General features: G+C 44.2%; 3 protein-coding genes across 18 annotated transcripts; 1 reads left to right on the top strand and 2 right to left on the bottom strand.

Annotated features, from left to right (window-relative positions):
• Positions 1–55,105: 55,105 nt before the first annotated feature.
• Positions 55,106–74,953, top strand: CTPS1 (CTP synthase 1). Of its 7 annotated transcripts, none has more exons than XM_083455149.1 (20): positions 55,106–55,330; positions 56,700–56,829; positions 58,644–58,821; positions 59,074–59,244; positions 60,265–60,365; positions 61,444–61,560; positions 62,463–62,546; positions 62,782–62,862; positions 63,174–63,325; positions 64,221–64,353; positions 65,634–65,722; positions 67,374–67,468; positions 67,825–67,887; positions 68,594–68,637; positions 69,622–69,718; positions 70,711–70,766; positions 70,853–70,949; positions 71,228–71,372; positions 72,657–72,747; positions 73,959–74,953. In XM_083455149.1, the coding sequence occupies exons 3-19, from the start codon at positions 58,656–58,658 to the stop codon at positions 72,739–72,741; spliced, it is 1,776 nt and encodes a 591-aa protein (XP_083311275.1). In that variant the 5' UTR covers positions 55,106–55,330; positions 56,700–56,829; positions 58,644–58,655; the 3' UTR covers positions 72,742–72,747; positions 73,959–74,953. The 7 variants fall into 7 exon arrangements, with proteins under 7 accessions (XP_083311275.1, XP_083311274.1, XP_083311278.1 ...); XM_083455152.1 differs by lacking the exon at positions 55,106–55,330 and adding an exon at positions 55,367–55,804; XM_083455151.1 differs by lacking the exon at positions 55,106–55,330 and adding an exon at positions 55,409–56,213.
• A 958-nt stretch (positions 74,954–75,911) lies between these two features.
• SLFNL1 (schlafen like 1) lies at positions 75,912–80,241 on the bottom strand. Of its 2 annotated transcripts, none has more exons than XM_083455643.1 (4): positions 80,108–80,241; positions 78,801–79,506; positions 77,610–78,228; positions 75,912–76,141 (listed from the first exon to the last, which is right to left on the bottom strand). In XM_083455643.1, the coding sequence occupies exons 2-4, from the start codon at positions 79,251–79,253 to the stop codon at positions 75,927–75,929; spliced, it is 1,287 nt and encodes a 428-aa protein (XP_083311769.1). In that variant the 5' UTR covers positions 79,254–79,506; positions 80,108–80,241; the 3' UTR covers positions 75,912–75,926. The 2 variants fall into 2 exon arrangements, with proteins under 2 accessions (XP_083311769.1, XP_083311770.1); XM_083455644.1 differs by having other exon boundaries at positions 75,947–76,141; positions 77,557–78,228; positions 80,108–80,240.
• Positions 80,242–81,060: 819 nt separating this feature from the next.
• Positions 81,061–126,362, bottom strand: SCMH1 (Scm polycomb group protein homolog 1). 9 transcript variants are annotated; one of them, XM_083455126.1, is made up of 16 exons: positions 125,876–126,297; positions 121,160–121,224; positions 117,463–117,548; positions 111,292–111,360; positions 107,732–107,802; positions 105,816–106,050; positions 104,690–104,778; positions 103,199–103,442; positions 94,229–94,464; positions 93,097–93,223; positions 92,685–92,885; positions 90,831–91,013; positions 89,231–89,359; positions 86,174–86,377; positions 85,735–85,877; positions 81,061–83,080 (listed from the first exon to the last, which is right to left on the bottom strand). In XM_083455126.1, the coding sequence occupies exons 3-16, from the start codon at positions 117,485–117,487 to the stop codon at positions 82,955–82,957; spliced, it is 2,082 nt and encodes a 693-aa protein (XP_083311252.1). In that variant the 5' UTR covers positions 117,488–117,548; positions 121,160–121,224; positions 125,876–126,297; the 3' UTR covers positions 81,061–82,954. The 9 variants fall into 9 exon arrangements, 8 of the variants coding, with proteins under 8 accessions (XP_083311252.1, XP_083311253.1, XP_083311255.1 ...); XM_083455127.1 differs by lacking the exon at positions 111,292–111,360 and having other exon boundaries at positions 125,876–126,303; XM_083455129.1 differs by lacking the exon at positions 89,231–89,359 and having other exon boundaries at positions 125,876–126,296.
• Positions 126,363–143,611: the final 17,249 nt, after the last annotated feature.

Genomic DNA, 143,611 nt, shown 5'->3' with positions numbered 1-143,611 from the left:
GGCTCAGTGGTTTAACCCACAGCGCCACCCGTATCCCTGTCACATCTAGCCTAGTAGATGCTAATTGCAGCTCTCCGGGACTTCATACAGGGCCTTTCCCAGCCCTATTGAAAGATATAGCACTCAGAAAATGTTTAATTTGGGAATCTGTCACTTGGAACACTGTTCGTGGGAAACCATTGACCATGGTCTCTTTCTGGGTCACCTTGCTGGTTTGGAATATGGAGCAGAGATGGGGAAGATTTTTTTTGTTTTAGATCACGTATAAAGGTAAAGCTTTCTAACTTGCACTTTGCAAAACAAGAACTGGAACACGGCATTCCTTTGAAATTTCCGTTCTCTGAATTTTGAAACGCCATTCTCTGGCCAAGTAGCTAAAACACACAAACAGGGATAAAACTTGCATAAAATGCATATATCAGTGAAAATAACATACAAACATGCAATTTAGGAAGACTGCTTTGCAAAATGTATTTTTGGTAAAAATGCATACAAACACAACCAAATGCTGAAGGATTTTCATGAGATTTTTAAAACAATAATAAAAATAAAAAGCACACTGCTGTGGAACTATGGAGAACTGAAGACTGGAAACATGAGAAATGGAAAGAAATGGAAATTGCCCATCCCCAGAATCAAAGAATCATATAAATGTAGAGTTGGACGGGACCTTGAGGGTCATCTGGTCCAACCCTCTGCAATGCAGGAGTCTTTTGCCCAATGAGGTACTCGAACCCATGACCCTGGTGCAGAAACATTGCCTTGCTGTGATCCCAGTACTTCCACTAGGGTGCAAAAAATGGCCAGCTGGTGGGAATCAGGTTCTGGAGAGCCACAGATTCTTCATCCCTGCTCGTTCACTTTGGATGACTATTCATAAGTCTTTCCTAGCTATCAGCAGATCTCTGGATTTGCTGAACACCCACAACTTTCTGGAGGGTGGCAGAGAGGTGCATGGCATCCTGTCACATATAATAACAAGTAACACTGTGTCGTGAAAACCTGCTCATCAGACCTGTAATAGCTCTAATCATAAGAGCATGAACTAAATAGATGCTGGAGTTACTGCCCCAGACAGGGGTGTCTGTCTTTTCAAGGCTGCTTTCACGATCACAATGAATGGTTAGCTAGCGTTCTGTTGAAAAAAGGTGGGCAATTGTCCAAGGCACCAGAAGGCGATGCCAACCTCCCAAATACACCTGTGGAACATGGTGAGAGTTTGTTTCCTTCTGCTCTGATATGCTGGGACACTTTGTTCTTTCATTGTGACACAGGGGTTGGGTGGCTTAGGAAAAAATATCATAATTGATGCCATCCTTCTCCCCGGACAGCAACCTGGAGCACGTTGCTGAAATAAAGCGTTATATACATTGCTGGGATGGTGGTTCCTGTCAGCTGAAAAGGAAAAACACCGTTCCCTAAAAGTAAGGGAACAGAATTGTAGAGATGGAAGGGACACTAACAGCCATCTTGTTCAAACTCCTTCAATGCAGGAATCACACCTAAAGAATCCCCGACAGATGGACACCCCCAACCTCTGTTTACAAACCTCTGGTGAAGGAGATCCCTGATGAAGATCCACTGTCAAATAGCTCAGAAACCTCTTCCCAAACCAATCCATTCTTAAGGAAATCAGCCCTGAATGCTCACTGGAAGGACAGATCCTGAAGCTGAGGCTCCAATATTTTGGCCACCTCATGAGAAAACTCCCTGGAAAAGACCCTGACGTTGGGAAAGATGGAGGGCACAAGGAGAAGGGGACGACAGAGGACGAGATGGTTGGACAGTGTTCTTGAAGCTACCAGCATGAGTTTGACCAAACTGCGGGAGGCAGTGGAAGACAGGAGTCCCTGGCGTGCTCTGGTCCATGGGGTCACGAAGAGTCGGATATGACTAAACGACTAAACAACAACAAATATTTAGTCAGATTTTACTTTCTGGCAATTTGAATTCATCGGATCGGGTCCTACCATCTGGAGCAGCAGAAAACAAGCTTGCTACATCTTCCATGTAGCAGTCCTTCAAATATATGACGATGGCCGCCTGATCACCTCAGAGTCTTCTCCAAGCTAAACATACTCAGTCCCCTCAACTGTTCCTCATAGATTCCAGCCCCTTTATCACCTTGGTTGCCCTCCTCTGCACATGGTGCATCTTGTCAATATCCTTCTTAAATATGGTACTATTTAGGCCTGAAATCTAACTTGAAGCCTCAAGAGGTAAGGCTTATAAACAAATCCTAAATGCTTATAGCCCCGATAAGTGGCAGTGACACTGTTGTCAGGAGGGTGGTGGTGAAAGCCCCATTGAACTCAGACTTCCGTCTGAGTCAAACTGCCTAATATAGTACTGTAGATCAGGCTAGGGCAGGGATAGCCAGCACAGTGCCCTCAAGATGCTGTTGGGCTCCCATCAGCCCCAGCCAGCATGGCCCATGCTTAGGGATTATGGGAAATGTAGTCCAACACCATCTAGAAGGCACCATGTTAGCTATGCCTGCACAGTGCCATCTGCCTCTGACTAGTTCTTAACAGGAAGGTGTTTGCTGCCCATCCTCTAAAGGGAAGCTGATCTGCCAGCAGTTTCTGCAGGTTCTCCTGCCGTTGATGGAAAAACCAGTCATAAATCAAGCATTTGTTTTGTTCATGGCAATCCATTCCCACCAAAAACTGTACTAAGAGGATCTAATTACACATAATCCCAGTGGTGTGCAATTGTTAAAACACATGCTGACATTAATTTGTGGTTTAAATTCAGCCGTATGGGCAAGGCCTGAAACTGAAGCTGTTGTTGTGAACAGTAACACAATTCTTTGATTAAAAGAATTATTATTGAACTGTTTTGGATACTCATTTCCAGGCCAAGCCCAACCTGCAGGAAAATGGAACCCATCCGCCTTGAGCTCCAGTTCCCTTCATGGTCTAGTAGAAGCTAAATATGCACAACTCTGCCCACTGGATACCAGATCATAGCATGATCTTGGCACCAGGTGGACCACACAGCCTCACTTCACTGTCAGGAGATGTGGTGATAGGTGTGCAGCTGCCTCGTGTGGTGACTCACAGAACTGCAGCTGGTGCAGCCCCACTGCCCCATCTGCTCACCTGACCCCCCCCTCCAGCTCCCTCCAGCAGATAATATTATAATCATAGAATTGTAGAGTTGGAAGGGACTCCAAGGGTCATCTAGTCCAACCCCCTGCCATGCAGGAATCTCAACTAAAGCATCCATGACAGATGATCATCCAACCTCTGCTTAAGAACCTCCACCAATGAAGGAAAGTCCACCACTTCCCGAGGAAGACTTTTCCACTGTCAGACAGCTCTTACCACCAGAAGTTCTTCCTGATGTTTTAGTCAGAGTCTCCTTTCTTGTAACTTGAAGCCATTGGTTCTGGTCCTACAGAGCAAGAGAAAATAAACTTGCTCCATCTTCCATGGGACAGCCCTTTAGATATTTGAAGATGGTTATCATATCTCTTCTTATCCAGACTTGACATACCCAACTCCCTAACCTGTTCCTCCTAAGGCTCGATTTCCAGACCCTTGATCTTCTTGGTCGCCCTCCTCTGCACACGTTTCAGCTTCTGAACATCCTTCTTAAATTGTGGTGCCCAGAACTGGACATAGTATTCCAGGTGTGTAGTCCAAGTTCCACTATTGTGTAGGTTTCATAATTTGGGGAAGCATGCTTGTATTTTTACTCGTCCTTGTGAATGCACTTAGCATTCCTTAGGCATATTAATGAGGCTGAGGCTCTTTGAAGGGGGTATATGGTTTGAGCCATCTGGTATTGCCCTTAACTTTGCTCCCCTAATCTGTCTGGGGCAGAGATTTTCACCTGTCAATTTAACCTGCCTAACCACAGTGGCGTAGCGTGGGGGGTGCAGGGGGGCCGGCCGCACCGGGCGCAACATCCGGGGGGGGGAGGGTTAGGGGGTGCAAATCCACAGGTTAGGGGGTGCAAATTACTTGCCTTGCCCCGGGTGCTGACAACCCACGCTACGCCACTGCCTAACCATATTGATAATGATCACATGTTATTATTCAATCAGTCCATTGTTGTTCTATTCCATTAGGACAAGACATTTGCTCCACAAAGCACATGTTGGTTCAAATATATATAGCTTTTGATTGCTTTATTAGATTAAATAAAAAATACTAATAGCACACTCCGTTCTCTGAGTGTTTTTGTTTATGTAGCCCAAACAGCACCATCCATGGGCAAGTGGGAAGTGTGGGAAGTATCAGCGCAGTAGGGGAAATTTACAGATTTCTTTCTACAGGAGGAAAAGCCCCCAAAAGATTCCGGTGAAGACTGAGCAGAGGCACAGGTCCATGACTCAAAATTGCACCAATATAGAGAATGTGTCTGGATGAATTAAGATGTAGTAATTAATTTTCATTTATATCCCACTTTGTCTCTCAGGGGCTCAAGGTGGCAAACATGCTTCTTCCCCTTCCCACATTTTATCTTCACAAGTAGGGATGGGGCGGGAGGGGGGGAGAGAGAGAAATTTGATTCAGTTCACATTTAAAGGTGAACCTACTTCATCCACACTTTCCCAAAGCAATATGCAAAACACAATTTAACCACTCTTTGAAATTCATTTGTCTACAAACTCTCCAGGGCACTTCTCTAGCCATTTGGACAAAAATGCACGTATTAGACTCAAGTGTGCATAAAAATGCTTATAGCAGTGATGAAAAATAACATTTAAAATGATTTTGGAAAAATTGGTTTGCAAAGTAGTGCATATTTGGGACAATTGCATATAAAAACTTTTGTGACTAAAATGGTGGTGAATTTTCATGGGGATTTTATTTTTTTTATAATCAGAAATTGATGTGGAAATGTGGGGAACTGTAGGCTGGAAAAATGAGAAACGGAAAGAAACATAAATTGACAGACTTCCTCTTCACAACAAACCTGTGAAGTAGGTTAGGCTGGGAGATGGTGACTGGCCCAAAGTCACCTCATGAGCTTCATGGCAGAGTATGAATTCGAACCTGCTCCTGGAATGAAATTGGAGTAACTGGAAACCAGACCTAAAGCACTCTAATGCTGCAACATTACAGTGGTACCTCGGGTTAAGTACTTAATTCGTTCTGGAGGTCCGTTCTTAACCTGAAACTGTTCTTAACCTGAAGCACCACTTTAGCTAATGGGGCCTCCTGCTGCCGCCATGCCGCCGGAGCACAATTTCTGTTCTCATCCTGAAGCAAAGTTCTTAACCCAAGGTACTATTTCTGGGTTAGCGGAGTCTGTAACCTGAAGCGTCTGTAACCCGAGGTACCACTGTATTATTTTTTTGCAGGTCCAACTTCTCATCAAATAATATTTATTTCCACAGGTTCTTTTACTGCCACATTTTATTCCACTTGCAGAGAATTTGCAGGAATTAATACCCCCTCCACATACTCCCTTCCAGGAAGCAACAAAAATTCTTAACCCCCTCCTCCCTGGTAAAACCAAGCCCCCCTAGTCATTGCGAAACTAAAGGGCATGATGATACATACGAGGGAATAAAGCTGGCTGACTTTTTGCTGCCGAGCCAAAAATGTGCGATGTGTTCTGCTGAGCTGGCAGAAATAGCCGGGCTCCCTGAATGAGCAGCTAATGAGAAATGTTTCGAGCAAGAATCAGCACTCTTGGAGATTAAGCCTCGGAGAATGAAAGGGACTGATTCCCACTGAAGTGTAGGTGGGTTCAGGCATGACCCAAGACCGAAATTCAGTTCAAAAGGGATTTATTGGAAAATCAGGAACAAGAAGAACAAGAATGACAAACAGGGGCACATGGCCCAGTATCTATACACCTAAAGCCGGCCCAGGCAAAACGCATACACCGCCTGTGATAGGTTGGCTTAAAGCTCCAATTAGCGAATCACAACACTGGCCCTATCTCAGCAGGGATTGGCTGCCTGCCAGCTACTAACAAGGTCATTGGAGGGTATTAGAACCCTCTCTGTCTTTTGTTATACAAGTGAAGGACCTGAGCTCCAGGAGGCCTGAAGGCCAAATGCCTTGGCTTCCTGAGTCAAGTGCATTGCATATTCCATCAGAACATATAAAGAGCTCTGCTGGATCAAGCCAATGGCCCATCTAGACCACCATTCTGTGAGCAAGGGCTCATCTACACTTCCACTTGCCCTGTGGCTTGGAACCATGAGTCTGAGTGATTTTCCACTTGTCCCAATCCTTTAGTGCTAAATCGGAGCAAACATCAATTTGGAGAAAACTCAAATTGCCATTTGCTCCCAAATTACCATTTCCTTTGACTGAGTGCTAAAGAGCATGGATAAGCCCTAAGATTCAGCTGTGCTGTAGGGATAGGTGTCCATTTCGGTTTCTTTTAGTATTTCCTTTCTCCAGTTTTAAGTTCAGTCTTCCACATTACCACATCAGTTTCAGAATTATTATTTTTCTTTAATGTCCTCATGAAAATTCACCAGCATTTTAGGGCAAATTCCTCCTCGTATGCACACTTGCAAACGCAATTATTGCCCAATCTACGCATTTATGCAAAGCTGTTTTCCCTAATGCATACTATTTCCACTAACATGCACACATCACCCCAGTATATGCATTTTTGTGCGCGTCACTTGGCTTGGCTGCAGAACATTTGGACAAGGGCGAATGTCAAAGGATGCCCGTCTTTCTGTTTGTGTATTGTTCTGGAAAGTGCAAATCAGATCGGTTTGCCTTTAAATGCAAAACCGACTCAAATTTCTCCTGATCCCTAACTGCCAGTCTAGGAATATTCTGCACAGGTGGAAATGGAGGAGGTGCCATCTTGCCCTTTTGCCTCAGGCAGCAAAATGTCCAGGACTGGCCCTGTCTGGGTCAAATCCTCTTTCAGGAACTGAAAAAGAGTCCTACCGGATCAGGACAGTGGCCCATCTAGTCTAGCATCCTGTTCTCACGGTGGCCAACAAGAAACCTGTGGGAAACTCCTGACCTGTGCGCTATGGCTGTGATTCCTAGCAATGGCTATTCAAATGCTTGCTTCCTGCAACAGTGGAGACACAACATAGCCATTCCCCCACAAAGTTTGCATAGATTCTTGTATTACCAAATCCTGTGTGTGCACAAACATGTTTAGCTGCGTTGTGCTCCACCTCTGCTTCCCTTTTCCTGGAGGGCAGGAGGCATAACTTATCCCTGTCAGCTAAATCGCATTACGCCCAGGAGCCTGCTGTTCAGCTTTTGCTGAAGATGGGCAAGAATAAAAAAATACCTACCTCCACCCCACCTTCACCAGCTGAGTGTTGGCAGGGAGTCTTCTGCTGCCTTGCCCCTCTCAGTCGTCTCACCCTTCCCTGGAAGGAGAGCAAGAGCAGGCATGACTACTCATCCTGGCAGCAGAAATTATATACCAGTTTACAAAGCAAGGCTAATGAATGGGAAACGAAACTCCTTTGGTTGCCTGCACTGACATCACTAATGAGGCAGAAGGAAACACACAAACTCATGCACTTTGTGAATGCCAGGGAAAAGCCAATACACTGGAAACCGCTTGTTTTCATAATATGTCAGATCGGGGCAATCCTAGATGGATTGTTTCGTCGGTCGGGGCACCCCTCTTTCGCTCTGCGATGTTGAGTCCATTGACACCTGCAAACCCTACAAGCATCATGGTATCTGACAGCTTAAAGATTTTTAAAGAAAAAACCTATAACATGCATAATGTGTTGGAAAAGTGGCTTACAACCAGCAATTTTTAGGCATATCACAGTGGTTGTGCCCAAATATTTAAGTGTCCTGGAAACAGGTCGGAAGAGATATTCAGAGAATAAGTAGGTGCGATTTAACTTTTGACCCTAAAACAATGTGGTTGGAAGCATTTCATTCTTGTGTGTAAAACGATAATGATAAATCAGCCAATGATCTCTCTAACCTACGAACAGCAGCAAAGTCTGATCATCGCAAAGAACTGGCACAAGTCTTAACAAATGAGGCAGTAAGAACCCCAAATTTGTAGTCTTCTTTGTTGACGATTGGGAAATAAGCAGCGATGGGGAGATTAATGTTATTCATCTTGCAATATTGCAGAGTTAACAATTTCATAAGGGACTTTGATTAATTATTAAAATGAATTGTATAATCTGCTGTATATTTTCTTCGCTATGAATTTGGACACCAAATTGTAACCAAATATTGTAACCAAATTTTGCATGATGGTTCTTGAGCTCAAGGAACAGGTTTTTGTCTGTTTGGACACAATTAGACACCACTTTGAATCAAGAAAGCAAACTGAACCTTTCAAAACTACACTGATTTTAACAACTGATTTCAAAATACTGGAGTAATTGGGTGAACAATGTGTCTGTAGGCTCATCCATGCGTCTGCTTGACACATATCTTGATCATATTGTGTACGGATTAATTCCCTCTGGTCCAAGATCCTTACTTGTTGTTCCGCTGCTGTGCCTTGCAAAATTCAGATCTTACCTGCTGAACTGAACCTCAGATAAGCAAAATCTCTCTTTGGATCTTCCACACATCTGATAAGATCTGATTCAGCAGGTAAGATCAGATTTTCACAAGGCACAGCTGCGGAACACTGAGAAAAGCTCTCAGACCTGGGGGAATTAATCAGAACAAAATACGAACACGATATGTGTGAAGCGAAAGTGTGTATGAGCTTACAGACACATCATCCACCCAATCACGCCACTATTTTGAAATTAGTTGTTTTGAAAGGTTCGCTTTGCCACAACGAGAAAAGCCTGTTGGACCTCGAAAATCCAGAGCCTGCCTTTTCTGGAAGGGACAAGGTGCACAAATGGACAATGGTACCTGTGACTTTGAGCATCTCTGCAAAGTAAGGCGGGGTGTGTGTGTGTGATGTGACATCGTTGGGGTAGTGTATCCTTTCCTGGCTTTGGGACACAACAAATACTCAGCTTTGCTGCTTTTTGCAGGTGGTGATGATGGTTGCATGCACACCACACATTCAAACCACGTGGCTTCCCCGAAAGAATCCTGGCAATTCTGCAGTTTACAATTCCCTGCACCCTTAACAAACTAGTTTCCAGGATTTCTTGGGGACAGCCATGTGCTTTAACAGTCACACTGGAGAGCCAGCGTGGTGTAGGGGTTAAGAGCGGTGGACTCGTAATCTGGTGAACTGGGTTCGCTTCCCCGCTCCTCCACATTCAGCTGCTGGGTGACCTTGGGCTAGTCACTCTTCTCCGAAGTCTCTCAGCCTCACTCACCTCACAGAGTGTTTGTTGTGAGGGAGGAAGGGAAAGGAGAATGTTAGCTGCTTTGAGACTCCTTCGGGTAGTGATAAAGCGGGATATCAAATCCAAACTCTTCTTCTTCTTAAATGTGTTATGTGTAGGCAGCCAGTGACATTCATACCCTTCTGTTCCTCCATGAATCTCAAGGGTCTCCCTCTCTCCATGTTATCTTTACAACACCCCTGTGCTAGGCAGGAAAACAGTGACTGTCGCTAGGTTCCCAAGTGTGCTTCATGGCTGAGCGGGGATCTGAAACCTTGGTCTTCAAGGTCCTCATCCGACACTCTAAGCACTGCATCACAGTGGGTGTGATTCTTCCTGCCTTTGCAGTATATTATTAACTTGCATATCCAGCAGTACAGGATGCCCTGGGAGGGCCCTACTCTGGCAGAGCTGAAGAGAATTTTCTGGAAAGGGAGACGTCTCCGGGAGCAACACTTGTGGCTTTTTTCTCACCACGACTTGGGAAAGTCAGATTTCTGTATTAGGAGTCAACCTCAATGCAGAGGTCATTTGATGAATCACTGGAAGATAGGAAGACTTATAACTAGTCAGAAAATGGGTCCATCTCTCTAGCTCAGCATTTTCTACTCTGACTGGCCGCAACTCTCCAAAGTTTCAGGCAAGGGAATTCCCAGCCCTACCAGGGGATGCTGGGGATTGAACCAGGAACTTCCTGCATTATTATTATTCATTAAATTTGTTTATAACCCTTCATCTGAGGATCCCAGGGCGGTTCACAATAATAAATGAGCTATTTCATTTTTGTAACTCATGTGATTTGGCGGTTATGTGCCAGGCAGATGCCCTACTACTGAGCTATGATGCTTCCACACCAGACATAGAATTATAAAATCATAGAATCTGTTATGTACCGAGTCGAATAGGATCCAAATTGCAGCAGTCTGATTGGTCCTCGAATAATAGGATTCAGAATGCAGCAGTCTGATTGGTCCTAGAACAATAGGATTCAGAATGCAGCAGTCTGATTGGTCCTAGAACAATAGAATCCAGAATGCAGCAGTCTGATTGGTCCGCAGGAGCCACCCAATCCAACTCCAGGTGGAAGTGAATCCGCAACCTGATTGGCTACAGGAGAATCCCGGAATTAGCCAATCACGTGCGGCCCATTGTGTAAATAATGTATATAAAGCAGACATTTCGGGGGAACTTCCATTCCTCCTCACTACTATGAGCTGAATAAAGGTAAAGGTAAAGGTACCCCTGCCCGTACGGGCCAGTCTTGACAGACTCTAGGGTTGTGCGCCCATCTCACTCAAAGAGGCCGGGGGCCAGCGCTGTCCGAAGACACTTCCGGGTCACGTGGCCAGCGTGACATCGCTGCTCTGGCGAGCCAGAGCCGCACACGGAAACGCCGTTTACCTTCCCGCTAGTAAGCGGTCCCTATTTATCTACTTGCACCCGGAGGTGCTTTCGAACTGCTAGGTTGGCAGGCGCTGGGACCGAACAACGGGAGCGCACCCCGCCGCGGGGATTCGAACCGCCGACCTTTCGATCGGCAAGCCCTAGGCACTGAGGCTTTAACCCACAGCGCCACCCGCGTCCCATATGAGCTGAATAAAGAGCATGAAATCCACTCTCGACTCCGAGTATATTTCAGAACCATTTCTGCACTACAGGAACCTCGGCTAAAGCATCCATGACCAATAGCCATCCAACTTCTGCTTTAAAACCTCCAAGGAAGGAGAGTTCACAATCTCCTGAGGGAGACTGTTTCACTGTCAAACAGCTCTCACTGTTTTTCTGAATGTTTCGTCGGAAACCCCTTTCTGGTAACTTGAAACCTGTTTCTATCACATGTATGGTTAAATGGCTGCAACTGTTTACATTAAGTCCTGCAGTCATAATAGTGTCTTGGTCCTCCACAAGTCATAGAGATTACAAAGATTTCCCCCTTTTTTACAGTTTTATTTTGCAGGGATTTCTTATTATAGCAAGCAGGAGTGGTTTTTTTGGCCAGTGGTGGCTGGTTCCGTAAGTCACGGGTGTGTCTGCTGAGGTCAAATTACATGTGACTTAAGAATATAAGAACCACCTTGCTGGGTCAGAACAAACAGGATGCTGGAGTCAGTCCAGTATCCTGTTTCTCACAGGAGCCAACTAGACTCACATTTACGCATTATAATTTATTAACAGCCTCTCTGTGTGTCACCCAAGAAGAGGGTTCTCAGTGCAGCCAAGATGACTGCAGAATCAAAAACAATAAAACCCCAGCGTTAAATAATGTCAGAAGCCACAGAGAGGAAAAGAGCACAGAGTAATTGAGGGTGCCACGAAAACTATTCAGCAGATCTTAAAATTGAAAACTTCATGGTTCAAAAGCCTGGGCAAAGAAAAAGGGATTTTCACCTGGCATCAAAAATTTCTGTTCTGGATGGGGTTGCATTCTCCCTCTCTCTGAAGTTTGGGGTTGCTCCTGGATCCATCTTTGTTGCTGTGGCTATGAGTGCTGTTTAATTGGCTAAGGCTGGTGTGCTAACTGCAGCTGTGTTTAGACAGAGGGTGGATCTACACACAGGAAAACAAACGCTACAAATAAGTCAGAAATCAAATTGTTATAACAAAAGGGGGAAAAACACTATGGAAAATCACACAGAATTTTTTTTTTGCTCTCCAGCGCCATCTGGTGTGCATTCAAAACACTACTTTTGGACTAATGTAGCTGAGTCCAGGGACAGTCTGACCATGGTGATTCACACATTGATAACCGCAATACTTGATTAATGCAATGCACTCTATGTGGAGCTGCCCTTGGGCCTTGTCTGGAGGCTCCAGCTGCTTCAAAACAGTTCCCTGGACCTATGCACATTTTCTTAAAAGAAATTCCCATTTAGTTCAGTGGGGCACATGGTTATAGCGCCTCTAAAACTAGGGCCCCCTTTTACCCATTTGTAAAATGTGGCAGGGAACTTTAAATACCGTATTTTTTGCACCATAACACTCACTTTTTTCCTCCTAGAAAGTAAGGGGAAATGTCTGTGCGTGTTATGGAGCGAATGCCTGCGGGTGGCAGGGGGGATCTGCTGCAGTCGTGAGCAGAGGATCCATGGCTCCCCTTCCTTCCCTCCTCCGTGGTTACAAAGCATGGATCCACATGGATCCTCAGGATTTTTGCACTGGGCTACCCCAAACTCACTGTCAGATCACATGTCTGTGGCCACAGCATGAACCACAAAAATCATATATCCACTATTTCGTTTAGAATATTTTTTTTTCTTGTTTTCCTCCTCTAAAAACTACGTGCGTGTTATAGTCTGGTGCGTGTTATAGAGCGAAAAATACGGTATATGCTTTCATATACATTCACTTTTCTTTAGAGAAATAATCGCGCAATGTTGCATTGCTCTTTGACCAAAACCTTCCATTATGAGATAGCTTCTGGATTTTGATTCCTAACCTTCCTGTATTCGCTGGATATTTGCTTCTTTCTTTGAAGAGTGGCTAGAAATGAGGTGGAATGATCCCTTATCACACACTAGGTCTTCTTCACTAATGGCTATTGGAAGAAGAATTTTCAATTTTGTTGTTCTGTATGGGACAATGACAATAAAGAGTATCGTATCCTAAGAAGTACACCATGTTAAGCCTACTTTTTAAATAGGTCATCTTCCTCTTCAAATGACAAGTCACTCACTTTTTTGGGGCAGGCATTATATTATTAATTATTATTATTATTATTATTATTATTATTATTATTATTATTTATTAAATTTGTATACTGCCCTATACCCACAGGTCTTGGGGCGGTTACAACATAAAATCACAATAAATAACACTAAATGCACAATAAAAAGAAAAACAAAACAATTCAATAACCCTGCCCTCTCCAACACATTTTAAAGGGGCATTGGATGCCAGTCAGCCAAAGGCCTGGTTAAAGAGGAACCTTTTTGCCTGGTGCCTATAGGTGTATAATGAAGGCATCATCCAAACCTCTCAGGGGACAGCATTCCACAAATGGGGAGCCACTGCAGAAAAGGCCCCTTCTCGTGTTGCCACCCTCCAGACCTCTTGTGGAGGAGACACATGAAGAAGAGCCTCAGAGGGTGATCTCAGGGTTTGGGTAAGTAATAATAATAATAATAAATTTATACCCCATCCATCTGGCTGGGTTACCCCAGCCACTCTGGGCGGCTTCTAGCAAAACATTAAAGTACAGTAATTCATCAAATATTAAAAATTTCCCTAAACAGGACTGCCTTCAGATGTCTTCTAAAAGTCAGATAGTTGTTTATTTCCTTGACATCGGATGGGAGGGCGTTCCACAGGGAGGGCGCCACCGCTGAGACGGCCCTCTGCCTTGTTCCCTGTAACTTTGCTTCTCACAGGGAAGGAACCACCAGAAGACCCTCAGAGCTGGACCTCAGTGTCCGGGCTGAAAGATGGGGGTGGAAATGCTCTTTCAGGTATACTGGGCCGAGGCCGTTTAGGGCTTTAAAGGTCAGCACCAACACTTTTTGTTGTGCGAAGAAGAAGAAGAAGAAGAGGAGGAGGAGGAGGAGGAGTTTGGATTTGATATCCCACTTTATCACTACCTGAAGGAGTCTCAAAGCGGCTAACATTCTTCTTTCCCTTCCTCCCCCACAACAAACACTCTGTGAGGTGAGCGAGGTGAGCGAGGCTGAGAGACTTCAGAGAAGTGTGACTGGCCCTAGGTCACCCAGCAGCTGCATGTGGAGGAGCGGAGACGTGAACCCAGTTCCCCAGATTATGAGTCTATCGCTCTTAACCACTACACCATACTGGCTCGTACTGGGAGCCAATGCAGATCTCTCAGTACCAGTGTTATATGGTCTCGGTGGCCACTCCCAGTCACCAATCTAGCTGCTGCATTCTGGATTAATTGCAGTTTCCGGGCCACCTTCAAAGGTAGCCGCATGTAGAGCGTGTTGCAGTAGTCAATGGAGTCAAGTTTATATGGAGAGAGGCCGAAACCAGCACTTATACAGATCATGTTTGTGTAACTAGAGGTGCTGGTGACAATTTAAGCTGCAAAGATGTGCTTTCAGATAGCTACGATGGCACTCATCCCATTAGCAGCTTTAACACAGAATAGGGATGCCGGATTGAGCATTCCAGAATGAGAGTTCGTCTATCTGTGTGGAAGCAATTTGTTGCATATATTTGCATGCCATCAACTTCCTTTCATTCAAGCTATTTCCCCCCTCTCCCCCCTCCCCATTTTTAATTGCAGAGTGCTAAAACCTACAAGGATGGCTGCATAGGCAAAGCTGTGGCCACAAAAGGCTTCCTATGTACAGCATCTGGAAATGCCGCTTGTGCAAAGTTCTTTGCAGATCAAAAATAGAAGGGAGAGAGTAGCTTTTCCTAGGGACCAAGGCGAATCTCAGCTTTAGCACTATTTGAATGAGTGCCGCACCACCACTTTAATTTGCTTTTGAAGTATGTGGCGAGGACAAAGCCCAATTAATTGCGTGTCTTGTTCTTGCTAAAACAATGCAGACAAGAGAGAGTTTGTATGTGTGTGTGAATAGAAATCATGTTCCATTCATTTGCTCTAAGGACTGCAAGCAGGGATCTCAGCAGGTCTTGCTTCAGGCTGAGATGCTCCATTTCAGCCAATGAAGAGTTAACTCCACTCTAATTCTGTTCATAGGAGAGAAAACAAAGCAGCTAATCATCTAGAGGACATACACACAGTATGTGGAAGCTCAAATCATGAGACGGATAAGTGTTCTTTAACCCTTCCCCTTTCTTCCATGGGGACTGAGGATCTGTAAGCATATGTGAAAAGGTTTGCCCACCCTGAGCGAGAGCAGTATTTCATGCCAGCACTCTGAATAGGCTATGTAATACGATCATAAAGGTAAAGGTAAAGGTAAAGGTAAAGGGTACCCCTGACCATTAGGTCCAGTTGTGGACGACTCTGGAGTTGCGGCGCTCATCTCGCTCTATAGGCCGAGGGAGCTGGCATTTGTCCACAGACAGCTTTCGGGTCATGTGGCCAGCATGACTCTGGCGAACAAGAGCATGATCATGTCATACAATCATGTCAATGCTCAAATTATGGTCTGTATGTAGGAAGGAAGGGACGCGGGTGGCGCTGTGGGTTAAAGCCTCAGTGCCTAGGGCTTGCCGATCAAAAGGTCGGCGGTTCGATTCCCCGCAGCGGGGTGCGCTCCCGCTGTTCGGTCCCAGCGCCTGCCAACCTAGCAGTTCGAAAGCACTCTCGGGTGCAAGTAGATAAATAGGGACCGCTTACTAGCGGGAAGGTAAACGGCGTTTCCGTGTGAGGTTCTGGCTTGCCAGAGCAGCGATGTCATGCTGGCCACGTGACCCGGAAGTGTCTTCGGACAGCGCTGGCCCTTGGCCTCTTTGAGTGAGATGGGCGCACAACCCTAGAGTCTGTCAAGACTGGCCCGTACGGGCAGGGGTACCTTTACCTTTTATGTAGGAAGGAAGGAGAGCCTCAGATCAAAATGTACAATCCCCACCCCTGATTCTTCTAAAAGTTCTAGCCAAATTATGGCCACTGTAGCTGTTAAGTTGTGGGTGAACATATCAGACGACACAGCGATTCTCCAAACAGCTCTTGTTTATTCACAGGCCAGAACAGGACTGAACTGAAGGGTTCAGCCAGCCTGCTTATATAGAGCTCCAGTACAACGTAACTGTAACAACTTTCTGTAACTATCCAATCACTGAACATCACTTTCGATCCCTTATTTGCATATGTGGACCTGAACTATCTACAGTATCCCCCTGCTGGCCCAGGGTGAGAACTTCAGTACATAACAGTAGCCTTCTCAAAATAATAACTAGGAAGAAAAGCATGGGGGGGGGGCGTGTGGACCTTCTGTGGCCTTCCTATAATTCAAGCAATGATGTGTCACGACGACATCACCACTTTTGCAGTAGGATCCCTAATCACACTCCCAGCAAGAAGTTTGCAGGAGGTGTAGATGGCTGTGAAACAGAAACCAGGGAGGGTATGGTAAATATGTGTTTAAATAGTGGGGAAATGGAAGAATGTTTTGGGTTCCTTGGAAAACCCATCTCCTACAAAAAGGTTAGCTTTTGAACTTGTAATACACCTGCTTCTTAGACCATTTTTGTGCATGATACTCAAAAACACACAGGCGTTTTCTCTCACATGACTTGAGCCATGCATCAACATTGTTAACGTGGAATTGACACCACGTTGCATTTTCTCCTCCTGTGTTTGGCTTCCTTTCATAGCCCGATCTCTCCATATAATTTTCTCTCGCTGTTAAGCTTCCCTCCCTCCATATGTGTTCTTCCTCCGTTGGATTTTGGTTTCTCAATTGTAAAACGCAAACACTTCAGGGAAAAGCGTGAAGTGCAACTGAGAACAGGAAGAGAACAATTCTGAACGAGTGGGTACACATTGTAGAGAATGTAGGTTTCACATTTGCATTGCCAGCCGATTTAAGCATAGAAATTCACAAAATCCAGTGTGTGTGTGTGTGTGTGTGATGTCTGGTTTAGAAAAACTTAACAACAGGAGTCAGATCTGTCTGGGGGAGCTGTGAAGATCTATTAAATATTTTGGAAAGTTGTTTGTCTGTTTGCTAGACATTCGGAAACAACTTGTGCACAATACAGTGGTACCTCGGGTTAAGTACTTCATTCGTTCGGGAGGTCCGTACTTAACCTGAAACTGTTCTTAACCTGAGGCACCACTTTAGCTAATGGGGCCTCCCGCTGCTGCCGTGCCGCCGGAGCACGATTTCTGCTCTCATCCTGAAGCAAAGTTCTTAACCTGAAGCACTATTTCTAGGTTAGTGGAGTCTGTAACCTGAAGCGTATGTAACCCAAGGTACCACTGTAGTTCCTGAGATCGAGGAGCAGGTTTTCATCTATGTTTGGATACAATTGAATTGGATGTACCATTTGGGGTTTCCAGTCTGGGGAAAAGGTGGGATGTAAGTATAATAATAATAATAATAATAATAATAATAATAATAATATTGAATCAAGATGGTGGACCAAACCTATCAAAACTACACTGATTTTAATCACTAACCTTTGGTTTTTTTTAAATTCCTGAGCAGCTCCAGACTCCAGGCTGTGCGCTATTCAATAAAGGGAGGCTGAGGAAAGGGCAATCTTTTCTTCCTGGGAAGACCCTTTCACAGCCCCTGCAAGCGGTGGCTTTTGCATTCAGCTGAATTCCTGCCTGGTAACAATGAGAGAACAGATAAGGGCTGCAAATGATACAAAGTGAAAGCCTCCAACAGAGCAACTGTCCTTGTGTTTGAAAAAGCTGCAGCCAGATCATGACCCCTGGGAGATGTTCCCTTCTTTGCAGCCAGAGTTTTCTCTTGTTCTGCGTTTACTAAGCAGCAGCTGCTGGAAGCCATGACACCAAGCGCCTCTCTCTCAACTGGCAGGCATTCTAGGGAGAAAAGAATGAACTGAGAGAGCCCCCGGCGATGCATTTCAATCTTTTGAAAATTATCTTCTACGTATATATTTTGGGAAGTGGTTTCTTCGTCCATCCGCCCGTCCATCTGTCTGTCTGTCTGTCTGTCTGCCTGTCTGTGCTCTATAGGTTCGGATGCCTCTCAAGATATCCTTGCCATGAAGGTTCCTGAGGTGGGGGGTGGCAACCTTCACTGACGTTGGTATGCCAAGCAGGAATCCGGTGTGAACTTGGCTGTTTTGTGCATGTGACGGTCATGGGAGGTTGCTGCATGATTCAGGGGCGCCTAATGTTGCGGGTTCTGGGGACAGTCCAAGTGTGTGTGTGCGTGTGTGAGGGGGTTTCTTTCCACCTGCTCTCTCACCTCTCTGGTCACTAAGGCGAGAGCTGTGAGCCCCAACTTCCTCTCCATGGTTGTCAAAGGCCATCTCTGATGCTTCCAGTGTGGAAGAGAGCCAGTGTGGTGTAGTGGTTAAAAGCAGTAGTCTCGTAATCTGGTGAACCGGGTTCGCTTCCCCGCTCCTCCACATGCAGCTGCTGGGTGACCTTGGGCTAGTCACACTTCTCTGAAGTCTCTCAGCCTCAACTTTGCTGCTTTTTGCAGGTGGTGATGATGGTTGCATGCACACCACACATTCAAACCACATGGCTTCCCCGAAAGAATCCTGGAAATTCTGTAGTTTACAAAACTACAGTTCCCTGCACCCTTAACAAACTAGTTTCCAGGATTTCTTGGGGACAGCCATGTGCTTTAACAGTCAAACTGGAGAGCCAGTGTGGTGTAGTGGTTAAGAGTGGTAGACTCGTAATCTGGTGAACTGGGTTTGCTTCCCCGCTCCTCCACATGCAGCTGCTGGGTGACCTTGGGCTAGTCACACTTCTTTGAAGTCTCTCAGTCCCACTCACCTCACAGAGTGTTTGTTGTGGGGGTGGAAGGGGAAGGAGAATGTTAGCCGCTTTGAGACTCCTTAGGGTAGTGATAAAGTGGGATATCAAATCCAAACTTTTCTACTCTTCTTCTTCTTCCATTGTGCCCATCACACCACCTACTCCATCTTCAGAGTTGACAGACACTGCAGCCCTACATCTCCAGAGAGGGGTGTCCTGTCCTCGTCTCAAGAGGCAGTGACATCCCATCACCTGGATCCTAGAGACACCAATGGAGATGTGGACAGATGGGGCAGCTTCCACCCTCCAGGAGAAGTGCCAGATTGCTTGCGAAGGAACAGAACCGCTTGCCACACTAAGTTGTGCCTGCCCCATTTCCTTATAACGGTATTGTGGGGGCATGCCAGTGTTGGATCAATGTCTTCACTTGAATAGCCAGTGAACCTTAGTGCATCTGGGTTTACTCTGAGTAGAACGTAGGTGGCTACAACCCTGAGGCTTAGGGAACACTGGGTGGCTTAAGTCAATGTAGAGGAGGACCTAGAGTTGGTAGCGCTTACATTCCACAAAATAAATAAGCTTAAGTGCATCTGATGGAATTTCCCACAGTATGATTACAACTTAGGCATGCTTAACATGTGCGATTTGAACTTCATGCAGTTGAAGGCTGGCTGGTTGAAAACACACAAATTAAAAGCAAAGAAGGCGGAGAGCTTAAAAGCTTAATAAAAATAAAAATAAAAATACTTATACCCCGCCCATCTGGCCAGGCCTCCGCAGCCACTCTGGGTGGCTTCCAACGGAATATTTTTTTAAAAAACAACAACAAAAAACAAACAAACATTGAAAACTTCCCTAAACAGGGCTGCCTTCTGATGTCTTCTAAAAGTCAGATGGTTGTTTATTTCCTTGACATCTGATGGGAGGGTGTTCCACAGGGCGGGTGCCACTACCGAGAAGGCCCTCTGCCTGGTTCCCTGTAACCTCACTTCCTGCAGTGAGGGAACTGCCAGGGTTTTCCTGGCATGGAAAGAGCTTTTAAGCTCTCCACCTTTCTCAGCGATCATGAGATCATGCAGGAACTTGGACAGCACCATGAGATCTCATGGAAACATCCCAAAGCCCTGTGGGAGAGCTGATTCATTGCTTACCTGGGAATTAACTGGGGCTTTCTGGCTCATGGTTCGCACTGTTCAGGATAAGAACATAGGAAAAACCCCTCAGCAGTTATGAAGCTGCTTTATTGGTCCATCTAGCTCAGTATTGTCTCCACAGGATTACAGGTTGGGTTCTCTCCCAGCCCTACCTGGAGATGTTGGGGATTGAACCTGGGACCTTGTGCATGCAAGGCAGATGTGCTACCACTGAGCTATGACTCTTCCTTGTTGGAATGTTGCCTTCAGCTGACTGTAGCATAGCAGTGTCTGAGTAGCATTGAAGGGTCATAGTATGGAGGGAACCTCCCTAAGCTTTTGGCTGTCATATTGTATGTGGAAGGCATGCGTTGGGCGAAAACTGTACCTTTTCAGGGAAGGAGGGTGGTAGCGGAATGGGATGTCAAAGTTCACCAGCAACAGAACAATGGAACAATGAAAAGATGCAAATTAATCTCTGATTGCACCAACTTTCTGATTGTGTCCTGATAGGGTTTTTGTTTTATTTCGCCCCTCTCTTGTGTCTCTCTCAAGTAAAACAAGAACAATCTGAATCAGGTCTTTTTCCTGAAGTGCCGATGCCTCCAATAATTAAAACAATCGCTTGGTTAATCTGAAACTGACAAAAGCCAGATTGTCTGGTGCTTGCGAATAAAGTCTGTAAAGGAAATGTCACAGATTAAGCAAATCTCATTTTAAGCAAGCAAAAGAAAGAGGTGGCACTGTTTATGAAACCGGAGCCAGGAAAATACAATAATCAAGGGTGGGGGAGGGGGGTTTAGTGGAGAAACAGGTCATATGGAAAACCATATCTAAGTTGACAATCTTTCACGAAGATATGAGTTCACATTCATTATGCATTATATTTTCATACAAAAGCTTTCTTGTTAGCCTTTGTGCATCATCATTAAAAAAAATTAAAGAGATGGGAATGCTTTCAAAAGGAGTATTTCATGAAAAAAAGAAAAAAGTCAACCAGGAGAACACATATGTATTTCATCAGACTCTGTTTGATATAAAGGTTGAATGAAGCTGCAGGGAAGGGAAACTACATTTAATTATTTTATAATTTTGCCATAAATGGGAATCCTTGAAAGCCACTGGCTGGAAGGTTTGCAGAGCGAGAAGGCGCAGGGGCTGATCATGCAACTCGGAGCTGCCGTTTATTATTGTTTAAAAGCCGCCACAGCTCTATCCAAGCACACGTGTGTTTGGAGGGCAGGGCTTTCGATAAGAAGAAGAAGAAGAAGAGTTTGGATTTGATATCCCGCCTTTCACTCCCTTTAAGGAGTCTCAAAGCGGCTAACATTCTCCTTTCCCTTCCTCCCCCACAACAAACACTCTGTGAGGTGAGTGGGGCTGAGAGACTGTGACTGGCCCAAGGTCACCCAGCAGCTGCATGTGGAGGAGCGGAGACGCGAACCCGGTTACCCAGATTACGTGACTACCGCTCTTAACCACTACACCACACTGGCACCAGATAAGTTGTGGCTTGGAGGGCATCATACTAAAGGATGGGTTCGCCTACTTTTAAAACAAGTATCTGAAAAGATAGTGCACACTGTGGTACATATAGCACGCAGAGTTTATTAGTAGCAGTGATTGTGGCAGCAGCAATTTTTTATTGCAAACTTTGTGCAAACAAATCAGGATGAGTGCTGAGTAAACATGTGGTCTGGAAGTGACCTTTCCTCAATCCTGCCTTCTCGTTTGCCCTTTGGTCTTGGGGAAGAGCTATAGCTTAGTGGGAGAACACCTGCTTGCCTGCAGAAGGTCCCAGGTTTGAGTCCTAGAAGCTCCTGGGTGGGCTGAGAATGTCCCTGCCTAAAATACTGGAGAGTGTAGACAATACTACATTGGCCAATGGTCTGACTCAGTATAAGACAGCTTCCTGTGTTCCTATGAACACTTTATTGCCCAGGGGTAGGGATGAGCGAGTCTGTCGATTTTGGTTTCTCTGAGTTTCTCATTTTTCCAGTCCTAAGTTCAGTTTCACACATTTCTACATCAGTTTGTGCTTTCTAATTAAAAGTTCCTCATTAAAAAACACCAATTAATTCCTCCTATGTGTTTTTTCTATGCAGCATTGTCTAATATACAGATTTTGGCAAAGCAATTTCCCACTATATAATGCATTCTTGTATGTTATTTTCACAAACATATGCATTCATATGCAGACTTTAACATATTGTATGTATTTTTGCACCTGCTGGAGAACCACATTGCAAAATTCAGAGAAGCGTGAATTTTGAAGGCATGGCAAATGCGAATTGGGTACCTTTACCTTTCAAATGCAAATTGAATGTAATTTCTCCCCTGTCCCTCATCAGGGGTCTCTCTGACTTGTAACTCTGATGACCTGCCACTAGGGGCAACAGCGGCACACAAACCCAGTGGTTCCCAATGCACATATTCTATGCCCCAACCCTGGATTCCCAGGCTGACTTTGGAACCACGAGGCCAGGACTGGAGCACCTTGAGTCTGCCTCAAATGGGAGAGTCTGTGACCGCTGTCTTGCAAAGGGAACTTTCCAAAGGAAGGTGTGCATTCATGCTGCTCGTTGGGGGGTGGGCAAGTAAAAATAACTTGGTGTGGAATGGCTGGTTCCTCCAAGTTCCTTTCCTCCTTGCATGTAAATGATTAATGGAGGATATTGTGGAAGCAGATGTACTGTTGCCACAGTAACCGAGGTGAATAGCGAGAAAGGCACAAGCTGAATACTGAGGTGGTGTTCCTACCGTGCGGCGCAGCTATTTTAGCCATCCCGAGATCCTGGTTAATTATTAACACCTAGCAAGTCTTCGCCCAGAAAAGCATCGATAAGCAAGGCCAATTATATAAACACCACAACAGTATCTTTTGCAGTTTGGTTCTCGGATCCTCCCGCACCGCTATGGAATCGGATACGGTCCTTTAATCCCATCTAGTCCGCCCTCACCTCACAGTTAGTTGCGGTAACCTGCCCGTGCCTTTGTTGTTTCAAAGAATGATAACAAAAGGTAGAAGACAAGGTGCTTTGTCATTCTTCACCGTCTAAATGGGGAGGGCCAGTTCCAGTCAGCAGGAGATGTCTGTAACAACAACAACAACAACAACAACAACAACACCCTGCCCATCTGGCTGGGTTGCCGCAGCCACTCTGAGCAGCTTCCAACACACATAAAAACTTAATAAAATGTCAAACATTGAAAACTTCCCAATACAGGGCTGCCTTCAGTTGTCTTGCAAAAGTTGTATAGTTCTTTATCTCCTTGACATCTGATGGGAAGGCATTCCACAGGGCGGGCACCACTGCCGAGAAGGCCCTCTGCCTGGTTCCCTGTAATTTCGCTTCTCGCAGTGAGGGAACTGTCAGAAGTCCCTCGGAGCTGGACCTCAGTGGCTGGACTGAATAAATTCTGAGTTAAATTCTTTCAAGAGGTGACTGGTGCATGAAGCAGGTATTAAGTGAGTCGAGCCAAGAATCATTGGGTTGAAAGGACAGCTCACACTGCTGAGAGGTGAACTTTTGTCAAGCAGATGCTTTGCCCTGATTTAGCTCTTTTTGACAGAGATTTTAAAAAAGGTATTGGTCTTCTTAAATCCATTGAGTGGGCGGGGAAGAAGTGTAGCTTATTTGATTTCCTCTTCAGCCTCCAAGCTTTCTTCTGGTCTACCAATGGAGAATTGCAGGGTAATCTGCTATTCCTGAGAATTTTTGCTTTAAATTGGCCCTACTGTTTTAAATTATTTGTATGTTTATTTGTGATATTTCTACCCGGCTTTTCAACCCCATGTGGGTTCACAGAGCGTCTTACAGGAATAAAAACCTACAATTGGGAATGAGTCGTATTAGAATGAAAAATTTCTAAGCCCAGGAATTTGTTTTGTGTACCAGAACCAAACTGATTTCACAGCCTTCCCACACTAAAACCCACATTGAGTTGACTATCACCACCACATCTTTTCAACATTGTGTGTGTGTTTGGGGTGAGGGGAATCATTTTATCGTTGAAACTGTTAAGTAATTAGCAATCACAAATTCTTGATGATATACCTGAAAAATCCAGAGATCTACCAGAAGACACTCATCAACTTTCTGCCCAACCCGGCCTATGTTCCTAATCATATCCACAAAACTCAATAAAGTCTAAGCTATAGCAGAAAAAAGGTAAACAGTCACAAATTCATGCAGGACCAGCGCTATTGTTAGGCATTGTGAGGTGGCTGCCTCAGGCGGTGGATGCTGGGGGCAGACAATGACACTGAGGTGTGGAAAGACAGAGCTGTGAATGTCACACAGCGTGTCTTGTGCCCCTTAAATTAGCCTGTTGCTCTCATGCTTGGGTGGAGAACTTTGTGGATGCATGCAATAGGTTCCTTCCTTCCTTTCTAGTTTATAACCCCATCAATCCTCTTACTGGGCCCATCAGTGGTGTAGAGATATCCACTAGCCATAGGCTCCTGATTAAAGGCAGAAGGGAGCCAATTACTCTATTTTGTCCTGCTGCTACTGCAAGGTAATCCCTGCCAGTGACTTACAAGGAACTGCTTTGCCTCAGGGCTGCTGCAGGTGAGATCTTACAGCCTGCAGCTGAGTCGTCAGATTCTTTTTATTATTATTAAAAAGCCATTCTCTGTAAACTCTGCTAATGAAGCTCCAGGTACCCCTCTACCTGCCAATCCAATGTCCCAGCATACCGTATCCAGACGGCAACACTGTTTTTTGAGCCACAAAGGGAACACAATAGCACAGCATGTGCAAATGTTTATTGCTAATGAATTCTTGGGGTGTTCATATTCACCTTGCGGCAGACTGGACATGATGTGTTACTGGCACATGTCCCTGGAAACCTTCTGGGTGTTGAACCACTATTCTGTCCTGCTTGAGATTCAGGGCAAGAAGTTGCCATGTACATACAATCATAGAACTGTAAAGTTGAAAGGTACCCAAGGATCCTCTAGTCTAACCCCCTACAATGCAGGAATCTCAGCTAAAGCATCCTAGACAGATGGCCATCCAACCTCTGCTTCGAAACCTCCAAGGACTGGACTGGCAGCTGAATTTTATTCCACCTGAAGCTTTGGGAGAGCAGGCCAGCTTCCAGAGTTGCGTGCAGAGCTCCACCAGCTGATAATGGAGGGGGCTCAGAAGGACCAGTTGGGCAGCTGATGTTTGTGTCCTCCAGCATCTGCCACCTGAGGCAGTTGCTTCACTCTGGCATTGCTTGCTTGCTTGCTTATTTACCGTATTTTTCGCACCATAGGACGCACCGGACAATAGGATGCACCTTGTTTTAGAGGGGGGAGAACAATAAAAAAAAATTCTCCCCCTCTCTGCCCAGCACCCCTTCAGCAAAGCGGCAGGAGGCACTGCACAGAGAGAGGGAGAATTTTCCCCCTCTTGTTTTCCCGCTGTAAAACAAGGTGCCGTTTAAGGTGTGTTCAGGCGGCTACCTTGGAAGCCTGGAGAGTGAGAGGGGTCCGTGCACACCAACCCCTCTCGCTCTCCAGGCTTCAGGTTCCTTTCAACCTGCTCTTTGGGGCTGGCAGGGGGGAAGCCCACCACCAGCCCCAAAGAGCAAGTCAGGGAACAGTGGAAAGGCGCAGCGGAGAGGCTGCTGCCATAGTTGCACGTCACTTCTCCAGCTGGGAGAGGGTCGCGGGGCTATGGCGTCTTCGCTCCATAGGACGCACACACATTTCCCCTTCATTTTTGAAGGGGAAAAAGTGCGTCCTATAGAGCGAAAAATATGGTAATTAGCTGATATACAGCTGTTTGTCAGAAGTGAGCTCAAAGTGGCTCACACTTACAGTGGTGGTGCAGTACTTAAGAGGGTTGGACTAGGACCTGGGAGACCAGGGTTTGATTCCCCACTCGACCAGCATGCTCACTGGGTGACCTTGGGCCAGTCACTGCCTCTCAGCCTAACCTTCCTCACAGGGTTTTTGTGGGGATTAAATGAGGAGCAGGAGAACTATGTGAGACACCTTGAGCTGCAAGGAGAAGAAGGTGAGATATAACTGCAACAAATACAAAGGAATTAATAAATACAAGTTAGCAAATCACATCGTTTCAAGCGGTAGAATATACAGTGGTACCTTGGGTTACATACGCTTCAGGTTACATACGCTTCAGGTTATGGACTCCACTAACCCAAAAATAGTGCTTCAGGGTAAGAACTTTGCTTCAGGATAAGAACAGAAATCAGGCTCCAGTGGCGCGGCAGCAGCAGGAGGACCCATTAGCTATAGTGGTGCTTCAGGTTAAGAACAGTTTCAGGTTAAGAACGGACCTCCGGAACAAATTAAGTACTTAACCCGAGTTACCACAGTAGTTTCAATATCAATAAAATACAAGCAGTGTCAGCATCACTCATAAAATAACAAAAACAGGCTCAAGCATAGGCGGTAATTCTATAGGGCTTCAGCCCCCCCCCCCCCGAAGTCTCTTGGGATGGGGCTGAGTCCCTCCAATCTTGAGGGGCTGGGCCTCATGGGGGTGGGCCTCACCGAGCCTCACCAGGCCTTGCTGCGGTGGTGGTGGGCCTCGCAGGGCCTTGTGATGCGTGTTGAGATGTGCGTGATGTCAAATGTGTGCCTCTTGTATGTGATGTCATGTGTGTTGGTTGGAAGGGTCAAAAACTATGCTAGCCACCAAAAGCTAAGAAGCAGCGCACACACAGACAAGGAAACATTCATTAAACTCCCAAGAAACTTGTGGCCTTCTATGCCTCCATAAGGAAGTTATTCTGTCACTATCATTCTAGAGGCAATTGGTCCCTCCTCTCCTCCATCTCCATTCACACCATGCATGGATTGATGCCCTGCTAATGTCCTCTCCATCTTATGTTCCAATTGCATGCCTTTGGCTCATGCCCTTACCAAGCACCAGCTTTCTGTAATACCTTTACTTCTTTCACAAATATGAGGGAATAACAAGTCTCACCCTGGCAAATATAAGAAACACTGGAACAACAGCTAAGGCAATGGACATGTCATCTTCTACAGTGTCAGAAAGTTGGAACGTTGTCCAGGTAGCTAATGGTAGGGTTGGCCCTGTACAACTGTTGTCTTAACTTATACCTGAAGTAGCCCCTCCACCACCACCGTTCTGCCCGGACACTGAGGTCCAGCGCCGAGGGCCTTCTGGTGGTTCCCTCACTGCGAGAAGCAAAGTTACAGGGAACCAGGCAGAGGGCCTTCTCTGTGGTGGCACCCGCCCTGTAGAATGTCCTCCCATCAGATGTCAAGGAAATAAACAAGTATCTGACTTTTAGAAGACGTCTGAAGGCAGCCCTGTTTAGGGAAGCTTTTAATGTTTGATGTTTTATCTTGGTTTTAATATTCTGGTGGGAGCAACCCCAGGGTGGCTGGGGAAACCCAGCCAGATGGGCGGGGTATAAATAATAAATTGTTGTTGTTGTTATATAGAACTGGGCTAACCCATGTGGCACCCTCCTGATTTTGTGAACTTCATTTCCCATCATCCCTGTCTGTTGGCCATGCTGGATGGCGCTGATGGGAATTGTCCTCCAACAATACCTGGGGAGCATCATGCTGGTCAGTCCCATTGTAGAAGATGGCTCCTAGTGGTACCTATCGGAACAATCAAGAAGCTTCAAAGTCCAACTTGTTACAAACCATCTGGAGAATGTACTTGCACCTCCCACCCCAATACATTTGTTTTTGTAAACATTGTTTGGTTGGAGAACTGCATAGCAAGATTCAGATAAGTGTGGATTTCAAAGGATAGCCGCGTTCCGGTTCTCACATTGTTTTGGAAAGCGTGGATCTGAGAGAGAAATGCAAACAGAATCGAATTTCACCCCCATCCCTAGTGACTCAAAAGGAAGCCATCATTGAGCTGCGATGCTGGTGGTGGAATATACCACAGTCTGCCTTTTTCAAAACAGTGCTATTATGACTCCAGAAAGCTCGTGGAGCTGCCAGCGAAAAAAAGGTCAGCAAAGAGAAAACAACGGTAGGGAAATGGCAAAGTTCAAGAGTGTGTTTGAGCCAGAGTTCCTTCCCAAAAGAAGGAAGCGAATTGTAGCAACCTTAGTACAAGGAAGTGCATCAGGCGTGATTTATTGTAAAGGGGAATTATGATGGCATCGAAAGAACAAACATACAGCAGCATAAAATTCACCAGAACTGCTATATTATCAAAGTCAGGAAGGCACCAGTGGGTGGGGGCTGAAGGCTAGCCTGGTTTTAACAATGGAAGAGAAAAAGGCACTGCTGACAAAGCAACCCATTTCTTGGCATCATCTTCAGCTGGGGAAGTGTCTCCACCAAGCCTGCTGTTTTCTAGCAGCAAGACAGCATTTCTATCAGAAACGGAGGTTCCCAATGAGGCATTATGGAACAAGAGTGTCATTGCAGTGGGATAGGTCTCTGCTGGGGCCAGCTAGATGCAGAGGGTGGAAGCAGCTGAATAGCAGAATGGGGAATCGGGATAGGCATTCCTTCTATTTCCAGTGTTCAGAATTGAGTGTCAGTGCTTGTGGAACCAAAACAGCAGCATCCACAGAGACCACAGCAGAGATTGGGGAAACCCACAATTTACAGAAGCACACCCCATCCCCATCTAGATAGAGAGATGGAGAGATAGAGAGATAGCTATAGATATTCATCCTTTAAAAAGCCCTCATTGAAAAGTTAACACACAATTTATGACAGGCAAGAGAAACAAAACATAAGGACACTTTTCTGGAGAGTGGCGGAACTTGATTGTCTTTACAAGTACATCAGAAAGTGGAAGATGAATCCCTAGGATTTATACCTATTTATGGATTTCATGGACTTTAAAGAGGACAGCCCCATACCCTCCAACATTTCTCCTTCGAAATAAGGGACGTCCTAAGGAAAAGCGGGACATTCTGCTATAAAATCAGAAGCCGAGATTGCTTCTGTAAATCTGGGACTGTCCCTGGAAAATAGGGACACTTGGAGGGTCTGCAGTCTTCTATTTGACAGAGGCTTCTGCTTGGAGGGCTGTCTGGTCCAGATCCAGTTTAAAGACAAAGACTCCTAAGAAAGCAGAGGAGGAGCCTTGAAGTTACCTACCCATCCGCAGTTAGCACCAGAACAAGCTGGCACAGAAGCTAGGGTTGCCGTTGTTGGGATGTGTCCAAGGGAACAGGGGCATCAGGCAGGCCCCCAGCTGGCTCCAGCCCACCGGCCAGCAGCCGGGCGAACTCCGGTCTTCCTTGGAACAGCATCAAAACAGCAGCACACAGCTTCAGAAGCCTTCAGAAACTTGAGTATGCCTTAAGCAGCAGAGTGAATATCACACAACAAAAGTGGTGGACAGAGGCATATGTAAAGCGTATTTACAAGCATTTTATTCAGCATCAGGACAAAGGAAAAACATGTCTGCTCCCCTTCGTGTCCAAGCAGTGCATCAGCATAAGCGAAAGCTATACACAACAGAAATTCCCAGCAGGCTGTGCTGGAAGTAAACAGACATGTGACAATCCACACATCTGTTTTAAGGTGGAGCGGAAACATCATAATCCTAACAGCCATAAGTCTGGGTTTTCCTAGACATGTCCTCTTTTGGGAGCCAGCATGTCCCAGTGGTCAGATTTTTGCATTTTACATTAAATGTTTGGATTTCGTTTTTTTGGGTGGGTGGGGGGCACGCTAGAGCTGGGCTTGGCCTTGTGCTGTTTCCGGTGGCTGCCAGGTCTTGCATGCCCCTGTCTGGGCCACTTGGCCTCCCATCGTCCGGAGAGGCAGTGTCTCATGAGAAGGAAACCAGAGACAGCAAAGGTAAGAGAGAGGAGGGAAGGAGAGGGTGAGAAGGGGTCAGAGGCAGGAAGGGGGCATGTGACGGAAATGTGGGGTGCTGTGTGTGTGTGTCCGGGTTTTGTGCTTTGGAATATGGCAACCCTACAGAAACCACCTGGCCACAGATTTCCCCAGTACAGTGGTACCTCAGGTTACAGATGCTTCGGGTTACAGATACTTTGAGTTACAAACTCCGCTAACCAGGAAGTGGTTAAAAACTTTGCCCCAGGATAAGAACGGAAATTGCGTGCCAGCGGCGCAGCGGCAGCAGGAGGCCCCATTAACGAAAGCGTGCCTCAGGTAAAGAACCGTTTCAGGTTAAGAACGGACCTCTGGAACGAATTAAGTTCTTAAGCCGAGGTGCCACTGTACTGGTGAGATGCATTTCTATTGAAATGATAGTAATTATTTCTAAATTTGCATCTATACATACAAACTCAGCAGATGCACATTTCATGCAAATCTGCGTTCCCTTTTGTCCTTCTTTCTGGTGATGCAGAAGTGACTACCCCACCTGCCGTTGGAGAACAAAAGCCAGTTTGGGGTGGGCGGGCTTTATTTTGCTTTGTCTTACAACTTAGATCATACATTAGAAACAGTCTTACACCACTTAAACAGTCCTGGGGAATCCTGGGAACTATAGCTTGCCAACGGTGCTGGGAACTGCAGGTCTGTGAGGCCACCGCCCTTAACAAATTGCAGTTCCCAAGAGTCTTTGGGGGAAGCTATGGCTGTTAGAGTGGTCTAAGTGAGCTTTAAGTATATGGCCTGAGAGAGCAGCCCCTGACTTTCTGTAAGCTTAAGAAGGTGCAAGTCATGGCATTCTGGAAATATATGATGAACCCAGAATTTCAGCATCTGAAACAAGATACTTTTTGCCCTAAAATGTAAGAGGCCTCCTAGATGAAACTGAAAGTAAGGATGGGAGAATCTTTCAGCCTCAGTTTCTCTCAGTTTTTCATTTTTCCACTCTTCAATTGAGCTCTCCATTCCTACATCAGTTTATGATTTAAAAATAAAAAAGGCCTTTGTGAAAATTCACCAGCGTTTTATTTTTTTTATATATATAATTTTTTATTAGGTTTTACAAAGGACATAAATCAACAATAAACACACAACCTCACAACAAAAACTAAAAAAACAGAAAAATACACACTACAACACACAAACACACAAAGCAACAATATACAACAAAGAAAATAAACATGTTAAAAACAATTTTTGTCTCCTTGTATTCTTTACATTAACTTATTTCTCCGACTTCCCCAGACCTTCCTTCTCTGTATTCCAAATCAAATATTCTGTCTGCAAATTCTTTCCCTCTATCATATTTTAATTTTCTGATACTCTTGAAGTCTGATAGATAGTTACATTTCCTTAAATCTGTTAAGATATTAAATCTTTCTCTATTCACTTTTTCGCTAATAACCATTCACCCTCAATCCGATGTCATCAAACATTCATTGTTTTATAATATTTCTGTAAATAGTCTTTAAATTTTCTCCAGTCCTCCTTCACCGTCTCTTCTCCCTGGTCTCTGATTCTGCCGGTCATTTCTGCCAATTCCATATAGTCGATAACTTTCATCTGCCATTCTTCCAGTGTGGGTAACTGTTGTGTCTTCCAATACTGTGCGATAAGTATCCTTGCTTCTGCTGTAGCATACATAAAAAATGTCCTATCCTTCTTATGCACCTGTTGGCTAACCATACCCAGGAGAAAGGCTTCTGGTTTCTTCGGGAATGTGTATTTAAACACTTTTTTCAGCTCATTATAAATCACCTCCCAGAATGCCTTTATCTTTGGGCACGTCCACCAAAGGTGGAAGAATGTACCTTCAACCTCTTTACATTTCCAGCATTTATTATCAGGTAAGTGATAGATTTTTGCAAGCTTGACTGGTGTCATGTACCACCTGTATATCATTTTCATGATATTCTCTCTTAAAGCATTAGATGCCGTAAATTTCATACCAGTGGTCCATAATCGTTCCCAGTCAGCGAACATTATATTATGACCTAGGTCTTGGGCCCACTTAACCATCACTGATTTCACTTCCTCATCCTGTGTATTCCATTTCAACAGCAAGTTATACATTCTTGACAAAATCTTAGTTTTGGGTTCTAGCAGTTCTGTTTCCAATTTTGATTTTTCCACCTGGAAGCCAATTTTTCTATCCATTTTAAATGCCTCCATTATTTGATGGTAATGAAGCCAATCTCGGACTTTACTTTTTAATTTATCAAAACTCTGTAATTTCAATTTATCTCCGTCTTGTTCTAAAATCTCCCAATATTTTGGCCAGTTGGCCTCCATATTGAGTTTTTTTAGTGCTTTTGCTTCCATTGGAGACAACCACCTTGGAGTCTTGTTTTCAAGCAAATCTTTATACCTCATCCAAACTTTGAACAATGCATTTCTAACAATGTGAATTTTAAACATTCTATGCACTTTAACCTTGTCATACCATAGATATGCATGCCATCCAAAAGCGTTATTAAATCCTTCTAAATCCAAAATGTCTGTATTTTCAAGAAGTAGCCATTCTTTAAGCCAGCAAAAAGCTGCTGCTTCATAATAAAGTTTCAAGTCTGGCAGGGCAAAGCCTCCTCTTTCCTTTGCATCAGTTAATATTTTAAATTTTATCCTTGGCTTTTTGCCCTGCCAGACAAATCTAGATATGTCTTTTTGCCACTTCTTGAAACAGTCAGTTTTGTCTATAATCTGCAATGTCTGAAATAAAAACAACATTCTTGGCAATACATTCATCTTTATCACGGCAATACGACCCATTAATGAGAGTTTCAGATTTGACCATATTTCTAGATCTTTCTTTATCTCCGACCAACATTTATCATAATTGTCTTTATATAAGTTCCCACCAGCGTTTATATAAGTTCCCACCAGCGTTTTAGTGCAAAATTCTCTTAAGGTACCTCAAGTTTATATGCAATGTTGCCTAATGTACAAGCTGTTTGTGAAGAACGCGACTTAGGCATCACCGTAAATAAGCAAATGCACCACCCCAAAAGAGGACAAAAACAAGGCATGGATTTGCGTGAAAATGGCACAGATGCAAATTGGGAAATTGCTTCTATCGTTTAAATAAAAATTCATCTCACTGTAGCGGGGATACTGTGACCATGTGGGCTATGGACTTGCTCAGTCTACTCTCTCATGGACACCTTCAAGGCACTTCAAGAAGAGACAAACCTTCAAATAGAGGCCAATCAACTGCACATAAGGACCTGTGGGTGCTTATGTGCATCAGAATGAAGTGGGAATGAATTGATGGAATCTTGAGTGATTATTTTTGGCTGGGTGGGGTCCTCTCTCAAAACTAACTTGGTACCTTACCTTAACAAGAACCTAGTCTGATTGCTTGGTTAAAGGAATGCCACCGCATTTAATCTTGATTACTGATTCCAGTAGGAATTGGGAGTGGGTGTGCGAATGTTGAAATGCATTCGCCTAGATGTTACAGTGGTCACACACAATAAACATTCCAAACCACCAAGTTGATCACGGAAGTGCTTATTTGATTATGAAAATATGCCTTGGAGGCAGTAAACAAACGAGATTATGCAAATGCCCTTGAAAACCCACCGCTCCCAGGATAGGAATTCATCTTGCAAAGGTGCTTGGTAATATCATCTGCCTGTTCAAAATACACCTTCGCAAGGCTCCTGATAGTTCTTGAATCTGTTTTTAATCACCTGTTGGCTTGCTAAAATACAACCAGGTTTTCTAACTGTTATAAGGATTTATAAAATGGATGCGCTGTGTGAAGAAGGCAGATAGAGTGGTTTTCTCCCCTCTCAGCACCCTGAATAAGTTACAACTTATTTTATGACAGAGGTAGGGAACTTGTAGACAGTGTTCCCCAAACTTGGGTCTCCAGCTGTTTTTATTAGAGTAATATTAGAGTGTTGGACAGTGAACTGGGAGCCAGGGTTCAAATCCCCACTCAGCCATGAAGCTCACTGGGTCAGTCGCCATCTCTTAGCCTAACCTACCTCACAGGGTTGCTGTGAGCATAAAATGGGGAGAAGGGAGAAACATGCACACTATCTTGAGGTCCTTGGAAGATAACGGTGGTCTATAAGCATAATAAATAAGTAAAATGAGGATTTACAGCAGGGCAACAAAGAGGGATTTTGTGAGCCCTTATTGTTGCAGGGACACGGGTGGCGCTGTGGGTTAAACCACAGAGCCTAGGGCTTGCCGATCAGAAGGTCGGCGGTTCAAATCCCCGCAACGGGGTGAGCGCCCGTTGTTCGGTCCCAGCTCCTGCCAACCTAGCAGTTCGAAAGCACGCCAGTGCAAGGAGATAAATAGGTACCGCTCCGGCGGGAAGGTAAACAGCGTTTCCGTGTGCTGCTCTGGTTCACCAGAAGCGGCTTAGTCATGCTGACCGCATGACCCGGAAGCTGTACACCGGCTCCCTCGGCCAGTAAAGTGAGATGAATGCCGCAACCCCAGAGTCGTCCGCGACTGGACCTAATGGTCAGGGGTCCCTTTATCTTTACCTTTTATTGTTGCTAACAGCCATATAAACACCTAGTTCAATGGTCTGAGAACTTGGCTGCCCTAGCTGCATTTGAACACATTTCTTATAAATGTCAACATTGGTTTTTTAAATTACAGTGGGTGTCTTGACGGTTATTGTATCCTCAAAGTAAGCTGATGTCCCCCCCCCCCTTTTTTTCCTTTCACCCATTTTTCTTTCTTTGTTACAAAACAATTAATTTTAAAAAATTACAAGTGATGGAAAATGTTTCCTCGGCCCTGCAAACAGTAAGCGGCCTCTCTGCAAAAGCGGGCAAATGAAGTTTGTAAAACTGACAGATGAGTAAAGATGTCATGATAAAACGGCAGGGAGTCAGATGCAAGAGTTTATAATGGCAGCTGGTGGCTCACACTGGCTTCCTGACAGTGGGTATAAATTTGATTTGCTGCTCGGCATAATTGAAAGCATGATGAGGCTCCCATTCATTTTAATGGATTGGCGTCGAGAGCATTGAGATGGATATTTCCAACATGTCGTTACTCCAAGGGCGGGGGTGGAGCAGAGGCGGCCATGCTGAATCCAAAGCTGCTCCATTCCTCCTGAGAGGAAAAGAAAGCTCCACTTTCCACCCCGGTTGGCATGAGTGACAGCGCTTAGGATACAGTGGTCAATCTACCGTTCTGCCCCACTTTGCGCCAATGCTCCCCGGCCAGGTTAGGAATGCTGTGAAAGTAAAGGTAAAGGTAAAGGTACCCCTGCCCGTACGGGCCAGTCTTGACAGACTCTAAGGTTGTGCACCCATCTCACTCAAGAGGCCGGGGGCCAGCGCTGTCCGGAGACACTTCCGGGTCACGTGGCCAGCGTGACATCGCTGCTCTGGTGAGCCAGAGCCGCACACGGAAACGCCGTTTAACTTCCCGCTAGTAAGCGGTCCCTATTTATCTACTTGCCCCCAAGAGTGCTTTTGAACTGCTAGGTTGGCAGGCGCTGGGACCGAGCAACGGCTGCGCACCCCGCTGTGGGGATTCGAACCGCCGACCTTTCGATCGGCAAGCCCTAGGCGCTGAGGCTTTAACCCACAGAGCCACCCGTGTCCCTGCTGTGAAAGTATCCCAGAGTAAATTCACACACGAACTTTAGGCCGCAAATATCCCAAAGACTGCCTCCATCCTGAAGAAACCTTCTCAAGATTGGCAGAGAGGGCCCTCAAGAGGCCCATGGGCCAGAGGTTCCCAACTGGTGCGTTAAGCACCTGCCCCCCCCCCAATTGCTATTGGGTGGCTTATAAGTATGGAAGCCAGACAGACAGATTGTAGGTACCTCTTCTTTTAAAAAGCCTGTGGAAGTAAGTGGCGTCCCTCTCCTGTCCCAAAACACAACGGCAGTGGCTCTTACTTGAGAGTTAGAAAGAGAACTTTATTCAGGATAATAACAGTACAGGCTTAGTAACAAGCACTGGGTCCAGAAGTCATGGTTCCAAGGTACACCAGTGTGGTGTAGTGGTTAAGAGCAGTAGACTCGTAATCTGGTGAACCGGGTTTGCGTCTCCGCACCTCCACATGCAGTTGCTGGGTGACCTTGGGCCAGTCACACTTCTCGGAAGTCTCTCAGCCCCACTCACCTCACAGAGTATTTGTTGTGGGTGAGGAAGGGAAAGGAGAATGTTAGCTGCTTTGAGACTCCTTCGGGTAGTGATAAAGCGGGATATCAAATCCAAACTCTTCTTCTTCTTCTTCTTCTTCTTCTTCTACTACTACTACTACAACATAAGAAAGGCAAAGGATGCTGGATTGAATGGAAGCAATGAAGATGGTCAACCCCCTCCCACCGAGCTTTTAAAGATAAGGCCATTCGAATGTGCGCCCCTCCTGGGCAAGGGCGTCTGATCCCACCTATGGAGTCAGCACCTGGTTCTCAGCAATAAGACTGTGTCCTGTCCTTCTGACCCCTCAGCTCCTCCCACTGGCTGATTGAAGTCCTCCCTCCTCCCTGGGTCTGAATTTAAATCTTTTGAGGCCCTTAGCACTGAAAAGATTATTCTGCTCCCCATACGGAATTCAAAATATAAACAATACTAAACCATATAATTAAATTATTTTTGAAGTGATACCATATTTCAAAAAGTGACAATTTGGACACAAGAATTGAGCAAAATCTTTTGCAAAATCTCAACAAGAAAAATGAGTTTTGAGCTATTTTTTTTTGAAAACACCAAAATCTGCACTACTGACGTGGGCTGAAATGTTATCATGCCCAGACACTGCTTAAGAGGGCTGAATATCGGCTATGTCCAGAAAAATCTGGACGTATGGCAACCCTAACGTTGAGATGTATATGCATGTATTTCATGCACAACACAAGAAAGGATCTGATTTCCTTCCATTATTTTGATCTGTGGCAGTAGGATGCCCCTTGGTTTAGGTGGGATTGGGTTATAAAAAGAGAACAAAAAATGGGGGAAGAGAGTGGAGTGGAAGAATGTCTAACAAAGTACTGATTTCCCTCTACCATCTACTTTGATGCAGCCATGCTTTTTTCAAGCATGAAATTGTTTCAAAAAATTATCTCTCTCTTTTTTTTATGCCCCTGCTTTGCTTAGTCTGCCTGTTGGATAATCCAGCATTGCCTCTCCCCAATGAGGCTTTGTGCTCTGCAGAAAGGGTGATGGTGAGAGAGCCAGTGGATCTGCTTCCCCCTTTCAGATATTTGGAGTCACAAGTGGAGGGCCTCCATCCTTCAGCCTTCAAAGTGTCAGAATTCCTGCTCCATGATTGCAGTCCTGGGATTGTTGTCTTTCACATGACGTGGTATGTTTGACGCTACAGAGTGGGAAATGATGGAGACAGGATATTTGTGTTACTGTGTTCCGTGAAGTGGGACTATTGTCCTTTGTTCTTTTTCTCTTTGCTGTCTGATGCTAGAGAAAGAGGGAGCCATGTTGCAGTGCTCCGTGTGTGTTTATATGTAAATAAAGTAGATTAGCCAAAATGCTGAGTTGCTGAGGTCTGTCACGCGAACTGAGCATATTCTGCGGATCCCTAAATGTGCCGGTGTCGGTTGGCATCGGTCGCTGTGATGTTCGGGCAGAAGAAAGCTTTTGAAGCTCCCGAACGATCGACCAGGAGGGAGAGAACATGCCAGTCGGGCATGTGTCTCTGCCATGGTCCTACTCAAGTGTAGGACAAGCTCCTGACACAAAGCCCTCCATCGCTGCTTCTCCTTTCTCATCCTCCTCTTCTCTCTGGGGTTGCCAAATCAAGCAGATCCTGATGGAACCAAGCAGTCCAGGACAAGTGGTTTCTTACAAGTTTGAGCAGAAGTCTGGACCTTTTGTATCTTCTCTGGGCACAGAGGCCTTGGCATTTGCCTGATTTCCTTCACGCATAGCAGATCATGATTATTAAGTAGCAGACAGCTTTGTTAGCAGCATATTGTCAGCTGGCAGGGGCTTTTTCTCCAGGAGCAGAGATATTGACTCTGTTTCTTAGCCTCCTGGGATGCGCTATCAAAAGTTTGCTGAAATAATATAGATCATTGTTAGTGCAGTCCTTCCAAACAGAGATAAAGCTGCCTTCAAAGGAGCGGCTGTCAGAGCTATCTCAACAGCCTGGGATATATAGGAAGGAATGAATGAATGAGAGAGAAAGATAAATGCTAATATAAAAATACTTGGGCATGCAGAAGTCTATTGCTCAGGCTCCTTACTGAGCCTGCACTGTGACACAGCGTGAAATAAAGATGGCATTTTTAAATAAGTAATGTGGCCTTTCGAAGCAAATTCCCTTCCTTGGGAGGGGGGAGATAAAGGTCTGCCCCAAAGGGGCTTCCCTTTCAGTTTTGTATATAAAATTTCCAAAATTTGCACTCTGCACCTTCAGCACCATTTGCTGTTCCCAGGGTGGCATATGAGAAGATTTGATAAAGCCGCAACAGTGTATTGCTATGCAAGATTGTCATCTTTAAATGACAGCAATAAAACAACAGTGCAACACAGATTTTTTAAATTTTTATTTTAAATCCTCTAGTCCCTATTGAACTTCTGGCTCTGGACAAAGACTCTTCCATTTCAGGAGGTGATTAAAAGAAATCATTTATGAGTTATTTCAATTGAACTTATTCACATGGGTGTAACCAGGATTTAGTTTTTTTGGGGGGCGGGTGGGCTTTATGTGGGGGGTGGGCAGTATCGAGTTATTTGTGACACAACTGGTCAAGTATTTTTATTTTATTTTATTTTACTGCTCCCCTGGCTACGCCCATGCTTGTTCATTGTATTAAAAAAAACCCACACTTTTGATGTACACTCCATAGAAACTTTGGCAATTAGGTTATATATGAGTAGTTTAAATAAAAAATTGAAATAAACATTGGAAGTGTGCATGTCTACTTAGAAAGTCCCACAGAGTAAAATGGGGCTTTACTCCCAACCCAGCATGCCTACAATTGCAGCATTAAGTTCTAAGGCTGCAAGTCCTATGTGGGCCGACTTGGGAGTGAACTCAATGGGACTTTAGTGGCTGGGGAAACCCAGCCAGATGTGTGGGATATTATTATTATTATTATTATTATTATTATTATTATTCAGTTATCCACAAGGTAACACTGTCAATAGGTAAAAAATCCTGAGGAAAGGCCTCCTTCTGTAATGATAGGATTCTGTAAACTAAAACCAAGCTCAATGTGATACTCAACCAGCATGCTTAGATGTTCAGTGAAGGACAGTCCCCCTATTTTCCAGGGACAGTCCCGGATTTACAGAAACCATCCCAGTGTGGTGTAGTGGTTAAGAGCGGTAGTCTCGTAATCTGGGGAGCCGGGTTCGCGTCTCTGCTCCTCCACATGCAGCTGCTGGGTGACCTTGGGCCAGTCACGCTTCTCTGAAGTCTCTCAGCTCCACTCACCTCACAGAGTGTTTGTTGTGGGGGAGGAAGGGAAAGGAGAATGTTAGCTGCTTTGAGACTCCTGAAGGGGAGTGAAAGGCGGGATATCAAATCCAAACTCCTCTTCTTCTTCTTCTTCTTCTTCTTCTTCTTCTTCTTCTTCTTCTTCTTCTATTTGATCCTGAAATGTCCTGCTTTTCCTTAGGACATCCCTATTTCCTTTGGAAAAATACTGGAGGGTATGCAGTTCAATTTTTCTCCTGATACTGTTTCATGATACAAGCAATTTTTAGTGCTTTGGAAGAATTTTCCATTGTCCATCCTGAACCTAATGTGTGATGGCTGTCTTCCCAACTATCTGCAAAATACCCTCTTATTTGCTTCCTCCCCGCCCTTTATGCTTCATCCTAAACAAGGCTCAATCCCTCTCACCTTTTCTCCTGATGGATTGGCTGCCATGGGCCTTACTTTCTTCCAAATATATCCACTGACTCATGTTGATAAACACTAGCAGAGCAAGACAAGCTTCAGGGTGTGAATTACAGCTCTTCTTTTTTTTCACAGCACAGTGAGTGATAGCAGAGCCTTGTCATCATTTTATAAACAGAGGATTTCGATACACATCCTCCTGGGTTGGAATTTGGGGGCCGAGATGTTCCATTATCCTGGGAAAGTGCTGATATCCCCGGTAATGCGCTAAGAGTTTAACTTTTGGCAGTGGTTTGCCCGGAACCAATCCCAAACATTCTGCATTGTGTCCTCATACTTTATTACCTCTCTACCGGCAGCAGGATCCAATCTCAAGAACATGGAGCTTTTAATATTACTCTTCCCCCGGAGAGGATGAGAGCTGCCTTGTGTATTTATGAATTTATTTATAAGGGAAGAATTTGACATTTGGCATTAAGGATGCTCCCCAGATTCTCTTCCTCCCAACTTCTCCCTGTATTTTGGAATTACGCTGCCTTGTTTCCAAAGCGCAACAAACCCATTAACAATCTTGCATTGCTCCATTAAAAAAAAATGTACAGAGCACTGAGCATGCAAAGCTCACAGCAGTCTCTTCAGCATATCTCCTTTCTTCCTCTACATTTCTGACATGTGCACTGATGAAACACAAGGGAAACCTGCCACTTAGTTCTATTTTTTAGTGTTATGGTTAGCTGTACCCTTCCTGCCTGATACTCTGAAATATACTCAGAGTTGAGTGTGGTTTTTATGCTCTTTATTCAGCTCATAGTAGTGAGGAATGAAAGTTCCCCCAAAATATCTGCTTTATATACATTATTTACACAATGGGCCGCACGTGATTGGCTAATTCCTGGATTCTCCTGTAGGCCAATCAGGTTGTGGATTCACTTCCACCTGGAGCTGGATTGGGGGGCTCCTGCGGACCAATCAGACTGCTGCATTGTTCTAGGACCAATCAGACTGCTGCATTCTGAATCCTATTGTTCTAGGACCAATCAGACTGCTGCATTTTGGATCCTATTGTTCTAGGACCAATCAGACTGCTGCATTTTGGATCCTATTCGACTCAGTACGTAACATACTCCATTCCATTTCACTTCCCCCACCTGGTTTTCCATTTCACTCTATCAGCAGTCAGTTAACATTCTGTGGCCACCAAGCATGCCCAATTGTTTGACATTATTTTGGGTCACCCCCTCTTTAAAAAAAGGTACTGTATGCCTGCAAACCTCAGGGTTCCCCGAGTTTTGCTGATACCTTCCTCCTGTGTGTAGGTGTTGTTGTTTTAGCTGCATTATGCACCTGAAAATTGGAAATAGACTGGTGCAAAAAAAAGCAATCTTGATATGATTGTGCATAATATTATGTTATTTTAATTTATTTAATTCCTATCCCTCTTTTCCCACAAAGGGGCCCATCAAGATGTCTTTTGTATTCCGTTTTATCAATTCCTTTTCCTCCCTACACTTGCCCCAGCTGAATGAAGAAGGAAGTGGTGATTGTGATCATTGGGCATTTGTGAATACACCCACCCATCGCTAGGACCACTTCGATCTGTTTTCAAATAGATGCACCGTGGGGTAATGCTGAATCCATCTACAATGAACTTTTCTTTTCAGAACGAAACCGGTTTTTAAAGAAGCTCTTTCCAGAGGTAAAAAAAATAATGCAACAAATTCAGCTTGTGTAGAAACAAAATAAAAAAATTCCTTCCAGTAGCACCTTAGAGACCAACTAAGTTTGTTATTGGTACAGTGGTACCTCGCAAGATGAATGCCTCGGAAGACGAAAAACTCGCAAGACGAAAGACTTTTTCGTTTTCTGAGTTGCTTTGCAAGACGGATTTCCCTATGGGCTTGCTTCGCAAGACGGAACGTCTTGCGCCTTTTTTTTAAAACCGCCAATGCATTCCTACGGGAAACCGTCAATATGCAGTGGTGCTTCGCAAGACGAAAAAACTCGTAGAACGAAAAAACTTGCAGAACGAATTAATTTCATCTTGCGAGGCACCACTGTATGAGCTTTCGTGTGCATGCACATTTCTTCAGATACACTGAAACAGAACTCACCAGACCCTTATATATAGTGATAGGGTGGGGAGGGGAATTACTTGTGTAGAGACTTTGTAAAAAACAACAACACCCACAAGCAGTCAGTGAGTCTAGAACACAATAGAATAAAATGCTGTGTGTCTATTCATCTACATAACTCTAGTATAGGATTGCACTGTTAAATAATAATCATTAGACCATCCTATTTTGTTCAGTTTTCTGAGACGCCCCTGATGTGATGATCAGCTGTTCAGAAGTCCCACTGTGTTCTGGCCCCTTCCACTATCTGTTGTATGTTTTCCCCATTCTCCACCAGTGATTATTCAGCTTTGCGGCTGGCAAAGGAATGTCCTCAGAACAAATTCCTGTAGACAGTTTTGTGCAGCAATTAGCATACTGACAGGGTTGGAGCATGCAGGAAAAAGCAACCCAAAGGGAAGCTAATGAAGTCAGAAGACCGCATGTTGCCACCCCATGAACTGGAGAGGAGAGGAAGGAGAGAGCCACCTGCCTTGAACATGTCCCGGGGGCCACTGCATCAAATGCAGAGAGAGCAAATTTGTTTAAGAAGCCAGAGACTCCAGATATTTTGCCCTATTTGTTGTCAAAGAGACTAATTAGGTCAATGTAGGCCTCGTCAAATGGGGATGGTGCTTGCCTTTGTTCTGTTTACCGTACTATAGATATCATGCCAGACAGCAAAAGATGGAGCTCAGCATAACCACAGACTGTGTTCATTGTACCTGGCTCTTCCTTCCCTCTGACATTTCCCTGATTAAATGGCTTCTATCTTAAGTTATAAGTGTGTAAGAAGAGCCCTGCTGGATCAAGCCAAAGTCCTGTTTAGTCCAGCACCCAGTTCTCACTGTTGCCAACCAGATGCCTATGGAAAGCTCAAAAGCAGGACTTGAGTGGAAGACCAACTCTTCACACTTTTCCCACAACATGTATATTTTTATACCTTTCTATCATGTGCTTGCAGGACGCAGGTGGCGCTGTGGGTTAAACCACAGAGCCTAGGACTTGCCAATCAGAAGGTCAGCGGTTCGAATCCCTGCGACGGGGTGAGCTCCCATTGTTCGGTCCCTGCTCCTGCCCACCTAGCAGTTCGAAAGCATGTCAAAGTGCAAGTAGATAAATAGGTACCGCTCCGGCGGGAAGTTAAACGGCGTTTCCGTGTGCTGCTCTGGTTTGCCAGAAGCGGCTTAGTCATGCTGGCCACATGACCCGGAAGCTGTACGCTGGCTCCCTGGGCCAATAAAGCGAGATGAGCGCCACAACCCCAGAGTCGGTCACGACTGGACCTAATGGTCAGGGGTCCCTTTTCTTTATCATGTGCTTGCAGGGAGTCCCAAACTTGGGTCTCCAGCTGTTTTCAGACTACAGTTCCCATCATCCCTGACCACTGCCTTGCTAGCTAGGGATGATGGGAGTTGTAGTCTAAAAACAGCTGAAGACCCACTGCTTTTAAAGGGTGAGAGCCAGTGCCGTGTCATCCTATGAAGGCAACATCAGAAGTCACACACCTAATGGGAGATTCAACATACTGTAGCTGCTCGCCATGTCACCATTTCCCCTCCTCAAAGCTAAGCTCCTCCCAGATGGCCTGAGGCTTTTGATATTTACATCTGGAAGATAAGTTGGAGCCATTCAGCAGCTCCCACCATGAAGATACCACTAGTGGAAGGTCCTTTGTTGCTGTTTAGTTGTGTCCAATTCTTCGTGACCCCATGGACCAGAGCATGCCAGGCACTCCTGTCTTCCACTGCCTCCCGCAGCTTGGTCAAACTCACGTTGGTAGCTTTGAGAACACTGTCCAACCATCTCGTCCTCTGTCGCCCCCTTCTCCTGTCCCCTCAATCTTTCTCAACATCAGGGTCTTTTCCAGGGAGTCTTCTCTTCCCATGAGGTGGCCAAAGTCTTGGAGCCTCAGCTTCAGGATCTGTCCTTCCAGTGAGCACTCAGGGCTGATTTCCTTCAGAATGGAGAGGTTTGATCTTCTTGCAGTCCATGGGACTCTCAAGAGTCTCCTCCAGCACCATAATTCAAAAGCATCAATTCTTCAGCGATCAGCCTTCTTTATGCTCCAGCTGTCACTTCCATACATCACGATTGGGAAACCCATAGCTTTAACTATACGGCCCTTTGTTGGCAAGGTGATGTCTCTGCTTTTTAAGATGCTGTCTAGGTTTGTCATCGCTTTTCTCCCAAGAAGCAGACGTCTTTTAATTTCCTGACTCCTGTCACCATCTGCAGTGATCATGGAGCCCAAGAAAGTAAAATCTCTCCCTGCCTCCATTTCTTCCCCTTCTATTTGCCAGGAGGTGATGGGACCAGTGACGGGAGGTGAAGGTCCTAATGATGCACAAAGCATCATTGTTTACAGAAGGTTAGCAAAGTCACTAAAAACATAGATGGAGTCCAGAGAGAAAAGTCGCAATAGCCGTTTACTGAGCAAACTGAATGAAAACAGTGTATAATTTGAGGATAAAGGAACAGAGAGCTTTCAACTGTCAATACAGGCCTTGTATATGGCAGGGAAACATACAACCAAACACAGCAAGGAAAAATCTCCTCTATCCCTTCTTGGCTAGTTGACTTTAACATTAACAGAATTAACCCTTAAGTTACAAAATGAAGGATCCCTGCTGTTGCCTTTGTAACAGACTTAGCATTCTTTATTTCTCCTCTATTTTCAGAAGCAGAAATCGGGTGTTTTCTGCCTGTTTCTGATTCCCCCTTGTTTTGGAGACTGAAGGCTGAGCAATGTGCTAGCAAAAGCCATTCCAGCCAGGGATTTATCTTCCTCTTAAGAATGAGGCATCGTGCCACTCCACATTTTCAGTTCAGCATGGACAGAATTGTTCCAGGACAAATTATGGATGGCAGCCCAGTGCCTGCTCGCGCTTTTCTTCTTATGCAGGGGGAGGCACAGCCTCAATCCCATATTATAGCTCGATAATGAGCATGATTTTATTTCCATTTCATTTTCTTCCCCATCACCAGATTTGCCTTTGTCTTCCGTCCTCTTTACAAATGTTAATTCTAGCTAATATCTCAACTGTAGTCATTTTCCTGCATTGTCATTTGCAAGAGAACCGCTCTGTTATTTTTTGCAAAAAAAGAGAAGAAGTAGGAATTAACAATGTGCTGAAGCAGCTGCAATGTGCCGAGAAAGCTACAAATAAATGACTGATGAAGACGACCAGGATAATAATCATCTATTCTGCAAAAAAAAGAAAAAGAAAAAAAAAGTTGCCTGAACTAGTTGCCAGCTAAGTCCTGACTTGAAATGTTCCCCAAGTAAACTTATTTAAGTGCTTCTGGAAATTTCAAGTTAAAAATAATATGACAAGAGCTGTCATATTAACCCTCAGGGTGATTTCACACTAGGCATTTTGTGGGGAGCTGCCGTGCTTAATTCAGTCCCATTTTATGGGGCAGCTACATGACACTGGGTGCCACACAACTGTCAGAATTTTGCAGAGTGGGGTTCCAATGGCATATTATAGGTTTGTGCACTTAAATTGGACTCCTTCAGAGGTTCTTTTTATTGTGCATTCATGATGATTTGTACTCATGATGGTATCTGGGGTGGTTATAGGTGACCCCAACTTTCAACACTATTTGTGCCCGTAAATGTATTGGGGCAGACGTACTGCTTGGTTTCCAGTCGGCGCTGGTCCCATAGCTTCCTTCTGAAGTCTCATCACTTTTCATTCCACAAATGTTCCGACTTCTTCTGTCCCGCTTTGTTGCCGTGTAGCACAAGTGTGCCCCTGCTGATGGCAATAATGCAGTAACACTGGGGTAGCATCGCAGAACAACTAATCAAATTGAATGATGTGAGGAAGGTGTACTAAAAATTGGTGGGGGAAATCTGCAGCTCTGATGACAATTTATGTTCACTGTACAAGTATGTCAAGGGGTTAAGACTCACAGAGAGCTGAATTCCTAGAGAGAACACCTCTTTGATGTCATTTCCCTTGAATCCTGTGGCGGGAAACTTAAACAAAGGATTTTAATCCTTCGTATTTCCTCGTCGGCAGTGGAAGACCGGAGTGACAGGAGTGCCTGGCATGCTCTGGTCCATGGGGTCACGAAGAGTTGGACATGACTGAACGACTAAACAACAACAACAACACATTTCCTCGTCTCAGGTCGTCCTTTTTCATTTGCTTGCTGATGGAGATGGATGTGTAGTTGGATGTGTAGAGCAAACACCAACTCTGCACATTTTAGAATGTAGAAAGTAACTTTTAAAAAATCGCTGCTTGCCTCGTATTCTTCCATGTGCTTTGCTGAATCCAGGCAAGACTTAAATGTGGGGAAATGTTGTATTCTCTTATTACAGAGTCTGTTGCTTGAACGCTTTTGTAGGAGGGAAAGAATGGGAGGGAAATCCAATCCTTATTTAAAGGCATACCTATCTAATTATTAGTTTCAGAAATACTATGCAAACCAAACACATCCAGCCTTTGAAATCTGAATTTTGCAATGCACTTCAGCCAAGGAATGTACACAAAAAGGCATATACTGGGGTCAAATGTGCATCAAAATGCATCTATTCATGAAAATAACATGCACAATGCACTATATATAGGTAGTGCTTTTGTTCCCTGAGGGTACTCAATGGTACGGCGTACCAGAACCTTAAAAATATTAAAAGTATGGCACTTACTGTGACAACTTCATGTTACCGTATATAAATATTAGGGAACACATGCTTAATACAATGTGTATCTAAGGCAAAACTGCATGCAAAAGACCTGCATGCTAAGGGGGAAATTGCACTAAAATGCTGATGAATTTTTGTAAGTTTGTTTTTTTTAAAAAAATTGCAAGCTGATTTGGAAATATGGAGAACAGAGCCTAACACTGGCAAGATGAGGGAATGTAATTGACAGGTTTGCCCACCCTTGGTTTTCTGGAGAGCGGCTCTTGATCCACTCACCACCCCCTTGGGTCACTTATACCTGTAGCTCAGCTGCCAGCCTCTTTGTTTCATGGTGCCTCAGGCTTCCTCCTAACTATGTTGTGCACAGGTAAACTTGGATAAAGCAGTCATATGAATTGCTTGTCACTGAAAGTAAGTAATAGGGGACGCTCCAACTTGCAGTCTACGAGCTTTGTGGATTGTCAGATGCTACCCTCCCCAAATGCTGGAGGAGACTCTTGAGAGTCCCATGGACTGCAAGAAAATCAAACCTCTCCATTCTTAAGGAAATCAGCCCTGAGTGCTCACGGGAAGGACAGATCCTGAAGCTGAGGCTCCAGTACTTTGGCCACCTCATGAGAAGAGAAGACTCCCTGGAAAAGACCCTGATGCTGGGAAAGATTGAGGGCACAAGGAGAAGGGGACGACAGAGGACGAGATGGTTGGATAGTGTCTTCGAAGCTACAAACATGAGTCTGACCAAACTGCGGTGGCAGTGGAAGACAGGAGTGCCTGGCGTGCTCTGGTCCATGGGGTCATGAAGAGTCAGACACGACTGAACGACTAAACAACAACACCCTCCCCAAATGCCCCATCCATGTCTAGGTGTGTGCAAAATAGAAATGAAAGAGAGCTGGTCTTCCTGCTGCTCTCTGGGTTTGCAAAGAAGGAAGTGTACAGGGAGAAACATTTCAAAGAAAGAAAGACGTGGCCTTTTATAATATGCACATTCTTCCTAGAAGCACAAATGCATCTCAGGGGGACATTTGGCAATCTTTACTAAACTATTGGATTAGCTGCCACTGTGACACACAGAAGGGACGCATTGCCTTCCAGCTAATTCAGTCATGGGCTCATTTGGCTTGCTAGTTAATTTGATCAAGACCCCCCTGGAAGCAGCCATTTGCATTCGGGGTATCAAATGGCTTCACTCCCATCTTGTGATCCATTCGGACCTAATTCACTTTTCGATAACATCTAGGGCAAAAAAGCAGGCATTAGATTTAGAGCACTTTTTTTTACCAGTGGAGTCTGATCAATTACTGCGCCACCAACCTCGGTCTCCCTCAGCCAACTCCCACCTGCCCGCTTTCTTACTTACAACGAATCCAGGTGGTGGCACTGCCTGTCAGCTTCCTCGCCCTCGTACACCTCTGTCCCTTGTAGATCTCAGCAGGGGGGAGGATGGGGGGAAAACTAGAATTAGTTGGCTCTGCCTGTCACTGGCTCTGGCGCCCCCTACTGTTGGACCTCCTGCATTCTGCCCTATCAGTCCCAGTGGGCACCAGCCACCAATGGGGAAGAAATATGAGCGCCCCACAAGCAAATCAGGAAGAATGTTCAATAAAGATAGGATCTCATCTAACTTCTGTGTAAGCTTTGTGCAAGCACTTGAGGCTGGGTGCTGAATAAATAGGTCGTTTGGAGGAGCCTGCAACCAACAACAGCAAACAACTGCAGCTGGAAGCTCACCATTCAGCACCAGCTTTCTCTGGCGAAGTGTGAATGATAATCACAGTCAATAAGGCATCTCCATTTTCTTTTCTTAGTGCAAAAAAAAAAAGAAGAAGCCTCGGTGTGAATGTACTCTTTGTCCTCTAAGTCATGCCAGATCTGGGCTACTTTCTGACTGGTTTCTAGAACAATTGGAGGGGCCTGAATCTCTCTACAGTCCTTCTGGAACAGCAAAAGATGCTGCTGATGCATCATTGCCTCCGGCTGGCTGGGATTGTTCTGCAGTGGAAGACAGAAAGCAGGATAAATAGTAGGTCAGCTCAAGTTAAAGCACAATGCTGGCTTGGTTTGCTGTAATGTCATCATTCAGCCGCCGGGACTGAGAGCCGTCTCTCCCGCTCACTGCCCCCCCCCCCGGCCAATGAATGGCGTCGGATCTCACTAATATTACTTCAGTTCCAGTGAGTCAATATTCTCTTCGTTGATAGCTCTCTGCACTCGTTTCTTATGGAGCTGTCATATTGTGCTGCATCTGTTATGCTGGAGAAAGTTTACTTCCAAAGTGGAACTACTATAGCAGCTGCAACCAGATTGACTTAGAATAAGCTCTGGGGTTTCTTTTCTTTTCTTTTGCTTTTGTGCAGAATCAAGATGTTTATCTGTTGTTTCCTGGATGCATTGCGAGCGCTGCTGCATTTTTAGAACAAATATCTGTATTGTGTTTTTAAAAAGAGAGGAAAAGGAAACGAAATGGCGTTTGATATAGATGGCATTTGGGCAGCCTCCCACCCAGCTGATTTGAGTTATCATCATCAACATCATCATCATTTATTAAATTTCAGTACCACCCTTCACCTGAGGCAGGCATAGGCAAACTCGGCCCTCCAGATATTTTGGGATTACAATTCCCATCATCCCTGACCACTGGCCCTGTTAGCTAGGGATCATGGGCGTTGTAGTCCCAAAATGTCTGTAGGGCTGAGTTTGCCTATGCATACCAAAGTAACAAATAATAACCAGGCAGATCAATGGAAAGCTTAACTTTGACTTCAGCAGGGTCACCACAAGGATCAATGAGAGACAAGAAGGCTGTAGCCCTGTTCAAGCAACATGACGTATACATGAGGGGGGAGAAGAAACGGAGGGGAGAAATGTGAGGACACCTTCTGGGGTCACCCCTTATCTTCACATAATTCAATGGTCCATGTGAACAGCCCCCTATTGTATAGAGGTAATCAGGGATCCTGTTTTTTTGTTGGTATAGACTGTAGTCTATATGGCTACAATTTTGTACACGTCTAGGGGCTGTTCACACAGCCTAGTGAATCTGTCTGGGGCAAGTCTTGTAACCATTCATTTATTGTCCTATCCAGTTTTTGTTTTTACTTAGTTAATTTCCCATTAACTCACCTTTTATGTGGTTTACGATGTTAATTGTATCAACAGCAACAGTGAACTAAAATTCCACATTATTAAAACAACAGTCAAATTGCACTATCGTCATGCCATGTGAACAGGGCTAGTGATTATTTTATTTTCATTATTAATTCAATCCGAAGATCACAAGGAGGTTCACAACAGAAAAATACAAAACAGATACAAAATAACGAAAAATACAAAAAGAAAACTAATAAATCCCTCCCCTCCCACAAACACATGTAACAGGCTATAGAATGCTAATTGGCCAAAGGTCTGGTTATAGAGAAACATTTCCGCTTGGCTCCTAAAGACATGTAATGAAGGCACCAGGCAAGTCTCCCTGGGGAGAGCATTCCACAAACATGGAGCCACAGCAGAAAAGGCCCGTTCTTGTGTCGCCACCCTCCAGACTTCTATGGAGGAGGAACGCAAAGAAGGACCTCAGATCATGATAGCAGGGTCCGTGTTGTTTCAGTCTTTGTTTCAGTCTATGTTGTTTCAGTCTTTGAGGCAGTCTTTGCTCTGCTTTACAGTATTGTAAAACCATGGCCTTAGGAGATTTCCTTCTACTTTTACAGCTCTATAGCCATGCCAGTGTCATCATTACAGTTTGATAAGCTCCTGCTACGAGTTTCCAGTCCATAATCTCTAAATATCGCAGGGGGGGGGGTTGAGCATTTGAAGACAAATGTTTTTTTAAACCTGCTAATAATCCTCCTAGCTGCAGAATGTGCATCTGCACCACTGTTGCCTAATGATAGGTGGATATATGGTGTTATTGCTGGACAACTTCTTTGTTCGGTTGTTTCCCTTGTGATGTTGCATGGTCTAATTCCGCCATCTAGTGAGCAGAGCCCCTAATGCACACTAGTGCCTTTTATATACAAGACAAAGAGGCCTTGTGTTACTTGAATAATGGATACCTCCAAGACAACTGTCCCTCTTTGGTTTACGCCTCTGTGTAACGGGGCTGGCCTTTCTATGTTTCTGGACGTGCACCATTCTGATTCCTCCTATTATGACACTTGCACTTTCTGTATGTAAACCAGTCTTCCTATTACGATAAAAGGAGCTCTGTTCTCTGGGTCAATCTGAAGGTTTTCACTTTTAAGCCCTACTAAATGTTAATTCAAACAGAGTGATGTGTTCTTGCAGCTATCACTTCCCCTATCCATAATACCTCCATCTGATTTGCATCTATTATGGACCTATTTGCCCTCATCCACCCCAAAGCCACCATCTGACACTAGGGGTTGTGTGTGTGTGTGTGTTGTGGAGTTTTTATGTTTATCTGCTAGGAAGTAGATGGGGCCATTACTTTGTTTATTCTCTGCATATTGCTGATGTTTTTCTTACTGTTATGTTAGGATGGGCTGGTGTATTGATTTTTTGTTCCCAATACGTTGTATGGAATATTACTGTATTGTACAATTCCCCCCCTGTTCTGTGGTATATTTATGCATGTATATAGGGCAGAAGGGGCTTGTCAACTTGGGAAAGTAGCCCATCTGGGAGAAGGAAAACTCTGATCCCAAAGCTCTGCTGCCTTGTGGCCATACTCATTTGTGAGAAAGGCTTCCCTGAGGAACAATCGGTACGCACTACCTTGTGGGACATCTTCGGGAGAAGAAAAGGCTAAGGACAGTTGGATGGCAGACTCTCCAAGTGCCCCTTTCCTTAGGATGTCCCTATTTTCATTGGAGAAATGTTGGAGGGTATCTGACTCCAGAGCTGCCTGAAGGCAATCCTGTATAGGCACGTTTTTTTTATATTTTTAAATGTTTTATTATGTTTTTATATATGTTGGAAGCTGCCCAAAGTGGTTGGGGCAACTCAGTAAGATGTGTGGGCTATAAATAGTAGAATTATCGTCATGGAATGGGATGTCCCTATTTTCATTGGAGAAATGTTGGAGGGCATGGGATGGCGCCTTGTATGCCTCCTTCTACCAACTCCTGCTGCCAAACTGGTGCCAAATGTATTGCTCTGCTTTCCTTTGGACATCAGTCGGCCAAGTGGGGGGTCTTGTTGTCTGGGCGGCCCAGGACCTTCATACACACTCCTTGTGCCCTGCAGAGGTCACTTTGGTGCTGCTAACACAGCAGCAGTTACAAGTTACTCATCTCTACAGCCACAGCAGGTGCTGTGATTCTCTTTTTTATATATAATATTTTTATTAAGGTTTTTACATAGGAAAAAAAGAAAAAGAAAAAATACTAAAATACACAAAAAGAAAAACAAAAACAAATAAAGACAATTCCATTTTCATAATATTAATTGCATTTACTTATTTCCCAGACTTCCCCACACCTCCCCTCTCTGTATTCCAATTCAAATATTTAATCAGCAAATCCCTTCCCTCTATCTTATCTTAATCTTTATCTTAATATCTTAATGTTTCTTAATCTTCTTAATATCTTAATATATTAGACCTTTAATTTTACACCTTTTGACCTTCAAATTTTCCATACTCCTTCACCACATTGTTGCTAATAACCTGTTAACCTCCATCCGATGTCATTCTAACATTCATTAATCTTATAATATTTCTGTAAATAGTCTTTAAATTTCTTCCAATCTTCTTCCACCGTCTCTTCTCCCTGGTCTCTGATTCTGCCAGTCATTTTTGCCAATTCCATATAGTCCATCACCTTCATCTGCCATTCTTCCAGAGTGGGTAGTTCTTGTGTCTTCTAATACTGCGCGAAAAGTATTCTTGCTGCTGTTGTGGCATACATAAAGAAAATTCTATCCTTCTTTGACACCAATTGGCCGACCATGCCCAGGAGAAAGGCCTCTGGTTTCTTCAGGAAGGTATATTTAAATACCTTTTTCATTTCATTATAGATCATTTCCCAGAAGGTCTTAATCCTTGGGCACGTCCACCAAAGGTGAAAGAATTTAGCAGGTGCTGTGATTCTCCAGGAGTTGGGCTTCACCCCAGGAGGCGCACTCCATTGTCTCTCAAGACAGATGGATTCCAACAATCGCACCACAACAATCTTCTTCAATGGGGTTGTACCAGGACAGATCACCACACCTTTATAACATCTGTGCTGCTGCTAAACTCTGGGATGGTTGAAATATCTACAACAACAAAATAATCAAATGGAGTTGTGTGACTCAAATTCAGTGTACTAGACCTAATTTATTTTAAGCAATGTTGGCTAAATTTGCTTCAGGGGCCCCTCTGGAATTAGGGGCCCCAAAGCTTAAGCTTCATTTCTTTCATAGTAATTTCATAGCCCCATTAGTTTCATAGCTCCCAGGTGGAGGGAGATAAAGATCTGTCTTGCTGGCCCACAAGGATTCTCCACCTCTGCTTTAGGACAGTATCCAACACCTTCAGGCAGTTGCCAGGGCCCCAGTGCTTCTTTCCATCATTTTGGAGTTATGCTTTTAAAAAACAACAACAACAACACATGAATGCACCAATACATCTTGATGTTCTCCTCTGAAATTGATAATTAAGTAATTTCAAGCTGCATGTGGAATGTTTGTACTGGTCTTGAGTGTCTCCAGGCACACATCAGTTTAATGGGGTTGTGTGTGTGTCAATTATTCTCTTGTTATATTGGAAAATGGAATTAAATATGTATATATTTAAAAAGACCCTGCAGTCCTCCCTCCCATATGCACACATAGTTATTATTTATTCATTTACAGATACTCTTTCTTATGTGCATCGTGTTTTACCAAGAATGAGAGGGCAGGTCCCTGCAGCAAAAGACTTCACAGTCTGAAAATAGACACTAGGCAGACAACGGAGGGAGGGAAGGAAATGATGGCAGTGGTAAAACAATGAAACAAATACGTTATTATTTCTGTCAACAAGGTTGCAGTGCTAAGCACCATCGGATACAGTGGAATTGATTTCTGAGTAAATATGCATAGGATTACACTGGTTATAGGAAACGTGGCTGGACTACAACTCCCATCACCCAGTGGCGGAGCTTCAAGCTCTGGTGGGGGGGTAGAGAGCTGGCAGGGGATGTGGCACCCAGCACGGGGGGTGCAGCCGCGATGGCATCCCTTACCATTGGCTATGCTGGCTGGGACTTATGGGGGTTGGAGTCTGGCAAATTTCTGGAGGACCATAGCTCCCCCACCACGGCAGTACAGTATTGAGACTGCAGGGTTTGTGTATTTAGATATACACAGTGCTGACAATATCAGTAGCAAAGTAGGAGCAGTAGCGATAGAGACACGTTCTTCTACATGAAGGTCCCAGGCTCAAACCATTATCTTTTCAGCTAAAAGCAACTGATGAGTAACACGCTTCTCTGCCTGAGACCCTGCAGAGCTGCTGCCAGTCAGAGTTGACAATACTGGGTTAGAGGGACCAATGGTTTTACTAGATATAAGGCAGCTTCCTATGTTCTTAATAATCTAGTTTATGAAAGTCAGCTGCTTCAACTGTCTGTATTTTCTGTTATCTGTACAATCTCCTGTTAAAGATTCGCCATGACTGGAAACAAACTGACAGCTGCACTTTTGCAGATCTGATGTCAGGGTGGACAATACTGGGCTAGATTCCCCCCTTTCCTATTATGAACATGTTTTATATATTTACTGTTTGTTATTTTGTTGTACACTGTTCTCAGGGGCTTTACTGATGGGCAGCATAGAAACTTCACAAAACCAAATACTTGGTAATTTGTTTTATATGTAATGCATGTTCACTGCATGAGCTTAACAAGACAGACCTCGTGTACAGGCTAACAATGACAACAAAAAGCTACAACACAAAAGGAAAAGGGGAGGGAAGAGGAAAGCCTGCTGCAAAGCACCAGCATGAATGATCAGGAGCCCAATGAAGCTTGTCACTCAGCCATGTCAATGGAATGGGCCCTGTTTCCCATGTCTCCCTCTGCTGTATGTACCCTCTCTGATGCCTGGCCACACCTTAAAGCTAAAGGTGGCAGGCGCTACAGTTGCGTGACCAAATATGCAGCGAGCAAGGGTTGTTCAGGAGGATTTCAAGGAAGACAACCAAAGCAGCAGCTACTCTGTGCGCAACACAGCAGAACACACGTCTCCGTAGACAGGGGTGCCAACTTGAATAAAAAATTGGGGTGGGGGGAGCCCATGTAAGCGTCATCCTGCAGAACTGATCATAATATGCGACACACGCACACCATTTGGGCAGCAATACCCATTAACTTGGGGGGTGGGCGGCAGCCCCCTCAAATATTTTATTGTTGTTGTTGTTTGGTCATTTAGTCGTGTCCGACTCTTCCTGACCCCATGGGCCAGAGCACGCCAGGCACTCCTGTCTTCTACTGCCTCCCGCAGTTTGGTCAAACTCATGCTGGTAGCTTCGAGAACACTGTCCAACCATCTTGTCCTCTGTCATCCCCTTCTCCTCTTTCCCAACATCAGGGTCTTTTCCAGGGAGTTTTCTCTTCTCATGAGGTGGCCAAAGTATTGGAGTCTCAGCTTCAGGCTCCGTCCTTCCAGTGAGCACTCAGGGCTGATTTCCTTAAGAATGGAGAGGTTTGATCTTCCTGCAGTCCATGGGACTCTCAAGAGTCTCCTCCAGCACCATAATTCAAAAGCATCAATTCTTCGGCGATCAGCCTTCTCTATGGTCCAGCTCTCACTTCCATACATTACTACTGGGAAAAATATAAAAATATTTTATTGGGAGCCCTTAAAGGACCTCGTCCCCTAGGATCCGGCTCCTATGTCCACAGACCTGCATACGATCGCGAGCCTGTGGCTCATCCTCGGCGCCCATCTAACGCACATGCGATTCATTCATGCACTCACTCCATTCATTCTCGGCCCGCCCGGCCTTCTCCCCGCCCCTTGTCAAGCCCCAGCTAATCACAAGCGGGCCCAGAGAAGAAGGCGGGCGGACAGCTCGCGCCAAGCTCTGCGCAGGCGCACTTCCTCATGAAAATATGCCTATGTATACATGTTCTGGAGCCCGCCGGCGCCTGGCTCCTCCTCTTCCTCCCTGCTCTTTCCCCATCCCCATCCCATGTGTTCTAACCGCGCGGTGCCGGCTTCACGCGCTCGCGGCGCTGCTTCCCCCTCCTCCGGTTCCGGCCTCGAGAGATTCGGCGCAGGCGAGTCGGGCGGGCCGTTTTTCCTCCTCGGCTTCGCGGGTGAGGGGAGCGCGAGGGGGAAACGGCCGTTAAAAGGGGCGGGGGCAAAGCGCGCGCGCATGTCGTGGCTGGAAAGGGGTCGCGGGGCGCGAGCTTCGAGGCTGCCGCGTGAGGGGGCAGCCAAACTGTCGGGGTCCCCCCCCCGCCAGAAAGGAGAGTCGAGGGGGGAAGGCGGTTAGACTGAGCTGAGGAGAAGGGCGAGCGAAAGGGGTCGCTTCTTTCCCTTGACCAGACCCTCCCCATAGGCTGCCTCGTCTGTGGGGTCGTCCCTCTCTTTCATCGGGGCTGCCTCCGTCCTTTGCGTACCACAGATGCTCAGCGATGCTGGTTTTGGGAGGGGTGAGAAGGGTGGGCGTTGAAGTCCAGAGACGACCCCCCCCCCCAAAAAAAAAACCTCAGCAGACGGATCAGGAGAGCTCCCCCCCCCCCCCCCCCAATGCAGCAGAGGTGGCTTTGCCCCGTATTTAGATACAGGTCAGGGAAGGAGCTGAGACATCATGAGACCGAGTTGTGTCAGATTATCTAACTGCCCCACAACTGGTGCTGGTTTTTGGTCAGCATGGCCTAGAGAGAATGAAGTGTTGGCTCTAGGAATGGCAGAGACCCAGGTTCAAATTCTTGCCCCCCCCCCTCCCATGAAGGTTTACTTTCTCTGACAACCTGATCTGCCTCGCAGGGTTGTTGAGAGGATAAAAGGGGTGCTTGCTTGGAGGAAAGGTAAAAATATATATATAGCACACCCCCTTCCTTTTTTCTTCTTCTTGTCTCCCCTCCCGCATAAAGAAAGGCCTCTGTTCCCATCCTCAGTTGAATTCTGTGCCTAAAGAGATTCCTATTAATGATGTGCATTCCAGCCATACCCTAAATTGGGGTGATACGGCTGGTAATATTTCAAAACTTAATTGAAGATCATATTTTATACCCTTTTATCTGATTGAGATTTTTTTGGTTCTCATTGATCTTCTCTTTCCCTGGTCTCTTTCCTCCCACCCTCCCCTGCCCCAGTTAATCCCCCCCCCCCCACATTTCTTGCAATATTTATGGGGGGGGCAATGGAATGTGCCTGGAGAGGCATCAAATGTGTTGGATATGACACGCATTCCAGCTAAATGTACCCTGACAGCTTTTCCAAAACTTTTTATTTCATATGAACAGATGAAGTAATCTTTAGACTTCCCGCATCCCTGTGTTAGTTGCAATAGACAAACAGAATTGCTGTGTTGTAAGTTTCATCAAATGCAAGTAGGCTGTAAACTGTAAGCTGATATGTTTGTTTATGACACTTTTACTATACAGTACTGTCCTTCCAAGGACTCTGGGATAATGTAAGTTGTTCATCTCTTTTCATTGTATCCTTGCAATGGATTAGTGACCAATGCAGGATCATCCAGAGGAGCCATATCTCTCCATTCTAGTCTAAGAAGCTAACCACTGTGCCACACTGGAACTTTCTTTTCCCACAGGAGTAGCCACGTTAGTCTCTTGCAGCAGTTGTCAAGGTATCTGGCTCTTAAAAGACTGAACACATTTATTATGGCATAAGCTGTTGTGGACTAGTGTTGATTTCATCAAATGCAATGTAGTCCACAGAAACTTGTGTCATGATACATTTATTAGTCTTTAAGGCACCAGTAACCTATTCTTTACGTTTGCTGTTGCTTGTGACATAAGACCCACTTAATATGCTGGATTTTATGGTGATGCAAGAGTCCTTTTGCTTCTTGTCAAAACTTCTAGAGTAAATTAACTGGAGTAGGATAGTTAAATCTAGATGAAATCTACTACTTTATTTCATTCTGGTTGGTCTCCTTCCTTCCCCACTTTCAGACACCTACTTGGCTCACACATTCCTTGGCTTGCATCATTAATTTGTCCCCACCCAGTCACATTACCACTATCATACGCTTATATTCTTCTCCCTAATTCCATGCTGGAGGACACTGAACTGGCAGCAGTGGAGGAATTATGTCTACCAGAACGCCTCTTCAGAGATCTTACAGAGGTCAACCCCAAACTCTGCAAAATCATGCTGTTTGCCAGGGCTTTTAATCTGTGAGGATTTTCCTTTTTTGAAAGCACTGCTGGATGTTCCTGCTAGTTTATACACTATACACTATTTATACACTATTGTTTTATTATTTTTGTTTTTATTCAGATTCTAAATTTTATTTTGTAAGCAACCTTAATTTTTAAATATATATCAAAGGTGTATTAGAAATTAATAGCATAAATAAATGACCGATGGCTCCCATCCCTGTCCTGCTTTCCTTTATGATTTGTTCTCCTGCTTACGCAGAACAAGACATATTTATGATTTTCTGTCTCACTGTTCCTTTAAGCAAGGCATACGCTATAAATAAGAGTAGTGGATTTTATGAGGTTAATTATAGGTAAAAGAATGTGTCACATTAACTTTTAAATGGAGTTAGAAGTTTTGCATACAGTTGTTCCTGTTATGCACTGTGAAGAGTCAATGTAGTTTGTATCAAATTTGTCCCTAAAATTCTGGGAACTTGGAAGTCAATATCCTATTTTTAGATGGACTGCCGGTTTCCTTTGGCTGTTGCAAGTTATTCTACTTTTCACTGGTAGCTACATTATTATATTTATAGACTGCTATCTGTATGCCGGGTGCATTGTGGTTTAATTTTTACTCTGCCTGCCAAAAAAGTACACAAAGCTTACGTAAAACCAATACAAAACAAAGTAAGTTTCAAAATATATTAAACATCGTGAAAATGCAGAAATACAATCTAACATGGATACAAAATGACCAGTGAAACCATACAACAGTTTAAAACAAAAAGTGATTTTAAAAGCAGCAGAATACACAGTACAATCTACATTATAAGAAAACCTTCATTACAGAATACTCAGCTGTAAATCCTGTTGACTTCAATGGGGCTTACTATATAGGAAGGTGTGTCTAGAATTGCTCCCTAAGGCAATAAGGGGATGGAATTAAATGTATAAATTAAGCCTAGAATGTAACAACAACATCCAAATGGAAAATAAAGTTTAAAGTATAATTGTTCTGTCTTTATTAGTTTTAATTGGACAAAGTTCACAGAAATAAATTGGTTAAAAGATCTTTCACATACCATTGACAGTTTTGTGCAGGTGGTGTTAGTGCATTTATTCTATAAAAACTTAAAACATTTTCTGTTTCATTTTCAACATAGTTTCCAAGTTTCGATTTAAGTACACCACCATTGTTCCAGTATCTAGGCAGATATTACTACTACTACTACTACTACTACTATTATTATTATTATTACTGTGTTGTCAAATTAATTTTTCTTTTATTTTCCAGGTATTAAAACAAATGAAGTACATTCTGGTAACAGGTGGTGTTATCTCTGGGATTGGGAAAGGAATAATTGCTAGCAGCGTTGGGACAATCCTCAAATCATGTGGCTTGCACGTAACTTCAATTAAAATTGACCCATACATTAACATTGATGCAGGCACCTTTTCTCCTTATGAGCATGGTAAGATGGAGAGAAAGAGCAAACTTTTAAACATTAAGAATAAAATAATGCTGAGGATGTTTTGAGGGATGGTGGTGTATAATTGCACTCTGACTGTTGCATTGGGATGAGGGTTTGGAATTACCGGTGCTATAGATGGAGTTGGTGACAACTTTTTTAGGGTACAGTATAGAAATACTGGTTAGTATTTGTAGGGAAGAAGGTAGTTACTGCTTCAAGCAAGTCTAACTTATGAATGTCACTTGGTTTTAGGTGAAGTGTTTGTGTTGGATGACGGAGGGGAAGTGGATTTGGATCTGGGCAACTATGAACGCTTTCTTGATATCCGACTCACAAAAGACAATAATCTGACCACAGGGAAGATATATCAATATGTCATCAACAAAGAAAGGAAGGGAGACTATCTTGGGAAAACAGTTCAAGGTAGGATATTGGAACTGGGTTCACTTGGATTTAATAGAGGTCAGCATATCAGCGTTTCCAGTATTATGACAGGCCTTGTGCCTTTTGTACCACAAAGGCAATGCTTGGTTCTCTGTGTACTTCAGCTGAATGCCGTTCTGATCTGTAGCTGGCAAAGATGGGCATGTTCACATTTATCCCTTCTGCTCATTTGTTCTTGACTCTCAAGGTGGCATGCACAGTTGAGAAAAGTATACAAATAATTCTAAAAATAAGGCACGGCAACACTTGATATATACATATATGTGGACAATATATAAATCATTATGGTGTGGTTTGGCTTGTGAAGTTCAAATTGACCGTTTATGTTGTTTTCTGACCTAAAATATCTCTGCCTTGATTCATATTATTGTCAGTATTTCTACTGTTTGGAACAGGAGTGGCAACTTCATGGGAGCAATGTGTTTGGGACAAGGCTATAGCAATTCCTACATCATCTGGGTATTTATTAGGAATATTGAGAGGGGAACTAAATCAGTATATTAATGAAAATATACAAAGTATATCAAAGAAAAATATACCATATTTACGTGAATCTAATGCACCTTCGAATTTAATGTGCATCTCAATTTTTGAAACCAAAGAAGTATTTGCTGGTGCCATCAAATCTAATGCGCACCCTAATTTGGCCAAAAAAGAAGTGCAATAAATTTGGGTAAATATGGTACATAGTAGCCCTGGTTCTTGGTAACAGTTTTCCAGTGGCAGGGTCTGCTTATTTTAAACAAATATAAAAGAAGAGTAGTCCATGTTGAGAGGGTTCTAAAACTAAGATATAAGCTGAGGAATAGGATTTCAGCCCTAGTCATGTCATGTGCAAGTCACAGCAAATATCTGGTGATTAATAGGGCACTGCTCTGTGTTGGGCATGGAGCATGTGAACTCTAAGATACTGGTTTTATTATTGTTTTTAGTTTGAAAATGGACAAATATATTCCAAACTCTTCTCTTCTTCTCTTCTTGTATTGTCTCGTTTTGCAGTTGTACCCCACATTACAGATGCTATCCAGGAGTGGGTAATGAGGCAAGCACGAATCCCAGTAGATGACGATGGCATAGAACCTCAAGTCTGTGTGATTGAGGTTGGTATCCATAATCTGTTGCAGAGGTTAAAGGCTGAATGTCGATGTGTCTTGCTAATCCATAGTGTATTGCAGTGTTGGTGAGCTGTAGGAAGGTTGTGCCTGATGCTTATTCTCTTTCTCACATGGCCATTGTTTTTCATGCTGGCTTGTTTCAGACAAACCATAGTTAATATTAACAGTATTCTTCTATTTTGGATGAAACAACAAAGCAAAAGTGTAAGTGAAAATTTCTGATCTCTTCCTCGTGTGGGAGGAGGAGGGGAGTAGGTGGCATACAAGCCCAAGATTTGCTGCAGCTTGTTCTGGTCATCAGTTTGCAGTAATCCATGTATTTTTTTAGAGTAACATGCAAATTTGGCCAAAGAGTTGTATCTAATTTTAGTCATACTTGGAATAGACTCCTTGAAATTAACAAACATGACTAACCTAGCTCTATTAAGTCCAGTAAGTCTACTCCGATATCTTTTTAGGAAATGTCATATATTGATACAGTACTCTGGTTAGAATTCTGATAGGGGCATTGGAGAGACGGTCAGCAATTTCCTCCCTCCTTTTAGCAAGTTCTATATTTGTTCACCTAAGGATTTGTTTGCATTAAAGTAACCTTTCCATCCCTTGAGAGAGCAAAATCTTTCATATGTTCTCCAGATAACATATAGCACTAATTTCCTGGGAAGATTTTGCTTGCAGTCACAGAATATGGAGGAAATTTAAAAGAAAAAATATTCGTTGGGTCAACTGGAAACGTGAAAGTGTCAAACACCTAATTGTTCTGGGTTGATCTTGCTTGGCTGGCAAACACTTTTATTTGAATCCAGGCTGAATGAGTTGAACTTTAGTTCCATTCAAAGAACTGGGATAGGATAGTTAGTTATTTCTTAGTACCCATTGAAATAAATGAAATTGAAGTGGAGATAATTTATTCTGGATCCAACCTATGGCTTGCATCACCCAGCATCTTATTACATAGCATACTTTGAGGTGATCTGCTGATAGTTATACAGAGTGACATTGACACTGTCTTTGTGTTCTAAAAACAGAGTATGGTGCTTAATTCTAGATCTCTCTGTTTTAGCTTGGAGGAACTGTAGGAGACATTGAAAGTATGCCCTTCATCGAGGCATTCCGCCAATTTCAATTCAAAGTCAAGCGGGAAAAGTTTTGTAATATTCATGTCAGTCTGGTACCACAGGTAAGATGTTCAGTATAAGGTTTGTTTGTTGTTTCTGACTGTTGCAGCAGTACATAAGGAAATTTGTAAGCTTCCCTCATTATTTTGGTAGAGTGGAAAAATAAGTTTCTCTAAAAATAAAACAAACTATTTTCATTTGTGACCTTCTTAACTAGTTTGGGAAAACGTATCAGTTCTTTAATGATGTTGCTACATCTCAGATGATTAGAAGTGTGTCCTTGGAAATGGGAAATGAAATTGGCATTTTTTTAGCATTATGAACACCAGTACTTTAAAAAAAAAATAGTATGAAAAAAGGCCTAAAGGCAAAAATATTAAGTAAAATATAGTAATTCAGACAATATTCATATGTTGTGAAATGCAAACACTAGTTGATGTTTGTATCAAATTGCATAGATTATCTCTGGAGAAGTAACCTGAATCTACCAGGCACTACCTAAATTGTCCTGTACAGATTTATGTGGAAGTAAGGCCATGACATTGATAGCTTCTTCCATTTGTATTGTAATAAATTTAGTGGAGCCTTACTCGTATGCATAGAAAAATACCCCAAACTCCTGTGAGTTTTGTTCATCGAAACAGAAGCATTAAATCATGTTTCTGAAAGTATCTGATAAGGAATTAATCAGTATAGGCACATTTAATACTAAATTGTTCATCATGCCTTATTATAGCATGTGAAGCTGTCTTCTAATGATGTTCAGATAAAATCAATTTTACATTATTCTGGGCCAGTGAAAAATACTTCATTTTGCTGTTATTGCTTGCTGTTTCCTTCAGTGATTTGTTAGATTTGCTAAAACTTGGATGATGGCTGTATATGTTGCTGCAGTACATAATACTTTGGAGGCTGTAGATTTGACACACTGTCTTATACATATTTCTTGATGCTTGTGTGCTAGCCAAGCTCTACAGGAGAACAGAAGACAAAACCCACCCAGAATAGTGTTCGTGAACTCCGGGGTCTTGGTCTCTCGCCAGATCTGGTAAGTTTGCTGTAGCATGTAAAAATCACACTCAGCTGGTTTTATAGAAGTTTTCAAATGTCATAAGTCATGGGGTGGAGAGAGTTGTTTTAAATGATGCCATATCGACAAATAGCCATGAAGCATTTTGTTTGCCGAAGGCTACAAGGCATATTTCATTAACCTACCAAGTGCTAAAGGTTAGGTTTATAACCTGGTGCAGTATTGTTTGATAACTTACTGTTTTCATTCCTAGATTGTATGCAGATGCTCCACGCCTCTAGATACCTCAGTAAAAGAGAAGATTTCCATGTTCTGTCATGTAGAACCAGAACAGGTAAAAATTGTTTAAATGTATGTGTTTTGATCCCCTTGGCACATTTATTTGTGTACAGTCGTACCTCTGTGTGTGTGCACAGAAGCGGTCCTCTGGTTGCGAAAACTTCGGGATACGGCCGGACCTCCTGTTCACAACCGGAGGTACCACTGTACTTAGGTCATAGATCTGGTCTGTGCATGTAGCAAAATCTTCCCTTTGCAATATACAACATATAAAGTTTTTTTAAAAAAAAATCCTCCCAGGTACTAGAGCTGTGTATTATGCACATCATAAATGTGACAGTGGGTATTCTTTCTCTTATTGAACAGGTAATTTGTGTTCATGATGTCTCTTCCATCTATCGGGTACCTCTTTTGCTTGAGGAGCAAGGGGTGGTTGATTATTTCCGACACCGGCTTGACCTTCCCATTGAAAAGCAGCCTAGGAGAATGCTCATGAAATGGAAGGAGATGGCTGACAGGTGAGCTCACTCGTAAGAAGCAACAGTGCTATTCTGACCTACTGTGTTAGCAGAGGAGCTGCTAGGAGGAGAGCTTGTTTTTCCTTAGCCCTCCTGAGCTCCAGAGTATTTTGGCAAGAATAGATTCTCTTCCTAACTATTCACCCACAGAAAAACTGTAGATAAATCTTTTTACAGGTACAGTAAGTTAGAACTTGGCAAATTTTGCTGTAGACTAGTTCCTGTGTTATCCTTTATAGTTTTATCTTAACTGGACTGAAGTAACTATAATATGTGGATGAGTACATAGAATCATCCCTACCTTTACCTTTACCTTTACATAGAATCATAGAGCTGGAAGGTACACCACAGGTCATCTAGTCCAACCCCCTGCAATGCAGGAATCTCAACTAAAACATCCATGACAGATGCCCATCCAACCTTTGCTTAAAAACCTCCAGTAAAGGGAATTAAGGGAAAGATTTAAACTTAATTAAGGCTACAATCCTATACCACTAAGCTGGGAGTATGCCCCATTGAGCCCAATGGGATGTTTCTCAGTAGACATGTCTTCATGTAGAGAAGCCTAAAAAAAACACCTTCTCCCCATATCTTCATTCTGTAGTGGTAGAATCAATTTTACAACCTCAGGGATCTACCATCTTATTATTTGCATATATAGACCAGGCCTGAGAATTCTCGTGCTGAATCATATTATTCATTCAACATTTGGCTTTGTATGCCTGGGCTCTAAACATACACAATATTGCATATGTGCTGCCAAAGCGAGAGGCTGCTTGATCATGCAGGTCTGATCTTTTAACTAATTATTTTAGCTAATAGTATATAGTTTGCGCATTTAAAGGTTAAAGATAGAAGATACAGTGTTGTGCTTTTTTATGTTTTGTTCACACAGATATGATCGCTTATTGGAGACCTGCTCTATTGCTCTTGTTGGCAAATACACAAAGTTTTCAGATTCCTATGCTTCTGTCATCAAAGCTTTGGAACATTCTGCCCTGGCTATCAATCACAAGCTTGAGATCAAGGTATGCTTTTCCACTAGCCCCAGCAGAATCGCTGTCTCCTCTGGATTCATGTTTAAAGCAAAGAGCAGCAAGAAACAGGATGTACTTTCCTGTTTGAGAATGGTGCTTCAGCAGCAGCCAAGGTGCCAATATTTCCAGCCCCAAAATACTCATGCACAAAAATCTAGTGTATTTAGAAAAAACACAATCCATTTAATGTTACATTCAAGCAGCACTGAGGATAACAAAGCTTGCTAACCTGCTGCTACTTGCATAGCCATTGGACTTAATTGGTGGTAGAAGCATCATGGTGATGCTGTTTCGAATCCCCAGCTGGGTATTCTTACTTTCCAGGGGACAAAATATTTTGGGAAGCTTGCCATATAAAATATATGGATGGGGAAAGAGGCCATCCATTCTTCCCTTGCCCCCCACAAAAGTGGATAGGAAGGTCACTAAGCAGAATATAGGTTTTGTTTACTTTAAACAGCAATTCAGATCTAGAAACTACAGGGGAAGGGTAGGCAGCCTGGTGCCCTTCATAAGTTCTGGGCTACATCTCTCATCAGCCTCAGTCAGCATGGACAATGGTGAAGGATGATGGGATTTGAGGTCCAGAATGTCTGGAGGGCTACAGTTTGCTGCTATAGGAATTCAAAACCCTCTTGGAAGAGATCTTGCATGTAATGTGACACCTTGAAACCTCCATCTTTGTAGCTTCAGAGCAAACAGATGCAACAGTTGTCATGATGGTAGAAGCCCTCCACCAAATGGAAGGCTCTTAAACTGTGTCAGCCTATGTGGATGTCTTCCTTCACAAACTGTTGGATTATCTGATGGTTTCAGAAAAGATTGTTTGCATCCCACCCATCCTTCTCTCTTGCATTTCTTACTATACCCAGAGGCAGTCTCTGCACCTGGAGACTGGGCCTCCAATTCTAGAGTGCCAAGGATATTGGAGAGGGGTGGTAGAGGCCCTTTTGGCTCCAAACAGTAAAGATTTGAGAACAGAACAATAAATTGACCATCAAAAATAACATCGGTTTTGCAATACAAGACCTGTATTTTTTGATGGGTGCAAAAATTCTGTGCTTCAATAATTGGAACAGTTGTGTCATACATAGTTTTGGGGAAACAAAAAGAAATATGTGTCAATCTCTTCAGATAGTGTTTGATGTGGTTGTATAATAATAATACCAGCAGTGAGGGAGGGGAAAAGTTTTTGCTTCAATGAGCTAAAAAAGTGGTACCTCTGATTCTGTTTAAATCTCACGTTTTTTTAAAAATGGATTTCTTCCTAGTACATTGATTCTGCTGACTTGGAACCAGCTACTCTCCAAGAAGAACCAGTTCGATACCATGAGGCCTGGCAGAAACTCTGTAGTGCTGAGTAAGGCATACATAACCTTGCTTTCCTCCTTGAGACGCAGTGACTCCTACTGGCATCATTCTAGGCTTCTTTTATTGTTCCCTGGTTGGCTCAGTATTCTAGTCTGGCTGGGCCTGTTTATATAGAGTTAGAGTGGCCGTTTTCCTTTTTTTCTTATGAGCCAAGTAGACAGTGGGTAGACTCGTGGAAATGGATGGATGAGGTTAACTCATCAGAACTTAGTTGCACAAAACCCAACGTGCCACACATCCTGTTACTCAATGGCAAGAAATCATACTGCCACAAATAAGAGTCTAGTTATATATTAATAGCCAGTGGTCTTTCAATAGCAGTTGACTGCAATTGTTACATAAATCCTGGATGCTCAGAAGCAATTTGCCACTGAATGCCAGTTGATAACTCTGAAGAATAGCTCATTTGGTAGAGCATGAGACTCTTAATCTCAGGGTTGTGGGTTCGAGCCCTATGTTGGGTCATAGATTCTTGCACTGCACGAGGTTGGACTAAACGATCCTCATGGTCCCTTTCAACTCTATAATTCTTTGATGATGGTGGCAGGATTCTGGAACAGAGTATATTAATGAGATTCACTTTTTAGCTGTGAATGCATCCTTTTCCCCGTAATAAATATTTTTATTTATTATGTCTAAAGATACAAAACAAAGTCAATATAGTACAATAAAACCACAAAAAGATAGAGTGGGACATAAACCAAATATATGTATACAATTCTATCCCATGTATACATGGTCAGAAGTAGTGTATATTGCATTTTAGTCGTGCACTCCAAATTTCCAAGGATACTGCAGGCAGCTGTTGAAGGGTTGCACTTCCTTGGAAGGAACGTCTACTTGCATCTCTTGACTCTTGTCATACATAGATTGATACTGCAGAGCACTTAAATCATTCTGAATAGTCTCTTTTGGAGATGGGGAGCAAAACAGCCATGGTGTTCAGCCTTTGAAGCCAGTCCCCTTTTATATGCTTCAATTGCCTGGCTTCAGAAGGATTACTCTAATTAAACAACAGCTATAAATGTAAAACATTTGTTTGAGGAGAACTACACATTTGGTGAAGACTGTTGTCTGGAAACCTGCTTGTCTGCTAAGTAGCAAAGAGATTTTGAAGGTCAGACACATCAGGCAACCCTGCACAATATACTTTACTTTAAGCATGCCTTTCTGCTGTTGCTTTGCAGTTATTTGGAAAAGATCCAAGAATGTTCACTGAACTTCTGAAACTCCCGCCCCTTGAGAGTGAATAATGAAATGTGCGAAAGAGATGGACAAATTAGTGAATGTCATATGTAGGAAGAATGGTAGCCATTAGAAAGTTAGTATGCTGAAAAATGGACATGTTCTACAGATCGTTGGCAGATGCAGTGGACATACGACCTAAAAGAAATGTATTTGTATAACATAGTGGTGTAATTTGCATTTTTGAGTCACTCTGTTCTGTTTCTGTGTAGACGTTTGAAGTTTAAAATAATAATGAAAAGCTTTGTGGAATGCAGATTGTTCACCTTCCTGCATTGCAGGGGTTGGACTAGATGACCCTTCATGTCCCTTCCAACTCTACAATTCTATGATTCTATGAAAGTGTAACAGACTTTCAGGTGTCACTGAATGGATTTCTCCCCCCTTTTATGCAGTGGAATCTTGGTTCCAGGAGGGTTTGGTGTTCGAGGAACGGAAGGGAAGATCCAAGCTATTTCTTGGGCAAGAAAACAGAAAAAACCCTTCTTAGGTGAGAGATGATTTTTTATTATTATTACACACCAGGTAGAGATTTTAACTATTAGGCAATAATCCACTCTAATACCTCAAGATCAGGTAATTGAGTTGCTGTGCAGCCTGTCAAATGTAAGAGGCAACTGGCAAGAGGAGTTTCTGGTTTACACTGATCAATATATGTTTTCTTCATGACTTTGAGCTTGCTTGGGGGACATACAAGCAGAGATCAGCATCCCTGTACACCCCCCCCCCAAATCATTGTAACCTTTTTGTCGTATTTGTGCTTATGTGGCCCCTGATGCAAATAGTGGTTGCTATGACGAGTTATTGGGGACTTGAAGAGAGTGCTTGTGCTGTCTTTTTCTGCAGGAGTCTGCTTGGGAATGCAGCTAGCAGTTGTGGAATTCGCCCGCAATATCCTGGGTTGGAAAGGTAAATGCAATGATGTAAAAACACTTCATTGGGGATGGATTTATGGGTGCCAATACTTAAGATTGCTAATGACTGGTGTTTCTAGTGGATTGGTATAAATTACTACCTGTGACATTTAAAATGACTAGCCTTAAAGGGGAACAGCACCCATTTTTCTTCACTCTGTCCTTGTAACTGTTTTCCAAGCCAAAGACATCTGCTGTGCAAACTGTTGTATTCAATTGAACTGATTGGAATAGGAGGCAGTATTTCCAGTGCATTTGCTACTCATCTTAGAGTTTCACAGGATAATAGTTAAGATCTGTGTAGCTTGAGAGTGCTTTAGGGACATATTGTCTCCGTAATCCCTGAATCAAGTCTGCAGGATGGGTCACAGGTATTCATGATAGCATGACCAGTACAGCCCAACTCACATCATGAGCACCCTGAAAAGTATTCTTTAGCTGTGTGTTAATATTTCTGAGTTTTGTGCCTAGAGGCTCCTTTTTGAAAAAAGAAGCCTTATATGGTATGGGATGTGAGTAGTTAATGGTTGGACTGTGAACCATAAGCCCATAGCTAAATTATGCTTTGGTCATGATCTCAAACCCTCACTTGCAGCCCTGCAATTTGGGGTTAATGCTGACCTATCCTGCAGACCTAGTGACTGATGGAAAGTTGGGGTTTGCACTGCTAGCCATATCTGATCAACATTTGTAATTGGCAGATGCCAACTCTACAGAATTTGACCCCAAAACTACACATCCAGTGGTAAGTATGATGTAATTTTTGAGCCTAGGGTGGTTTTACTCCTTGCACGTCCAGAGCATTCAGCATTTAGCATTTTTCCATAGAGAACCAAAAATATGAAATACGTTGGCTGGCTTGCACAGAAATTAATGGCAAGAATAGACGGCTGGGGTGTGAAACATACTCCCCTTATGGTCTTATGGAATGCAACCACAAATTGATGAATGGAGCATTGCGGCTATGGTGCCTATCTCTGTTGCATTGTACAAGTCAAAACTTTCAAGGTTGTATTCAATTGAGTTTTACTCAGAGTCGAACCATTGAAATTAATGGTCCTAATGTAACCATAATCATTAACTTTAGTAGGTCTACTCTGGGTGTGACAGGTTTTGGCCCATATGCCTGGAGAGAAAGCAAGACCTCTCTATCCATGTGGGACATAATGTTCAAATAAGTTATAATATGGCATGTCAAATTTGATGCATATAGGCCCAGGATGTAGGATCATTTACAGTTAACACCATATTTCTGCTTTTATGTTATTTTATTGATTTTTTTAAATTTATGGACATTTATAGCTCACCTTTCCTTCAAGGAGCTCAAGGTGGCGTACAGGGTTTTCTCTCTCCGTGTTTTATCCTCACAACAGCCTTGTGAGGAAGCTTAGGCTAAGAGACAGTGACTCGCCCATGGTCCCCTTGAGCCTATGTGTCTGTTGCATCTCTCTTCTCCTTCCTCGCCCCCAGCCAACCTACAGAACTGAATGACTATCTGTTTTTATTTGGAAATTCCAGGCCGTTCCACTACAGAGCCCCGTGACTCCTCTCTAAAGTAATCTCTTGGCTTGATTGAAATGTGATGAAACCAGTTTTCTACTTGTAGAACACAAATGATTAAGATTGATGTTTATGGCCTTTTGTTTATGCCCAAAGCTACCCTTTGATGTATGCTTATCTTCTAATTCCTTTTCAATCCCATTGTCCTCTTTTGAATTACTTTCCTCAGATCGTAGACATGCCGGAGCATAATCCTGGTCAAATGGGTGGGACCATGAGGCTTGGGAAGAGGAAGACAGTTTTTCACACCAAGAACTCAGTCATGAGTATGGCTCTTCCTAGACCTATGTTATCTCTCCTCCTTTGTATTCCACTTTCCTTTTGCTTGTTGGTGAACAGTGATGGTACAAATGCATGATCTATTGTGTTAAGTACTGGAAGATTTTGTGCTAAATGGCTCCCACTCCTGTTGTTATTTAAAATTGATCAGTCTCCTTCCACGTATGTCGCTTGGCGATGCACACAACATATAATAAAAGCAGTTTCAAAACAGCACAAAAAAATAACAGATGAGTTTAAAAGCAATACAAAATGGATAAATATGACAGAGATGTGTTGATCCAGCTGGAAAGTTTCTTGGAACAAACTTTTCAGGAACAGAGACTTTTTCTCTCATTTCATACCAAAACTTTGTGGTGGTACAGGGACTTAATGGTAGCACGTTTAGTGTAGACAAGAAATACTACTTCATACAGTGCAAATGTAAATTATGGAATTCACTGCTAGAAGATGTGATGGCCAGTAGTTTTGATTTTAAAGGGGATTAGACAGCTCAGTCTGTGGCTGCTGACCGTGATGGTTAAATAGAACCAGGTCCAGAGATGATATGCCAGTTGCTGGGGAGTGACAGGAGGAGACAATTGCCTTGATGTCATTATTGAAGTTCTTGGAGGCATCTGGTTGGCCACTGGGATGTAGCACGTTGGTTTAGATCAGGGGTGCCCAAACATTTTTCAAAGAGGGCCAGATTTGATGAAGTGAACGTGAGTTGCGTGAGGGCCGACCAAAGTTATTGAGCTTTTTTTAGGATTTGACCCCAATAAATATACTGCCACAGGGGCTGGATAAAAATGGCTGGGGGGCCAGTCAGGTCCCCAAAACAGACTTTGGACATGCCTAGGCTGGTCCAGCAAGTCTCTTCTTTATCTTCTTTGGTGGTCCAGTAGAATTCTGAAATTTATTCTTTGGAGGCGAAGGTGTGGTGTTAATGTGTTTAGCCAGTCTGTAATAAGCACAGCCATATTTTCTCCATGGATAGGAAAACTGTATGGAGACGGTGACTATTTGGAAGAGAGGCACAGACACAGATATGAGGTATGTATCGATATTTATCAACCCCTGCCACCACATTGGCTTTTCTGAAGAGAAGTGATTGTATGACACCACTTTGCCTTCCACAGGTAAACCCAGAGTTGAAAAACACATTTGAAGAAAACGGTCTGAAATTTGTGGGCCAGGATGTCGAAGGAGAGCGAATGGAGGTGGTTGAGCTGGAAGGTAAGCACTTGAATTAGTAGCTGGGAGACTGGCACTGTTGTCTTAGGCAACAACAAATATGGAAAGAGGAACTCTTCCTTCCTTGGAAAGAGGAACTCTTCCTTCCTTGGATGGGGAGAATGAATGGCAAGTACCACAATAGTTAGTAGATGCAGCAGAGAGACGGATGATGGTACTCAGAAAAGCTTTATATTGCCTATGTACTTTGGCCTGGTGTTGCTGATTGAGGGGGCTTCAGATAGTAACCTAACAAAGCATGTTACCACCTTCTCTCCTAGAGCATCCATTTTTTGTCGGTGTTCAGTTTCATCCAGAGTTCCTCTCCAGACCTATAAAGCCATCTCCTCCCTACTTCGGCCTCCTCCTGGCTTCTGCAGGGAGGCTCACACATTATCTACAGAAAGGATGCAGACTCTCCCCCAGGTAAGTTCAGCTTGAGTGTCTTGGCTCGTGGTATAACTGCCGGCTTGGCAGTGTTTTCTGTTCAGCATGGTGCACCAATGAAAGGCTGCCTCCTATTTCTGTTAGGCATAAAAACCTTAAGGCTGTATTGTATCTTCCTTCCTTGAACTTGGGCCTACAATATCAGTAATGCCTTTGTAGAATGAAAGTGTAGGGAGTTGTGCTTCTACTGTGGCTCATTAGTCTCTGGCTTAATCTCCCTCCTCAGGAAAATTGGTCTGCTTTTATCTTTTGTTGCAGCTGACATCAGTATACTGTTTGTTAAGTAGTGGAGAATACTGCTGACACATATTTTGGGTATCAGTGTCCTAAATGCTCTTTGTCATGATTAAGGCCAGTCTTCTGGTATCATTCCACTTAAAAAGAAATGGCTACCAAACAATCTCTCCCCCCTTTCCCTCCCAGTGTAGTCTGGCACTATAGTATTGCCTGCCAAAGGCTTGTGGAGTTTTGCCAGACTCAGAATGACTCTTCACAGAATTGCACTCTCTAGGAGCTTTGTCTCGGAGAAGCTGCAAGGGGATGTGCACAAGGCTTACATTTTCTGTTCAACGTAGCGATTCATCTCCCCTGCATTTTGGTGTGCGTTCTAGAGATGTGGCAGTCTCCTGTATATTTCCTCTAGCAAAATGCATGCTCCCCCCCCCCCCGCGCCCTTTGTATGCCGCACATGGTATCCTTTATTGCTATTCTGCCCAGCACTTGAAGTTGCCCCTAGAATAAAAGGCTGCAGGAATCCTTAATGTCACCTGGTCAGTGCCTGCCCTCTGCACTAAGAAGGCCCATGCCTTTTTAACCATTTGGGCTATTTTAAAGAACAATACAAGCCACAAATTGGATGTATGAGAATCCTCAAAGGCTGGAAAGCAGGCCTGGTGTCAGCACCTGATATCCTAGAGCAGCTGTTGGGACTCTGGCCCAGCAAGGCCCACCAGCACTGATGTCTCTGCTCCCCCCCCCTTTCCACCCCCAGTTAGGTGACTGGGGTCTGAAAGTCATATTTATTTCATTCTGTACCCTAGAGTGGCACTAGGTCAGATGCTGTGGGGCACTGTGAGAAATTAAAATGTTGCTGTTGTCACTGCCAGATTTTCTGAGAAGGACCAGCTAGGCTACTTTGTGGAAGTCTGTCATAGGCTGTAGTTTCTGACTCGTTAGATCATTTAGATGAACTTGGATTTGTAACTAATGAGCCGGAGCCAGTGTGTAGAAGTGCTTATCTTTCTAATGGTCTGAATGTTACAGGGATACCTACAGCGACAGAAGCGGAAGTAGTTCACCAGACTCTGAGATTACAGAACTGAAATTCACTGCAGTGAATCATGAGTAATTGCTGGTAAGGCTGTCCTTTCATGTTCTGAACTTTCAAATTATCTTTCTTCCATCTCTCCCAGTTATGAATTTGGGCCAAATCTCTGGGCGTTTCTTAACCATGGGGAAAAAATTATCTGGTCTTAGTGCTTTCAGATTGGGAGGAGTGGCATCTCAAAGCATAGTGTACAAATACAGGCAAAGCTAAATATACCATGAGATCTACATGTTGAACCTGGCTAGTGTGCCTTGGTAGCAGTGACATTTCCATGTACAGTGGTGCCCCACAAGACGAATGCCTCGCAAGACGGAAAACCCGCAAGACGAAAGGGTTTTCCGTTTCCAGAGGCGCTTCGCAAGACGAATTTCCCTATGGGCTTGCTTCGCAAGATGAAAATTGACGAAAATTTTTGAGGTTTTTTCCCGCTCCAAAACCCCTTTTTCTGAAGCGCTAAGCTGCTAAAAGCATTTTAGCAGCAAAACCGCTAATCCCTTAAGCCTTTAATAGGCGTTAATAGCCCTTATACTGCCAATAGCGCTAATAGCGCTAATCCGCTAATGGGCTTGCTTCGCAAGACGAAAAAACCGCAAGACGAAAAGACTCGCGGAATGGATTCTTTTCGTCTTGCGAGGCACCACTGTACATTGCCTTGGGTCCTTTTGTGGAAAGGAAAAGCAGTGTGGTGTAGTGGTTAGAGTGCCAGACTAAAGAGACAAGGATTCAAATCCACAGTTTGCCATGAAGTTCTCTGGGTGATGTCAATCACTACCTCTCAGTGACTAACCTGTTCTGTAAAGATGTGTCAAGAGAGAAATCGGCAAACATTTTATGCTACTAAAAGAAAGCTAGCATGTAAATTGGGCCACATTCCCTTCTGAGTAACTGTTTGGGGGCCATGTCTGTGGTGGGTGGTGTCAGAAGGAAACATACATTTGACTAGTTAACACTTATGCACACACACAGAGTATCCTCCATTCAGACAAGAGGCAGTCAGAGTTCAAGGAGTTTCCAGCCAGGCAAAAATACTCGAGTGTATGGAGCATGAGCAGTGAAAGGGGTGGCTAAGGATGGTGTGTGGCCTGGGGAGACTCCCAAGGGCCAGATGGGAGAGGCTTGGGTGGTTTCTGGGCCTGAGGTTTCTCACCTGTGATGTAAATATACTAAAACAAATGCATTTCTTTTATTTAAAAAAATCCTTTTGTCTCTCTTACCTCCCCTCCTCCCCACCATTCCAGATATGGCTAATTTTCAGAAGAGCCTTCATTCCTTCGATGCAATAGTTGAACTGCTGGGGTCTCTTAAATCACGTCACGTTAATTGTATTTTGAAAAATCATGGCACACTTCTTTTGTTCATTTAAACTTATTTTGTATTCTGAGAAGCTGACACAATGGTGCTCACCTGTGCACGATGGTGAGCTTAAAAACAAGAACTTCAGAAACAGAGCAAAGAGGGGGACAAATTCTGGATTTCTGAAGAGCCTTGATACACCAGTGTAAATCGTCAGTGTTGCCAAGGAGAATATGCGTCTAGGCTTTCTGTTCACTTCCATTGTGGTTGGTTTAAATTACAGTATTTACTCTCTTGGTGGATTGTGGGAAGAGAGGTGCCACAAAGAGGGGATAACTTGACACATATTGAGAAGCAAAGTGGTGAGATTTGGTGCCACTATTGAACCTTTGTTCCAGGAGATTCCTTTTCCTGCTGATCAAATCTTAGGGTATTTGGTTAATTCTCATCCTAAGCAAGTCATATTATGCTGCAGTGATATAATTAAAATAGAGTATAATACTACCACCCCTTTTAGAAGCTTGTGATGGGCAGTTTTTGTTTTTGCCCTGCTTCCTGGACTGCCATAACTCCTTGCATCAAGGGGGCCATGTGTACAAGAAAGTGACTTTTCAGAAGCTGCCTTTGCAACTCTCATTGAGAGACTTGCCTTGGACTAAAAAGTCCAAGGCGCCCCACACTGCTGGGAACTTGTCATGTGACACATATGCAATATGTGGCCTGTGCTCAGCAATATATTTACTCCATCCCAAAGAAGAGGAAAAGGGCGACACTAGGCTTCTGCAAAGGCGGGAGCTGCATGAAACAAGTGTTTGTAATCTCCCCTTTTCCAGTGTAGGTTGTAAACTGCCTTTCCAGCAAGCTAGGAGAAACTCTGTTACTAAAAAAATGTACCGCATATCTAAACACTTCTGAGTTTAATAAAACTTGGGGAACACAATCTGTGTGTCTGTTCTGGTTATCTGTCAAACTTGAGGACTCGTTTTACACTCGCCCCCCCCTTCACCATCTTGCTGTAAGATGGTGTCTGCTTCATACCTGTTTCTCCTTCCTGCTAATGGGTCACGTCAGCAACCTCCTGGATAAGTAGTTGAAGAAAAAATGCTGTTTTGGAAAGCAAGGGCTAATTATCTATAGCAGGGGTCTGCAACCTTTAAGACAAAAAGAGCCACTTGGACCCGTTTCCGAAGAAAAAAAAACGGGGAGCCGCAAAACTCGTCATTATAAAAATAACTTTTTTGTCACTTTTTTATTATTTCTTTGTTTGACCCCTCAGAATTACTCCTCCTCATAGAAATAAACGTTAAATTAACAAGTAATTTCGTTGTCCCCGAAGGGGGCAATGACAATAAAGATATTATTATTATTAAGTTACCTTTTTTTGTGTGTGTATTCTTCACTCCCCTTCAAAACAGTGACCAGCGTACATGCCACCTTTCAATGCAGTGACCAGCGTACATGCCCCTTACAATGTAGCGGGCGGGAAGGTGACGGCGGGATGGTGTGTGACTAACACACACACCGCCCCCACGCGACGTCACAGCCAGTACAGCGCCCGCCACAGTGGGGAGTGTCGGGGCGCACAATGCGCCTCCTCCCCTCGCTAGTATCCACCCCGGAGCCGTGGCAAAGGTGTAAAAGAGCCACATGCGGCTCCGGAGCCGTGGGTTGCAGACTCCTGATCTATAGAGATTGCTAATACACAAATTTTCCCTCCCACTTTTTCATAGCTTTACCACCATGAATGGCATTTTTTCCATAGGAAGCAAAATCCAGTGGTGCCATTCAGAGTTAAAATGTTAATGTGCTGTCTTGATGCCAAAGAAGAATAATGCTCTCCAGTAGCCTTGAAGAAGGTACCCAACTTAGGAATAAGACCCAGTCATGGCTCCAGAATTCTTCCTGCGAACCACCTACAAATACAAGAAACCTGTTAGACGCAAGCTCTTTATTGGACTACATTTCCTTTGTGTGCAGGTTTTGTAACTGGTTGGCTTGTGGTGCTGTTTAGCTGTCACATGAAAAAACAGCAGGTAGCATTGCTGGTATTTTGTTGCTGGAAGGCTTCCTTCTCCTTCAGCAAGCTTTCTACTTTCACCTCCAACTTCTTGATCTCCTCTGTCCATTTCTGGAGATTTATAAAAAGCAGGAGTTACTTCCTTTCAGATATTTGCAGCTGCTGCCAAATTACCTTTTTGTCCAAAATTGATCTCTGGCAGTGAGTTTTGCTAGAAGGGTGAATAGATTTGAGGGAAATTGGCAGTATGTCAGGCCAGGCTGTTTGGCTTGGTTCAAATGCAGCAGTAAGTGATAGCTACGGTGTGCATCATCAAGCAAAGAATAGCAATCAAAGGCCAAAGACAGCAGATAATGTGATTTATTGCATCTGCCTGCTATGGCTGCCACAATTGTAGGTCCACCAGGGATAGAATTAGTCAATAGTGCTTTTTTTGGGCTAGAACGAAGTGGGAAGCTGATCAAAAGGTTTTATAATTTTTTCCCTAATAGAATCCATATTTTGAGGCATCTATTTTTACAACAAGGTCCACTTCCTCACTGATAACCAATGGAAAGTAATTTGGTCTTAAATGTTTTAAAGGTCATTATTATTTATTATTAAATTTATATACCGCCCTATACCCTCGGGGCAGGACGCGGGTGGCGCTGTGGGTTAAAGCCTCAGTGCCTAGGGCTTGCCGATCGAAAGGTCGGCGGTTCGATCCCAGCGCCTGCCAACCTAGCAGTTCGAAAGCACTCCTGGGTGCAAGTAGATAAATAGGGACCGCTTACTAGCGGGAAGGTAAACGGCGTTTCCGTGTGCGGCTCTGGCTCGCCAGAGCAGCGATGTCACGCTGGCCACGTGACCCGGAAGTGTCTTCGGACAGCGCTGGCCCTTGGCCTCTTTGAGTGAGATGGGCGCACAACCCTAGAGTCTGTCAAGACTGGCCCGTACGGGCAGGGGTACCTTTAGCTTTTTATACCCTCGGGGCAGTTCACAAGTCGGTTAGTTCTTATTCTCCCCTAGCACCAGTGTAACATTTTCTGAAGAAAGCAGTGAAGGTGCCTGTCTGTGGCTAAACTTTCCCTATGCCTATTGAGCCAAGCTGCAAATAATTTTGACAAAATAAAAACTCTCCCACTCTGCTGCCACATATCAAAATCCAGACCCAAAGTGATACACAAAAATCCACTTAGGGATTTCCTCTCTGCCTTTCATTTCAGCAGCCTAACTGAGAAAGGGGGGGGGGGGGGAGAAAGCATTTTTGTTGTAGAACACAGGAAAGTGCTTTATACTGAACCAGACCATTAGTTCACCCTTCAGTATTCTCTATACTGCTTGCTAGCTGCTCTTCAGGGTTGCAGGCAGGGGAGATGTCAGGAGTTAAGTGTGCATGCAAGGCAAATGATTATCACTGAGCTATGGCCCTTCCCCCATTTAACAATGGTAACAATTGTTAAAACAACTGGGGAAGCCTTGCATATCACTTGGAGATAGACCAGTAGATTTCAATCCTGCTAGGCTGTGCAAAAACTGAAAATTACCTGCCGGCACCACTCTTGAATGGCGCTACCAGTAAGGGGGCCCTGAATACTACCTTCTCGTCGCATGTATACTTCCCCTTGGTCTGTTTCATAAAGGAGTGGCTTGTTCTGCTTTGGAGGATGAACACTTAGTCGGATAACTTTCAGGAAGATGCCAGTGTCTTCGGCTTTGATAACTGGGATGAAGCTCAGTGTGTAGTCCGATGGGAAAACCTGTGGTTTGAAGCCTTTCAAAAGAGCATCTATGAGCAGCCGGATCCTGTCTTCATCTTTGTGGTCACACCTGACTCCACGTACCATGCCGTTATCCTCAACCCCCACAAAAAGGCTGCCACCTTCACTGTTGAGAAATGCGCACATATACTTCCGCACATGATGTTTTAGGGTACCTGCCAGATACTCCCCACTTCCACGTTTGAATTCCACGTTCCGGGTTTCGCTGCCCATAGAAGCTCCATAGAATAGGCACTCTTTCCCTACGATCGCTCTCTGGACAATGGCACTGTCTGAGCGGGTGCCGCTCAGAAAGGCCTCCGGCCGTTCTGCCATACAAGAGTATTGAGGAAACTTTCTGATGCGGTTGAGATGGTGTTCGTTTAAAATCAACTTCCTGCTTCTCTCATACCCTTGCCCTCCCAGAAAAGTTTCTGAGCTGCTGCCAACAGAGTCACTCTGCAGACGTGAGAAGGAAAAACAGGTAAGGGCAAATGCCATGGAGATGGGCTATAGCAAATACAATTCTTTGGGGGTGGGGGGAGGTAGTGTCATTTAAACTAGGAAGCCATTTAGATCATGGCTATAACATACAAACCCCTTTAACAACCCTCTCCCTTCCTGTCTCACACTGATGCTGGGAGTTAGACCTAACTCATCATCTGAGACATGCAAAAGGAGGCAATAGGGTCTGACTTTGGTAGGTGCTGAGCTAGAGGAAATGCATGTATCTAGTAACAAAACAAGTTGACCTGGGTGATTATTAAAGTCATTGGAAGTTTGAAAGTGAAATCTGGGGTGTTTGCCTTAGATGTTTGACTATAGAAACTATAAAAAAAAAATGGGGGCAGGAATGTAGGTGATTAATTTATTTCCTTTCACTGCTTGGATCAGTATCAAGAAATGTAATCTACAGTACTCTGAAGGTCTAATGAATATTCTCTTTTGTAGGAAACCCAGCCGGATGGGCGGGGTATTATTTATTTATTTTTGTTATTATTTTTTCAGTGTTCCCATTGCTGGAGCCTTACCTCTCTGTTACCTTTGCCATGAAATGCAAACGTCTTGCCATGTCCCACGATGAGATTCTTCCCTTTCTTCACCAGCTCCTTGGTAAGCTCCGACTCTGTCTCAGAGGCAAGTAGCAGCTGCTTTATGACATGCTCCAAGCTGGAGTCTGTGGCTACCTGGACAAAGGCATAGGCTTGCCTGCGTTTCTTTACCACTTCAATGTTGTGTCTCTGGAGGATGACGCTAGCCATGCCCAAGATGTCCTTGAGCATGCTGCAGAGAACTTCGCGGGAATACTTGGGGTTCAGGTTGCCAACGTAGAGAACATAGGGACGTGCCTGCCCAGAATCTTCATCATCTTCTACCTCCTCCTCAGCTTTCGCCTCTATCAAAGACTGCTCTGTGGCCTGGTCAACGTTGTCAACTGGTAATGCACATTCTACTATGATCTCTGGAATGGTTGTTGCTTCCATTTGCAGACCTAAAAAATGGTCTGAAAAATTCTAGAAGCGGGATTGATGGTAGTTGCTCTTATTCCTCATTGGGGTATAGCTGGCTGGTGTACAGGAGGCCAGACTGCCTTGCTAATTCTATGCTGAACTTACTCTTATTACCTAGCACATGACTGAAGTGTGGTCACTATTTTCTGGCTTGTTTCTATGGTCGATGAAGAAACAGGGAGCTACAGGAACTGTGGCGGAAAAGGCCTTGGCATGGTTTCAAAGCCTATGGGGGAAAACAACCCACAAGAAACCTGAATTTTGCTTCTAGCAGTCACTATGTCATCTGGAGGCAAGGATTGCAATCTGCCAGTAGGCGGTTGCTTTTCCTTGGCCCTCTCTTTTATATAGAGTAGGTCAATGAGATTTAAGAACATAATTACCCTGCTGGGTTCCACCCAAGGTTCATATATCCCAGCACTCTAATTCCAAAAGTGGCCAGAAGATGCACTTAGAAGCTCACAAGAGCAGGTGCCATTATTAAGCTTCAGCATGTGGTCCCTGGCTGCATGCTGCTTCTGTACCAAGAGGTTTTATTTACCTACAGTGGCTAATGTTCATGGAGACAAGGTCTGTGCCCATCAATGGCTAATCCTTTTGAAAAAGCCACCCCAGCAAGTGGCCATTACAGTATCTTTCAGTATAAATGATGTTGAGAATTATCCCTACTGATTGCAAATTAGCCTGATTGGATACTAAGTTCTAGCAATGTATGAGAGGCAGAACATTCTCTCTACCCATTTATAAACGTCTGCCAGAGTTAATTTTTTGCCCAAGGATAACTTCTATTTCCCTACCCTCTGCAGCATCCTCAAAAATCAAGTTACCATGGAAGGAGGTGGTGCTCATGCTGGACTGAACAGATTTTTTTTGTTGTTCAGAAGCCCTGCTACTTCCAGGTAGGCCCTTCTTTGGCCTGTCCCCTCTGAGTCTCTTTAATAGAGCTTAAATTGTGAGGTCATAGATGCCCTTGCTACTTACAGTTCTAACCTGTGTTCAGTTGGATCCCACAATGAAGAAGGAGGCCTATGCTTCCTGTGGACAAGCAGTACTTGCTCACCTAAAGGAAGATGGACACAACTGCTTCCAATTTGAAGCTTAAATACCACAGCAAGGTTTCAAGATACCAGCAATAGGAAGGCATTAGAATTGCAGGGAGCAAATGCCCAGACTGCAGCAACTGAGGGTGTGTCAGTGGTAGGGAACCCAAGTCTTAGGGGTTAAATGCAGCACTCCAGTCTGTTCCCACTGGTCCTTGACACTCTCCCCAGGTCACACCTTTTCATGATCCATGGCCTCCTTGAGTGTTTTTGCCCAGCTGGAATGTGTCACTGAAGAGTGATATAAATGCTTTTGGTTTTAACTGGATTGAAAATTGAACAGTGCATGTGCAGAAATCTCCTTTCGAGTTTTGCATGGCTGGAAAGCTGCCTACCGTACATACAAAAGGTACGAGTTACCCTAACCCTTACCTGTGTATGCATTTCAGTTGTGCTAGATCATATTTAAATGCATTTAACGTGTAAATGGAAGATTCTCTTGTAGGGAATGAGAAAAACAGGGTTGCAAGTGGAAAACTTGGTAGTGGTCTCTACTGCCTCCATCTCAGACTCTGTTGTTAAGGGTGTGGGGATGGAATGATGTTTCTCTCAGCTTTTCCTGATAAGCCTAGAGACCCAGTACTGATTTAGGATGGATGAATCCCTGCCCCCCCCCTTTTGCAGTGTCTTAAGTTGTTCATGTAATCAATCAGCGGAGAATCACAGCACAGCTCCACCTATCCTATTTCCCCCCACTCTTTTATTTATAAACAAAATCAACAGAATAAGTGCAGAAAAGAATATTGGCAGCCCCTTGCCCCCCGTTACCTGCAGCAGGCAGTGCTCACAGAAATGGTATTCTGCAGCCAGGCAGTGATGGCAGACAGAGGTAACCACCCCCCTCCCACCAAAGAGAGCTACACCGGACAACCCAAAATATCGGCCGAGTCACACTAATACCCCATTGCACTGCAGTGAGCTCTGGCTCCTTCCTAGAAGTGGCTTATTGCCTATGAATTTTCATTGCTTGGGGTTTTCTTTTCTTTTTTTGCATTATCAATTTAGGTTGTCTCTAATCTCTCCTTCTGGGCTAGTCTGAAATCACTCTTCCGCAAGAGCCTGGCATCCACTGGAAGGGTAGCAAGTTAGGAAGAGAGAAGTGCCTACAAGGAGATGCACCTTAAAGCTGCCCTTCCTCACTTTATTAGTGTAGGGCAGGAAACAGCCAAGCACAACTGAATCTCAAGGTCCATTTGTCCTCATCCCAAAGGGTAAGTTGCTAAGGCTACTCTCCAGAAAGTGGAGGAAAGGAAACACACACTACTTTGCTTTCTCAAAGCAAAGGAGGTTTCAGTCTAGGACCCGGAGAGGGGCAGAGCTTTGGGGCACCAGCTTAACCACCTTCTTTTCCCATTCTCATTGGCCAGCAGCAAAAAAAAGCCCTCTACTATGAGACAACGCAGGCCACTGCCCAAGTGCCATAAAAAATAAATACATTAAAACGTTTTTCAGAATACATACAAACAAAACAATTCATGTTCCCAATTTGAGTTTGGGAAGGACAAACCATCTAAATATACCTGTTTCCCATCCATCTGCTATCCCACACACTTGGTCAGGTAGCTACAACTGAACAGCTCTGACAGACTGGAGGGGTAAGTTGAACGGTACCGTTGTGGAATAAGAAACATTTGATTCCTCAGGAAAAAGGTTAAAACAGTTGCTATTTCCATAGCAAGTAGAAAAAACATTTCAGGATCTTGGGGGGGGGGGGGGAGCTTGAGTTGTTCAGCTGTGTGCCCTGCGACACTAGGATAAGGGAACCTACGTTTTCCTCCCTCTCCATTCTTCCCAGCTCACTTAGAGAGTTGCATGGCGATATTAACACAGATCCACTGCTGTGCCCTACCACGATCACCTTCTCCTCCTTGTTCCAAATAAATATTAGAGCTTTCTGCCCACATGCCAGCAACTCAGTAAAACTGCTAGCTTGAGACCTCCATGGAGGAAAAGGCTGTAACAGCACCAAGTGAAGAGATGGCAGGGTGGCGTGTCCTCTGCCTTACCCACCCACCCCTGCCACCCAAGGGAGTAAACAGTCTGGTTAGCAGCAGCTGCTTGTCATATGCCAGAGCTGGATTCTCGCAGTCAATCTGTCCTGTATGGCACAGAAAAAGGGAACACCGCCTGGCACTGCCAACTTTCGAGTCCAAACCGTACTCTTCATAAGGCATGAAGGGGATTCTTGAGGAGGGCAGCAAAAGAAGGCAGGGCATCTGAAAAGTAAGAAGGGCCAAAACAACCATATCCGACATGAGTGTGGCTCTGCCAGAGTGCCACACACATACACACACAGGGAGAAGCATATTCTTCCTTACAAGTTGGCCTGCGGTCCCAAAACGCCATCAGCAGAAAATAGAGGAAGCAGTCATCCCTTTGTACCAACAAGCCAAGTCTCATTTGATTGATAGGGGTGCCCAGGGTCTTCCTCCAGGAAACCACCTCCTGTCTGCTGGCGAAGGTGTCCTCATAGTGCTGAGATGTGTCGGGCAAGGAATGTAGGCACGCATACCTGCCTGCGTGGGGAGTTGAGAGCGCCACTTTGGCCAAGACTGGACCAGGAGGATTCTTTTTTCAGAACTTGCCCTGCTTTAACTTATCAATGTGGTAGGTGAGTTTCAGTGCTGGCCCAAGCTTCAAGCCCATGTACTTCATCATCATATCGCTGCGCAACAAGAGCAAGGCCTTGCCGTCAATCTCCTGGAAACACAGAACAGAGAGAACCACATTTGTCTGGCCAAGCCTCTCACAGCAAGATAATGCCTCAACATGGCCAGAAGCAAAACTTTAAAGAGATGGGTGGGGTTAGCACTGGTTTGAGATAATGCTATGGTTGGGCTGGTGGACTTTTCAATGTTACTTGTATAGAAGATGGAACTTGTTCCAGGCACTGCTTTTTCAAAGCTGTAAGGCACTATGGCATAACAAGCAGCACATACCAAAATCTCAGCTGTACAACCTTTAAAGCAGGCCTGGGGAATGTGTGGCCCGCCAGATGTTACTGGACTATAACTCCCATCATCCCTGAGCAGTGATCATCATGGCTGAGGGAATGGAGTCCAACAACTTCTGGAGGTCCGCACACTCCCCACTCCTGCAGTAGGATATTGAGACTATGTGGCTGCACATCTAGATATACACAGTGTTGTTGCAGGCTAGCAACAAAGTGGGGCAATAGCTTGGTGGTAGAGGACATGTTTTGCATGCAGAATGTCCCAGGTTCAATCCATGGTCTTTCTAGTTAAAAGGCTCAGTTAGCAGGTGATAGGTAACACTACTCTTTGCCAAAGACCCTGGAGAGCTGCTGCCAGTCAGAGTTGACAAAACTGGGCTAGATGGACCAATGGTTTGAATAAATATAAGGCAGCTTCCTATGTTTCTATATTCCAGCTCCAGCCCTGCTCCCAACACTACAATTGTTTAAAACAGGCAAAGGGAACAAGTGATGGGATTTCCATTTCCCATTGTACCTGATTTTGCAAACTGATGGAAATTGAAGTCAGTAACATCTGGAAGGACACCCATTCTATTCCTATTCCAAAAGATGAAAAGGGTGGTCTTCCCTGCCTAAAGCCAGTATAGCTATTTGGGGAAAATCTGACCTGTAGCAATTTTTTGTTCCTCCCCACAACCCAACTGCTCTTCACCAAAGGCAGTTATGCCCTTTTTGCATATACATAAATAAATCCAAATTATGCAAGCACAGAAGCTGTTTGGCACAATTCTGCTTTTGCTAAAAACAGGGAAGACAACAACTTCTGTAAGTCACTGGATATCTTTTCCAATCATGCCCAAACACTTTAAAGGCTGAATTGCATTGTTGGGTTGAAAGGAGAGATAGTCAGGGAGCCACATCTGAAAGCCCAGACAAGGTTTCATGCTGGCTATCAGCTAGTGTCAACTTTGCCTGCTTTCTCTCTCTCTCCTGACAATGCCCGCCACCAGCATTTTACCTCATCTCCCTCCCCTTCTTGAACTGTATAGATTTGCTTCACCAGCACATACTCCCATGAATAAAAATGAAATCTAAGATGATGCTATCACCAGACTTAGGGGGAGGGAGATTTCATGGGAGCCTTTTATGTACTGTGGGAACAAGTCTTGCCTCAACTCTCCCCTCCAATCTACGCTGGGGATGTTTTGTTTATTCCTTGAACCAAATATGTGAAATCCCAAGAGGCCCCAGGGGAACCAGACAGATCCTTATTAGATCCCAGCTATTAGTCACCTGCTAAAAGGTGCACAGAGGAGAATGGACATGTGAGGGCTCAATAAAATAGATCACTATTCCTGGGATCAGTTGCCAACTAAATGCCACCAGGAATGTTCCTACTTCACAGTCTCACTTTCCCCCCAGTTCCTCCATTCTACATAAAACATTTCCCGCTTATTGCACTACTCCCTCACTGAAATGGCTCAATATATTATAAAATTTGTGCATCTTTTTCAGACATTGAAGCGGGAATGTGGAGGGATATGCAAATACCATTACAGTGGTGCCCCGCAAGACGAATGCCTCACAAGACGGAAAACCTGCTAGACGAAAGGGTTTTCCGTTTTGGAGGTGCTTCGCAGGACGAATTTCTCTATGGGCTTGCTTCGCAAGACAAAAATGTATTGCGATTCCTGGGTTGTTTTTTTCCGCTCCCCACCCCCTTTTTCTAAGGCACTAAGCTGCTAATAGCCTTTTAGCAGCTAATCCGCTAATCCCTTAAGCCTTTAATAGCCGCTAAACCGCTAATAGCGCTAATCCGCTAATGGGCTTGCTTCGCAAGACGAAAAAACTGCTAGACGAAGAGACTCACGGAACGGATTCTTTTCGTCTTGCGAGGCACCACTGCATTTCATTACCAATTAACTGCTTTCAATAACTAAAGCTACAAAAGATGCAAACCAGTTTCCAATATGTATACACGCAACATTTTAACTGTGCAAAAACTGGCATTCTGCCCAGTCAGGTATGTCTCTTTCAATAGGGCAGTTTCACATATCTGCACAAGATGTGCAAACCAAGACAGCTGTCATACAATACTTGTGAAGCTGAGCCTGCGGTGCCTTCAGTGAGACACATGCAGCAGAGATTATCTCTTGTGCTTTGGTCTTTGCTCTACATCTGATGATCAAGCACATCTACCCTGCTGGAGCTTTGCTTCCTCTGACTAGACAAGGATCGAAGCTCCCCAAGTGGAAAGGAACTTGGTACAAAAGAAGTTTGGTAAAAAGTAAGGCTTCTTTGTTGAAGACTGCCTCATGGTGGCTGTGAGTGCTTGTGCCATGATTCTTGCAGCAGGAGAGAGTGACCGTGAAAGAGACACCCCACCCCACAAATCACCCATGGTGTTGGTTATATTTACATGCTTTCGGAAGAGGTCTGCATGGGGTCCCAGTTGTGGGTCAGCTTCCCTCACAAACTGCATGACATCTTCCACTGTCCAGCCAGATGGGTCTCGGCTGCCCAGCCGTGAGGTGTCTCGAGGAGCAAGGTATCTGTCAGAGCCTAGAGGGAACAACAGAAACAAATCATCAAATCAACAAAACCCAAACACATTTGTGTCTGGCATGACAGGATACTGCAGGGCTCATGATTTTTCCAGATGGTCTTTTTTTCAAAAGACTGCCACCCGTTTTGTCAGTGTTAGTTTGCACAGAGCCACTTTCACGTGAACAATGGTGCATGTCACTAGTTGTCCCCTTCTCTTCCATCATGCATGGGAAATAATACATTGCGTGGAAACACAAGAATGGAGCTAGGGATACTTCATTAGGGAGAAGAGATGTTCTAATTGCCCTTACCCCCGGCACTAAGTCTATGCAAGGCAGAGGTACTGCACTGAGAAAGACTGGAGGGCTGGTGAAGGTGCCTGTATCCTTGAAGTCTGTAGTCTCTTGAATTCCTGCTGGGACTGGATGCACTGACAGCATTCAAGGCGGAGTCCATGGGGTCTAGGCGTGGCTCCAAGGGACCTGGCAGGCCATCACTCAAAACAAACGTTTCACCTGGAAGACATACAACCAACTAATGAGAGAAGTGTAGCCACCAGCCACAATGCTGCAAAGTACCCAGAACATCCAAACCCCAGAAACAGCCAGCTTCTGCCCAGACAGAAAGTCAGGAAAAGAAGGAGGAGGGGTAATCACTTTGCTCACAACTGAGGTCCAGTCCTTTTGGTGGCCTCCCCTTCTCTGCCAGTTCCATTCACTAATCCAAACTTATTGCTACTTACATTTCATGTTCATCATTTAGTTTGACCATCATAAAAAAAAATAGCAGGGGTAGGGAAGAGAACTCTTTCCAGCTCAAGGGCCGCATCCCCTTCGAGTCAATCTTCCAGGGGCTGTGGAAGGCACAGTGTTCAGAACAATTCCTGCCACTCCCCAGAAGAGGAAGAGACATGGTAGTGGTGGGTGACTCCCTATTGAGGCGGATAGAGGCAGCAGTGTGCAGAGATAACAGGATGTCCTGGGAGGTGTGCTGTTTTCCAGGTACAACGATTCACAATGTGACAGAGGTTGCTGAGTTTGACAAGCCCACTGAACACAACTTTTTCCTTCTGATTCATTTGGGTACAAGCGATACTGCCAGACACAGCCTTTGACATTCAGCAAGGGACTATAAAACTTGGGGTAGGACGCTGAAGGGCCATAGGGCACAGGCGGTTTTTTCATCACTCCTTCCTGTTGATGGTCATGGGTCAGGGAGAGGACAATACTAGAAGTAAACCTCTGGCTGCACAGGTGGTGTCATCAGGAAAGGTTTAGCTTCTTGACCATGGTCTCCACTTCCTTGAGGAAGGCCTTCTGGCAAGAAATGGGTTACACCTCACAGTGGCAGGTAAGAATGCATTTGTTAAGAGTCTTGCAAACCTGATATGGAGAGTTTTAAACTAAATCCTGTGGGCAGATGGGTGGGGGAGACAATACTACAGGTGACAGAGGGAAACCTGTACCACAATGATAACTTAAGAGAAAAAAGTGATCTTTCTGTACTCCAGGCTGTTTGCTACTAAACTCAGTGTACATGAAGTGCAGTCCAAATGATCCCTCAGCATCTGGGCTGGATTCACTTTATCAGTTATGTCTGTGGCAGCCTTGTGCAAGGACCTCTGTTTGCGCAACAGGGCTTTCCCCCCTCTCCCCGCCCCATGTGTCCTTGCAATGAGTTCAGAATAGTGTTTGGGAGAACCCCCAGAACAACATGGGGGTGGGGTGAGGATAGTGAGGTGGAATTGTTCCATCTGGCAAGTTGAAATGCTTGTGAATGACTGAAGAGTGTGATGCAGAATTCCACCCTCTGTCTGCCTGCTTTTCCTGGCAAATCCTATCATTAGAAATGAACTTTACTGAGAGTGCAACAGGCTCAGTATCTGCATTTGTGAATAATCCCTAGCAGGCTCTTGCATGGGTTAAAGTTGAACTGCAGTGGAAAAAAAATGTAGAAGGACTTTGTCCATTCTCTACTGCATGAGTGTGGAACCACTGGTCCTCCATATGTAGTTGAACCACAACTCCCATCATCCTTTACCACTAGTCATGTTGACCAAGGGGTTGACAGGAGCTGGAGTCCCATAACATCTGGACCGGCCCAGCCCCACCCCCTCTACTGTATTGATAATCCCACAGCATCATTGATCCCACAATGTTTTCATTGTTCCAAGTGCAGTATACCTGGGGAACAATGCCAGTGGGATGGCAGATGTGGGATCACTCAACAGGACATTACTGATGGTCTCCCACCTACAGTGCCAACTCTTGTCAGAAAGAGAAAGAAACTTCCATAAGATGCCAACTGGGTCATAAAAAGGGTCCATCGTGCCCGTCATTGTCCAGGAAGCCCATAGGCAGGACATGAAGGCAATAGCCCTCTTGTGCTATTGTTCCCCAGCAACTGGCATTCAGCAGTATGTTACTTCTGAACATACAGATAGGCCTGTTCTCGATGAATCTAATACACTTTTAAAACCATCAAAACTATATAATAATAAAAGCTATAATAATCATAAGGGGTTACAGTAGATTCAGCTCCAATTGCTACTCAAGGATTATAAAGCTCTTTGCAAGCCAAAGACCAACAGCTTCATACTTGCATGCATTTGCTGTGAGGAACAAAACAGTATGGAGCTAGGGAAGGATTCCAGCTCCAAAGTGTGATGCCAAATGAAGCTTATTGTGGAAAGAAGTCATGTTGTAAACATTGCATTTGGATTGTCTGAAGACAACTGGATAATTGTATTGTGTACAAGAAAAAGCAGGAGGCTTCAGGAAATGTAGTGATTGCTTAAAGGGATGGAAAGAAACTCCCCTTTCCCCTGCCTTGACTTTCTCAAAATTCAGTAAGAGCTGGTTAGTAAAGTCTGGGGGGCCAGGAGTGGTTTCAGCAACTCAAATATGTGGGGTTGGGTTGCTTCACCCCTCAATGGTGCGCACAGCTAACAGGGACCAAGCAGGCTGTTCAATCCAGCACTGGAAGGTGCGGAAGGGAGGTACTTCCCTTTCCCTGAAACACTTCCTTCAATCCTAATTGTAGATTCAAGAATAGACATAGAAAGGGCAGGAAGTTACTGTCTTGATAGCCCTAAATCAACCTTTGCCAACCTGATGTTCTTCAGATGTTTTGAACTACAACTCCCATCAGTCTCAGTCAGAACAGCCATGCTGGTGGGGGGTGGAAGCTGTAATCTAAAGTATCTGGAGACCACCAAGTTGGCAAAAGCTACCTTAAACAATGGATGACCAGGATAGAACCATGCTAGATTTGGAACTGCTATATGTCTTCATACATCTTCATCAACCTATGCTGCTGATTCATAATTAATATTAACAGCCAGGCTGGGAAAAAGATGCTGTGCTCACCTTCCAAAGGGTGATGGTCATTCTTTGGTAACTTGGGGGAGAGAGCACTGTATGGAGGGGAATCTTGTAAATATCTCTTTGCACCCCGTCCTGGTCCCAGTAGAGAGCCATCTAACGAAATGCTCCTGTCTAGAAAGAGAGAACAAGCCCTGCTTAGGATCAGAGTCTTCCTTGGGAATCAGCCCTGCCCAAGATCACCAGAACTTCCACTATGCATGGAGGCCCGTACCTCCGTCAATAGACATCAGAGTTGCAGAACTGCACCAATGTTTTGGAATCTAATTGGTTCAAAATAAGTAATACCTGCCAGCACTTTGGTCCATTCAATAAGGGAAGGCTTATGAAAGGGACAGTGGCACTTCACATACTGTTCTCAAGCCATTTTTTTACCCTTTAAGCGTGTGTGCAGTTTAGGAAAAGAAATGATATTACTTCAGTTCTTCTTCTGAATGTGAAACTGCTGAACATTTTCAATTAAGGCTCAAATTTTTCACAGCACTGTTTTAATAGACCACAGAGACCTAGGAGTTTTGGAGTACATTGTCAGCAATATGCTGATGACACACAGCTCTACTCCTTTACAACTGCAGGTGTGGCAGTAGATGCGCTGGACGGTGCTTTTCAAAATGGTTCTCAAATCTATTGGCTGACTGTAGGGAACCTGGGTGTCTTAGTTTCAGGTTGCATGACTAGAAGTGTGAAGTTAGTTCACGTCTATGTATGACATTTCTGAACAGCGGAAGGGTGCAACCGGATAAAAATGAGTGTTCAAACTCACAGAAATAGATACAGCTCATCCATTATATCATTAGCACATTTTCTTTTGCACAGTGCTGACTCCTATGTGTCAAATTCCTAAAGACAGAAACCACCCAGTGACATATGGGACAATTAGCACAGGGAAAAGAACAATTAATTATGTCTAGCCCTAAGCCTTGCTTTTTTTTGCCAGTGTCTGCATATCTATCTATCTATCTATCTATCTATCTATCTATCTACCTATCAGACAGTAACCTCTATCTCCACCTTCCCAAGTAACCAATGAATTACCATGGCAGTTCTGAGACATGGTGACTGGCCAGCAGAACTTGTCCAATGTAACACTTCCAGATGGCTCTTGTTATGCAGACTGCAAGCACCATTCAGCAAAAGACCTAGTTCCTCAATGGGCGATGGGTGTTTTGGGGATCCAGAGAGTAGCGGATACATAGGAAATCCATTCAAACCCTTGTAATGCTTCACAGTAATCTAAGGCCACCACTACATTTATAGGTTTACCATAATGTATTCAGAGCACAGAATCTGAGATGTCTCAGCACACAGCGCACACAGCCCTGCTTACAAAGGAAGTGCTCTTAAACCCTTCCAGTTCTTTTTCAGGGGAAATAAAAAGTTTAATGAAGCTTTTGTTTCAGAATGTCGAGTAGCGTACAAAAGAGGCAGCCTGCAGGCAGAATGAACCCAAGGGGGGAAAAAACACCCCACACCCCAAAAGGCATTTGCCTGGGGAATAAATATATCTGCGCTATTGCGTTTTGTTTGGTAAAACCTTCTCAATCTGCAGAGATATACTGGAACAACTCTTAGCCCCAACTCCTACCTGGTAGGTACCTGTCGTGGTCGTACTCGCGTGAGTGCTGCACATGATGCTGAGTAAATGGCTGGTTCCCAAAGAGGTTGTCGCTACGTAGGTTGTGGCAGAGTTTCTCAAGGAAGCGGAGGACATAGGTGATGCTGTTGACTGCTGGTAAGGTCAGAGTATGTTGCTCATGATCAAACACAGCTGGCGGAGGAAAGAGAACAAAGACAAATTACAAAAGTCTAACAGGTTGTCTGGGATTGCTGTCTCACATAGACCCCTCCTGCAATTCAGTTTACTGAATGACTAGAACCACAACTTTTCCTGACTTTCACTAGTCTAAGCACAAGCTAGCAATTATGGAAGCAGCAATCTTTATGAAATAACTGCAGATTTTACCTACCTACGTACAGTACCTACCTACCTGCCTACCTCTGGAGCATTGTCTGCATAGAAAGCAGAGAGATGGGTTTTGCAAAATAATTATGAGAACAACTGCCTTCTGAAATATCAAACACAAATATTTAAATCTTGCTTTTTGAGGATTACAAACACCTTCAGAATGTGAAGTTGCAGCAACTGTAGATGAATCTACCATGGCTTAGATGAGTAAATACAATGGGTGGCATTCAAAGAAGTTTTACTCAAATCCACTGAAATTGCCAACATAGCTAAATTAGGTCTATTAATTTCAACACATCTAGACTTGAAAACTTAATTGAATACCACCCAATGACAGTATTCCAATTTACTTTTTGAACTAATAGAATTGATTCCATCAGAAGTCTGCTTTTAATTGGATTCATTATTTTAGATTTTCAGGTTGAATGAAATCAAGTAAACACCTGGTTTTATTGAATGTTCAGTGGCTGACGGTTTTATGGATTATATTTTTATTGCTTTATTATTGCACTGCAAACCATCCTGTGATCCTGTTTGGATGAAAGGTGATCTATAAGTAAAGTAAGCACATGAGCATCCATAAGGGGGGGGGGGGGGGAGGTTCCCTCTCCCAGATGAACCATAACTTCCAGATTCCCAGATTTCTTTCTTCTGCTTCTTCTTTTTAAAGCTTTTGTAAAGCTTGAGTTATAAGGCAAAATGTGAAGGCACAATTCTCCTCAATTTTTGTGAGAAACTAGCCTTCTCCTTTCATTGTTGCTGTTTTTTTAAAAAAGTTTTTATTGAATTTTACAATATTCAACCATATAACAGAATATAACATTTATCATATAAAAATACCCCTTCCCATGACTTCCCTCAACTTCCCCTTTAGGTTCTTAAAATATTTACTACTACTGCTTAATTGTTGTCTTATTTTTATATCTAAATGCTCTTATTTTCTTATCAATTTTATAACAAAATTTCTTTCATAATTACATCTTACAATCAATTATATTTCATATTATTGTCTCTTGACCTTTGAACTTGTTTTCTTAGTTGGAAGTGTTTAATCAAACCCTGCCACTGACTCCTTTCATTGTTTCACTTTGCCCACACCCCCTGGAATAACTGCTGTAGACATTCATGATTAAGTATAAAATAAGAAAGTAGATCCACCAACTTCAAGAGAGACTGCACAAGAGTGTGGGAAGAAAAGGAATTCCTACTGCCTCAAAGGGAAAAAACAGCAACACACCTCTTGGTGGAAGTTTTACTGCTTTAAATACTTGCAATGTACCCCAGCAAGAGTGGGAAAATGACCCTGGCCTAATGAAGCCAATGGAACCACACTGCAGTTGACTGTCTTTTCTTGCATACATTGAGATAGTCTTGAGAACACGACGACTGGGCTGTAGCTTGTAGAAGTGTTCCCCTGGAGGACACTGTTCAGAACAGAGTAGGGCAGGCAGACAAATGGGGCTGGCTCCTTACCTGAAATGATCTCGCCTCCATGGCCTTGCTTCAGGAATGAGAAGACAGTATGCTGATGATAAGCACAATCAATGCAAGCTTGGACTGCTTGCTGCAGCACCACAGATGCTCGAGCTGGTCCAAAATGGTCAGGCAGCTGCTGGACTTTCTTCTTATCCAGGTGAGGTCCAGTGCTACCATTTTTATTCAAGTAGATGCAAACTGTGAGGGGGAAAGGCAGAAGCCTTTAATAACTGGTCTCTAGTTTGCCAGTAACTGACTGCGCAGTTACTAATTTGGTAGGTCTGCTCCACTGAAAACTATCACGTGATGTTCTGAATAGCTTCCTTGCAGAGTCAGAGAGTTCCTTGTAACACCTGCCCCCCCTAAAGAAATATTGCACCCAAGAAAGAGGATGAAATGCATTCCGCACCTGTCGGGGCCTGCATAGCAGAGCTAGGGATGGTTGCTGCATCCTGTGGTACTGTACTAGTGTCAGGTTCGGGAGTACTTGTTGTAGGGGAGGTTGGTGCTGGATTTAGTAAAGTTCGAGGTTTTCTCTGCAAAAAAAGAGAGAAAGAGATAATATTAATAAACTTTAAATAAAAAATCATGCGAAACAGGCAAAAGGACAAAAAACAAAGTGGATAACATGGCACTGAGGACCTAATCTCAAGGAAGCCAGGAGGAAATGGTGCATGGGGGGGAGGGGAAATAACTTGAGATAATAGCAACAAGGGTGGCGCTATGGGTTAAACCACAGAACCTAGGACTTGCCGATCAGAAGGTCGGCGGTTCGAATCCCTGCGACGGGGTGAGCTCCCGTTGCTCGGTCCCTGCGTCTGCCAACCTAGCAGTTCAAAAGCACGTCAAAGTGCAAGTAGATAAATAGGTACCACTCAGGCGGGAAAGTAAACGGCGGTTCCGTGGGCTGCTCTGGTTCGCCAGAAGCGGCTTGGTCATGCTGGCCACATGACCCGTAAGCTGTATGCTGGCTCCCTTGGCCAATAAAGTGAGATGAGCACCGCAACCCCAGAGTCGGCCATGACTGGACCTAATGGTCAGGGGCCCCTTTACCTTTAATGGGGCCTGAACAATTCAGTTACAAATTATAATGGGACAGGTATTTTAAAATGACAAACTTTATTAGTTTGTTACATTTCCATCCTGGCCACCCTCTGAAGAGCTCAAAAGCAACCTCCCAACCAGGTACTGGTCAGACCAACACCTTCGTTTTAGAAATGAAATGGGTACTTTCAGACCTCAGTTGCACCTCTAGCCAGCTTGAAACTGTACTGAAGACGGAAAGTTGCATTGGACTACTTTTGCATTTAGCCCAGCTCTCTGGGGTCTCTCATATGATGACATTCCCATTACTTGATACTGGATGCTTTTAAATGGAAATGAACGTAGGATGTTCAAGAAATCATGTGATCAACTATGACCCCCCGCCCAAATCCCTGATTCTACGGATCTATTTGCTTGAATAGTTTTTGAAAGGTACCTAAGTAGAACTGCTCCTAGCTGAGGAAGCACACACTAACTGTAAAGTCATGAATACACACCTTACTGCCAGGCTTTGGTCCCCTCTTCTTGGGGAATTTCAAAGGCTCCACAGCTTTGGAGGGGGTTGGAGTGGCGTGGTTGGTCAGAGCCTTGGGCGTCCGGCCTCGCTTACGACCAGGTTTGCGTCCCCTTTGTCCAGGCTGATGTTCCAGGAGAGTCTTTGTGCCACTGTGCATGCTGCCCTTTTCAGTGATCACATCAGGCACAGGGGGGAATGGGCTCTTTGGAATCACCACTACCACAAAAAAGGAGAGAGAAGACCATCAGGTACCAACATAGCCTTATGCAAAAGTACTTTCATGCACATCTGCGTATTCAACTGTACACTCAACAGAAGAGCTGCGACTCAGTGGTAGAGCACTTGCCTGATATGCAAAAGGTAACAGGTTCAATCCCTGACATCCTGAGGTTAAAAAATCCAGTCTGAAACCCTGGGGGGTTGCTGTCAGTCAGCTTAGACAATACTAGTTAGGTGGATCAATGACCTGCCTTGCTATGAGGCAACTTCCTATGTGCTTGTCTACTCAGAAGTAAAATTCACTGGGAGTAGAGATCAATGAGACACACTCCCAGTTATGTGAGTATGGACCTGCAGTCTTAATCTGTTGCGGCAAACGCAGTCTGGTGGCACCTTAACAAAACAGTGAGCAAGCATATGATGGCAGAAGTTCTCATAGGCCACAGCCCACTTTGTTACACGTGGCCCTAGAAAGCTTCTGCAACACCACATTTTAAGAGGTTACCAGACTTTGCTGTTCTGGCCGCATATGCTACATTTTTATGTGATTTTTTTAAAGAGGGCGATTTAGACTTGCAGCATGAGATATGTCACTATACATTGCTTCAAGCCAATATATGGGTGTGGTGCAAGCCAACATTGTACAATCTGAACTGTGATAAATTGCAATTTAGATAAGCCCCAAGACAGTTCCAAGGGCCATGTGCAATATACTGCTAACGCTCGAAATCTGCCTCAAAGGCCAGGCGAAAGTTCAGTTCCTATTGGCAGCCATCTAAAAGTCATTTCCTGTGGCAGTTTGCTCATAAAAAAGGCTCTTGGACGCAATCTAAGAAAAATGAGACCGTTTCAACTATTCTTTCATGAAGTTCCATACAGCCCATACGAAAACTCCAGTGCAATCTATAACCTTGACTATTGTTATGCAAGACTAGACATAAATCACAACCAAAAATCAAGTATTTTCTTTCCAGGAAAACTGTGTGTTTATTTACAGAAAAACTTTATTTTGTTTAAATTGCCACTAATCCAAGTATTTTCTAAGATAGTTGTTCAGAGGTGTTATAGCTTCCAAGAGGACTGCTTGGAACATAAAAGCTCTTCTGAAATGAAAATCAAAAGGGGAAACCAGAGAACCATGCCCCCAAATGTTCACCTACTAAGCAGTTCCAACATTAACAAGAGAGAGAGAGAGAGAGAGAGAGAGAGAGAGAGAGAGACAGAGAGTACATTGTAGAGCTGGAAAAGGTTCACAAAAGAGCTATCAAAATCATCATGGGGCTGGAGAAATTTCCCTGTGAGGAAAATTCACAACATTTGGGGCTTTTTAGTTTTCAAAAAAGGAAAGGCAGGGAAGACATGACAGAGGTGTGCAAAGTTATGGTGGCAAACGTGGATGGGGACTATTCTACTCCCCCAAATACTGTAACCTGGGGCTAATCAATGAAACTGAATGGTGGAAGATCAGAACTGTCAAAAGAAAGTACTTCTTCACACAGTGTGCAATTAAAGCTTTGGAATTCGCTCCCACAACATGCAAAGATGACTACCAAATTGGATAGCTTTAAAACAGCACTAGACAAATTCATGGAGGATAGGGCTACCTATGCTTACTAGCCATAACATCTATTTTGGATGTAGTATGCTGTTGCAGGCAATATGGCTCTGAATATCAGTTGCTGGAAATCACAAGCAGCAAGAGTGCTTTTGCACTCACATCTGCTTGCACATTTCCCAAGGCATCAATTTGGCCGCCATGAGAACAGAATGCATGTCTAGATAGGCCTCTGGCCTGATCCAATAGGTCCCTTCTTATGTTAGCATCCCCCTAACCCTGAGACAGGATCATTTGTGAAGCATACTTTAGGGATAAGATACTCTCATATAATCCTGTTTTATTAGCTGCATTTTGAGCAACCTTATCTTGTGCCTTTCCAACTATTCTCATGAGGTTTCTTTCTGCTTCTTTAAGGTTACAGCACTAAATGTTGGTTTCCTTTTACTGATTATTACAAGATCCTGCATTTTTGTATCTCATAACCTTTCTGCTGCTAAAAAAGAGGCAAATTATGAAAAACCTGTTCCTCCCTCCAACATATAAGGGAATCATGGAAATTAGTGCTAAGTACGACGACCCCATCCTTTGCACTACCCAAGAATCTGTTTTGAAGTTAGCAGTGTTTCCAGATGCTTTGTAGTCAGTTCTAGAGCATAGAGCCCCAAGTTTTGTAGTATGCGTAGCAGCCAAACCAACTACAGCATGAAGAACAGTAGGCTGGCCCAGGCAAGCTGCTTATTAGCAGAGGTGAGGTGCAAAGCACCTGTCCCCCCCCCCCCAGCACACCTGCAGTGAGGTTTAATATGGAGGGGTGGAGAGGTCCTTCACCCAGCAGTTTAGCAAGCTGCTGGGAGATGTGCCTTTCCAACACAGGAGAAGGACAGAGGTGTCAGATCTCACTAATTCTCCTGGACCTCTAGTCTTTTCATACCACAGCATACTTCTGGATAGGCTCTCGGGGTTGGGAATAAGAGGCATAGTGTGCCATGGGAACACTGATTTAAGTTTATGCCTGGGAACTACTTCTCAGCCTCAGGGTGTTTGTGGGGTTCTGCAGGTTCCATCTAGTCTCCCGTGCTTTTTGATATCTATATGAAACCTTGGTCACCTGGGGATTTGAGGTGAGGTGCTATCAACATGTTGATGATATCTAGCTCTAATTCTGCCTTTGCTCACACTCATAGAGGGCTGGATGAGGGCTAAACAAAGGAGCTTGATCCAGCCAAGATGGTGGTTCTGCAGTTAGGTAAGTAGTTTGTTCAAACAGATGGATCAAGTTTTCACTCCGGATCTGGATCCTTGATCCAACTTTTGTCACTGAAGGCCTGAGTAGCTTCTGTGCCAGGCAGTCCCCCCCTTTTTTTTTTAGCTTAGGCTGGTGGCCCTTGTTGGACAGAGACTGCCTGGCCACAGGTTTTCATTGTCTATCTTGGACCACCTACTGTAATGCAATATATGTAGGGTTGACTTTAAAGAACGTTGGGCAGCTGACTGCAACCACTCATAACTTCAATGGCTACAGTCTGTTTCCAAACAAATTCGAAGTGATGCTTCTTAGTCCTAAAACCCCAGACAGCTTAGGACCCAGGTACCTAAGTGGACACTTGCTTGTATACAAACCTTGAGTTCGTTTTAGAGACTCTTCTCTAGGTTTCCCTACCTGTCAAGATAAGGCAGGTAGCAACTAAAGAGCAGAGCCTGCTTTGTGGACTTCCACTGCAAGGGAAGCCACCCTGATGCCAACATTGTTATTCTGTCAGCATCAGATAAAGACATTTCTGTTCTCCCTTATTTTAAACTGTATTATTTTAAGCATGCTGTAATTTATTGTATTTTAATTTTGTATTTCGTTTTGTAAACTACAGTGGAAGTTTCCCTGAAAGGCAGCATAAATTTTTTTTAAACACATCCATACCCTCTGTCATTCTAACACTGTCCAAGGACTTAACTCTCTGAAGTAATCAGTGGGTACAGTACAAAACAGTCTGACGACAGCTTGCCCACAAGGTTTGGAAAGCTGCCTGTTCACAGAATTCCCACTCGTATTCAGCTGCAAGCCAAATGCCTAGAAATGATATTCTCTTTCTAGGAAGGACTAAAGAACAAGCACTTAACTCCCAACATTGAATCTTTTGCTCCCACATAAGTCAGCCAGCCCCCAAGATTCTGCTTGAAAGAGGACACAAGCAATGAACGCTAGAAATACAACTAAAAATAAATGTCAAAATCTGTTACCTTTCCGTCAGAGGCAATTCTACAGTGTCACTTCGACTTATTCACCTCCTAGTAGTCCAACTGAAGGCACGCTACCCTAAATGGAAGAGGTGGTGTAGACGCTTACAGGTCTTCTTACAGAGATCCCACTTTCCTTAATTTCTACCTGAAGCTCTTCTCCCTTCCAGGCAAATGAAGTAAAGCTTGCCGGGCCCTTAATCTGTACACAATTGTTTGGAAAAAATGGCTGACAAATACAAGAAGAATGTATGGTGCCACTTAACACATCTCCATGGCAACTTAAAAACGATTAACTTTTGCTTGCCTGCTGAGCAGAGTAAAGTTGTGTTGAAAAGGCTGACTGCATTAACGGGAACAAAGGAAACTGGGGCAAGCGTCTGCAATTATGATCTCTGCTGTACCCACAGTAACGTTCATCACCCTTGGCACAGCAATGAAGGGAGTGCATCCTTTCTTAGGTCTCCTTTGCTTGGCAAGATCTTAGTGCGTGCCTGCCAGCTGGGATAGTGCCAAGGCAGAAACTCCACTCCTCTGCATTCCAGATCTCCTGATAAAGTGGAAGACAGCCTCTGGCTCACAGTCTGCCCAAGGACAGTTAACTCTTGCAGTCCTGCCACTCGGCTGCTGTATCCAAGAAGCTTCCTCTCTATTATTGTAATAATATTTATTTATATCCCATCTTTTCCTCAAACCAGGACTCAACACGGCTTACACAGATTAAAACAAGACAAATACAATAATTTCCATTAGCGCTGTCCAGCTCCACTAGGGTTTATTATTGTCATGTTAAATCCCAAAAGTAAAGCTTGATGAGGGGGACGCAGGTGGCGCTGTGGGTTAAACCATAGAGCCTAGGACTTGCCGATCAGAAGTTTGGTGGTTCGAATCCCTGCGACGGGGTGAGCTCCCATTGCTCGGTCCCTGCTCCTGCCAACCTAGCAGTTCAAAAGCATGTTCAAAAGCAAATAGATAAATAGGTACCGCTCAGGCGGGAAGATAAATGGCATTTCCGTGTGCTGCTCTGGTTCTCCAGAAGCAGCTTTGTCATGCTGGCCACATGACCCGGAAGCTGTACACCGGCTCCCTCGGCCAATAAAGTGAGATGAGAGCTGGAACCCCAGAGTCGGTCACGACTGGACCTAATGGTCAGGGGTCCCTTTACCTTTTAAAGCTTGATGATGTGGTCCAATGGTGTATATGGCAAATATTCAGAAACTCGGTGAATGTTACTCTTTACCCTTTTAATCTTTTAGGAGGTTAATGGTAAAAATGTTAGAAAACCTGACAACTACCACCACTTGCCTTAGGTGACTGTTGTAATTTCATCATTGTTTCCTTATAATCGCCCCTCCATCCCCTATGTAAGACTAGACAGGCCTCTATGCAAGACAGCACAGATGGTCAGATGCTGCATCAGATTTCTTCTCTTTATCACTAATGTCCAATGCCATTTCTGTGAGCTGGAAATTTTCACCACGGGCAATTAAAAATGTACAAAGAAAGATGACTTGTGTATCACCAGAGATAAGGGCGTGTAAAGGAAATATACTGATGCAGACAAAAACCTTGTGTAAAATATTGTAAATTTGGTGTAAGGAGTCTGGTGGTTGGGATTAGAAACCAGTGGCCATAGGCCAAAAATGATTAGAACTCCATGAGGCCCAGAGCTGCCAATGCAGCGGGGTGTGTGTGTGTGTGTGTGTGTAAGGGGGCCATCAGCTGCCATAATGGACCACTTTGAAAGATGGGTATTGAGGTGTTGGGCTGACAGACTCCCTTCTTTCTGAAAATGACCACCCGACAAAACTAGCTACATATTAAGAGAGACGGAGGATAACTGGGATCATTTTCTGAAGGGATCCAGTGGTTCTGAAGGGATTAAATGGTTTCAAATATTCTCCTAAATGTCAGAGAAGACTATGTTCTAAATATTTAGCAAGTGCCTTGCCATGTACCAATAAATGATATGTACCACTAGATGACACAAGCAAGGATGAAACTACATGGACTTAGTAAAATCCTTTAGTCATTCTTCAAACTTTCTGATCAGCGGTTTCTAATACTTTCCAGAAATTTCAGAATTTTTTAAAATGGAGAACCTAGTAGTTATTATAACACTCATGCAAACACACAAGCACACACAATCAGGAACTAGGATCACAAAGACTTACACATTGGCCCTGCTCATAAAAGCCTTCACCTAGATGATATAGAAAGTTATCTACTTGCCAACATTATGACTGCATTCAAACAGCACTTTACTCCATCTTCTTGATGTTTCCTTACCTGTTAATTATTGCATTTTATATGACCTTTCACACAATGTAAAAGCTACGTCTAGAAATCTAGCCCATGTTTAGCATTCATTTCCATGTTAATTGTTTCCAGAAAATAACAACTGATTGCAATCTTGGCAACCTGGAAAATCACGGGAGTTTTGAGTTGTAAGATTCCTGCAGTTTTTAGAGATCATGCCCTACTGCTCATGTAATGAAATTTTGGCAGGTATTTTGGCATACTACATGATGAATCATAGGGGAAAAGAAGCGCATATGCACAGAAAGAGTAGGAGAGTGGCGATATTAGTTGTGACAACCACAGATACTTGTGTGAATGAAATACAGCATGACATGGTGGCATGTTGATCACAGCCACAGATCCATAATGCAACAGGTAATGCAGTATTAAAAGGAACACCAGGAACCAGAACAGAAGCACTAGCATTATAATCAGTAAAACTAACGTAATAAATCCCACACCTGAATGCAGACTATGTATCTGAAGTTGGTGGCTCCTGTGAGCGGAAGATGGACAGGTGGATACTCTGCTCCCTCTAGTGCTAAAGAAGCAAAAATACTCCAGAGGTTTTTTTTACACCCATCAAGTTATTGGGATGGGCTGAGAACCTAAATAGTTAAATTAAGTTCACATCTCCAGAACCCATGAGTACACACCTTGCTTTCTAGCCATTATAATTTTAATATCTTATCTACTGGAATATTAGCTCTTAAAGCAATAGCTGAAGCTTTGAGATGAGTCATATGTCGATTTGTGGTAGCCGCAGCATATAAGAAATAAATGTTTTCCATAAGAACATAATAAGAATCTGCTGGATCAGGCCAATGGCTCATCTAGTCCAGTTTCCTTTTCTCACAGTGGCCAACAAGATGCCTTTGGAAAGCAGGACCTGAGCCCCAGAGCACTCTCACCTCCTGCTGTTTCTATCAGCTTGCATTCGCAAGCATGCTGCCTCTGACTGTGGAGTAGCCACTGGTAGTATGCTGGGTTCCATGATCCAGAAACTGACATGGTCTGGGAAAGTATGTAGAAGTGGAGAACCACCAGCCCGTGGGTCTAATAAGGCCCATCAGGCCTTCCCATTTGGTGTGCAAGGCCATTTTGGCCAAACTACACACACTTGCCCTACACCCAACGTCATGCAACTTCTGGTATGGGACACATATGGTCAAAAGGGGTTTGCAGCCACTTGCACAGCCTTGTGTGAAGGACTTTGCAAGCCCCACAATCTACTGATAGGTTTTTCAGACTGCTTAGCAAGGGGCTTCAGGAGATCTGACAATCTGCTGATCATCAGGTCTTGCGACACGCCATGCAAGGGCTCTGTAATGTGGTCTTTAATTGTCAGGTCTTGTGGAGTCCATTGCAAAGCACTCTGCAAGGACTCTGCAAATCTTGACAAAGTGTTATGGAACACTTTGCAGGTTGCACATTTTTCCAAAGGGTTGGCCCACCAGCCATGTCTGACCCACCACCCAGATTCAGTTCCCCACCTCTGGAGTAGATATTCCCTTAGAAACCCAGAATATAAATCAAGAGGGGGGAAACAGTAACAAAGCAACATTGAGCACACCTTTCAACTGATACCAGATGTATTTTCACAATTAAAACAGAGCTCATTGATATACAAAGAGCTGCATTTTTCTTGAAGCACTGCCCAGTTTGGAAGAGAAGAGACACCCCTGAACTTCTGGTTCAGTAGAGTTGACAAGCACAAGTAACTGTAGGGTCAATTCCCATGTTGGCATTCTCTAGTCTGAACAGTTAATGGGATTATCAGGGTTGGTAAAGACAGCATAGAACAAGAAGACAGTTATGCATGATCCTGTGCAATCCATTTTTGGGCATGCTTCCAGCCAGGATTCCACAAATCCCCAGGAAAGAATGCTTCAGGCCCTCTGCCACCACTCACCCACCCTTGTCAGGGAATCAACAGCACACAGATCTCCCCCCCCCCCCCAAGTTATCTGAAATTGCAGATAACCCAAGAGAAGCTTCAGCTTTCTCATTTGACCAGCCTTCCCCCACATGTTTGCCCAAGGACTTGGAGGACAGGAGGGAGATATCTGCACTACTTCTGCCTACTCCAAAGTGCAGTGTAATGTAAGACACATGCACTCTGTCTATGTTCTCTGCATGTTTTAAGAGAATGCAGGGGATAGGCTGATAGCTACCACAAACAATGGCTGATTGAGCCAAGCCAAGATTTACAAACTATTGCTTCAAAGTTCACTGCAGTAATATACAATCAATATTATGGGAAGCTGCTGTGAGGAGCCAGCCTTAACAAGAAGGATGTATGGAGAACATAAGCTGCAATATGCTTAAAGAGAGAAAAAGCACAGAGACATGGCAAAATATTTTTGTGCTTGACATAGCTTCTACCACAACCATGACTATACTAGGAAGATTTCAAAGCATCCCATTTGATAAACATCCACAGAATCCAATACCGCAACAGAGAGTGCAAAAGACAACACGAACAAAGTATTAGCTCACTTTTTAAAAACTACTGGTATGTTAAACCAAAATACATAACCCTCCGTCAAAGATATGAGCACAATGATATGTTGCCAGTCCATAGCCAACTATTACCCATTTCAGGGGTGAAATGTAGTAATGCTTTGATAGGACTCTTACCTTTCGTTCCAGGGGGCTGCAAGTTGTCACCAGTCAGTGAACACCAACCAACTGGAAAGATGTCGCGAGAATCGTAACGGCACCAGTAATCAAAGGCTCCCCTCCAGCCATCAAAAGTGATGAGGACCTCAGAACCCCGCACCTCACCAATGGTGGCAGGGCAGATGAAATGTGGGTTTTTCCTATCTACAGCCTCCAGTTTCATCCCCATCTTAAAGAAATTCTGGGATGGAGAGGGTGGCTCCTAGGAGGGGGAAGGGACATGAAAAAGGATCAGATGCAACTCAATTAATACACATATGTGTGCATGTACACACACAGCTTACTTTACAGACCTATTCTGCTGACTTAGCAGTGCACTCATTAGCCCTTGTTTCCCAGCAGCTGCTGCACAAGGAATCAGATAAAGGCTACTGGTGGGCTGATTTACAGAACTTAATTGCATCACAGGTCAAGTTCAGATGCAATGTTGAACTTTGGCTTATTTTTCTTAAACCAGGTTAAATTCTACGTTCAAACAACAGTACCTTCATTCATTTTCTGCTGTCAACCTAGCTTCTCAAACTGGGAGCTTAATCCAGGAAGTTGCTAACTGCGGTTCATACACTTGTCTTTCCTAAGTCCAAGCCAAGTTACCATGATGACGGGTTGGTTAAGGATAACAAAGGAGGGCTGTATGGAGCACTACTGGGAGAGGGGAAGCACATAGCACAATGCAGTAGCAGGAGTAGCACTCTGTGCATCACACATTAACCTGGTTCACTGGAACCTGAGGTCCTCCAGATATTGCTGTACTACAACTCCTAACATCCCTGACCACTGGTCATGCTAGCTGGGAAAGAGATGGGATCCCCAATAACTTCTAGAATACAACATATTCCCCACCCCTGCATTATAGTAACCAGGGAAAGATTACACTCAATATAAAAACAACTAAGGTTCAATGTTATGTCTGAATGGGGACATTGAGAGTTCTGGCCCCCTACACCATCCTGTCAAACCTTGGTCCTCTGGCATACCTTCTGATGCCCTGCTGCCAACCTTTTGCTGAATTATTTTCTCCCTTTTACTCTCCACAAATATAATTTTCAATCTTGCCTTTTCACATCCCTACTTTCCATCTGTGCTCATGTTCATATTGTTCTTATTCCATCTTGCTCCTGCCCCGAAACCGATCCCACTTTGCCTTCTGACTAGACCCAATCCTTCTGTGACTTACCTCTTTGGCCAACATACCCCCCTCCCCCACCTGTAAAGTTATTAAGTGTGCCATCCATGACACCGCCACATCAAACCTAGGGACATTCGCTTCCATTCTTTCAGAAACTTAGGGCCTTGCTATCTATATTCTCTGAACAGGAGTACTGTTAATGAGGAGGAGTGGAACAAAGCCTCAACCCCCACTCCCTCCAGGCAAATGGAGAACCAAACTCATAAGCACATCAAAGGCAGCTACATTGTCTTCAGAACAGGGAACGATGATGGCCATACCTTGTGGAAAATCCTAACAGGCGCCATTTCTGCTCCATTCAGAGTCTTCAGGAGAAACATGGGCCAAGAAGAAGCATTCAGTCGAAACCCTGCAACAAACAGAGGTGGAGGCCATAAAAAGCGTAGCAGCAGCTTTCCGTTCTGCCATCCTTCTATCATGAAGGTACCTTGATGTCTTCATTATGACATTTAGCAAATGTACTGAAAATCAAGGAATATTTCTCTTATGAGAGTCTAAGGAAGATTAGTTTGCACCATACTATTGGCTGGACTTTTTGTTGATGCTACTACTTGAATATACCAAGATCTTCTAATAGGTAACATAAGCAGAACTTGGAAATAAATGCAACAGTACTTTAAGAATGTGAACTGGTGTTTTATAGTGAGCTTAATCATGACATCACAGCTAACACAACCCTCTTATTGTAATCCATTGTGGACCCATTCTGCTTGGAAATTAGAAGAACTTTCTTGAAAACTTCAGCTGTGTCACTTTTGACAGTGAACTACAGTAAAGCAAGTGATCTGCCCTGTACAGCCTCAGGCACACTTGTACAGAAGAGTGTATTACGGGTCCTTCTGCACATTTAAATCTATTCTTAATCCGGAGATGCAGAGCCACTAACATGGCTAGAGCAGGGGTGAGCAAACTTAGACCTGGGGGGGGGGGGGGGCTGGACCATATTTTTTTGGGGGGAAATGGACGAATTCCTATGCCCCACAAATAACCCAGAGATGCATTTTAAATAAAAGCACACATTCTACTCATGTAAAAACACCAGGCAGGCCCCACAAATAACCCAGAGATGCATTTTAAATAAATGGACGCAAACCCACTGATTCCCGGACCGTCCGCGGGCCAGATTTAGAAGGTGATTGGGCCGGATCCGGCCCCCAGGCATTAGTTTGTCTACCCATGGCCTAGAGGAAACCAGGCAGGAAAGAAATATGAATGGAGCACACAGTAGATACCTCTAAATAAGCCTCCCTTCTCCAGAGCACTTCATATATTCAGATGTCTTATCGCTGTTTACTGCAATTTCAAACCTCTTTTGATCACTTGGAATCTAGAAGACATGATTATAGCATAAATGCAGCCCGTGGGGCAAACAAGGTTTCAACTCACCTAAAGGAGGCTGCAACATTCCTCCATTCTTTTCACAGTTGCCAATAGGCTGGATTTCTGCAGAATCCACCAGACGCCAGAAGTCATTCTTATTATCACTGCCATCCAGGCGCAATCGGAGACGGGCACCTGTCAATCCCACCACAGTAGCAATACAAGTGGAAGTGGTGTTCCTGGGGTCCTGGGCTTCTAGCTTCATGCTGATCTTGAATTCATTGGAAGGTGGGGTGTACGACTGAGGAGAACAAGGCTTTCAGCGTGACTTGAGTGATACATTTTTTCTTCCCTCCCAAACCTCCTCCTTATTCCCTGAATTGTTCCCAGCACCTGAATGCCAAGAGCATATTAGAACTGGATGTCACAGTAGGCAATGAAAGAGAAACAAGGGTAAGGAACAAGTGAAAGAAATTCAGTCATCAACATGGTAAAAATTCTCCTCCAAAACGTTCACTTACAGCCACTAAACCCCAAAATTCTCTTCTTTCCCCATTATTTTTGCTTTTGAAATAAAACACAGCTGTCTTTCCATTCAAGAGAAATGGAAAGTCTTCTCTGTGGCAGCACCTATATTTCAGAATTAACATTAGGCAGGCACCTTTGCCATACTGTTTAGGATGCCTGCTAAAACCCCTTTTTAGTTAAACAAGTCTATCCACTTATAATTTAATATTTTCTATTAAAATTTAGTTGATTTTATCTGTGGATTGTTGATAATTGTTTTATATTGGTTTATGTACAGTACATTGCTTAGAGAACTTTTTGATTAAGAAGTTTATGTCTATTAAAAAATCTAAATGAGCTCAAGCCAACCTGTCATGCTTTGTTAATTGTGGTTAACCCTGAGCTTGCACAACACCACAGCACTATGCTTATTTCCTTGATCAGGCACTCTTGGGGTCACTGGACGCTGACTTTTCTGAGTCCATCTAGCCCACTATTGCTTACTTTGACTGGCAGCAGCTCTTTATCTTGCACCTGACAAAGTGGGCTTCAGTCCACAAAATCTTATGCCATAATAAAATTTGTTGGCTGTTAAGGTGCCAAAAGGTTCTTTGGTTGCCTTAATAGTTTTTTGGGCTATCTAGAAGGGGCAGACGGGACAAGGTCCCCCTGAAATTTTCAAGGAGGGGGCTGGGTCCCATCAATATTTTGCATCACTTGCGAAAGCTGTGTGGTGTGCGCGCAGCACATCAGCACCACAAACACTAGTGGTGTCAGCATGTTGCCAGCCCCCTAAATCGCGTGGGTAAGCTGACGCACCTGGCTATCAGACAGAGTTATTTCAAATGATCTCCAAATTAATCCAATTTAATTGGACATGTCAAGGATCAAACCTGGGATAGTCTGCATTCAACAATACTTAAAACTTGGCTTGGAGTCCTACTGTACTCTTGGGCCTCCATTTCCTACCAACCCAATTTGCTGGTAATCAAACCCAGACACTATGCTACCTTCAAAATTCACATATTTTTGTCTAGGCTTCACCTATAAGGCAGACACTTTCATTAGAAAGCATTTTAAAATTGTAGCCAAAGATTATGCCCAAACAATCATCTCATAACTCAAGGAACTACAACAAAAGTTTATTTTAACTTTAGACCTAAAGGAAACTAATGATAACAGTATGCAATGATCCAGATACATACATAGTCCAAGCAAGGAGAAATCTAATGTTCCTGTTCAAACCTACCTGTGAACAAAGGTTCCTGAGCTATTTCACCAACCTTAAAGGTCATGTGACTGCACCTTTATTTAAAAAGCTCTGTTCTGTTATATATTTTACAACCGGGTACCTGCATCGGTTGCTCTTCCCCCACAAAGAGAAGGTACAGGAGTTTATTCCACACTTGTCCATGAGCTGTCTAGAAGCTGACCCCTTCATCCCAACTCTTTTACAACATGGAATGCTCCATTACCTGCTTGAAGCAATGGGCAGGAGCAGGGATGGAGCATGTCTCTTTCAAGTATCTATCCCAGGCAAAGTGACCTGTGTAAAGGAGAAGAAGAAAAAGACTGCAATGGAACTTTTGAGAATAATTCTGGAAAATGACCAGTCTTTATAAGAACCTTAATGAAATACCTATAAATGTATTAGCTATTAGGCAGAGGAGCTGATCAAAATGAATTGCACAATGATAACAATTTCAAGTTCAAATGACCACAATGAATTGTTTGGGCTGAGAGTACAGAATTACCAATTGTGGTAGAGAAACTTAAATTAAGTCTAAAACCAACCACAAAAGCTTTGTACCTGAATCCTAGTCTATGTATCTATTCATGTATTGCAGGTATCGTCAAGCTTTTCAGACCCAGGACGCACTTTTAACTCAAACAAGCATCTTTTACCATATATTTGCTAGCACTCCTGTTGTGACCTAGCTTGGATCAGGACACAACCCACTAGTGGGTTTCAATCCCCCAAGTTGAATACCAGTTATATCTTGCTCCATCCCCCACAGGCACACACAGCAGCTGACATACAGTATGGTTCATTTGCTTCAGTTATAGAACTGCATGCAGCACTTTTACATTATTCTCTCAACATTCTTAAGGTTTTCTCCATGCCTTAAGAAGCCAAAGAGACCTCAGGATGACTCATACACTTAGCAGCTGACAAAGTCCGTCAGCCAAGCTGGAGAGGGCACAGCTACACGTTACAAGGAACAGGAAACTCCAGTCCAAAATAGCAGCCACGGTCAAATTCCTTCCCTTTTCCACTTTTTAATGTGAAGTCCAAATTGTTCATAACTTACTCAGGGCCCTGGCATCATTCGAACAACCTCCATATATCATTGGCTGCTGCAGCCAGTGTCAAGGAAATGAATGCCACACAGATGTCAGAACAGTGAACACAGCAACTAGATGTTAAGGATTGAGAGGGAGGGAACTTGACACACACAACTAGCTGCTAGTTTGAGCGGCACCTCTCTAAAGTCTTCCCTTTTTATTGCCCAATACAAAGAAAACAGATGTCTTCTTGGTTATTCAGATGTAACAGAACAAATATAGTACAGAATCGTAGGGAGATCCTTTCTTTTTTATTTTAAATGCTAGGATTCTTACATGCAATCCTAAACATGTTTTGTAAAAAGCGAAGTCTACCAATTTAGGGCCCTATCTTTCAAGAGAGAGCATTCAAGATTGCAGCCTTTATCTGTGTATCTTACACAGTAACTGGCCTGCAAGTGGCATAATAGCTTTTAAAACTGCTTGCACATGCCACACTACTGTAGACAGATTATGCCCACATTTCACCTGCCAGCAATTCCTAGCTAAAGAAACCAAAGAAACAAATCCCTTTTACTTTTTTACATTTAGTAATGGCCCATCTCTGGCATGGAGCACCACAGTACAACTAGAACATGTCTTTACAATGCAGAAAACCTGTTTTAGCCCACTAAACAATTAGCAGAATGCTATTTTGTTTCATGTGGTAGCCTCATGGTATTTTGATAAACTGTCCATCTTGTTTTGTATAAGTCCCCTTTTTCCTAAGGACTTGTTCACACTGAGCCACATGGAGGGTGGCATACTATGAGATGAGTGCTTGATGGAAGGATTCAGTTTGTACCGTAGAACTCCCTACTGCCCACCTAGAATCCTGAAACACCCACTAGTGGGCGGTAGGGACCTGGTTGACAACCCCTGATCTATATAGTCCAGTATTGTCTACTCTGCCTGGCAACAGTTCCCTGGGATCTCAGGCAGAGGTCTTTCAAATCACCTGCTAACCAACTAATTTGATTTTTTAAAAAGTCAAGGGCTTTCTTCCCCGCTCAGTGATAATGGGTTTGCATTTGCTAAACTTTACTCTGTTATTCACTGATCCAAGAGTGTCCCAGGTTGGCATTCACTGTGAGTTGTTAGCCAAAAAGATTGCCTGTACAAGATAAGCTAGTGATTTCCCTCCATTTCTTCCTTCAACTTCATTTTCTGCCTTATTTATCACCCTTTTTATCTCAAGACATTGTAAGACTGCAGGCAGAGGATGACTCGTGCTTTTAATTTTTGGAAAGCACCTAGATTTGAGGCAATTTATAACTCATATTATAACTCGTTCAGGCAAACTAGATTTTCACCAGGCAATAACAATCCCCTCTGTTGATAATTACCAGAGAAATAAAGGAACAAAATACTAATTCTTTATCATGGCAGTGGGATGGTACACTGGCAAAGCCAATTAGGAAAATTAGCACGGCTGGTGCAGCCATTTTAACTTGCTAATCATGTGGTCCCTAGGCCTGTTCACCTGGTAGCTTTAAACTGATTTTTGTTGGTGCTTTTATTCCTGTCAGTTGATGTTTTTTGCTGCTGCCTTTATTTCCTCAGAAGCCACACATTCTGCATAAGCTGTAGACCATAATATGCTCTTGCATGGGATTGAAAGATTGTGAATCCTCATAGGAGTTTGAGCACAGAAACACTGAAGTGAAACTCATTAAGTTTAATCACATTTATACAGAAAGGCAGCATGCATGCAGAGGTACAGTGGTAGCAGAAACACACCACAGTGATTATACTGAAAAAGGTCCCACCGTGACAGAACTACTGCCTTTGGACAAAGCAGAGTGAAGCCACCATAAGCAGCAAATTAATTAGGAGCTCTTTGACTTGTCTGTGTCTTTCAAAGTTAGCCACAAGTTAGCCTTTTGTCACTGAGGGATTCCGCTGCTGATATTCACTGAAATCTAGGTTTTGAACTGTGTGTGTTTCAATGCCTTGGATGCCAGACATTGATGATGATCTTGGACAGCAAGATTCCATGTTGTTGCGGAGCAACCAAAGAAAACCCTTCTTTAGGCTGGTTCACATATGCCATGTTCCACATGATAACTACAACATCAAATGGAGCCCTCCAGATGTGAACAAGCTATCCTAAATCCATCAAGTCTCAAATATTTTGTATCACTTCAGACACACTGCTTCTTGATGGAGTTACTCTGTATGTTCAGTTCCAAGTCAACCAGAGACATACATGTATGCATGAACCAGTCCTATGTACCTGTGCTGCATTAATACTATGCATTTTCACAAACTATTTGCCGAGAAGGGCTCCACTGCAATTACAGCATAATCAGGTATGCTAATAAAGAAGATGCAAACAGATCTAGAATTATCAAATAGAAGCAGCTGCTCTGTGCAAAGCTCTTTAGCACTAAAAAGCTGATATCCCTCCTTCAACTTGGATTGATTTAGGAGTAATAGCTCACTGGCCGGGTATTTGCTCTGACTGAATCCTTGGCATCTTTATTTAAAAGATTTTGGGAAAATGGATTAGGGAAGAGTGCTGCCTGAGACCTTGAGGCGAGAAAGACTAATGATCTGACTCAATATATGACAGCTTCACATGTTCACATGGCCCATTAAAAGTTTATATTACCTTCTCTATATTCCTTCTCTTTTGTGGTCAGCAGAAAACTCACTAGCTGCTCTTCTAACAAAGGGGAACAGAAAAGAATGTGGATCTGATTCATACCTTGGTACTGAGATGGAGGTTCTGACAGGCGCCCATACTTGTGCTTTTTGCCATCTTTCCAGTCTATTGCTAAGACCAAAGAGAAAGAATAACCTCACAAAGAGCTTTTCCTTCATCAGCAAGAAGTTATGCTCCATGTTGCCTACTGTTTCTTGGCCAACCGCAAGCAGATTTACCCTTCAATGTATAAGTGTCACTGTTTGGACCAAATTTCCCTTCAAACTAATTATGCTAGAAGTAAAATGAAACCAACTGCATGCTAACATATAATGAGATGTTTAAAATATTGAGTTTCAGAGGCCAACCTCAAATTAGGAGATCTGCCCTTTTCCACAAAGGTCACAACAGTCAGTGGGAAAATTTATTTTCCTTAGTCTCTGCTTATTTGTCTGATCCCTGCCAGCTGCAAAACACAGCAAAGACACTGCTGAGAAGTGAAGAAAAAGCTCCATGCCCATGTCCAAATGGCCAAGTCACAATCCTTCTGATGTGACAGGATGCAAGCTGATGAAAACAGGATGCCACTTTGCTGTATCTAGTTTGTAATCCTACACTCCTCCTCCCTGTGAAGCCTCTGGTAATTCACATGGAAATAAGAAAGTGCTGTGTCAGGGGGTGGGGAGAGAACAGAATTAAGAGAATTTTGGGGTCCAGGAGACTTAAGTAATTTATCATGGGGGACAACAACAAAATCACAAGTGAGGCCTTGATCAATCAATGTAGCCAACACAAACTTCTGAGCACTTGATGAAGATGCTGAAACATTAACAGAAGTTTCATCGTGAGCCAAATAGCAAACTGGATTGCCAGGAGAGTTGTGGAAACTGACTGTCATCTAGAAACATGAAAAAGTGCTTGAAATGCTAGTAATGGTGTTGCAAAATCAGGGGGAATGGGGGGGGGGATAAAATTGGAAAAACAGCTTCTATTTCAACTGTTTTCCTTATAAACAGTTGAGACACCTTAAAGACTACCACATTTATTATGATTTATCACATATCCTTCAACCTTGTTAATACAAAATATACAGCACACATTAGTGAATAGCACTATCAAGTTATTTTCATTCCCTGATTTATCTGAGCCTGAGGGCCACATTCTTTCATGGGCAACCTTCTGAGTGCCGCATACCAGTGGCGTTTGGGGTCAGATGCAATAATGAGCAGAGCAATGGATGGGACTTTTAGGGTTACATTCCAGCCATACAAAAGTCAGAGATTTCTACACAAATACACCCCCCTCCATCCTTCTTCCAGGCAAGCAAGAGGAGTTATCACAATTCAAGGACACATTCCAACCAACAAAGACATTCAAGGAGTGTGTGACCTGTGGGAGGGTGTGCGGCCTGGGAAAAGTCCCAAGGGCCAAACAGAGACAGGTCTAGAAACCTCAATGGGCCCCTGAGTTAAGGTTCCCCACTCCTGCACTAAGCAGTAAATGAGGGCCAAAGTGGAAGCAATATTTGTCATATGTGATTCCCTTGTGAAGCTGATTTTTCTTCAACAAGTAGTGGGGGGCGGGGGCAGCCAGGGGGGACAAACCCCACCAGGTCTGCTACTGGCACCAATGGATGTTTCCCCCCCCACTATGAACAGCAGGTATAGTGGGGAAGGCAATTACTATCAGCACCATGTCAGGGACAATAACTTAGCCCCTCTTCCCATGCCATGTTCCCAAACCAGCTCACTCTCTTAACCACACTAGCTGTTTTTTAAAGAAATAAAAGTCAACCTGGGAGACCAGGGTTCGAATCCCCACTCAGCCATGAAGCTCACTGGGTGACCTTGGTCTAGTCACCATCTCTTAGCCTAACCTACCTCACAGAGTTGTTGTGAGGATGAAATGGGGTACAGGAGAACTATGTACATCACCTTGAGATCTTTGGAAGATAACGGTGGTATATGAATGTAATAAATATACAAATAAACCGTATAATGGCAAACAACATTTGTTTTGGCCCAAAGGGTTGTGGGGAGAAGTTCCTTTTCTAAAGTAACAAGAAATAATTCAAAAGTGATTCTGATATTTACATGGTAGAAATGTAAGTTGTGGGGCCAGGGGCCATAATTATTAAAAATGCGTATAAATAAATCTTTACATGAGCATGCCTTAATGATGCTTGTCGTTCCATCTCCTCACTCCTAAGTCAATAGGACTTACTTCAGAGTAAACACAAATAGGATTGCTAAATAAAAACATCCTGAAGGTCCCAGGCCACAGAGAGGTTAGGCTGGCCTCAACTAGAGCCAGGGCTTTCTCGGCTGCGGCTCCAATCTGGTGGAACGCTCTGTCACAAGGGACTAGGGCCCTGCGGGACTTGACATCTTTCCGCACGGCCTGCAAGACAGAGCTGTTCCACCAGGCCTTTGGTCAGGGCGTAGCCTGACTCCCTCCTCTGGCAATCCGCACAGAATTTTGCTTAACAGTTGCCATCAATTTGATTTTAATGAATTTTTATAATGAAATGTTTTTAGAATGTTGGATTATTTGATTGTTGTTAGCCGCCCTGAGCCCGGCTTCGGCTGGGGAGGGCGGGATATAAATAAAATTTATTATTATTATTATTAAACACTCTCTAGGATTCCTTAGGGGGACGCAGGTGGTGCTGTGGGTAAAACCTCAGCGCCTAGGACTTGCCGATCGCATGGTCGGCGGTTCGAATCCCCGCGGCGGGGTGAGCTCCCGTTGTTCGGTCCCAGCTCCTGCCCACCTAGCAGTTCGAAAGCACCCTTAAGTTGAAGTAGATAAATAGGTACCGCTTTATAGCGAGAAGCTAAACGGCGTTTCCGTGTGCTGCTCTGGTGCCGGTCGCGGGAGCAGCTTCGTCACGCTGGCCACGTGACCCGGAAGTGTCTGCGGACAGCGCTGGCTCCCGGCCTCTAGAGTGAGATGAGCGCACAACCCTAGAGTCTGTCAAGACTGGCCCGTACCGGCAGGGGTACCTTTACCTTAGGATTCCTTAGAGAGTGGAATCTAATTTTTCATCAAATTTTTATATAGACAAAGCTTTGTTAGGGTCCAATAGATAAAAGGAGAAAAACAGGGAGCTTAAGACACTCAGGAAGTGTATGACAGATACTGCTAAAATAATTCCATTAGAGAAAACAAATACACCTTCAACTGCTTTCTAGAAAGCCAATTGCACTGACAGGAAACGGCCTGGCTAAAAGCACAGGTGCTGCTTTTGAAGCATATTGCATAATATTCATAACCAGAGGTCACAACGGTAGCAGGGGCTGGAGGATACAGATTCCATGAAGAAAATAATCAGCTGAACAGAAGGCTGAAATCAAAGACCAGACAACCACGCTGCAGACTAATCAACCAGCATCACTATTATCAAGTTCTCCAGCTGCCTCTCAGCATGCTCACATGGGCTTCTGTTTTCCTCCATTTACTTTCACACTATTAAAAGGACAAGTGGTGCTAGAGAGGGACTAACTTCTGTAAGATGAACAACTAGAGGTGCAAAAACAATCTGCAAGAAGTGGGGTGGCGGAGAGAGAAGGAGCAGTAGTGCCGTAAAGCAGACAAGGAATTTATTGGAACAATCCTTGCACTTTGTATGGCATATATGAATAGAAAGCAGAACCAGATACTACCTTCTTAGCTGGATTCCTTTCCTTCTCTCCTTTATGTCAAAATTGCTAGTCAACTGCTCAGAGTCAGGGAGAAAAAGGCTAATTCAGCTGCAAAGAAAAATCTGCCTTAAATGCATATGCCACAGACACAATCACAATTTGCCTTGCAGTCGGAGAAAATATTATAGTCACTAGAGAAAAGTGCCATGAGGTAGGCTGGTTGTTGGTTTCATGCCTCATTAAAGGGAAGGATGCATCTGCCAACACAGCACCGGCTTGCACCATGCTGGGAGTATAAGCAGATGGTGCCAAAGCAGCAACACAGGCTCAGAAGAGCTTCCTTCAGCTGGCCTAGCTGTAAACAGAATGGCAAGCTAGGCTCCCTTAAAAAGTAATTATGGGCAGAAAGTTCATTTGTGTGTGCAGAAAAGTGGAGTCTATGCTGATGGAAGCCAAAACACTTCCTACCACGAAGCAACATAGTCAAACTAAGTGCAGTATCAGCTACAACTACATTGCAACGTCAATGGCCAAGGCAGCATACAAAATAAACTTACATAGAAGGCAGACCCCTGTCCAACTTAAGCTTGACCAAGCCATCACTTCCTTAGATATATACCGGTGAGCAGTGCAATCCAAACCCTCCTGGGGTGAATGAGGATACTGTATAGTCTCTCCTCTGTTATGTCTCCACTGGAGAGGAGGCGTGACAGGGCTGGGGTTTGCTGGGGGGGGGAGGGGGTGCTGAAGAGGGAGCTCAGCCACAGTGCAGACCCAACTTGCCCACTCAGATGGCAAGCTACTGCCAAGTATTCTTCTGCAAGAGGCAGCCAGCGGAAAGGGAGTATTTAAAGGTGGGGTGCCAACAGCTGTGGATCAGAAAATCAGAAAGTAGTGCCTCCACCTTCCACCCATGCCAAGGATGTGCTAGTTAATCCCCTGCTCTGCCCCACAATCAGGAATAAAATTGTTCATTAAGTGCTTCTGAGGTCTATGGGAGTATGTTTACAAAAGACTGAGTCCTCTCCAGGGAGTACAAGTTGTCCCGATACGCTTTTTTACTCAAATCGCACTCACCCACCACTGCCATCACTAATGTGGTCACCTGATAGGCACAAGGGTGGGGTTAAATCCTGTGCTAGCAGGGTGTTCCTGTTCCCAGCACTGTGCATCCAATCTGAGCAGATTATAAGCCTGCTCATTAGTTGATGAGGAGGTTAAATCCTGTTCACTTTCGCAGCATTCCATGCAAATCCCTACCTGATTCAGGAAGGGGTTGGCATTGCAATCCCCTGCTAAGAGTTTCGCCTGATTGTTTTCGCAAGGGTTTCTATGCAAACTTGCATGGGATCCCATGCTAAAATGATGGGAACACTCACCCTTTAATGGGAGATTCTGAGCCCCCCCCCATCTGATTCAGGGACAGGTGTGCATCAGGATCCTATTCTGAAATCTGATAGACTTTTTCTATCATTGTTTTAGCAGGGGATTCCATTCAACCTCTGGCTAAGATGAGGGGAGAAACCCTCCCCTTTGGCAGCACTTTGCAAGGTGCTTTGAGGTCCCAGCTTCAAGTACCTTACACATGATGTCAGGTGGCTGACAAGTGGGAGGCCCTACCCACTTGCCAAATTTGGTCCACCAGGGTGATCCTGATAAGGAATTGGCCCATGCAGCTAAAAAGGTTCCCCACTCATACTATACACACCTAAATCTTGGAAGGGGCTGTATGCTGCGTGCATACTACCTGCTCACTGAGAACTGCTCCATTTGCAGCTCAAAAGAACTATTCAGATAATGAAAATGAAAAGTGCAAAAAGTTCGGTAAGAATTCAAGGTAACCTTTCTCCTTCACCTATGTATTACTCAAGTCTCAGTGTAATGATAGTTCATTGTGAATGCATCCCCAACTCCTAATGTCAGGTTACCAAACTGTGTCGTACTTCTTTATCATCATGTACAAAAGTTTGGTTTTGAAGATATCTGTACGCATCTGAAGAAAAACAACTCATCACACGGGGATGACAAAGCTGGCTGAGAGGTTGTGCTAACATCTGAATGAAATGCTCCATTATAAATGTAGAAATAAGGCTTTTGGCAATGAGATCTGCCCAGTCTATGCTGTGAATATTCTTTGGGAAGATAGACATTTGTTACATATCCCATATTTGAAGGGTCTTTCACAATAAAGTTGAAAATCCCTTGGAGATTTACTTCAGAGTGGGCCCCACTGCACTGAGACATACACATGCATTCATCATGCATAATGAATCACGGTGTAATAAATTCTGCATTGTCTGAAGCAGCCCTGAACACACTCACAAAAGAAAGAAAAAGGATGAATTTATGTATAGATCTGTTGGTGTGAAAGAAGAAAACAAAATGGAATATGCACGTCTGTTAATTTTATTTCTCCACAGAAATCTGAGGTAGTTTTATGGACCCAGTTTCAAAATGTTGTCCATAATTTTGCTTGTCCAGGTGGTTGAAAAAGCATCTATAGCTTTCATATCTGGCCCCATTAATATATTTAAGGATATATCAATAAACCAGTTACATGGGCTTTCCTTGTTTGAGGATTACTGCTTACCTTTCTGAGGGCTTGGTTTCCGCATTATATTGCCTCTTACAGGTCCTCACTCTGGAACTGGCTCCGCTTTTCTAATCTGAATTTATCTAGGGGGGAAAAGAGATGAAATATTACAGCCTCTTAGGAACTTCATGACTTTTTCGCAACCAATATACAGGAAAATAAGTAATCTCAGCTCCATGATTTCCTAAATTAATCTGATTCGGATCCATTATAGTCTGCTTTCGGGCCTGGTTTTGGAACAGAAAGTGCAAAGGTTATCCTAATGGATTATCTGTGCCAAGAGATGGATAGAGAACTGCTACTCTACTATACTTCGAGATCTTTTGATACCATCAGCCATGGTGCCCTTCTGGGTTTCCTGGCTTTGATGGGAACACGCAATACCACTCTTCATTGGTTCCATTCGTATCTGGACAGATGGATTTAGAAAGTGGAGACCGCAGATAGCTGTTTTACCCCAGTTCCTTTGGCCTGTGGGAAACCACAAGGCTCCTTTTAGTTAGAAGAGGGGGGTGGCATATCCAGAGTGATTATGTTTTCTAACCAACTCATATCTCAAAAATATTGTGGCCAACTTAAAAATAATTTATTATGTTAAAAATAAATCATTATTGTAATATACTGTAACTCCCTCGTTTTCTAAGAGTTGAGTTCATTGCAATAATGCTTTCAAGTTATGAGTGCCAGAAATGCAGCTTTGCAGCAAAAAGTTGAGATTTGCATGATTTCCAGTGAGACTTCAAGGTGTGTAATAAAAATAAACTGACAACTTTATGAAACAGCCAAAGGACCAACTCACTAATGAAATGCTGACAGTTTACTTCAACAACTGCTTTCACCATAAACATAAAACTTTTAAGTTTACAGGTATAATTGATAACATAATAAATTCAGAAGAACATCCTATGTCTGCTTTTTTATATTTGATCCCAAGAAAGGTTTTGCTCTTGGCCTTTGTTTAAGAAGCAAACAGACCTGATAGTTACAATAATTAGGAGAAAATAAATAAATAAAGCGATGGCAATTATAGTCACCAGCCATTTGGGTTTTATTACACAAAATATTTTGTGCCCACTCAGTTGATCTTTGTTAGAGACATTTACAACCTGCTGCTGTGCTAATTTATTCAAAAATAAAAGTCACGCTAAGTCCCAGAGGACTTACTCCCATCCCAGGCAAGGTCCTAGGTGTGGAACCGCCAATTTTTTAAAATTAAAATGAACAGAATGCTAACTAATCGTAAAGTTATCTTGTACTAAATTAAAATTAATTGTGGCAGGAGAACAGTTGTTTCCCCCCAGCGAGAGATGAAAATGATTTGAAAGAGGGCTTGCAACTTAAACATGTGCAATCATTTTACTTTTGTGTTGTTTGAAAAACCTGCTTTGCAAGAGGTAACCATGAGATAACTATAGTGTGGATATAATATAGAAAGTGTTACCGCTCTCAAAAACTACTCCCGATTCTAGCCTTTGGCCAAAACACCCCTGCCCCACCTCACCTTCCTCAAGTGTTCTTACAGTTTTTCCAAAAAATAAGCAGAATGTGTACATAGAGACCAAGTCCCATAGTAAACACCCCTCTATATTGCAGGCAACCCATCTTTACTGCAGGGAATATTTACCTTCCAGTAAGCTCTTCTGGCTACTGGCCTCCTCTTAAAAGAGCAAAACAGCAGGGGATACTGGAAGGGCAGAACAGGGCAAAGACCTTCTGGCAGTCAGCCCAGAAAGGATCTGAGCTAACAGAAATGCCAGGAGGCAGTGACCAGGGAGCATAAGTTCCCTGTCTACTGAGAAGTCACCTGGCTGCGTGTTCTTCAAGCTGGAATCAAGCCTGCTAAGCAGGAGATGGCAGGAGATAGGCCTAAGCTACTGCAAAGAGGGGAGACATTTCTGAATATACAGGCAAAAGAAGGATCCTAGACCTGTAAGTCAGCTGAAGATGATTACAAGGCATATGAAGGAAGTTCTTGGCTTATCTCTAAAAGTCTTATCTTTAATGTCCCGGAATATACTGTGAGAGACCAAGGATAAATCATAGGACTAAGAAGCTTCTAAGAGAACTGGTTTCCTACATCAGCAATTGGTATGTGTACTCACAGGATCAACTCTTTAACCCCCCCACCTCCCCAAACATTTACAGTGGTGCCTCGCAAGACGAAAAGAATCCGTTCCGCGAGTCTCTTCGTCTTGCAGTTTTTTTCGTCTTGCGAAGCAAGCCCATTAGCAGATTAGCGCTATTAGTGGTTTAGCAGCTATTAGCGGCTATTAAAGGCTTAAGGGATTAGCGGATTAGCTGCTAAAAGGCTATTAGCGGCTATTAAAGGCTTAAGGGATTAGCGGATTAGCTGCTAAAAGGCTATTAGCGGCTTAGATCAGCTGTTAAGCGGCTTAACGATCAGCTGTTAAGCGGCTTAACGACCAGCTGTTAAGGGACTGGGGGGGGGAGGGGGGGAAAACCCCCAGGAATCGCAAGACATTTTCGTCTTGCGAAGCAAGCCCATAGCAAATTCGTTTTGCTAAGCACCTCCAAAACGGAAAACCCTTTCGTCTAGCGGGTTTTCTGTCTTGCGAGGCATTCGTCTTGCGGGGCACCACTGTATTTACATCCTTCTAAACACTGAAGGCATCATTAACACTCTGGGAAGAACGCTACACTATGCTCTCAGCATGTTCAACAGGAGAGCAGCAAACATTTCCAGCAATTTATAAACTGGAGTAGTTCCTCACATAGTGTTATAACAAAGGAGTGGGAGTCTCTTGTAGTATCTGGCACAGTGTCAGATGTTCCAACCGTAGAACAGACTGTATTTTTGAATGGGAGAAGAGCTAACAGCCACATATACTTGCATGGTTACAGTGACATGCCAGAAAAACCACAGCATGAAAGGATTATGGACTGCTTTGCTGCTGTAGATGCAAGAGCAAACTAGAGCAGGAGCCAACATTTGGGTGAATGTAGAAGTGCCAACTTTAGCAAAGTAGAGGGAGTAACCTCAGAGGGTTTGTGCGAATTTATTATTCTGATGTCTAACAGGCACCATGATCACTGACCATTTTCAGTAATACTGTAGAAATAATTAAGAGAGTTAAAAGTCACCAAGTTCTAAAGTTGATATACTGCCTCTCCTGCATATACTGTTGCACAGTTATAAATATCCTGTGAGAACAGGTCTTACAACTTTGCCTTGTTCTGCGATGAAGAAAAGTGTTTCCCCATGTTCCCTTATCAAACAAGAACAATAAAATGACAATTGTGGAAATTTTCACTCTGATTATGGAGCCATTTTTCAACAATTGTTCTCAATGCAGGCTACAAATAAAGAAAAACAAAGAACTTTTAAAATTACAGAAATAGAAATGGGGCATTATAAAAGTTGCAGATGAAAAACAGAGAGGTGACGCTGAAACAACACTGCAGTTATAAAAGGCTTGCCAAAAGAAAAAGATCTTGGCAACTTGTTTTAAAAGGGCCAATCTCCTGAATCTGTTATGCTGAATTTAGCAACTGATTTCATAGTTTGGAGGCCACCAATGAAAACAATTTTTCAGTGCCGGCCACAACACTAATAGATTATGAGAATGCCAATAGGTTTTCCCTCCTAGAACTCAAAGAGGAAGAACATAAGGAAGAAGGTACTCCCAAAGCACTAAGCACCTCTGCAAAGTCCATCATAAGGATATATACAAACCAGAAAGGTGGCTTTCACCAGCATCTCAAATGGCTGATCTTGAAAGAGGAAACCACATCTACTTCCTATGATACAAAAAGACAAAAAACAATTGATAGTCAAATATACCATTACAACAGCCTTGCTCTTAACAAGTCAATCTAATATTTATTTCAGCTTCCCTTTCTGGGTAAGAGTGGGAAGCTTGAGGGCTGTGTTCCATAAGTGGCATAGGCACTGTAAGTGGCCATGGGATAAAATGTCTCTCTCTCACACCCACCCACTCTCTCTGGTGGTGCTATATTGCTCTAGTCAGCAGATCAAAGGCAAAACTACCCCTAAGGCACAAGTGGCAGCACATTGTAAAGTGATACATTTACATTTTTTAAACTTGGCTTGTGAACTATAGGATACAGGGCCAAAATAGATGCACCATGCAACATTTATTGTTTGCCCTTGTGTGTCCTTTTGCTAAAGGAAACAAGCCAACAGCCAGTTCAGGGAAGCTAAGCTGAATCAGGACTGTGGCAAGAGAAGAGGGTTTTTTTTAGTTTAGGGTTTTTGTTTTTGTTTTAGAATTGCACCTTCACACCTGCTCCCACTGGTACCAATGTAAGCTTTCCTCCCATTGTGGATCGCAGGCACAGGTGGTGGGTTGATGGAATTCCAACCAGGATTTCAACTGGGGCCAACTCCCTCCATTGGCCCAATCTGGTTACTACCCACTTGAACCTACTGCCAATCAATTTCTTTGGGTGACTGACTACCAATTCTCCTGTTGTGAGAAAGAACAAAAAGTTCTCACTATGCACTTCTTCCATACCATGTATAAAGGTATATTTGCAAGAAAATACGAAGACAAAGTTTCATTTTACAAGAAGCATATTTCGATTGCATTTTCCAACGGAAGCTTCCTTCAAAGAGCTCCTCCATACTTCTGTTTGCCGCATCACTTTCCACTTTTTGCCACTGAGCTGAAACAAATGGCAAGCTCTCGTGCAGACTCTGGAGGCTCTTGTGAGATCTTGTGGGGCTGTCCAATATCTTGCAAGAGCCTCCCAGAGCCCGGTAAGCAAGTTTGATAATTTTAAAAGCTTTTTAGTTTTTAAGCTATCCGCCTTGGATGCATTTTCAGCTGGCCAGTTGCCAAGCAGATAAAGCTGCAATCACGCAAGTTAAACGTGTGCAAGATGTGAGTCAACTGTATTTTAAAATAAACGCCTCTAGGCATAAATCAACTTTCTTGCCATAAGTAAACTTGGTCAGTTTCCAAGTATCACGGATAGAGGGGTAACATTTCCATATTCTAGAAAAGCTTAAGCCCAAACACTTTTCTTCAGAAAAATTACCCACAGGTAAAACCACAGCTTTTCTTTGAAACCTCCAAGGGATGACAATTCTACAATTATTCTAGAGCTGATAGACCTTTAAGTAGCTTTTGCTAATGCTTATCTTAAACTGGTCTTTATTTAAAACTATTTCTTATAGTACTGTATCTGGTAAACTAGAAGAACAATTTTCCTTCCTCTTTCTTAATGGACGGTTGCACTTTTTTTTTTATTTATTACCCCACCTTTCTTCCACATATAACACAATGCAGCATATATAAGGTTCCCAGGCAGTCTCCCTTCCAGGCACTGCCTAGACCCAGGCCTGCATAGCTTCACAAGGCAGCTGCATCACATGCCTTCAGGCCAAGTGTACATTTATTCTTATAAAAAGGCATCTAGAATTTGGAAGGGGGAAGCAGTGGAGGGGGGCAGTTTTAAGTGGCAAAATTACCAGCAGGGAAAGGGTGATTATTCTCCAGAAAAAATTGCAGACTTTTGAGGATGCTTTTTAGTTAGCTTTAAAAAAGTATTTTAAAAAATGGGGCGTTGGTACATACATATGTTACATTTCTACTCTGTGCCAAATGTTTCCCAAAACACAATCTTTACTATGTCACATATTGGCTACTGTGAATCTGTACATCAAAAGATGATTCAGTAGAATGTTGCATATCCTAGCATTTAAGTTATAATCTACTGAACAACACAATATATTTGCCTTGTTTGCAGGTAATGCTGAGCCAAACAAACAATGAGTGATAAACCAATATCAAACCTTGGTTACAGCCAGTGTTTGAAACTCCCATTGTTCTAGGCGCATTTTGCGACAGGGGATTTCATCAGCACGAGCTGTTTCTGAGCTCTGGGCACAGTACTGCGCCTAAGATTTCAGATTAAAACTGCCGTGTGGAAGGAAAGGAGGACCTTTTTCTGCCTCCCCACTTTCAGCTAATCTCTGAAGACTGGAGAAGAGACCCTCTTAAGAATATTAGGGGGGTGGGTAGGGGAAGAACTAGATCATGTGAAAAATGAACACAATATTTTAGCTACAGTTCATTCATTTTCAGCTTTGTATTCTTGTTATAAAAAGAGCACGCCTAGACATTCTGTTGTTGCGCCCTTAACCTAGGTTTAAGGTGCCATCCAGCTCCTAGCTTTCATATCTCAGTTTCTAACATTGGTTACAGCACATGGTTTGTTCGGAGTGAGACAAACCTAGGTTCACACACAATGCTAAGTCAGGCCATAGCTTAGCTGTGGGTAGCACAGCAGCAGCAAGACCTGGGGAGGATAGAAGTAGATGAGATTTTTCTTCTGGGTACCCACAAGCTTGCTTGCATTTGCTAAGCCATAGTTTGGCTTACAGTTAATATGTGAACTGGGCCACCATAATCTGTATGGCCTCCATTTCAGCAACATGAAATTGCCTCATTTAGATGGCTAGGTCCCTCCTTGTTTTCCTGAATACATGTGTTTAGCCAAGATTTTAATCCTTTAGAGGAGAGACTACATGCATCCTTTTCTGACAGGCTAGACAAGATTCTAGAGTTTACTGATGAGTGAACAATCACCATGACAGACCAAGCATCAATAATCAAAGCAACAGCTACAGCAAGCCTATCAACTGACTGCAGTATGCAGACAAGTACAGTACAGGACTTTTTGCAGGTAGCATTTAATATAATTCATCCTCACTCCGAAATGATTGCGGAAAGCAAGTCTCATTTACTTCAGAAATTTGACTAGTGATGTGCTTAGAAAGTTCACTTTGAACTTGAACCCGTTCCCCAGAAGGGAATACAGCAGTTTATCAAAAGTCTGTCTTTTTTTGTTTTTTTGTTTCTTAAGTTGTAACTTGTAACATAGAACTACAGTCAAAGTAGAAAGATAAAACCCCTTAAGTTGATTTGTGCATTCGGTTTTCAAAACTGCAAGAATGACAGATATATACCGACAACCAAAGCAATATATATACACACTAGAGACCAAATGATATATATTTATATTCCACATTTGTTCATAACACAATACACTATCCTATTTCCTAAATTCTATAAACTATCCTGATGCCATATACTTTATATAGAAACTTTTTATATATTAAACTTCTTTCATTCCAACAGAACATACATCCCCTCCTGACAATATGTTTAGGATCTGAATAATAGTGGAAGATGAAAAAGTTCAGACTAAGTTCTTCTATCAATAATTCAACACATTTCAAAACAACAATAATTAAAACCAATCTGGTAATAAAATCCACAAATGACCTCATGTGACAACCTCAGTCACTTTTACAGATTCAAAGCAATCAAGGCGAAACAGTGAAGCAAATGAAAAAGTGCAGGTAACACCTAAGTCCCAACACAATATAGTTATTCTGGAATAAAGTAGAAGTATATTGGGGGGGGGGTGTCCAAAATGTGTGTTTAACAGCCTCCTGTAAACTTTTATTTTGGAAGAGCCAAAAGACAGATAAGGGAGGATTCCCAGGTAAAGGAGATAAAGAAGGAAAGGGAAAGGCAGGGCATGGGTGAAAGATATCAAAACATTGGATCAGAACTTAAGAAGAAAGGCAGTCTTCGTAAATAAGGAAAAGCAGTCAGCATGCATGCTGTTTCCAACAACTATCCTGCCAGATGCCTCCAGGAAGCCTTCAGCAGGTCAGGAAGGCAGCTACCCTGCCCGCTTATATGCTCTCCCCCCTCCTCCCCCAGCACGTGTTATTTCAAAGGTATACTGCCTCTAAACACAGAGGCTCCATTTTACCATGACTAACAGCCCTCGATAAATCGACCGGATCTATCTTCCTCCATGGATTTGGCCACACACACAAAGTGGCCGTCGCCACATCATATGGCAGCCAATTCCATATGAATTAATTAGACTCGTGTGCCAGAGGATGCTCCAGAGATGGCGGGGGGGGGGGCGGAGAAGAGAGAGCAAGGCGAAGGAATACAGGAGCAGGCTTCGTATAACGGGGGGGGGGGGATTTTGGAACAATAATTCTAACAATGAGCGGCCACAACAACAACAACAACACCCCGTTAAAGCGAGTGAGCAGCACCCACCAGACAAGGAGGCGCTGCACCCCACCCAGCAGGCCCGCGGGGTCAGGAGGCATCACCCCAAGGAAGGGGAAAAGTCAGGGCCCACGATGCGTGAGGCAGGCAGCGCTATGGGCCGCTCGCTGTCACTCCGCCAGGATGGGCTCGGCTGCCCCTGGAGGGCCCGGGCCCTTTGCTGGGCTGCGGGGAGCACAGCCCCCCTCTCCCCAACCCCTCGCTGGGCAGCCAGGCCGTGCCCGGCTCCGAAGCCCCGCTGCTGGCAGGTTCCAGGCCGAGGCGGCCTCCCCGCTTGGAAGCGCCGCCGCCGCCGCCGCTGCGGCCTCTTCGCTGCTGCTCACCTGCGGCCGCCGGGGCTCCCTCCTCTCACTCCCTCGCCACCGTTATCGCCGCCGCCATGTTCCGAAGCGCAGGGAGGTGGTGATGGTGGGGAACGGGGTGGGGGGGATGAGGGAGGGAAGGAAGGAGCCTGCCCGGCCCAGCCTCGCTCGGCCCAGCAGCGCCGCCCCCTGTCGCCTCAGGACGAGCCGGGGAGCCCCGGCCTGTCAGGGGAAGCGGGAAAGAGCCCAGACATCCTCCGCCTCGCGCCGGGTGGCGGGAGCAGCGCCGCTGCTTCACAGCGCTGAGACGACGACAGCCGAGATGAGGAGGAGCCTCGCCTGCAACCCCGGCGGCGGCGGCAACATCAGTCCGCGGCCTCTCCGCGCCGTTTCCCTCCTCAAAAGGCCGCCGCCGCCGCGACAGCCTCTCCGCCGCCGCGTCTCCGCCTCACACAAAACAAGAGGCAGTTAAATAGGCCCAACACAAGCACACACAATTCCAACCCTCCCATCGCGCCGCACAGATAATTCTGCTTTCCCGCCTGCATTCGCTTTTTAACGTAGCGTTGTTGTTTGAATTTATATACCGCCCCATAACCGGAGGTCTCAGGGCGGGTCACATAAAAAGATCACAGTATATAAAATAAAAATAAAAGCAATAACCCAATCGGTGCTCGGTAGTGGCGCCCTCCCACCAGATGTCGAAGAGAACAACAACTACCAGACTTTTATAAATAATAAACTATTGTTGTTGTTGTTGTTATTATTATTATTATTATTATTATTATTATTATTATTATTTACGTATAGGCTAAACAAGTTATAGCTTAGGGCCCTACTCTTGGGGCCCCCCAAAAAAAATTAAAGGGAAAAAACCCCCTACATACAGCAACAGTGTTTTGTGTTGTTTAGGCTCCTACAATGCAAATATTTTGTTATGTGCAAATGGCTTTAGATGCCTATTAGGTCCATAAATTATCATATAGCATATATTCAACACAAAAAACAGTGACCATTTGTTGTTGACAAAGGACAGCTGGACAGATAAAGGGCCCCATTACCTTCAGTAGCTTAGGGTCTCATCAAACCTAAATCCGACACTGCCCGGGGGTCTCAGGGCGGTTCACATAAAAAGACCAACAGTATATAAAATAAAAATAAAAGCAATAACCCAATAATACTCCGCCCCCCTGTACTGTTGTGCTTTAAATGTTGTGGGAACTTAGGATGAATAATAAGAATAGTAACAGTAATAGTAATTTTCTGGTTCCTCATTCCTGGGAAAGCACTTCAGACGTTCTAATTCATACATGTTTTGGGACGTGGGTGAGAGGGAGAAATGGGCTTAGCAGAGCCAGCTCCTGCCCCCATCCCAGAAGAACGTGTGAATAGGGATTATAGTGTGTGGTTTTTTGTGAAGACGGATGCTTCTTAACCAAATCTGAGCATTAGATATACTGTAGGTAGGCAGATAAGAGTTCTTGTGACCCCTTCAGACCTGACACTTCATTATGGCAGGAGGTTTCATGAGCTACAAAAGATAACAAGAAGTGTTATCCTGAGTTGCAGATGGGGAAAGGAGATGGTAAAACGGTGAGGACCAGAAGGAAAGGAAATGCAGGAAAGTTGTTAATTAAAGAAGGAAAAATAGCTGTTGATAGCACAGACTTTCTAGCATTGGAAAACCAACACTATAGTGTTAGGAAATTCATCCTCTTAATTCAATTCACTGGATGTCTTGATGAATTGCAATTTGGCGGTTTCACTTTGTCGGCTTTTGATGTTCCCTTTGTTCCAGAATAGGCACCTTAAGGTCAGTTACAGTGTCCAGGAGGTTAAAATGTCCCCCACTAGTTTTGGAATATTGCTATTTCAGATTTCTGTCCATTTATTCTTTTCTATTGCTTTCCTTTCCTTAGGATCACATCAGCAAGGCTGTTTCAGTACTAATTTGGAAACATACCTTGTCAGAAATGTTTGCCTCTGTTAATAATAATAGTACAGTGGTACCTTGGGTTACAGACACTTCAGGTTACAGACGCTTCAGGTTACAGACTCTGCTAACCCGGAAGTAGTACCTTGGGTTAAGAGCTTTGCTTCAAGATGAGAACAGAAATTGCGTGGTAGCAGCGCAGCAGCAGCGGGAGGCCCCATTAGCTAAAGTGGTACCTCGGGTTAAGAACAGTTTCTTTCTGCATTTCCCCAGAATATAGAAAGAATTAACTGGGACCTTAATGTATTTTGGTGGCGTTGGCGGCAGTGACAGGGGGAGCAGATAGATCACATTGGTTCTTGGTGCACCATGGAAGAAGATTAATAAAAATGACATTGGGGAGGTTATAAACTGATATACTCCACAGCATATAACTTTCATTGTCTGCTACTTATCCTCCATATAAACTCCCCACCACAGTAGCATCCTTCCTGTCCTTAAAACATTGTGCCCCTATATAAAACCTACATGGGTCTCTTGACAGGTGAGGCAATATGCCATCACTTCAACCACCCTCCCTACAATAACGATAACTGTTGCATTCATAATACAGAGAGTTCCTAACAATATTTATACCCATTAGAAACCCTGGTTATTCTTTCTGCAAGTTATCAGCTATATATAGGAAGCATGCATGAATGTGAACAGTTCGGAGTGTTCGGTCACCTATTGTTTTCCCTGTCTGCTGCTTCCCAAAAAAGTATTCATAAGGTCACATTCAGCCAAGGAAGAGAACTGTGCCTGGTGCGTGACATGCAATGAGCATGAAACGGATTAGGTGCATTGTCCAACAAGGATTCAGCTGAGGTTATTATGTTCCTGGCTAGGACATCCTGCAATGTTCGCTTGTCTTCCCACCCTTTCCAGGATCAGTAGATTAGTACAGTATATGGAAGACATCAAAACAAAATTCTCATGCCACAGATACAGATTAGTTGCAATGAGCAGGCAATATTTTATAAATCTTTTCAATATTAGAAAAAATGTTTTAATATTAGAAGCAACAGAAAGACAAAGGATATACAAGGACCATACTTCTACTTGGAAGACTGATCTCAAAAGAGAAGGCAAAAATAACAAATCTTTGTAAAGTAAGAAAGCTGTGAAGAGACATTTACAGTATTCTCCTATGCATGTTTACGCTATGTCCCATTGAGTTCAATTAGACTTGTGTGATGGGATGAAGAGCTGCTTGTGCGTAAACTGCAAGTCCCTCAGAGTTTGAACAAGTTCTCAAACCTCTGCCTGTGACGGAGCCCCTCCAGCATGGCTGCGTCAATCGCTAGCAGAATCTGAAAGTGGTTGCTTTCGGAAACGTTTCCAACATAAAAGCTCCTTAACGGAAACACGTCTTCTGGACTCTCTGCGTGACAGTTTCCGGCGAGGAACGGGTGTCCCTATAGGAGGTCCTGAAACCTCCCCACTGTTTTCGCTGGAAGCGTCTCTGAGCCATTCCTCCGACTCTCCTTCCCTTGACGTTCCTGTTCGCCCCCTACTGGTTCCCTCTTCAGCTGTTACGTCTCTCTCTACCTCAGAGAGCCTTTGCACCTCCTGTCCTGCCGATGGCAGTTCCCTGACATCCACCTCCCCTCCAGGGCCCCCTTCACCCCCTCCCGTCTCCTCCCCTACGGGTTGGGAGGAGGTAAAACCCCGGAAAGAACCTTCCTCATCGTCCGAAGTTTCGAACACCTTTCTCCACTTGTTGTTGTTCCTAGTCTCTCGGTACTCCTCGTCATCTGAGTCCGTTCCTTCTTCCAACTCCGACTCCGCGAATCCTTCCAGTTCCTCTTCCTCGTCTGTGGTGCCGAAATACTCCCTCCTAAACCTTGCTACCGGCTGTGGTTTCCTCGGGAATCTTTGGTGGAACGTTTCTGTTAAAACCTCGTCATTGACCTCCTCTGCAGTCACCCAGGTGTTTTCTGACTCCGGTTCCCCTTCCCACGCCACCAAATACTCCACCTGATTGCCCTTCCACCTGGAATCGAGGATTTCCGCTACATGGTTACTGCTTTCCCTCTCTTCCAAGACTGGTCCCCTGGTGTACTCCCCTTCACCTCCCCCCTTGTACGGTGACAGTAACGACCTGTGGAACACTGGGTGCAATTTCATGTGGCTGGGTAACCGGAGTTTGAAAGCCACTGGGTTGACCTGCTGAATGACCTCAAAGGGTCCCAATCTCTTGGGTCTTAATTTTTTACAACCCCCTTTGAACGGCAACCCTTGGGTGGACAGCCACACCTGATCCCCCACCCTTATTGTTTCACCTTCCCTTCTGTTCTTGTCTGCCTGCTTCTTATATTGTGCCTTGGCCCTTTCTAAGTTGAGCTGAAGCTGACGATGGATCGCTTCCATCTCTTCTACAAAATGTTCGGCCGCTGGGACGCTCCATCTCTCGCCTCCCTCCCCTGGGAATGCCCTGGGGTGACACCCGTAATTGGCCAAAAAGGGGCTCATCCCTGTGGACACATTCTCCGCATTGTTGTAGGCAAATTCTGCCAGCGCCAGCTTTTCGACCCAATCATTCTCTCTGTCATTGACATAACACCTCAGATATTGTTGGAGGATGCCATCTGCTCTTTCCGCCTGCCCGTTGGTTTCAGGGTGCCGGGCAGTCGAAAAATTGACTTCCACGTGCAGCAAGCTCATGAGCTTCCTCCAGAACCTGGAAGTAAATTGTTTGCCGCGGTCTGAGATCACCCTCAAGGGGGCGCCGTGCAGCCGGAAGATGTGTTCTACAAACAACTTCGCTGTTTCTTCCGCTGTGACTGCATGTGAACATGCTACAAAGTGGCACATCTTAGTTAACAGGTCCACTACTACCATAATGGCCGTTTTCCCCTTGGATTTGGGCAGATCCGTCATAAAATCTATTGATACCGCCTCCCAAGGCCGTTCTGGCGTGGGTAATGGTTCTAATAACCCTGCCGGCGCCCTTCTTTCCCCCTTGGCCCTCTGACATTGGTCACACCCTCTTACATACTCCTTTACATCTTCCCTCACCTTGGGCCACCAAAATTCCCTGGTGACCATCCACATGGTCTTGTGTTGTCCAAAATGTCCCGCCGTGGGACTATCATGCAACTGCTTGAGTACCCTCCCTCTCAATTCACCTTCTGGTATATACAGTGCCCCTTTGTAATACAATGCCCCGTTTCTTTCCTCAAAACCCTCCGGGCTCTCACCCTCTCCCCTGAGACCTCTGAGCTTATTTTGGGCATATTCGTCATTTTCCGTTTCCTCTACCAGTTCTTGTCTCCCCACCAGCGCCGCCCCACACACCCAGCGGTCCTCAGGAATGACATGTCTTTCTTCGATTGCCCCCTCCCCCTCCAAATACTCTGGTTTGCGTGAGAGAGCGTCCGCCCTGACGTTCTCTGGGCCTGGTACATAACAAATCTCGAAGTGGAATTTGGAAAATTCCTGTGCCCATCTCACTTGTCGTTGGTTGAGTACTCGAGCTGTTCTCCAATACTCCAAATTCTTGTGGTCGGTGCACACTTGCACCTTGTGTTGTGCCCCAATCAATAAATGTCTCCACCTCCGGAACGCTTCGTGAATGGCGAGTAGTTCCCTGTCATACACCGTGTAGTTCCGCTCGGACTTATTCAGCTTCCTCGAGAAGAAGGCACACGGTCTCCACTCCGACGTATTCCTTCCCGGCTGAAGAAGTACCGCCCCTACCGCTCGGTCTGACGCGTCTGTTTCCACTCTCATGGGCTTCTGTAGGTCCACATGCAGAAGTTGTTCTTCCGAGGCGAAAGCCCTTTTCAGTTCTTCAAAAGCTCGCTCCGCCTCCGCCATCCAAACAAATTTCTTCTTGCTACTGAGGCAGTCGGTGATGGGCGCCGTCAAGTGTGCAAAGTTCTTGATGAACTTCCGATAAAAGTTCCCAAACCCCAGGAATCTTTGCACATCCTTCTTGGTCTTCGGTGTCTTCCATTCCAGCACCGCCTGGACCTTGCCTGGATCCATGGCCAATCCTTTGTCTGACAAGCGGTACCCCAGGAATTCCACCTCCTTGGCATGAAACTGGCACTTCTCCAGTTTCACCCACAGCTGATTGGCTTGCAGCCGGCCCAACACTTCTCTCACGTCCCTCACATGCTGCTCTTCATCTTCCGAATACACCAACACGTCATCTAAAAAGGCCACACAATTCTTGTAGAGCAAAGGTCCCAAGACGTGGTTGATAAAACTTTGAAAACATGCGGAGCCGGCTTGGAGACCGAAGGGCATGACGAGGTATTCAAATGCTCCCAAAGGGGTGAACATGGTGGTCTTCCATTCATCCCCCTTCCTTATGCGTATCAGATTGTACGCCCCCCGCAGGTCCAGTTTTGTAAAAATCTTCCCCTTCCTCACCCTGGTCAGAATGTCATCAATTCGGGGCATAGGAAAAGCCAGGGATTCCGACACGGCATTTAGGGCCCTGAAGTCCACTACAAGTCTCGGCTTATCTGTGTTTTTTTTGTCCACAAAAAACACTGGGCTGCCCCCCACCGCTCGGGACTCTCTGATGAAACCTCGCTTCAGGTTTTTGTCAATGAACTCCCTCAGCTCCTGCATCTCCCTGTCTGACATGGCGTACAGCTTGCCCACTGGGAGTTGAGCCCCAGGGAGTAGGTTGATTTGACAGTCAAAGGGTCTATGCGGCGGCAGTTTGTCTGCTTCCCTTTCGCTAAATACGTTGCTCAGATCTGCATATTGCGGAGGCACCTCCCCTTTATTCATTACCTCCATCCCAGCTAGGGTGAGCCTGGCTCCCCCTGGATCCTTCCCCTGCTTGCAGTGTTCTAGGCAATGCGCTGACCCAAAGGAGACCACCCTCTGATGCCAGCCCACTAGAGGATCGTGTAGTGCCAGCCAGCTCATCCCCAAAATGATGGGAGCTCCTCCCAAGGTGGCCACATTAAACGCTATCCTCTCGGTGTGCCTTGCCACCCTCATTATCATGGGGACTGTCTGTTGGTTCACTTCTCCTCCCAACAGCTCTCTGCCGTCAATCGTGGTCACCTGCAGGGGTTTACTTAAGGGGAGGGTTTGTATCTGGTGCTCAGCTGCGAACTCCTTACTCATGAAATTACAGGAGCTGCCTGAATCCAGAAGGGCCTTGATCTGTAGGGGGTGTCCGTTTGGCAGCTCTAGCAACACCTCTATCACTAGAGCAGGTCTGGGAGGTTCTGGTGAGGGCACTTTCACTGCTTTTGGGCCTGGCTGCTGTGCCCCGACGGTGGCAGCCAGGCGTTGGCTTTTACTTGCTCCTTGCTTTCCTCCTTCTCTCCCCCAACAGCTCCTGCCATGCCTTGCCATTCCTTTCTTCGTGGACAGACTCTGGCAAAGTGTCCTGGCTGTTGGCAGAGATAACATTTCTTGGCGCTCTTTCCCTCCTTCTTCCGCCCTTCACCGAGGTTTGAAACTGCGCGCGCCCGTGCTGTTCCAACTTCCATCGGCTCTGCCGGCGGGAAAGGCTGCTCTGGAATGTCTGGAATGCGGAGCTCCCTCCAACGTTCTCCTTTCCCCTCCCGCTTCTCCAAAGCCCTCGCTTCCTGGCGCGCTCCTATGGCCAGCGCGGATTTAGTCAGCTGGTCCATAGACTCCGCTCTGGGGGCCCGGGAAAGTTCATCTTTTAAGGACGAAGAGAGCCCTTCTTCGAAAAGCATCTGAATGGGCTCCGCAGACAGGTCCCACCCCAATCTATGAATCAACATAGTGAACTCAGTCCAGTACTCACGGACAGTCCGGTTCCCCTGTTTGCAAGCCATTAACTGCCTTCGCACCCCTCCCTGCTCAATGTCGCTGGAAAACATCAGGTCCATGGCACGAAAAAACTTCATCGTGTCCTTTAGGATCTCATTATTTGCTGCCATCAAGGGTCTAACCCAGTCCTTCGCCCCTGATTCGAGATGGCTAATTACAAAAGCCACTCGCGATTCCTCATCAGGGAAGTCATCAAATTGCAGATTGAGAGCGTATTGCATCTCTGTCCTAAAGGCATGATAGAATCTGGGGTCCCCCCCAAATTTCTGCACCAATCCTGGCATCTTTCTGGTGAGCGGGGTGGCTTTCTCCTTCCCCCTTTCTGCATCCTGAGCCCTCCTCTCCTCCAGCCTCGCCGTCTGCAAGGCAAGCTGGATCTCCAACGTCCTGTACCTTTCCTCCAGGCTTGGACCTCCTCCAGCTGCTCCTGCTCCTCCGGTTCCGGCTGGTTCGCTCATGATGCCTCTCCCTGGCACAAGCTAGCTTTCGGTGACTTTCGGATTGCTGTGATGGGATGAAGAGCTGCTTGTGCGTAAACTGCAAGTCCCTCAGAGTTTGAACAAGTTCTCAAACCTCTGCCTGTGACGGAGCCCCTCCAGCATGGCTGCGTCAATCGCTAGCAGAATCCGAAAGTGGTTGCTTTCGGAAACGTTTCCAACATAAAAGCTCCTTAACGGAAACACGTCTTCTGGACTCTCTGCGTGACAGTTTCCGGCGAGGAACGGGTGTCCCTATAGGAGGTCCTGAAACCTCCCCACTGTTTTCGCTGGAAGCGTCTCTGAGCCATTCCTCCGACTCTCCTTCCCTTGACGTTCCTGTTCGCCCCCTACTGGTTCCCTCTTCAGCTGTTACGTCTCTCTCTACCTCAGAGAGCCTTTGCACCTCCTGTCCTGCCGATGGCAGTTCCCTGACAACTTGCTTTCAGGTACATGTGCATGGATTGTAGCTTGAAAGGGGAAGAAGAATGGGGAAAGGTCAATAAGGAAGGGGGGGAGAGAGACCGCTGAGGAATATTTGGTCATTAAATGAATTCCAGTCAGCATGGCCTAATAATGATATTCAGTCAAGAATTCTGAAGGAGTGAGCTGGCCAGATCTCATAAGCACTAGGTAGCACTATAACATAAAACAATACAGTGGTACTTTGAGTTACAGGCACTTCAGGTTACAGACGCTTCAGGTTACAGACTCCGCTAACCCAGAAATGGTACTTCAGGTTAAGAACTTTACTTCAGGATGAGAACAGAAATCGTGCGGTGGTGGTGCAGTGGCAGCGGGAGGCCCCATTAGCTAAAGTGGTGCTTCAGGTTAAGAACAGTTTCTGATTAAGAACGATCCTCCGGAACAAATTAAGTTCTTAACCCGAGGTAAGGTAAAGGTAAAGGTACCCCTGCCCCTACGGACCAGTCTTGACAGACTCCAGGGTTGTGTGCTCATCTCACTCTAGAGGCCGGGAGCCAGCGCTATCTGCAGACACTTCCGGGTCACGTGGCCAGTGTGACGAAGCTGCTCCGGCGAACCGGCACCAGACCAGCACACGGAACGCCGTTTACCTTTCCGCTTAATTGTGCTTTCGAACTGCACAAGGACCATACTTCTACTTGGAAGACTGATCTCAAAAGAGAAGGCAAAAATAACAAATCTTTGTAAAGTAAGAAAGCTGTGAAGAGACATTTACAGTATTCTCCTAACCCGAGGTACCACTGTATAACCGGACTTTAGCAAAATCTGTGATCTAGGTGCCCATGCCATGGTGGGAAATACGCAAAGAAAGGAAAGCTGGAGAAATTAAAACCATCTTTGGTCCTGAGCAGACCGCAGTGAACTTCAACATAGATTTTGGTGGGAAGACAAATCGCAGCGGAATGGAAACGATGCTGCATGTGTTGAATACAGGACAGAATGGGAAACGGTGCCTTTTCACATCCATACCTGGAGAGGTTCACAGGAAAAAGGCTTCATGTGCCAATCATAGCTCTCTCAGTGCTGTTTGGGCTGACGCTTGTGAGGGAAAAGAGCATTGAGCAACTGTTGGGATGTCTGCTATGAGTCCTTTGCTGCGGTTCCTCCATCTGTGCCTGTGATTGTAAAGGGTCTGTAAATATCCAGGAGTGTGTGTGTGTGTGTGTGTGAGAGAGAGAGAGAGAGAGAGAGAGAAGGGGAAGGATGTATCCCGTTTCACCCAAATGTGAGGGAGCGAGGCTGGGTGTGACTATCCGTTTCCAGTGCTATCTCCAGTTAGTTACACATCTCTAGACCCACGAGACTGGCTTTGGTGCTAATTTGCCATAATTTTCAGAAAGGTGTGTGAGAGTTTTGTATTATGTCTAGAGTTCCCAAGAATCTCTCCGCAGCAGGGAACAAATTATTTTGTTTATATATCTTGAATCCTAAGTGCTCCATGTGGGAATATTTAGTCATTGAGATTTGCAGCCTGCCTGTCTCAGGGGCTTGGGGCAGTGTTGTATAAATATTCCTTGTCCAAAGGCTCATGATCTAAAACAGAGAATGGGAATCCGGGTGTGTGTGCAAAAAAGGAGAGGAACGAAATGGAAAGGGAGGAAAATAAAACGAGGATGCCATGCATAAGTTTTATATCTATTCAGTGCTTTTTTTCTGGGGGGACGCAGGGGTACGCATACCACTAAACATTTTGTGAATCTAAGTTTGGCCTCATTGTGGGGCAGTATTTCAATATGAGTAGGAAAACGAGAGTACCCCTAAACATTTTTTTAAAGAAAGAAACTGGATTCTGTAAGTTTGCCTTTAAAAGTAAACTTAATCAAATTTCACCCCCACCCCTAGTTCTAAGTATGCCCCAGAGTGGATCCAACCCGTTGTTTTTTAATCCTATCTATGTCTTGTTCACTAGCTGAAATTTAAACTAGAAATTTGGTTAAGGACATAGAAAGAGTCCTGCTGGGTCAAGCAGATGCTGGTGGAAAACTCAGAAGCTGCACATGAGCACAATAGCACTTTCCCATTCATGATGCTCAGCGACTGGTATTCAGAAGTGTACTGCCTCTGATACTGGAAGTAACCAGTAGCCGTTGATAGCCTCATCCATGATATGGTCTAATCCACTCTCCACCCATCCATTAATGGCCATCACTACATCTCATGTGAGTAAATTCCATAGTTTAACTTTGCGCTGTGTAAGGACATACCTCCTTTCATCTGTTCCGAATCTCCAACCCTTCAGCAGTTGGTCCCTTACCTTTCCCGCCCCGACCTGGCCAAAGTGATCCATGCGACGGTCACCTCCAGGCTTGACTACTGTAATTTGCTCTACGTGGGGCTGCCCTTGAAGCTGTCGCACAAACTCCAGCGGGTGCAGAATGCTGCAGCGAGGCTCCTCACGGGGTCTCTGCCATGGGAGCATATTCATCCAGTGCTTTTCAAGCTGCACTGGCTCCCGGTGGAGTACAGGGTCAGATTTAAGGTGCTGCTTTTGACCTTCAAAGCCTTTCACGGCCTAGGACCCTCGTACCTACGAGACCGCCTCTCCCGTTATGCCCCACGGAGAGCCTCAAGGTCCATAAATAGCAACACCCTAGTGGTCCTAGTGGTCACCTTGCCAACAAAGGTCCGTATAGTAAAAGCTATGGTTTTCCCAGTAGTGATGTATGGAAGTGAGAGCTGGACCATAAAGAAGGCTGATCGCCAAAGAATTGACGCCTTTGAATTACGGTGCTGGAGGAGACTCTTGAGAGTCCCATGGACTGCAAGAAGATCAAACCTCTCCATTCTGAAGGAAATCAGCCCTGAGTGCTCACTGGAAGGACAGATCGTGAAGCTGAGGCTCCAATACTTTGGCCACCTCATGAGAAGAGAAGACTCACTGGAAAAGACCTTGATTTTGGGAAAGATGGAGGGCACAAGGAGAAGGGGACGACAGAGGACGAGATGGTTAGACAGTGTTCTCGAAGCTACAAACATGAATCTGACCAAACTGCGGGTGGCAGTGGAAGACAGGAGTGCCTGGCATGCTCTGGTCCATGGGGTCACGAAGAGTCGGACACGACTGAACGACTAAACAACAAAAGTGGTCCTGGGCCCTAAGGAAGTTAGATTGGCTTCAACCAGAGCCAGGGCCTTTTCAACTCTGGCTCCGGCCTGGTGGAACGGTCTGCCTCATGAGACCAGGGCCCTGCAGGATCTGATTTCTTTCCGCAGGGCCTGTAAGACAGAGTTGTTCTGCCTGACCTTTGGCTTGGAGCCAATTTGATTCCCTCCCTCTTTCTTTTTTCTTTTCCTTCTCCTCCTGCGAGGAGGCTACATTTTAATATTTTAATGTTTCAATATTTTAATGTTGTATTTTAATTTTGTTTTTAAGTTGTAATCATTCAACTTGTTTTTATTATTGCTTGTAAGCCGCTCTGAGCCCATGCCTTGGCTGGGGAGGGCGGGGTATAAATAAAAAATATTATTATTATTATTATTGGATGACCCTGGGCTCTAGCATTAGGAGAGAGGAAGAAAAGCACCTCCCTATCCACTTTCACTGTGTCATGCACAATTTTAAGCACATCCATCACTTTCAAAGTTAGGCGAGTCTGCCCATTTTGTTTTCTCTCTATTTCTCATTTCTTCACTTTTAAGTTCATTCCCCCACATTTCCACATTGGTTTGCAATGTAAGTCCTCATGACCAGCTAACTTTTCTGATAATTTCCCTAATTTATTCCATTTCTGGATGCAACTTTCATGAATATATGCACTTTTATGCACACTTTACCCTAGTATGTGCATTTTTGTCCATGTTACTTGACTGGAAAACTGCATTGCCAAATTTCAAGTGTGAATTTCAAAGGGCGGCTGTGTTTTGCTTCACGTGTGCCAGGGTTTCCCAAACTTGGGTCTCCAGCTGTTTTTGGACTACAGTTCCGACCATTCCTAGTTGGCAGGACCAGTAGTCAGGGATGATGGGAACTGCAGTCCAAAAACAGCTAGAGATCAAAGTCTGGGAAACCCTGGCATATGGTTTTGGAAAGTGATATTATGTAGTTTTGCTCTGGAATGCAAACTGAATCAAGTTTCTCCCCCTTCTCTAGTTGTACCCTCCTTTACTCGCCCCCCCCCCCCACAACCAAAAAAGCCCCAAAGATTGTAACTTTTCCTGATAGGCTAGTTGCTCCAGTCCCTTGATAATTGGTTGCCCCTTTAGCATCAGAAACAACGATTTAAGACCAAAGGATAGAGTTCTACTTCCATCTGTTTCTGCATTGGGTACATGAGCTTGGTACTCAGGATTAGCAGACGAACGGGCGCTTCACATCTTCTCTGAATCATGTTTTGATGTTGTCCTTGCGGTTGCGATTCTTTGTTGCTAATTAAGAGGAACCATGATTTCCTCTGAGACTGTGACAGTAGCGGCATCAGTCTACAAGCCGAGTCCCTGTGAAACTCCCTTCAATTGCTTTTATATGGCTAATGGCACTCTGCAGAGACCCCTCGTTATGTCAAACGTGTGGAGTGTTTTGATCAAAGTCCTCCTTTCGCTTAGAGAGAATTAAGGCGTAGGTTACAGGAGCCGGCACAGAGCTCCTGCAATCAGAAGTTACGGATGACTCTTGTCTTGACTAAGCTCATGCATCTCTCATGAGTACATCTCCTCCCTGGCAAAGTTCAGTAGTGATTCATCCGCACATGAATTAGTTTTCCTCGGGGCTGTCCTCGTTTTCTAAAAGAAGTTGATTTCCCTCTACATTTTCTTTGGGTTGCAAGATGCCCCCTTCCAAACTTACCATCCCATTGGCAGAGGATTGGAAGAAGGCATTTCACCATTTTTCAGTGCGGAGGGCAAGAATATACATCGTGATCCTGAGGTGGGAAGAAAGTCCACATATTTACTTTAAGTAAAGGTAAAGGACCCCTGGGGGACGCGGGTGGCGCTGTGGGTTAAACCACAGAGCCTAGGACTTGCCGATCAGAAGGTCGGCAGTTCGAATCCCCGGGACGGGGTGAGCTCCCGTTGCTCGGTGCCTGCTCCTGCCAACCTAGCAGACAAACTGCAAGTAGATAAATAGGTACCGCTCCGGCGGGAAGGTAAACGCCGTTTCCGTGCACTGCTCTGGTTCTCCAGAAGCAGCTTAGTCATGCTGGCCACATGACCCGGAAGCTGTACACCGGCTCCCTCGGCCAATAAAGCGAGATGAGCGCCGCAACCCCAGAATTGGTCACGACTGGACCTAATGGTCAGGGGTCCCTTTACCTTTAAAGGACCCCTGGACGGTTAATTCCAGTCAAAGGCGACTATGGGGTTGCGGCACTCATCTTGCTTTCGGGCCGACAGACAGCTTTCTGGGTCATGTGGCCAGCATGACCAAACTGCTTCTGGCACAATGGGACACCATGACAGAAACCAGAGCACACAGAAACGCCGTTTACCTTCCTGCCACAGCGGTACCTATTCTACTTGCATTGACATGCTTTCTGCTAGGTTGGCAGGAAATAGGACAGAGCTCACTCCCCAGATGGACGGGGTATAAATAATAAATTATAGGACAGGACATTAATAGGGAAGATGTTAAATTGTTTTTATATGCAACAACTGCGGCAAGAGTATTATTAGGCCAGAAATGGAAATGGAAAGAAATTCTGACAAAAGAAGAATGGCCGACGAAATTAATGGACTATGCAGAATTGGACAAAATGTCAGGAAGGATTCGAAACCTGCGGGACCAGAGATTTGCAGAAGATTGGAAGAAGTATATGAATTATTTGAAGAGCAACTGTAATCAACAAATTACGCTAGTAGGACTACAAGATGTTTTGTAAGGAGAAATATACAAAGTGTTACAAAGTATAAAAAGATAGAGATATTGGTTATGAGTTTGAAATGTAATAGGGAAGATAAGAAATGCATACTGAGAGATTAGATTGGAAAATTTTCAGACAGGATTGATGGAAGTCAAAAATTTGAATAAGATGTAAAAGTATGTTTAATTACTGTTGACAATGATATGTTAAAAAACAACTAATAAAAATTATATTAATAATAATAAATTATTATTATTATTATTATTACTCCATCGTGGGGATTCGAAACACCGATCTTCCGATCGGCAAGCCCAAGAGGCTCAGTGGTTTAGACCACAATGCCACCCGCATCCCATTGTTTCCCTTAGATACACATGTAGCCTGGTGAATGAAAGCAGTAGCTTCATATCTCCTCCTTCCTTCCTTGTGGTGGGGTGTGCTATATCATTCAGTCTGTCACCGCGCTAGTAAGAGCTCTCCCTGCATATACTTGAGTGACAGCTCCAGATACTGAGCTCAGTTTCTCCTTGTTAGCTTGAAATTGCCTCAGAATCTCCATCTGACGTTAAATTTCACATTATCCCATGGCATAAACCCTGCCGTAAGAGAATGAAGGTCAGCGTGACAGCTGGCTTAAATGAATACATGCTGGGCAGAAGGACAGAGCAAGCGTTTAAGTGCCTGTGCTTATTAGCACTCTTCATGCCTTGGTCGTTTTGATCTTTCCCTCCCAAGCGATAAAGACATCCCATGCGACACAAGGCACTTCTCACATGAAAGAATCGATTTGGGACCGTTGGCTTGGCTGGGCCATTCCACTAAGTTCTCAAACCCATCCGTCTGCTTATCAAAAAGAGAACCTGCTTGTGAATCTCACACTGTGTGCCTGGCCCTGTTGTAACTCATTAGCTGCCTTTCAGGTAGAAAAAAAATATCTCTGGTTCAGCAGAATGGTGGGAAGAGCAGTTAAAACAGACTTGGGCCAAAGCATGGTGGAGAGAGGACTGCAGAGAGAGGATCCTGCGACTGGCTTGACCATATAGACCAGAGTGGGAGAGTCCCTTTTCAGCTTGAGGGCCACACTCCCTGCTGAACAATCTTCTAGGGGGCCCACATACCAGTGGTGGATGAGGCCAGAGGCACAAAGTCGGTAGGACAGGGGCTATGACTGCTCTGTACAGTAGGCTACACCCCAGCCATGCAAAGTCAGAGGTTTCTTCATCCACACCTCTGTAGCCTCCATCCATGCATTTTGTTCCCCTTAACATTATTATATCCTGGCCAGGCAAAAGCATTCAAGAAGGCCACAGAGCAAGGCCAGTAAGGGAATGTGGCCTGGGGAGGAAGTGCAGCCAAATTCCTGAGAGTCACATAGAGTCACATACAGCGGAACCTTGGTTCTCAAACGCCTTGGTACTCAGACAACTTGGAACCCAAACACTGCAAAGCCGGAAGTAAGTGTTATGGTTTGCGAACCTTTTTTGGAAGCTGAACGTGCTCTGTTTTGAGTGCCACCCTTCAGTTTTGAGTGCCACCCTTCCGTTTTGAGTGTTACCCTGAGGTCTGTCTGTTTTTGCTATTTATTTTGCCGTTTTTTGTTTTCGCGACTTTTGTGTTTTGTTTTTGTGACTGTGTGGAACCCAGTTCAGCTACTGATTGATTGACTGTGTGACTGCAGTACATTGTTTATTGCTTTCATTTTATGGATCAGTGGTCTCGTTAGATGGTAAAATTCATGTTAAATTGCTGTTTTCGGGGTTGTTTTTAAAAGTCTGCAACGGATTAATCCATTTTGCATTACTTTCCATGGGAAAGCGCGCCTTGGTTTGGGAACGCTTTGGTTTTGGAATGGACTTCTGGAACGGATTAACTTTGAGAACCAAGGTACCACTGTGGCAATATTTTATCTATTCTAGGCACCCCTCCAGGAGAGAGGGCTCTTAGCTGATAGGAGGCATTCACGTCAGTCTGCAGTGTCATAATATTCAGGGTGTCCAAGGTGGGCTTCTCTCCTGAGAAGTCTGCTCAGCCCTTCAAGCAAAACGTCATATGTCTATCTACAATATGAAAATCGTTCTTTCACTCTTCCTTAACGTTATAAACCATGAGTGTAGATCTGCCCCAAGTTTGTACGTCATACTGAATGGACCTCCTGATAAGGTGTGTGTGTGTGTGTGTGTGTGTGTGTGTGTAAGCTAAATAAATAAAAATAGTACTTGCCTCTGCACATTTTAAAAAAGGACCACTGATGGACAATATCTACAAGTCCTTCACAACTAGTGAAGTCTGCCTGGTGCCATCATTAACATCATTTCAGTTCTGGGTAAAACCTGATCTCCTCTCCCAGGAATTTGATTGATTATGGTGATGTTGTCGAGCCCTGATTATATTGTTTTTTTGGGTTTTTTTTGCTGCTGTATAGCGTTATTGGTTCTGTCCTATGCGTCCTTGCATGCTCCTAAAATTTTACAAGTCACCTGGAGACTTATTTGGCAAGCAACAATAAATTATAATAATAATAATAATTAATAGAGCAGCATAGTGTTGCCTGTATTTTATACCTGCATCTCTGTGTACTCCAGTGCAAAAAAAAGAAAGAAAAAAAGACTCTTTGAGAAGCCACCCTAAATCCCTGGGAATCCCTTAAGGATTTGTGTGCCTGCGTGCATGTGTGCGCATGGCGTCTTTGAGCCTGTAAGTCACAGCAGCAGCTCAGCTCCGTTACTCATTCCCCCCCCCCATCCTTCAGCCCTGCTCTGGAGTCTGAGACGCAGAGGAGTAACACCGCCAAAGTAAATGTTCATAACACGATAAAAAGCAGAACGCATGGTTTCCTTGGCAACAGAATCTTTCGGGTAATTGTAGCAATTTGGTGCTTCGAAGAGCAGGGTTATTTTCCCCCAGTAGAGGGTGCTGGGTGTTTGCTTCACAATAGAGCTTAAACACCACTCCACGCTCACCCCCCCCCCGCCCTGCCATTAGGAAAAAAAAAAAAAAAAGGCTGGGAAGGATGCCCAGTTATTGTCATGAAAATGTCTACCAGGAATCTCTGATAACGGCCATTCTAGCTGGTTCATGAGCTGAAACTTTAGATTACTGCAGATACGTGAAGCATTCTCTCCCCCCCCCCCATATATTTTTTTTTGCTGAAACTTGCAAACAGCCGTTATTAATTAATTAATTAATTGGGGGAGGCAGACCAGTTCATCCTGTCTTGTGGATAGAGAAGCAGGGCTGATTTGATGTG

This window comes from Podarcis tiliguerta (genome assembly GCF_965153285.1).
Source record: "Podarcis tiliguerta genome assembly, chromosome: 8".
In the NCBI taxonomy this organism is placed as follows: domain Eukaryota; kingdom Metazoa; phylum Chordata; class Lepidosauria; order Squamata; family Lacertidae; genus Podarcis; species Podarcis tiliguerta.
This window is presented reverse-complemented; position numbering and strand designations above follow the sequence as displayed.

What these genes read in the sequence shown, in the direction of transcription:
- CTPS1 (XM_083455148.1), top strand. Translation starts at nt 55,124, where the DNA reads ATGCCTATGTATACATGTTCTGGAGCCCGCCGGCGCCTGGCTCCTCCT. An exon ending in CTTTTCTCCTTATGAGCATG is followed by an intron (nt 58,822 to 59,073) that starts GTAAGATGGAGA and finishes ACTTGGTTTTAG; the next exon opens with GTGAAGTGTTTGTGTTGGAT. An exon ending in CTCAAGTCTGTGTGATTGAG is followed by an intron (nt 60,366 to 61,443) that starts GTTGGTATCCAT and finishes TCTCTGTTTTAG; the next exon opens with CTTGGAGGAACTGTAGGAGA.
- SLFNL1 (XM_083455643.1), bottom strand. Translation starts at nt 79,253, where the DNA reads ATGGAAGCAACAACCATTCCAGAGATCATAGTAGAATGTGCATTACCA. An exon ending in ATGGCAAAGGTAACAGAGAG is followed by an intron (nt 78,229 to 78,800) that starts GTAAGGCTCCAG and finishes TCACGTCTGCAG; the next exon opens with AGTGACTCTGTTGGCAGCAG. An exon ending in AGTATACATGCGACGAGAAG is followed by an intron (nt 76,142 to 77,609) that starts GTAGTATTCAGG and finishes ATAAATCTCCAG; the next exon opens with AAATGGACAGAGGAGATCAA.
- SCMH1 (XM_083455126.1), bottom strand. Translation starts at nt 117,487, where the DNA reads ATGCGGAAACCAAGCCCTCAGAAAG. An exon ending in GCAGCCCCCTGGAACGAAAG is followed by an intron (nt 94,465 to 103,198) that starts GTAAGAGTCCTA and finishes TTTTTGTGGTAG; the next exon opens with TGGTGATTCCAAAGAGCCCA. An exon ending in CAGACCTCTTCCGAAAGCAT is followed by an intron (nt 83,081 to 85,734) that starts GTAAATATAACC and finishes CTGTGTTTCCAG; the next exon opens with GAGATTGACGGCAAGGCCTT.